Below are 106,713 nucleotides of genomic sequence, written 5' to 3'. Positions count from 1 at the left end.
AGAAGGACACCTATTACAACATTGACTTCATGACACCTTTGCCCTGGCACCCATGTCTTCCCTTGTGATAAACAGAAAATGACACTTTACTGCTACTTTTTTCCCACCCCATGAACTCTGTCATCTGACAATGCAGCTGGCTAATACCATTACATGCTTGACCACACGTAGCTTTTCTCTGCCACAGAGCTTCTTCCCTGCCTATAGGGAGTCTGCTTTCTTCCACCACATGGCAAAGCTTCCAGGCTGGATCAGCTTCCACGGACACCTCCTCACCTTTATTCTTAGCTTTTCTGGAGACTCCTCTACTTAGGACAACTTTATAGGCTAGAACTTTTGCAACACTCAGCCAGTCCCTGACACAGCTTACATCTTTCCAATCTGTACGGAGCTGTCTCATGCACAACAGCATGTGTGACTTCTGGCCCTGGTGACTGCTTCATGCCCTTCCAGACTACACACCAATTTTTCCACCTGCTGAAAGACGCTCTCATGTTACAATTTCTGTCTTTCATTCGCATGGTCACATAGACTGTCCCACCAACCCTGACTACATCTTGACCTAGCAAGACCTTTACAGGTGCATTTTCTCACCAGTCTTAAACTTTAGAAAAAATAAATTTAACAAAGTTTAATTGAGCAATGAATAACTTACAGGACAGACAGCCTTTGAGAGCAGAAGAGGTCAAAGATTTGCTCCACAATGTGGGCAGAGAGCATTTAGAGACAGCAAACACAAATGAGATACAGAGATGGCTTCACTGGTTACAGCTCGGCCTTGGCCTTTTCGCGGCAGGTCTGAACAATTGGCAGCCTGTGGGTGGCTGAAGGTTGGTTGCTGTTAGTGCCCAAGACTCAGCTATTTTCTACACAAAACATACTCCTCAATTGGGTTTCCGGTTTCTTTATATATTAAGTTAGGTTGCAGTTTCATTCTTAAAGACTTAACACAGGAAGGCAGCCTCAGGCCACAATAAGTTAACTGTCTCTTAGGCCACCTCCATCACTGTTTCTACAACCTGTGCCACTTGGAAACACTTGACACCTCAGTTGTGCTTGCCAGCCATTTGGGACAGATAGGACTCAAAACTTAGGTTTGAGAGGACCATCTCCAATATCAAGATTTGCACCTATGACATCACCTCCTGCACACCCAGTGTCTTCAGACCCTACTACTTGTTTCTGAGTAATTTAGATCCTGTCCCATTCCGGCCTGCCATTGCTCATAATCAAGCAACTCCAAGCCTACTATTGATAAGTCCAAGTCTGTTCAAATCCTTTTACATCCTCATGTGACTATTTATTTCTCAGCCTCAGTACATCTGGTGGCTCTTGCTGCCCTAGGTGGCTTCATGTTCCATGTTCAATTGTGGCTTCTCCACACCTACTCACCAACTACTCTGCACCAAAGTCAATGAAAATGTTCATCACAGGGTCATTTCAGCCACCCACCGAGCAGCCAACCTTTGAGCTTGCCGGTAATGCCTTTGCCAACATTCCGCCACTAGTCCACGTTTACAGTCAAGCTCCGGTTACTTCCTGTTAATGTCTCTTTCCTCAGGTTGGTGAGTTTCCTCCAGAGCCACAGCTGATCCTCACTCTCTTTATTTCCCCTCATTTTCAGCCAACACTGGGACAGCTGTGCCCTCTCTGCTGATGACAGAGTTCGGTTCTCACTGGACTGTGCCAGGGATGCTGCCAATTCCTGACTTGGCATCACACGTGCCCTCTTACTGGGTAACTTCATACTGATTGGGGCACCTGCACTGGCTGGTTGGGCACCTGTCACCTGACTGCCCTCCAGGGGGGATGGTGATCCTTTTCTGGCGATCCTCCTTTCCCCACCTATGGCTGTACCCACCGCTTCTTGTATTCCTTCACCTGCACCAAAGGGGCTATATGAGCCCTGGGGAAGTTAATCAACTAGAACAATCCAAAACCATCAAATATGATACAGTATAAGAAAAATGAAGCCTTAATACACAAATAAATGCATATATATAGGGTGTACATTTTTTTCTCTGGCCTCAGGAACTGCAGATGCTGGCCCATCCCAACTTTTCCTGGGACTGTCTTAATGTTTTGAGTCTGCGTTTCTCCTTTCTCTCTATTGGAATTTCCCCCCAGGAACAAAACTGCCATTTGCTTGTCAGATAATGGGAAATAAATCTGACTCAAATTTAGTGGCCTTCTACCTGAGGAAATTGTTAGTGGCCCAGTGGCCAGGGCATGTTGAGATATCTCTTCTAAGGTAAATGGTAAGTTTTTGCATCTGGCTCCTTCCACAACCAGGAAAAAGACACAGTGAGTAGAGGCTTCTTTAGATTGTGGAGGCAGCATATTCCCTACGTGGGTGCATCACTGCATCCCACTTGCCAAATGACCTGAAAGGCTGCTAATTTCCAGGGGGGTCCAGGAGACAACTCTGCAGCAGGCTCAGGATGCTGTGCAAGCTGCTCTGTCACTCAGACCAGGTCATCAAGTTCCAGTGGTTCCTGAGGTATCAATGGCAGTTATGAATTTTTGGGAGCCTTTATGAGACCCCAATAAGTGGATCATATGCCAGCCTTTAGAATTCTGGAACAAGGCCATACAATTACCTATGGATAACTAATCTGCTTTTGATAGACAGCCCTTAGACTACTACTTCGTACAAACTGCATGATGGACATTGGCCACAAGTTACTGTGTGACCCGAGCTGCCTATGATAAGCTGAGTATTATCTGACCGACCAAGCCATAAGGTTGAGTGTGTGTAGCAATACTCTGTTGTCAAATCGAAATGCCATATAGGTGATTGGGCCCAAGCAGATCCTGAAACACAACTAAGTTATAGGAAGAAGTCACCCAAATGCCAATGGTTTCTTCTCCTCCTCCACTGCCTTCTGTCTCGAAGCCAGCACCTGATGGGGAGTACCCTACTATCAGTTGGCAGGGGAAGAAAAGACTGGGGCCTGGTTGATAGATGGTTCTGCCCAACATGTAGGCACCACCAAAACCTGGACAGCTACAGCACTACAGCCCCTCTCTAAGACATTCCTGAGAGACAGAGGTGAAGGAAAGTCTTCCCAGTGGGTGGAATTTTGGGTGGTACATGTCACTGTGAACTTCTGTTGGAAGGAAAAATGGCCAGACATGCTACTGTATAACATTTCATTGGCTGTGGCCCACAGTTTGGCTGAAGTCTCAACAACTTGAAAAGAAATGATTGGGAAATTCATCAAAGGGAATTTGGGGAAGAGGCATGTACAGAGACATACTTCCAGAAAAGCCAAAAACATGAAGATATCTGTCCTATGTCAAGGCCAACCCAAGTGTGATCTCAGCAGAGAAGAGTTTAAGTAACCAGGTAGACAGGATTACCCGTTTTTTGGATACCAGTCAGCCTCTTTCCTCAGTCACACTTGTCATCACCTATTTGGCCCATGATCAAAGTGGCCATCCTGGCAGGGAATTTAGGTTATGCATGGACTCAGTAATGTGGACTTTCATTCACCAGGGCTGACCTAGCTATGGCCTCCACTGGGTGTTCAATTTGCCAACAGCACATACTAACACTCAGCCCGAGTATGGTACCATTCCACAGGATGATCAGGCAGCTGGTTGGTGCCAGGTTGATTATAGTGGACAACTTCCATAATGGAAGGTGAAAGCTTTTGTCCTTACTGGAAAGACACTTACTGTGGATATGGATTTGCTTTCCCTGCAAGCAATGTTTTTGCCAAAACTATTGTTTATTGACTTGCATAATACTGATCCACTATCTTGTTATTCCACACAGCACTGCATTTGACTAAGGAACTCACTTTAAAAAGAAGTGTAGCAATGGACCCATATTTACAAAATTCATGCTCTTATCATGTTTTTCATTGTTGTGAAAGAGCAGGCTTCACAGAACTTTGAAATGGCCCCTTTGAAGAGGCATTTATGCACCAATTAGGTGCTGTGTCTTGAAGGTATGAGATAAGTTTGCACAGAAGGCTGTATATACTCTGAATTGGCATCCAACATATGGTGCTGTTTCACCTATACTCAGGATTTACAAATTAAAAAACCAAGTGGTGGAAATGAGAATGGCACAGCTCACCATTATCCCTGGTGACCAAATAACAAAAGTTTGGCTTCTTGTTCCCATGACTTCATGCTCTGCTGGCCTAGACTTCTTAGTCCCAGAAGGAGGAATCTTCCACCAGGAGGCACAGCAATGATTCCATTAAACTGGAAGTTAAGACTGCCACTGGCCACTGTGGGATCCTCATGTTTCTGAGTCACTAGGCCAAGAAGGGAGGAGTTACAGTATTGACTGAGGTAATTGATCCAGACTACCAAGAGCAAGTTGGTCTACTGTTTCACAATGGAGATAAGAAACAGTATTCTTGGATTACAGGATCCCTTAGGGCTGTGGTCCCCGACCCCCAGGCTGCTGACTGGTACCAGTCTGTGGCCTGTTACAAGTCAGCCACACTGCAGGAGATGAGCAATAGGCAGGTGAGTGTGTTCATCTGTATTTATTGCTGCTCCCCATCCTTTGCACCATGGCCTGAGGTCCATGTCCTGTGAGATCAGTGGTGGCATTAGATTCTCACAGGAGTGTGAACCCTACTGTCAACTGCACATGCGAGGCATCTAGCTTGCGCCCTCCTTATGAGAATCTAACACCTAATGCTCTGAGGTGGAGCTGAGCTAGCATCGGGGAATGGCTGCAAATACAGATGATCATTAGCAGAGACGTTGCATTTTGGTGAGCAGTATGATTATTTTATTATCTATTACAATGCAGTAATAATAGAAATAAAGTGCACAATAAATTAATATGCTTGAATCATCCTGAAACCATCCCCCCTGCTCCCAGCCTGTGGAAAAATTGTCTTCCATGAAACTGAATCCTGGTGCCAAAAAGGTTGTGGACTGTGGCCTCAGGGCGTCTGTTAGTATCACTATGCCCTGTGATGAAGGTCAGTGAAAACTATAACAGCACAATGCAAGCAGTACTGTAACTGACCCAGTCCATTCAAGAACGAAGATTTGGGTCAACTTTCCAGGTAAAACCGAGGACAAGCTCAGGACTTTCTGGAGTTACAGCAAACACAGAATGGGTAGGGAAGGAAGATAGTTTATGAATATGAGCTAGGACCATGACACCAGCTGTGGCAAGGAGGACTGTAATTTTCATGAGTATTTCCATATTTTGTTATAAGTACTTTTTTTGATTATATATATGTATTAAGCAAATATCTCTGTGTTTTCCTGTTATTCTCTTATGTTTCATAAGTTGTATTTAGACTTTATATCAGTATTTTAGTGTGATTAATTTTACATCATATTATTTCATTTACTGGATGTCTAGAGATGAGAAAACATCACTCAAGGACTTTACCTGTTGTTCTGGGCAAAGGGTATGTGTGTTTTAAGTTGTCTGCAACTTTGAGTTGTACACAAGTTGTATCATGTTAAGTGGAATTATGACTCTGTCATTTTTATTTCCAAATTAAGTGTGGCTTAATAAGATGCTTATGGATTCCAAGTTTAAAAAGGGGAAAACTTCTGGTGGTTGACTGTCTGTCAATTTTATTGATATTGGGCTAAGGGATACCTTGGTAGCTGGCAAAATATCATTTCCAGGTGTGTCTTACAGGGAGTTTCATAAAGAGATTGTATTTGAATCAGGAGACTGAGGAAAGGGACTCTGCTCTCACCAATGAAATCAGTCTCCATTAAATCTGTTGAGAGCCCAGATAAAACAGAAAGGTATGGGTTATCAGAAGTTATTACCATTAATGTCACTAAAGTTGGTATACAACAACCCCCCGCCCCACTGCTAAATTTGACTGGCAAAAAAAAAAAAGAAAAGAAAAAAGTAGAGGAAAGGCAAACTATCACCCACACTTCTGGAGTTGGCATATCAATCTTCTGTCTTTGAACATCAGAGCTCCTGGTTCTCTGGCCATTGAACCTTCCCCGGTGCCCCACCCTCCTGGTTTTAGGTTCTTAGGCCTTCAGACAGAGACCACTGGCTTACTTGTTCTTAAGTTTTCATTTGTCATATGGAACTTTTTGGCCTACATAACTGCATAGGCTTATCCTCATAATAAATCTCTTCCTGTATATCTCTATAAATTCTATTGGTTTTCTTTCCCCTCTGGAAAATGCAGACTAGCACATTGTGTCAGGGAGAAAGTATCCCTGGTACGGAAACTTGTGGGCAGAAATGAGTTTGGCCAGAGGAGGCTAGACAGGTGGCGACTATGGCTGCAGCAAGCCTTAGAGGAGATAATGGGAGGGTGAGGGGAAGACAGGGTCAGATGCCGGGTCCTGGCACCCTGTGTCATTACTGCTTTCTGAAAACATCACCTCCAAATTTAGTTTCTTAAAACTCCAAACATGTATTATGTCACAGTTTCTGTGGCCTGAGAATCCTGGCATGGGTTAGCTGGGTGCCTCTGCCTCAGGGTCTCTCAGAAGGCTGGGGCTGTTTCCCCCACTGAAGTTTGGGCAGCGGAGGATCAGCTTCTAAACTCAATCTGGTTAGTTACTGGCATCATGCAGTTTGGAATGAGGGCCTGAGTTCCTTTCTGTCTATTGGCCTGGGCCCTCCCTCCATTCTTTGTCACACAGGCCCATAAATAGAGAATCTCAAAACATTCAAGCTTGCTTCCCCAAAGGAAGGACAGGAGAGGGGGGGCAGGGGGGGAAAGAGAAGACACCTGAGAGAGAAAGTAAGTGGCAAGTCACAGTCTTTTAGTAATTCAATCTGTGAGGTGACAGTCCATATAATTCTACCAATATTATCTTCATTTTACAAGACAACAGAAATTCTGACCATATATAAGTACTATTCTCTGTAGTCTAGTATTGTCATTTCAGGTATTTGGGCAAAATACAAAATTAAATGTCTACTACATTTTTAAATAATCACATTTTACGACCTATAATTCCCATATGGCATATTGAAGGGGAGTGTTCCCGGTGAAGAAACTTGGGATTTATTATGAGATGCTGTTGATGCTACAAAAAACATTGTGTGAAATATTTTCTTCATGTGGACACTGTCCATATTTATGTTTTGGGGAAAATATTATACATTCTAAACACTTTTAATGCACATGGCTAAAATCCTCAGAAAAATACAAGAATCCATAAAATGCTGAGAAGAGGCAAAAGGAAATTGTGAGAATCCCAGGAGTAGAAGTAAATCAAGGGCATTATCTAGGGGAGCAATCAACTAAGAGGCACATGCTCTATTCAGACACAGCTGATCACAAAGACACCAAATCCATACGGATTGTCCAACGGGCTACAGGATAATGGAATACATTTTTTAAAAAGTGGCAGTAGATGTCCCGAGTATGCTGTCTCTTATATGTGACAGCCAAATTATAAGTTATGTTGTACACAAGGAATAAGATACTACGATGAGAGTTAGAAGAAATTCACATCGCCTAACTTTCAGATATAAGAATTATGTTTAAAATGTTTAAGTCAATACAATGGGGAAAATGGGAAACCAAAATGATGTGGCTAGCACAAGAAACTATAAGCTTGAGAAGCCGTGTTTGGAAAGAGCAAATCAAATGAAAACTATTGAAAATGTAATAAATCCACTTAATACATAACATCTGGGTAAAACATTAAATTAGACTGATGTGAGGAGAGGGCTAGGAAACTGTAATTTTGGGCACCATGTCCAAGGGAGACAAAGTAATAGAAAATACAAATTTAGTAATACCTATATGAAGACTACAGTGAGAAGAAAACAAGCACATGTACTTTGTTCACTAAAATATATAAAAAGAACAAAGGGTTCTGAATCATTAAATTCAGAAATGCAATACATAAAAAAGAGAAAAGCAAAGAAAAAATATTAAAATCGATAGTCAAGCTGCACCTAACACCAAACAGAAGGTAAACACATAAAAAAAGTAAGAAAGTAAAAAAAACCTAATGTCCAAAGATGAGAAGGAAGTTTCCACAGCTTGTATAGAGCCAGAAAACAGAGAAATGTTTAGAAATGGTGCTGAGAAAAATTCAAACTAGAATTAGATTCTTTTTTTTTTTTTTTTGAGACAGAGTCTCACTCTGTTGCCCAGGCTAGAGTGAGTGCCGTGGCATCAGCCTAGCTCACAGCAACCTCGAACTCCTGGGCTCAAGTGATCCTACTGCCTCAGCCTTCCGAGTAGCTGGGATAACAGGCATGCATGACCATGCCCAGCTAATTTTTTTTCTATATATATTTTTTTAGTTGTCCAGAAAATTTCTTTCTATTTTTAGTAGAGACGGGGTCTTGCTCTTGCTCAGGCTGGTCTCGAACTCCTGAGCTCAAGTAATCGTCTGGCCTCAGCCTCCCAGAGTGCTAGGATTACAGGCATGAGCCACCATGCCCAGCCCTAGGATTAGATTCTTAGCTAAGAAGAAACAGAAGAAAAACCCTGAAAGATCTGATTAAGAACAGGGGCTTCCTAAGGTATACTTTAAGGAGAAAGAAATATTTTCCCTTATGAAGGTCAGATAAAGATGAAAGAGTTAAGAGGTTTAATATGAGAATATTAAATCATAATGGATGTTAAACTAGTGGAGCTATATTGTTCTTGGGAGCATCAAATTCAAAAGTATTTTGATAATAAAAGTGTGACTCAATATATTTTATTTAAATTAGATAACAATTTATATGCTGCTTGGATAATTAACTAATGACAGAAAAATCTATGTTTCAGACAACTTTTTATCCCTAGCATGTTAAACGTTGTTGAAACTTCTGTTGCATATTTTGCAGGTTATTAATTATTCTTTTATCAGAACTCATTTGTATCAAAGAGCAAACAGTGGCACACACATTGACCACAAGCTTCTGAACACCCACAACAGGGTTGAAAGGATGTCATGATAAGGTTTGTCCAGTACGTGACCACAAAGAAACTCACCACAAGCAGGATGATCTGGGTGGCTTTTTCTCAGGACAGGCTCTCGGGGAGAATCCGGTGCTGTGAAGGTGCTGGGATCCCGCCTGATGCCTAAACAAGTGAATGACCGTGTACGCACTTGGGAACAGCATCAGTCCTACAAAGGAATATCCCTGGATGTTGTCAGAGTGAAAAACAGATCTCTGATGTTGGAGTTTATGGGTGAAAGTATTTATCAAGATTCAGTAGATTGGTCTGGGCCATGTTTAAAGAAGCCACAGTGTAAAATATCAGGTTACTACTAAAAGGCAAAATCAGGGGCTATAAAGAGAAGAAAATATGGATAACATAATTCGTGAACTTGTGTTTGAACTTTGCCATCCGGGCGGTGCTGGGGCTGGTGGTGATGGCCTGGAGCATGATCGGGAGGCAGGTGGTGCAGAAGGAGAGGCCGTCACCACCCTGCTCATGTAGAAAAGCACCTTACACTTGAAGTCGTTCCAAAAATCCAGAGACTCCAAGAGGTCTGTAGACAAAAATCCCCTGCAGTGAGGAGCATCACTGCGTGTATGACGACCAAGTGAGAGATAATCAGGTTAGTGGGCTAGGCCTTTGCTCCAGAAGAAATGTGAAGATATAGAAGAGAAGGAGGAAGGTGTTGGCTGAGACTCCAATGCCAGCTTGGGAAAAAAAGGCATTTTTAATAACATGAGTAGAAAGAATATTCATCTTAATGGCACAGAGGAAACATCTTTTGTATAGCTGGAAAAAACAATAAACGTTACATCATCAATGTTCTTTCTTAAATAGTCAAATTGTCACCATAATTATTGTTTCTTATTTTATCCACTTAGTCTTGATTAACATGGACTATCTCATATAAATTCTGAAAATCTAGCCTCTGCATCATTTCCCACACCAAACATGTATATGGAAAACACCAACATATGCATAATTATGCCCTTGTGGAATGCACACTATCTATACTTTTATTGTACCTGGGCCCCCCCCTTTTGGAGATCATATCTTTGTTGTTCTTTATTCCCTCATTTTACATTTAACTTCCAAAACATTGATAGGCATATAAAATTGATTAAACCAATGAAAATATAATATCCACTGGGGTCTTTCTCACATCTCACCAATCTGACACTTTCTATTTATCACTTTTCCACATTTTTGCACCCTTGTGATTACACTGGACCCATTCTGATAATTCAGAATAATCTTTCCAGTTTTAGTCAGCTGTTTAGCAACCTTGATCTGACCTTCAATCTTATATTCCTTTTGCCATGAAGTCTAGTACATTCCCAATATGTGGGAATTAGGACATGGCAATTTGGGGGGGTCATTATGTGCTTATCTAAATCCTGTATCACCTAAAACTGGTCATGGTTCTCTGTGAGTTTAGTCCCAGTTTAGTTTATGTCCCAGAAATCCCTACGTGAACTCTTCATCTCAAACAGACTAGCTAATATACAACTTCTCAATTATCAAAAGGGTAAACACTACTTTTAATGACCTTATGACAACCATGAAGTTGCATCAACATAGTCACATGATTCTTTTCCTGAGATTTCACTTGCAACAAGGATATTCTCCTGTGCCTTGAAAATCACTGACATCTCCAATAACAAAGATAATCCCACTGATGTTTTCAGGATATCTCCTACACCAGAACACCTTGTAAAATTTCACTTAATTATTGTGGAGTTACTATCTCATGTCATTTGTCTCGGATTCAGGCATCACTAGTTTAATTCAGTGCTCAGAAAAATTCAGCTTTATGACAGAAAAAATTAAAAACAGCACATTCACTTAGATTTTTTCCTGAGATGAATGTCCAATTATATTCTAAAGTCTCTCCTGTCTATGTCATCACATGCATGTAAATATATAAGGCAATGCAGATATGTTGATAATTAGTATTTCTGGCTCATCCTCAGAAATTAATGGCTGATGTAGAGAATTGCTCTAAAACCAGCTGATTTGTAAGAGTTTGTAAAGGACTCATCTAATATTTGATCATCTTTCTCTAAAAACTTAATAAAGGGACATCATTATCTTAACTACCAGAAGCAAACAACTGATAGTTGCCACCAATGTACATCTGCATCCTTGATCCATTTCTTTGTTCTGCTGTCAAGTTGGACCCATGAGAAGCATCCAAGTAATACTCTCTTAAAGGTATAGCGGTCTCCATATTTTACGAATCATACTCTGGTATGTTAAGGAATTATCAGTTAAAAAATATTTGGGCATAATCTACTAATACATGTACTAATATAAAAACTGTATAATGAATATACAGTTATTCATTAACTATATATATTATTTCAATGGAATAATGGTGACAACTAAAGTATTTTTATATCTTTTGGAAATATGTCTCAACTCACAGAATCAAACAATTGATAGGTGTCAAAAACATCTGTTTCTGTATGAAAAATCATTTGTTGTGTATCTGCATTTTAAACTTTGTGTCCTATGTATGAATTTAACGAACCTGGGAAACCCAACGAGAAAAGTCATGCAATTTGCAGTAATATAGTACACTCTAGGGAGAAACAAAATTTTAAAAAAGTTTACGGAGGGGGCCTACAGGTTGGCCAGGATGCTAATAATTGAGTACTATCTGATACATTGAAAAGTGAAAATACTAATGCACATCTCGGCACTCATAAGAAGTGACAACCATGGCCTCCTGCAGCTGAAGATGAATCCTCTGAGCACCCTCAGTGAACATATGACACAGAACAAGTTCATTCTCATACCGGCATTCACCCTAGGCCCCTTTCAATGCTGTAAGTCCCAAAGCATATGCACAATCATGAGCAATGAAAAATAACACCATCACATGAACCAGGAAAAAAAGACTGATCATAATGTACCTGGGCATAGATCAGGGGTAGGGGAAAAATAGGAGTGAATTCAAAATGCCATTTACAGAAACCCAGGAGCTGTTTTGCATTAGAGAATATGTTCTTTAGAAGAAAAAAGAAGTTTGGAATAATCTACTTACTCTTCTGTATCACAATATCTAATTTTTAGAATAGCACTATTTTATAAATGATATCATTTGAATGGTGATCTTTACACTCTGCCCTGTGCTGACTAAATATTATCTATATGGTTCTTAATTTTTTTTTACTATACTAATGAATATAGAGTCATTTTCATCACTAATTTTGTCACAGGTACCGAGCAGCATTGTAAGACCTATGAGGGCTCATTGAGAGCATAAAGTGATTAGGATCATTGCAGGTGACAAGATGAGAGAGGGTTACTTGGGTCAGTCAGTGGCAATAGCTGGCAAACTGGAAAACAGCTGGCAACTTCAGAGAAGGAAAACTTATTTCTCACCAAGAGTAGTTCCATGGAAAGATCGTTATGAAACGCAGAAATGACATAAGGATAAATATGCTACATCCTAGATACCACTGAATGACTGCAATACATCGACTATTCTCTACAAAGTTAATGGAGTGTAAGCTGCAAGTGGAGGCACAATGTTTCTGACAGGAAGATTTATCATTCTTAGCTTCCCTGGGGGAAAGCACAGGCAGGACAATTGTCACTGTAAAAATGTGGGACAGAGAAACCATGGAGAGACTTGATGACTTGATCTCAATTCCTGTGCTACCAATTTTGGGAACTGCTATAATAAAAATGCTTTTGGCCATCTGCATGTGTGTGTCCAGAACAAAGAAGCAAAGTATATACTCTTTTTCCTAAAGACTTGCAAGTTCTTTTACCATCAGGCCCCTGTGCATCACTGTGAAGACAAAATGAAAGTCATATATAATAAAATGTAAAAATATTGAATTTGGTTGGACATTTCCAAGCTGTAAATTGGAATATCTTCTGTTCTCCATGGGCACGTGACTACAATCAGTTGATGTCCCTCCTTTCTGACATTATTCACCCTAAGTGCATACAGTTCACACTTTTAACATGAATGCTTTAATTTTGTTTCTAAGTTCAGAGAAAGAGGTTTTATACTGTTCAGTATTCTTAAGGGTCCGATGCCCTCCCAAGCCACAAATGAACAATTGTCATCACCATTATTCTTCCTTTTTATTTTCAGCACAACCTGAATTCATTCTTTTTGTCTTCATTTAAGGAAAGATAGGCACAATGAGGCACTATCCCTACTGAATTTGGACACCATTTACTTGTAAATTTCAACAATAGAAAAGTGAACTTGTCATATTTGGGAACACATGTTTTAAGAAGAAAATTAAAGTTTGAAACTTTCAATAAAACAACATGAAAACAACATCTAGAAGATATACAAGTATATTTATAGTAAGGAAATGCTATGTTCTAAATATTTGGAAAAGTATTAGTTTCTCATCATTAATAATGTCATCCAAAGAAATATACAGATACTTCATACTTTTTAGTTTTTTAAACATGTGAGACACTAAAACAGAATTTATTTTAGGAAAGTATTTAAAAGCATGCAGAATATTTCAAGCTCCCATTCCTGTGATGTAATCATAAATGCAACAGAAAATTCATGAGCGGCAGAAAGATAGATGTCCAGACAGGATTTTTTTAACAACAACAAAAATTCTGCATCAGTAATAAGTATAAGGCCGAGCATGGTGGCTCAAGCCTGTATTCCTAGCACTCTGGGAGGCCGAGGTGGGTGGATCATTTGAGATCAGGAGTTCGAGACCAGCCTAAGCAAGATCGAGAGCCCCTCTCTACTAAAACATAGAAATAAATTATCTGGACAACAAAAACAACTATATATATATATATATATATATATATATATATAAATAATGAGCCGGGCATGGTAGCGCATGCCTGTAGTCCCAGCTACGTGGGAGGCTGAGGCAGAAGGATCACTCCAGCCCAGGAGTTTGAGGTTGCTGTGAGCTAGGCTGACGCCACTGCACTCTAGCCCGGGCAATAGAGTGAGACTCTGTCTCAAAAAAATAAATAAATAAATAAAAGTAAGTCTAGGAACAAGATAAGATCTCCACTTTCCCTACTCTATTCAGCATTGTACTGGAGATAATAGCCAGGGAAATTACATTAGAAAGTGAAATAACATCCTCCAGATTGAAAAAAAGAGCTACCATTTATTGCAAACAACATAATCTTCCACATAAAAGTTTGGAAGGAATTTACTAAAATCCCATGAGAACTAACAAAATAAATCCACCCATGTCACAAGACACAAGATCGATATATATTATACGAGCAATTAACAATCTGAAAATTTAATTAAGAAAATACTCTATTCACAATGGCATCACAAATAAATATTCAGGAATAAATTTAACAAAAGAAGTGTAAGAATTTTACACTGGTTTTTTAAATGCTAAAAGAAATTTTAAAATAAATGAATAAACGGAAAGACATCTAATGTTAAATAACAATACTTAATATTGTTAAGAACAGAAAACCCCATAACTTGATCTACAGAGTCAATGCAGTCCCTTCAAGTTTATTTTAATTGAACTGCCACTTTATCTTTACCATTAAGGTGATGGTATTATTTATTTTGAAGTCACATGGCCTATTTCTGAGTCCATTCTTGAGCTTTTCCATCGTAATTTCTCCTATCCTTTCTGCAGATCTTCAAAATCTCAGGAACCAAAGGATCATCGGGGTTGGGGGCGCACAACACGGAAGCACTTGGGAAATGGTCAGTGCGGGCGACCACTCAGATCTAAGGAAGGCCCGACAGACGCTTCCATTTCTGTTAATGTCGGAGGGTCAACTCGGGTGGTGAATGCGATCTTGGGTGGTTTGAAGGCCTAATAGGATGGCAACTGGACCCTCAGGAAGAAGACCCCCTCCTTGGTAGGGGCTGTCGTTGGGCCCCATTAGGGTCACCTGCTAGTGGAGCATATAGTCCCCTGCCCGTCCTGCTGAGCCCTGGGCCCTGTGGAGGAGCTCCTTGTGGCTGTGCTTTACTGTGCTGTCTTGAGCTGGGGACTCCCCTGCCCCCAGGCCACGCTGTCGCCGCCACGCTGGTTCCCTGGTTCTGGGCAGCCTGGCCCGGCTGCTTGCCCTGGCTGCCCCCATTCGGGCACCAGCTGCTGGTGGGGACCCGCTCTGTGACATCACTGAGGTGATATTGACCAGGCAGCGGGGCAGTGCCTAGGACGCGTCCCCTGGGGAGGGGGCCGCCCTTCAAATTTTCAACTGCATTTTTTATAGAAATCAACAAGCTTACCCTAAATCTATATTTGTGTGTAAAGTAAACCAGAAACCACAAAATAATCTTTAAAAGGAGTAACAGTAATCAAAGCACGTAGTAGTAGAATGAGGATAGATGCAGGTAGAACAATGAGGAGATTTGAAGGTTCGTTAACAAACACAGGCATTTTCACAAAGGGGCCAACAAATTTGAGAGGAAAGAAAAGTGTTTTGAACAAATGATGCTGGTAAAATTGGATATGGAGATGCAAAAGGGGAAATGTGGACCCCAAATTTAAAACACGTGACAAAAATGTTCAAAACGATTGTACATCTAAATGCCAGAATTAAAATATTCCTAGGAGGAATAGTAGAGTATTTTATTGTGATCTTGAATTAGGCAAACATTGCGTAGATTTTACACGAAAAGAATAATGAAGAGAATATTTGATGAATTATCCATCAAATTTAAATTTTTTTGTCTTCAAACATCGTGAAAATATAAGTAAATAAATGGGAAACTACTCCAGCTGCCACCTTGGTATCAGATTTCTTGCCTCAAGAATTGAGTAAATGTTGCTAAAAACATCCAGCCCTGTAGTAATTTGTTATGGCAGCCCTATCAAACTGACGTGATCTATTAGGACACACGCAGAGTGTCCCCTGCAGCATAGCTGAGATGGCAAGAGAATTGAATCATGTCAGGGTCCACCAGCATTGAAAGGCTAAAATGCTGTGAGAAATGGCCTCCCTGGTGGACTATTATGAACACAAGTGAGACCACAGCTTTCACCATGGCAGCACTAAGAGGATGTGTTCTGTGAGACAGCAAGTTGCAGACAGATGTTAGAATAGCTTAAACCCCTCAAATATTTTAAAATATAAACCATCCTAGTAAGAGTGGTATTTGTTTGTTTTATACAACTAGAGGCCTGGAAGGGCAGTGGAGCTGACAGCCACATAGGATACCTGTGGCAAGTAGCTAAAACTATAAAACAGTAGTCAAATGCAAAGACACTCATGGTCTAGAATAAAGTGAAAAAAATGCAAACATTTTCTCTGATCTTCCTACAAGCATATGCACATGAATTTTGTACCTAACCAAGTTGCCACTGGGGACTAATGGAGGCCAGGATTTTTTGGGAGGGGACTGTGAATCACTCAAGTAAAAAAGTCCTAGGACAGAACCCACGGAGTTCCCATATTTGGCTCCGAGTCCTAGGCCCACCCTGGTCATGTTGAGCTCCAGGTGGTAGAAACACTTCTGTGCCCACTCTCACCCCAGTGCAGTACTGGCCATGGTTGGTGGCATGGTACCCTTACCCGTTACCCAAGGGGATGGAGTAGTTGGACCCACACACCTCCTCGTTGATCTCCTGCATTGAGCCCTGAGAAAAAGCTGCCTGGCAGCAAGGTCAAGAGGTGTCAGTGGTCTTCTTAGAAATTCTGTACCCTAGATCAGACACAGAGAATAATCTCCAGAGACCCCCAGCCAGGGAGGAAACCATATGGTGAATCAAGGTCTCAGAATTAACATCTGAGCAGACAAGCTTGATCCCCAACACTCACCTTTCCATTCTGCCATCGTGACCTGGGGTATGAACATGACACACCCCCCAGTGTTCCAACACCCCTCAGCCTGATTCTGCACAGGAATCCCTCTCATCCCCCGTTCCTCCCACACGCATATATCAATAGGGAGGGGTGTGAGGCTGCCGAGGTGGAATCACAAGTGAGGCCTGACCTGGATGGACCTGCCCTGGGGTACCGTGTGTTACCTTGGGGCGTCTCTTGTCAACTGGTCTGAAGTGTGGGAGTGAGAAGCTTGGGCACTGAGCCAATGTCTGCATCATTCAGAAAGGCTCTCACTCCAGGCCTCGGAGACAAGAGCCTCAGACAGTTGGGATACAGGAGGAGGACATCTTACTCTCTTAAGAGTCTCCTGTCAAGTGAGTTGTATAGAGGGCTGTTTCTAGAATGTGGGTGCCTGGTTATCAGAGCTCTAAGTTCTCTTGGGGTTAATCACCAAGCAGGTGAGGTCACTTCTTCAAGGTTCCATCATGAGGGCCCTTTTCAAAGGGCCCTCTGGACTGCTGACTGCTCACCCTCCTCCCGCATGTCAGCTGCTGTCTTATACCCGGTTATACAAACACAGCCTCCCTCAGCACCCCAGGAAGACCTGGCTACAGTTAGGGCCACAGGTTTGAGGAGACAGAGCTGGGTCAGAGCTTTCTTGTTGTTACCAGTTCTCTGAGCCCAAATATGTCACTGTGCCTCCAATGGCCTCCTCAGTCTTTCAACCTGCACAGTGGGAAGGAATAATGCTTACCATCTAGCTCCAAGGGAACTCATCTGGTGCATATGAGATAATACTTATAATTCTTGTAGGTGTGTATTATATGTTTCTAAGGCATAAGCTTAGAGATGGAAGAATTGTGATCAGTGGGATATAACCTAGAATGCAACTCAAACTGACATGGGTTCTGTCAGTTGAATCTTGGGGAAATCACTCCCTCTCTTGGTCTCATTTACCAAGGCCCACCATGGGGGAGTTGGAATTAAATAAAATTCAGATTTTGTTATCTTCTGATAATAAACCTTCCAATGTCTTCCGCTTATATTTAGAAACAAGCTCATGTGCCTTACCTTTGTGTCTGTGGTGGGAGCCCCATGATGGTGCACAATGATCCCCACCTCCAAGTATCCCCATCCTTGTGTAACCAATAAGGGTTAGTGACTCACTTTTAGTCAATAGCATGCAAACTAAAGATATGGACTGTCACCTCACAGATTGAATTACTAAAAGACTGTGACTTGCCACTTACTTTCTCTCTCAGGTGTCTACTCTCTGCCCCCCCCTCCTGTACCTTCCTTTGGGGAAGCAAGCTTGAATGTTTTGAGATTCTCTATTTATAGGCCTGTGTGACAAAGAATGGAGGGAGGGCCCAGGCCAATAGACAGAAAGGAACTCAGGCCCTCATTCCAAACTGCATGATGCCAGCAACTAACCAGATTGAGTTTAGAAGCTGATCCTCCGCTGCCCAAACTTCAGTTGGGGAAACAGCCCCAGCCTTCTGAGAGACCCTGAGGCAGAGGCACCCAGCTAACCCATGCCAGGATTCTCAGGCCACAGAAATTGTGACATAATACATGTTTGGTGTTTTAAGAAACTAAATTTGGAGGTGATGTTTTCAGAGAGCAGTAATGACACAGGGTGCCAGGACCCGGCATCTGACCCTGTCTTCCCCCCACCCTCCCATTATCTCCTCTAAGGCTTGCTGCAGCCATAGTCGCCACCTGTCTAGCCTCCTCTGGCCAAACTCATTTCTGCCCACAAGTTTCCATACCAGGGATACTTTCTCCCTGACACAATGTGCTAGTCAGCATTTTCCAGAGGGGAAAGAAAACCAATAGAATTTATAGAGATATACAGGAAGAGATTTATTATGAGGATAAGCCTATGCAGTTATATAGGCCAAAAGGTTCCATATGCCAAATGAAAACTTAAGAACAAGTAAGCCAGTGGTCTCTGTCTGAAGGCCTAAGAACCTAAAACCAGGAGGGTGGGGCACCGGGGAAGGTTCAGTGGCCAGAGAACCAGGAGCTGTGATGTTCAAAGACAGAAGATTGATATGCCAACTCCAGAAGTGTGGGTGATAGTTTGCCTTTCCTCTACTTTTTTTTTTTGCCAGACAAATTTAGCAGTGGGGGGGGGGGGTGTTGTATACAAACTTTAGTGACATTAATGTCAATAACTTCTGATAACCCATACTTTTCTGTTTTATCTGGGCTCTCAACAGATTTAATGGAGACTGCTTTCATTGGTGAGAGCAGAGTCCCTTTCCTCAGTCTCTTGATTCAAATACAATCTCTTTATGAAACTCCCTATAAGACACACCCGGAAATGATGTTTTGCCAGCTACCAAGGCATCACTTACCCAAATATCAATAAAATTGACAGACAGTCAACCACCAGAAGTTTTCCCCTTTTTATACTTGGAACCCATAAGCATCTTCTTAAGCCACACTTAATTTCGAAATAAAAATGACAGGTTCATAATTCTACTTAACATGATACAACTTGTGTACAACTGAAACTTGCAGACAACTTAACACACACTTAGCCTTTGCCCAGAACAAGAGGTAAAGTCCTTGAGTGATGGTTTCTCATCTCTAGACATCCAGAAACTGAATAATATGATGTAAAATTACTCACAATAAAATACTGATATAAAGTCTAAATACATCTTATGAAACATAAGGAATAAGAGGAAAACACAGAGATATTTGCTTAATACATGTATATAAGCAAAAAAAGTACTTATAACAAAATCTGGAAATACTCATGAAAATTACAGTCCTCCTTGCCACAGCTGGTCCCATGGTCCTAGCTCATATTCATAAACTGCCTTCTTTCCTTGCCCATTCTGTATTTGCTGTAACTCCAGAAAAGTCCTGAGCTTGTCCTGGGTTTTACCTGCAAAGTTGACCCAAACCTTGGTTCTTGAATGGACTGGGTCAGTTACAGTACTGCTTGCATTGTGCTGTTATAGTTTTCACTGACCTTCATCACAGGGCATAGTGATACTAACAGACACCCTGAGGCCACAGTCCACAATCATTTTGGCACCAGGGATCAGTTTCATGGAAGACAAATTTTCCACAGGCTGGGAGCAGGGGGGATGGTTTCAGGATGATTCAAGCATATTAATTTATTGTGCACTTTATTTCTATTATTACTGCATTGTAATAGATAATGAAAAAATGATACAACTCACCAAAATGCAACCTCTCTGCTAATGATCATCTGTATTTGCAGCCATTCACCGACACTAGCTCAGCTCTACCTCAGATCATCAGCCGTTAGATTCTCATAAGGAGTGCGCAAGCTGGATGCCTCGAGTGTGCAGGTGAGTGTAGGGTTCACACTCCTGTGAGAATCTAATGCCACGACTGACCTCACAGGACATGGACCTCAGGCCATGGTGCAAAGGATGGGGAGTAGCAATAAGTACAGATGAACACACTCACCTGCCTATTGCTCATCTCCTGCAGTGTGGCTGACTTGTAACAGGCCACAGACTGATACCAGTCAGCAGCCTGGGGGTCGGGGACCACAGCCCTAAGGGATCCTGTAATCCAAGAATACTGTTTCTTATCTCCATTGTGAAACAGTAGATCAACTTCCTCTTGGTAGTCTGGATCAATTACCTCAGCCAACACTGTAACTCCTCCCTTGTTGACCTAGTGACTCAGAAACATGAGGATCCCACAGTGGCCAGTGGCAGTCTTAACTTCCAGGGCAATGGAATCATTGCTGTGCCTCCTGGTGGAAGATTCCTCCTTCTGGGACAAAGAAGACTAGGCCAGTAGAGGATGAAGTCATGGGAACAAGAAGCCAAACTTTTGTTATTTGGGCACCAGGGATAATGGTGAGCTGTGTCATTCTCATTTCCACCACTTGATCTTTTAATTTGTAAATCCTGAGTATAGCTGAAACAGCACCGTATGTTGGATGCTAATTCAGAGTATATACAGCCTTCTGTGCAAACTTATCTCATACCTTCATGACACTGCACCTAATTGGTGCTGTAAATGCATCTTCAAAGGGGCCATTTCATAGATCTCTGAAGCCTGCTCTTTCAGAACAATGAAAAAAATGATAAGAGCATGAATTTTGTAAGTATGGGCCCATTGCTACACTTCTTTGTAAAGTGAGTTCCTTAGTCAAATGCAGTGCTCTGTGGAATAACAAGATAGTGGATGAGGTATTCTGCAAGTCAATAAACAATAGTTTTGGCAAAAACATTGCTTGCAGGGAAAGCAAATCCATATCCACAGTAAGTGTCTTTCCAGTAAGGACAAAAGCTTGCCCCTTTCATTATGGAAGTTGTCCAGTATAATCAACCCGGCACCAACCAGCTGGCGGATCATCCTGTGGAATGGTGCCATACTGGGACTGAGTGTTGGTATCTGCTGTTGGCATATTGGGCACTCAGTGGAGGCCATAGCTAGGTCAGCCCTGGTGAATGAAAGTCCACATTACTGAGTCCATGCATAACCTCCATTTCCTGCCAGGATGGCCACTTTGATCATGGGCCAAATGGGTGATGACAAGTGTGACTGCAGAAAGAGGCTGACTGGTATCAAAAAACTGGGTCATCCTGTCGACCTGGTTATTTAAACTCTTCTCTGCTGAGATCACACTTGGGTTGGCCTTGACATAGGACACAGATATCTTCATGTTTTTGGCTTTTCCGGGAGTATGTCTATGTACGTGCCTCTTCCCCAAATTCCCTTTGATGAATTTCCCAATCATTTTCTTTTCAAGTTGTTGAGACTCCAGCCAAACTGTGAGCCACAGTCAAGGAACTGATATACAGTAGCATGTCTGGCCATTTCTCCTTCCAACAGAAGTTCACAATGATGTGTACCACCCAAAATTCCACCCACTGGGAAGATTTTCCTTCACCTCTGTCCCTCATTTTCCTTCACCTCTGTCCCTCAGGAATGTCTTAGAGAGGGGCTGTAGTGCTGTAGCTGTCCAGTTTTAAGTGGTACCTGCCTGTTGTGCAGAACCATCTGTCAAACAGGCCCCAGTCTATTCTTCCCCTGCCAACTGATAGTAGGGTACTCCCCATCAGGTGCTGGCTTCGAGACAGAAGGCAGTGCAGGAGAAGAAACCATTGGCATTTAGGTGACTTCTTCCTATAACTTAGTTGTGTTTCAGGATCTGCTTGGGCCCAATCACCTATATGGCACTTTCATTTGACAACAGAGTATTGCTACGCACACTCACCTTATGGTTTGGTTGGTCCGATAATACTCAGCTTATCATAGGCAGCTCGGGTTACACAGTAACTTGTGGCCCATGTCGATCATGCAGTTTCTAGGAAGGCCAAGTAGTAGGCTAAGGGCTGTCTCTCAAAAGGAGAGTAGTTATCTGCAGGTGATGCCATGGCCTTGTTCCAGAATTCTAAAGGCTGAAATATGATGCACTTATTTGGGACTTATAAAGGTCCAAAATATTCCTAACTACCATTGATACCTCAGGAACCACTGGAACTTGATGACCTGGTCTGAGTGACAGAGCAGCTTGCACAGCATCCCGGGCCTGCTGCAGAGTTGTCTCCTGGACCCCCTGGAAACTAGCAGCCTTTCAGGTCATTTGGCAAGAGGGAGGCAGTGATACACCCAGGTAGGGAATATGCTGCCTCCACAATCTAAAGAAGCCTCTACACACTGTGTCTTTTTCCTGGTTGTGGAAGGAGCCAGATGCAAAAACGTACCATTTACCTTAGAAGAGATATCTCAACATGCCCTAGCCACTGGGCCACTAACAATTTCCTCAGGTAGAAGGCCACTAAATTTGAGTCAGATTTATTTCCCATTATCTGACAAGCAAATGGCAGTTTTGTTCCTGGGGGGAAATTCCAATAGAGAGAAAGGAGAAACGCAGACTCATAACATTAAGACAGTCCCAGGAAAAGTTGGGATGGGCCAGCATCTGCAGTTCCTGAGGCCAGAGAAAAAATACACACCCTATATATATGCATTTATTTGTGTATTAAGGCTTCATTTTTCTTATAGTGTATCATATTTGATGGCTTTGGATTGTCCCGGTTGATAACTCCCCCAGGGGTCATATAGCCCTTTTGGTGCAGGTGAAGGAATGCAAGAAGGGGGTGGGTGCGGCCATAGGTGGGGAAAGGAGGATCGCCAGAAAAGGATCACCATCCCCCCTCGAGGGAAGTCAGGTGACAGGTGCCCAAGCAGCCAGTGCAGGTGCCCCAATCAGTATGAAGTTACCCAGTAAGAGGGCACGTGTGATGCCAAGTCAGGAATTGGCAGCATCCCTGGAACAGTCCAGTGAGAACCGAACTCTGTCATCAGCAAAGAGGGCACAGCTGTCCCAGTGTTGGCTGAAAATGAGGGGAGATAAAGAGAGTGAGGATCAGCTGTGGCTCTGGAGGAAACTGACCAACGTGAGGAAAGAGACATTAACAGGAAGTAACCGGAGCTTGACTGTAAACATGGACTAGTGGCGGAATGTTGGCAAAGGCATTACCGGCAAGCTGAAATGTTGGCTGCTCGGTGGGTGGCTGAAATGACCCTGTGATGAACATTTTCATTGACTTTGGTGCAGAGTAGTTGGTGAGTAGGTGTGGAGAAGCCACAATTGAACATGGAACATGAAGCCACCTAGGGCAGCAAGAGCCACCAGATGTACTGAGGCTGAGAAATAAATAGTCACATGGGGATGTAAAAGGATTTGAACAGACTTGGACTTATCAATAGTAGGCTTGGAGTTGCTTGATTATGAGCAATGGCAGGCCGGAATGGGACAGGATCTAAATTACTCAGAAACAAGTAGTAAGGTCTGAAGACACTGGGTGTGCAGGAGGTTATGACGTAGGTGTAAATCTGGATATTGGAGATGGCCCAGTCAAACCTAAGTTTTGAGTCCTATCTGTCCCAAATGGCTGGCAAGCACAACTGAGGTGTCAAGTGTTTCCAAGTGGTAGAGGTTGTAGAAACAGCGATGGAGGTGGCCTAAGAGAAAGTTAAACTAATTGTGGCCTGAGGCTGCCTTCCTGCTTTAATCTTTAAGAACAAAACTGCAACCTAACTTAATATATAAAGAAACCATAAACCCAATTGAGGAGTATGTTTCGTGTAGATAATAGCTGAGTCTTGGGCACTAACAGCAACCAACCTTCAGCCACCCACAGGCTGCCAATTGTTCAGACCTGCCGCGAAAAGGCCAAGGCCGAGCTGTAACCAGCGAAGCTGTCTCTGTATCTCATTTGTGTTTGCTGTCTCTAAATACTCTCTGCCCACATTGTGGAGCAAATCTTTGACCTCTTCTGTCCCAAAGGCTGCCTGACGTGTAAATTATTCATTGTTCAATTAAACTTTGTTAAATTTAATATTTCTAAAGTTTAAGACTGGTGAGAAAATGCACCTGTAAAGGTCTTGCTAGGTCAAGATGTAGTCAGGGTTGGTGGGACAGTCTATGTGACCATGCGAATGAAAGACAGAAATTGTAACATGAGAGCGTCTTTCAGCAGGTGGAAAAATTGGTGTGTAGTCTGGAAGGGCATGAAGCAGTCACCAGGGCCAGAAGTCACACATGCTGTTGTGCATGAGACAGCTCCGTGCAGATCGGAAAGATGTAAGCTGCGTCAGGGACTGGCTGAGTGTTGCAAAAGTTCTAGCCTATAAAGTTGTCCTAGCAGTAGAGGAGTCTCCAGAAAAGCTAAGAATAAAGGTGAGGAGGTGTCCGTGGAAGCTGATCCAGCCTGGAAGCTTTGCCATGTGGTGGAAGAAAGCAGACTCCCTATAGGCAGGGAAGAAGCTCTGTGGCAGAGAAAAGCTACCTGTGGTCAAGCAGGTAATGGTGTTAGCCAGCTGCATTGTCAGATGACAGAGTTCATGGGGGTGGGAAAAAAGTAGCAGTAAAGTCTCAGTTTCTGTTTATCACAAGGAAAGACATGGGTGCCAGGGGAAAGGTGTCATGAAGTCAATGTTGCAATAGGTGTCCTTCTCTGCTATTAATTCTTGGAATTCTGTCAGTTAAGCCGTTTAGGCAATGCAGTGTCAAAAATCAGAGTAAAAATGGTCAAATGTAGGAGTCCCCCTTGTAGATACCACAATAAGAAAAGTCAGTTCAATAAAAAAGGGACCCTGCGTCAGCCCAGTCCTGACAGGGCAGGAGTAGTTGCGTCCACAGGGTCTGTCGGGGTCCAGTGGCAGCCTCTGCATGAGGAATGTGGGGGCACCATTCCAGAGTTTCTGATTGGGACCATAAGTGGGAGCACAGCCCACAAGCTTGCTGACAGAGCAGTAGGAGCAAACATCAGGGCCTTTCTTCCAAGACTGGGGATGCATCACTTCTCGGCCTTTTGGCTAAGATCAAGTTTTGTATCTGTTCTTATCAGTTTAATATCTGATATGTCCTCTATGCAAGACTGGAGATGCTAATCATGTTGCCATTTAAGCAGGATGAGCAGAGTCCTGTCCTCATTAATCAGTCGTTGCTGTATTATTGGGAGGAATTACCACTGGGGTACTTGGCACAGCAGGGATAGTTTGAGTCTAGGGTTTGTAGCAGAGAAGATGGAATCAGTAACCAGGCCTCACAGTGGAGGCTAATCTAATTTTTATGCCTCCTCAAAATTTAAATATTTATGATGATGAATTCAAGTATAAGTATAATAGGCATGTTTTCCAAAGTTGAAGGCTAAATGTCAAAAAGAATGTTCCAGAATCCTTTGATATGAAATATGAAAGTGGAAGTCACTGGATCTCAGATGCATTCATGTAAACTAACTCTTCTGGCCAAATTAGAAATAATGTCTGGTTGTTATCCTACATATTACCTACCATATTACTGGTGGAATCACCCTCAGTATTAGATATTTTCATGCAGTTTTGCTGTGTCTAATAACAGCTGTGATGATATCGGAGAAAAGACTCTTTATAGCTCAAAAGCATCTTTTTAAAGGAACATAGAAAACAAGCAAAGTGGATACATAGAATTATGCACCTGCTGGTGGGAAGGTAATTTCAAATATAGACATGGAAAATAAAAGTCAACCACTTCTTATCCTGCATGGAAACAACGCACAGTATTTTATTTGTAATTTAGGTAACAGAACTAAGATTTTATGTAGCATTTACAAAATTTTATATCATAATGCAGGATTTCATTGCTCTTTATCAGTCTTCCCTGAATTTGTATATATAGGCTTCTATGATAAAAGTGGGGTAAATATACTGACACTGCTCTAGGGCTCTCCATTCTTTTTTTTTTTTTTTTTGAGACAGAGTCTCACTTTGTTGCCCAGGCTAGAGTGAGTGCCGTGGCATCAGCCTAGCTCACAGCAACCTCAAACTCCTGGGCTCAAGCGATCCTCCTGCCTCAGCCTCCCGAGTAGCTGGGACTACAGGCATGCGCCACTATGCCCAGCTAATTTTTCTATATATATTTTTAGTTGTCCATATAATTTCTTTCTATTTTTAGTAGAGACGGGGTCTCACTCTTGCTCAGGCTGGTCTTGAACTCCTGACCTTGAGCGATCCACCCGCCTCGGCCTCCCAGAGTGCTAGAATTACAGGCGTGAGCCACCGCGCCCGGCCTAGGGCTCTCCATTCTTAACCAAACCCTCATATACCCTGATAGGGCCCATGGCCTTTATTCTCAAAATGAATTAAAATCAAAATGAAAATTAAAAACTACCTAACTCTATTTAAATAATGAGAAATGTTTTCTTCTTATGACATACATTTCCTTTCAATGTACAATAAGAGACTTTTAACAGTTTCTTCGCTATCCAACCAAGCCAAAGTAAAATTCAAAATAATCAATAAATTGCAAAATTTAGAAATTAACTTTGATTTTTTCTCTAAGTTTTTAAAACTTTCCAGTGTTTAAAAATGCTACAGTGTTCATGGCATAGTTTACTCTGGTTTAAATATCTGCTCCAAAATTGTATTGGAAAATTAATGCCCAATGCAGTAGTGTTGAAATGTGGGAACTTTAAGAGGTGACCAGGTCATGAGGTCTCTGCCCTCCTGAATTCACTAATACTGTTGCCAGAGGAGCAGTTTAGTTATCACAGGATGGGGTTTCTGATAAAAGAAGGAGTCCTTCTGTCTCCCACTTCCTCCCCTCCTTGCCATCCCCTTCCACCATGAGATTATGCAGCATGTAGGCCCTCATCAGATGTGGTCCCTCAGTCTTGGACTTCTTGCCCTCCAGAAGCACGAGACAAATAAATTTCTTGTCTTTATAAATTACCCAGTCTCCAGTTTCCTGTTATAGCAGCACAAAATGGCCTAAGACACAGTCCTCATTTATAGTACATGCTAAGTAGGAAAACATCTGAAAGGATAATGGAAAATTACTACAAAATAGTCCTAATGCATTGCGCTGGAAGGGTAGGGATCAGCAAAGTTTTCTAAATTATTTTGTAAATGAAGTCGAAGTTTATGTTTTAAATTATCGTGATGTTCAATAACAGAATGCAATTAAGATTGCCTATCAGCTGACATTAAGATAGGGACATTACCCTGGAGTACCCAGATGGGCTCAATGTAATGAGAAGAATCTGTAAATGTGTAATCAGGAGGCAAGAGACTCAGTGTCACAGGGATATAACATAAGCACAACCACTGCTGGCTTTGCAGGTAGTAGGCAGACAGGAGCCAAGAATTGCAGGTAACTTTGAGAAGCTTGGGACAAAATCCAAAACCAAGAAACCCAAGAAAATGGATTCTCATCTAGAGCTTCCAGAAAGGAATTCAATCTTGCTGACGTCTTCCTTCTCCTCCTCCTTCTAAGACAAATTTTGGTCTTTGGCACTTAGGAATGCAATATGATAAATATATGTTGTTTTAAGGCTCTAGGTTTGTAATAATTGTCTAACTCAGATTATCATCACATTTTATGAGAACGTTTTTGTAAACATCACCTTGATATTAATAGAATGTTTTCTCCTTTGTGTCAGAATAAATTAAATTTCATCAAACTGTGGTAAAAACTCCATTATATCTACAAAGAAAAAGTTTTAGGAAATATCAGAATGTTAAAAACCCAGAAAAGATGTAATGGACCTAAGATTTTTTTGTTAATTGTTAGACTTGGTGATTCTTTTTCCTTTAACATAAATTTAATTCAGTTCATTTGTGCAAGCACCATTGAGTAATTTTTGTATGCTGAATCTAATTTTAATCAGAAAAGTAGAATATTAATAAATGCTTCCAAGTAGTGAGGCTGAGGTGTTGTAGGAGCATAGCTAATGGACAGCTGCACAGGCTTGGTTGTGCTTGAGATGGTGTTAGGTGTATAAAAACTACATAACATAAAAAATAATATAGAGAGGCTGATTATTGACAAATTTGTATGAGCTAGTTAGGGTTACTCAAGGATCATTGGGTTGAATAAAAATGATGGTAGTGGTAATAATTTTGCCTATAAAAATAACAGATTATCTGAGTTCTATTGTGTTTTTCATAAAACAAGGTATGTTTCTTTTTTGCTGTTAAAATGAGAAAACTTTCCACTTATGTTACCATTATCAAATGTCTTTTTTTTCCCGAGTAGGCTTCTTAGCAAACACTGTCCTCCTTCTCTGTGCATCTCCACACTCCATCTTGAATGTAGGCCTACGCCCACTGATGTGACCAGCAGTGACTTGGCCCGTTACTACATACAGCGATGTTCCTCATTGAAGTTTTTACAGTATTTTCAGAACTGTCTGACTCACTGGATTTTCAAAATGTCTTCAAAGGTGAGGCATTTTTCTACCTGATCAGGGTGATGAGAAATTTCTCCATCTGCACCACCTGCGTCCTGAGCTTGCTCCAGGTCATCACCATCTACCCTAGCACCTCCTGGTTTGCCAGGTTCAAAAAGAAATTCAAGTGTTACATCTCCTATTTCTGTTTCTTCCTCGGGTTTCTCTGTGTGTCTTTCAGTAATAACCTGATCTTCTACACTGTGAGATCTTCCAACTGGGCCCAGACCAATCTAAGGATTCTCACTAAATACTGCTCCCTTTTTCCCAGAAGTTATATGAACAGGAGTCTGTGTTCAATGCTGGCACTCAAAAGAGATATCTCCTTTTTTGTAGGAAATATGGTTCTGTAGTGCATTCATGGTGATTCTCTTGTCCAGGCATCAGAGGCGATCCCACACCTTCACAGCACCAGCCTCCCCCCAGGAGCCTCACCAAGGATAGGGCCACCCAGACCATCCTGCTACTGGTGAGTTTCTTTGTCGTTATGTATTGGTGGACGTCATTATTGCACCCACCTTACTGTGTTATGTGGGTATGACACAGTCATCCTAGGTGTCCAGAATGCTGTGGTCAGTCTCTATGCCACTGTCTGTCCCTTGATAGAAATGTGTTCTGATAAAAGAATAAAATATATTCTGCAAAATATACAATCAAAGCGCCATTAATTTTTAACAAAATAGTGATGAAAAAATCTATAGATTCTTCTACAATTATTCAAGTAGTATAGGATTTGTTATCGGATTTAAATAAAATGTGTAGAATTAAAATATACAGACACACACATACACACTCACATAATCATTTTTTATTTTGATGCTGCCAAAGGCTATTTGGCCTCTCTACTTCAATGTTCATCAGTGTTTGATATTCCCATACCCAGTCTCATATTCTTTAATTTTCACTTTTAACATTACATACAAAACATTACTTTTCTCTTAAAATACAGTCCTAGGAAGCTCCTATTTGTAACTAAATCACTTGGTGTTTTTACCTTTGAAATTATTTTAATTTATCCATTTTTGTTAACGTTATTTTAGTTAAGCATTCAATTCTAAGTTTAATGATAGTTTCTCTCAGCATTGTTTATATTTCTATTTTTAGCTTCACATACGCTATGGAAATTTTGTTCTCATTTTCATAGGTTATCTTTGTTCTCAGTCATTTTCAGTGTTTCCCTCTTGTTTGGTGTTATACGGCTTGAATACTATTTTGTTTATGCCTTTTTAAAAAATTATTCTCATTTTGACACACTGCATTTTTTTAACTCAGTGGATTTAAGGATTCATGGATTCATGTCTGGTTTTGAATTTTAGAAACTTATACGTAATCAATGCCTTGACTATTACCTTGCATTTTTTTATATATCTAGATAAATAAAGAGATGTGGGCCATTTGTTTTTATTATTTGCTTCATCTATGTATATTTGTATTTCCCATAATGTTTCCTTTTTTTACTATATTTGACTATGTTGCATTCAATATTTCAGTTTACAAACCTCATTAGTCAGTATAATTTAGTATTTCATCCATATCTTGTATATTAAGTTACTTAATTATATTTCCAATTGTTTACTTTCTATTTGGCTCTTTTAAAAACTTGGCTTGTCTAGCTTATAATTTCTTATTTTTTCCACATTATATGTTTTTTCCACATTTTATATTTTTTCCTATTGGATTGACTTACACATTTTAACCATTATTGCTATATCTGAAATTTATGTGATATTGAATTGCTTCTGACACTCATCCTAATAATTTATTTCTTTGTTTGCAACATAAAATTATAATTTGTTTCTTATATAGGAGAGATTTTTCATTTGGGATGTCTGCAGTCAGTGTTAAAAGAGTAGATTTTTAAATGTTTATACCACAGAAAACTACAAATATGTGAAGTGATGGCTTTGTTATTTAGCTTAATATTTTCCCAATGTAGACTTACACCAAAAGATCCCATTGCACCCAACATATACCACTATTTTTTAATTAAAAATAAAATTTTTTCAAAGTTGATTATTTTTTCCAATGAAGCTTTGAGCTATTCATTTTATATTCTTGTATTTTAAGCCTAAATATATTTAATGGCTTAGAATAGTGCCTAACATATTGCGTGTCCTGAATGCTAACCACACTTATTGTCAAATTATCTCTTGTACATATCATTCTTCAAATACAGTATTATTTTGTATTTTTCCTTATTAAAAGTTTTTTTCTCATCCAGATATTGCTAACAAAAAATAAGAGGCAGCCTTGCTTTCCCTGATTTATAGATTTCAAAGTCCAATGGCAGTTTCACTAGTTTTTCATATATCTCACTTAATAAATGTGAATGTTTCTGTATGTTGGTTTTTTTATTTCAGAATATTACTAGGGTATAAATGATTAGGTTATATATATTGCCTTTGCACTTCCTGAGCCAGAGCTAGAAGCATGCCCCTCCCCCATACAGTGTGCACCTCACCCATCAGGAATGAATATACCCATTCCCTCCTCCCTGCCCCAACACCAAATGAATGTTTCTTATGTGCACATTAGTCTTGATCACTAAGTACAGAATTTATGGTGAGTGAGTACCTGTGGTGATTGTTTTTCTATTCTTGTGATACTTCACTTAGGAGAGTGGGCTCCAGCCCCATCCAGGAAAATACAAGAGGTGCTAGTTCACCACCATCTTTTTGTGGCTGACTAATACACCATGGTACACATATCCCATATTTTATTAATGCACTCCTGTATTGATGGGCACTTGGATTGTTTCCACATCTTTGCCATCGTGAATTGTGCTATTATCAACATTCAGGTCCAGATGTCTTTGTTACACAATGTCTTTGTTCCTTTTGGTATATGCCCAGTAGTGGGATTTCTGGATCAAATGGTAGTTCTACTTTTAGTTCTTTGAAGTATGTCCATATTACTTTGCATAGAGTTTGTACGCTTTTGCAGTCCCACCAGAAGTGTATGAGTGTTCCTATCTCTCTGCATCCATGCCAACATTTATCCTTTTGGGACTTTTTGATAAATCCATTCTCACTGAAGTTAAGTGATAGCTCACTGTGGTTTTGATTTGCATTTCCTTGATGATTGGACATGTTGAGCATTTTGTCATATGGTTCTTGGCCATTCGTCTATGTTCTTTTTTTTTTTTTTTTTTTTTTGAGACAGAGTGTCACTTTGTTGCCCTGGCTAGAGTGAGTGCCGTGGCGTTAGCCTAGCTCACAGCAACCTCAAACTCCTGGGCTTAAGCGATCCTACTGCCTCAGCCTCCCGAGTAGCTGGGACTACAGGCATGCACCACCATGCCCGGCTAATTTTTATATTTTTTTTTAGTTGGCCAGATAATTTCTTTCTATTTTTTAGTAGAGACGGGGTCTCACTCTTGCTCAGGCTGGTCTCGAACTCCTGACCTCGAGCGATCCACCCGCCTCGGCCTCCCAGAGTGCTAGGATTACAGGCGTGAGCCACCGCGCCCAGCCCGTCTATGTTCTTTTTAAAAGTTTCTGTTCATGTTTTTTGACCACTATTTAATGGGGTTGTTTGATTTTTTTCTAGCTGATTTTCCTGAGTTCTATATACATGCCATGTATCAGCCTTTTATTAGATGTATAGCATGCAAATATTTTCTCCCATTCTGTAGGTTGTCTATTTGCTCTAGCGAGAGTTTCTTTGGCTTTGCAGAAGCTTTTAAATTTGATCGATCCCATTTATTTATTTTTGTTGATGCTATCGTTGCTTTTGTGGTCTTCCTCATAAATTCTTTGCCTAGACCAATGTCTATAAGAGTTTTTTCAATGTGTTCTTCTAGAATTCCTGTGGTTTAATTCCTAAGGACTAAGTGTGTTATCCATCATGAATTGATTTTTCTGAGAGGTGAGAGGTGTGGATCCTGTTTCAGTCTTCTACATATGGCCAGCACCATGTAGTGAATAAGCATTCTTTTCCCCAGTGTTTGTTTTTCTCTGCTTTGTCAAAGATCAGAAGGCTATATGAGGATGGTTTTATATCTGGGTTCTCAGTCCTGTTCCATTGGTCTCTGTCTGTGTTCTTGAGCCAGTACCATGCTGTTTTGTTTGATATAGCCTTGTAGTATAGCTTGAAACCTGGTTAATTGATGTCTCCCAATTTTTTCTTTTTGCTTATGGTTGCTTTAGCTATATGGGCTCTTCTCTGGAGTCATACAAACTGTAGAATTAATTTTTCTAGATCTGTAAAAAATGATATTGGTATTTTATTAGGGATCACATTGAATCTGTAAATCACTTTGGGTATTACAGACATTTAAACAATGTTGATTCTGCCAACCCATGAGCATGGTATGGTTTTCCTTCCTTTTATGTCCTTTGGTATTTCTTGCTGTAGTATTTTAATGTTCTTCCTGTAGAGGTCTTTCACCTACTTAGTTACATATATTCCTAGGCATTTTATCTTCTTTGTTGCTATTGTGAAAGGTACTGAGTCTTTGATTTGGTTCTCAGTTTGTGTTTGGTGTATAGGAATGCTACTGATGTGCGTATGTAGATTTTGTAACCTGAGATTTTGCTAAACTTCTTTATCAATTCCAGTAGTCTGTTGGCAGAATATTTGGGGTTTTCTAGACATAAGATCACATCATCTGCAAAGAGCAATAATTTGACCTCTTCTACCCCCTTTTGGATGTCCTTGATTTCCTTCTATTGTCTGAATGCTCTTGTGAGAAATTCCAGCACTATGTTGAAGAGAAATGATGATAAAGGGCAACCTTGTCTGGTTCCAGTTCTGAGCAGGAATGCTTTCAATTTTTCCTTGTTTATTATTATGTTGGCTGTGGGTTTGTCGTATGTGGCTTTTACCATTTTGACGTAAGTCCTGTGTATGCCTATTTTCTTAAGCGTTCTTATCTTAAAAGGGTGCTGAATTTTATCAAATGCTTTTTTTGTATCTATTGAGAGGATCGTTTGGTGTTTTTTACTTCTGTTTATATGTGAATTACATTTATAGATTTACATATATTAAACCATCCCTGCATCTCTGGAGCGAAGCCAACGTGGGCATTTTGGACTTTTTTTGATAAGGACCTGAATTTTATTTGATAGGGTTTTATCAAGAATACTTGTATCTATATTTCTAAGGAATATTGGCCTGTAGTTTTCTTTTTTTGTTCAGTCCTTTCATGGCTTTGCTATCAGGGTGACATTGGCTTCATGAAATGTGTTGGGGAAGATTCCTTCCTTCTCAATATTGTGGAATAATTTCTGTAGTATAGGCACCAGTTCTTCTTAGTAGGTCTGGTAGAATTCAGCTGTGAAACTATCTACTCCAGGACATGTTTTTTTGGGGAAGGATTTTTATTGCTGCTTTAATTTCTGTACTTGATATTGGTGTGTTCAGGAATTCTATTTCTTCCTGATTGAGCCTAGAGAGGTTGTGTGTTTCTAAGAATTTGTCCATTTCCTCCACATTTTCAAGCTTATGTGCATAGAGATTTTTATATTATTCAGAAATGATATTTTGTATTGCCTGATATCAGTTGTAATTTCTTCTTTTTTTGTTCTTGATTCAGTTTATTAGAGTCCTTTCTTTTCTGCTTCTGGTTAATCTAGTGAGAGGTGTGTCAATTTTGTTTATCTTTTCAAAGAACCAACTTTTTGTTTCATTAATCTTTCATATAGTTCTTTGGTTTGGACTTCATTTAGTTCTGTTCTGGTCTTGGTTATCGCTTTTCTTCTGCTGTGTTTGGGACTGGTTCGCACTTCTTTATCCAGTTCTTTGAGTTGATTCATCAGATTGTTGGTTTGTGATCTTTCAATCTTTTGGATGTAGGTATTTAAGACTATGGATAGTCCTCTCAGGACTGTCTTAGCTGTGTCCCAGAAATTTTGATAATTTGTGTCCTCCTCATCATTTAATTGAAAATATCTTGATTTCCATGTTAATCTCCTCCTTGACCCAATAATCATTCAGCAGTAGGTTGTTTAGTTTCAATAACTTTGTGTAGAGATGAGTGTTTCTGCTGGAAGTGATTTCTAATTTTATTCCACTGTTGTCTTAGAAGATGAATAGTATAATTTCTATTTTTTAAAATTTCTTGAAACATGTTTTGTGGCCTAGGATGTGGTCAGTCTTAGAGAGTGCCCCATGAGATGATGAGAAGAATGTATACTCAGTGGTTTTGGGGTAGAAAGTTCTGTAAATATTTGTTAGTCCCATTTGTTTTATAGTTCTGCTGAAGTACAATGTTTCTTTGTTTATTTTCTGTTTGGAAGATCTCTCCTATTCCATCAGTGAGGTATTGAAGTTTCCTGATATTACAGTGCTATTGTTTATTATTTTGTTTAGCTCAAGTAGGTTTTGCTTTATGAATCTGGGCACACCTTTGTTGGGTACATAAATATTTATAATTTTTATGTCTTCATGTTGAATTATTCCCTTTACCATTATATAATGACCATCTTTATCTTTCATTTCTTTTGTTGATTTGAAGACTACATTATCTGATATGGAAACTGCTATATCAGCTTTCTTTTGGTTTCCATTTGGATGGAATATTCTTTTGCATTCCATCACCTTCAGTCTGAATGAGTCCTTGTGGGTAGATGTGTTTCCTGAAGACAGCAGATATTTGGCTTCTATATATTTATCCATTCAGCCAGTCTATATCTCTTCAGTGGATAGTTCAAGCCATTCACATTTATTGAAACAATTGATAAGTGGGGTGGATTTCTGTTCATCCTGTTGAATAGAACTTTGTTGCTTTCTTTTATGCCTTGAGGCATTGTGGTGTCTGACCTTTGACCTTTAGCTTTTAGATGATTTTACACTGGAGTCTATTGTTCTGATCCATGTGTAACAGAGTTCTGAATAGTTCTTGCAGGTCTAGTGTTGTTTTGACAAATTCCCTCATCTGTTTGCTTGTATGAGAATGTATTTATTTCCCCCTCATATATGAAAGTTAGTTTTGCAGCATACAAAATTCGAGGGTGGGCATTATTCTGTTTGAGAAGACTGAGAATGGGGCCCCAGTATCTTCTAGCTTTTACGGTCTCAGTTGAGAAATCTGCAGTTACATTGATGGGTTTTGCTTTGTAAGTCACTTGCTGCTCTCACCTTCTGGCTCATAGGAGGGCTTCTTTCGTGTTTATTTTGTCCAGTCTGATGACTATGTCTTGTGATGTTTTCCTCTTTGTGATGAATCTCCCAGGACTCCCTTGAGGTTTTTGTACCTGGATATCTAGATTTCTGGAAAGGACAAGGCAATTTCCTTCAATTATTCCCTCAAATAGATTATCCAACCCATGTGTGTTTTCTTCTTCACCCTCATGGATAGATATGATTTTTATGTTAGGCCTCTTTACATACTCATGTATTTCTTGTAGGCTTTGCTCTTTTCTCTTATTTCTCTCTTCTATCTCTGTGACTGACTTGTTGAATTGAAAGATATTGTCTTCAAGCTTTCAGATTCTTTCTTATGCTTGATGTAACTTATTCTTAAGGTTTTCCACTGTGTTTGGTAATTCCTTAAATGAGTTTTTCATTTCCAGAAGTTCTGTTTGATTTTTAATATTTCAATTTCATTAGTCAATTTTTAATTCATTTCTTACATTTTTTTGTGGTTTCTTTGTGTTGGGTTCCCACTTTATCTTGCATTTCATTGAGCTTACTTACAATCCATGTCTAAAGTTCTTCATCTGTCATTTCAATGTTATGATTTTGGTTGGTATTCATTGCTAGAGAATGGATGTTCCCATTTGATTCTTCATACTTCCAGAGTTCTTTTGCTGATTCCTTCTCATCTGGAGCAGCTATTCCTTCTTACCTTTGTATTTTCTTTTGTATAGATAATGACATGCCCAGTTTAATATCTGAGCCAGTAGGTGGTGCTTATGGGAAAGAATTGACCATATTCTGTATCATGGGTCAGTAAATGCAGTAAAAGGGCATGCAAATGGACCTCCCTGTCAGTAGGTGGTCCTTGCTGGGAGGAAAAAGCTTCTGTTTTATTTTTGGGTCCTGTAACCAGCTCTAGTTTCTCAGGAAAAGCACTCTTTTGCCCTAGGTGGTGGATGTGATCCTGGAATTTCCAGGAGTGTTCTTATTCTCCACCTCATAAATATGAGTTTTAAGTAATTAAATCATATTCATATTCATTATCCTAACAATGGAGAGAATTTTGAGCCACTTACGGGTTGGGCTAAAGACTCATTCTTTGATTCCAGCTGATTCCATGTAAAGTGCCTAGAATATTAATTTTTATGAAATACAACAAAATAGAAATAAATGTATTGATGCCACAAATTATGAAAGTAAACTAAAGAAATTCATATGAATAGACATATATAATGAAATAAAATATATAAACAGTCATATAATAATAAAAAGAAAAGAATTAAAAATATTTCCATATAGAAAAGTTCAGTATCAAATTTGTTAAACTGTAAAATCCATCAATATTTAATGAAGAATTAATATTAATTCTTCATAAAAACATTCAGCAGAAGATATAACAGTTCTCAACTCCTTCATTAGCCAGCAAACCATGATGCTAACACCAGACAGAAGTATCACAAGTAAAGAAGAATATGGGCCAATATTCCATATAAAGATAGACACTGAAATCCTCCTAAATACTAGCAAATTGAACTCAGCAACATATAATAATGATTATATAGTATGACTAAGGATTTTTTCACAAATGCAATGTTAGATTATTATTCAAAGATCAACCAATGTATTGCAAAATATTATTTTTTATTCAGGTACGCACAGGAAAGTTTATTTATTGTGTACGGTGTATGCCTTCATTGTCACATTACAGCCTAATTCTCTTAGAGAACTCTAGTTAAAAAAGACAGAGTCACAAATTTCAAATTGAAAGTCCTTTAAAATAATACCAAAAATTATTTTTCCCTCATTCATAGAATCAAGGTAAAATTTTGCAAGTTCATTCTTTCAAAGTGAAATTTCTGACATTTTGAATAATATTGTAAATTCATTTAAGAAGTTCAACATTGAGACAAAATTATATATTATGTAATAATGATGCAAATTCAAAGTTTGGTGGCACAAACCATTGTGGTATGATCAATGTTCTTACTAAGTAAAGAAACCTATGGAATAGAAATATATGTGGAATTAGCCACAAGCACATTATTTACATTGTGTCTATCCAAACAAGCCACAATATTCTATAGTCAAAATAAAAACTATTGTTGGCAATATTTCTGACAATATTTTTCAAATTTAGTTAAAATAATTCAACTTAAAATTTTTTGTTATGTAATTGACTTTCACTATAAAAAAACTATAAAGAAAAAGAAGTATATGCTGTTCTACCCATCATCAATCAAATGCTTAAGCCTTATGTAAGTCAACATAAATGTTCCATAAAGTTATTGAACATTTTTGGTAAATAAATTCTCTGAATTTTCATTGTTTTGGTCCAAATCATTTGGCACTCTCTTATTAAAATTATTTTTTTCTCAGCTTATTATGGGGGTTCGGGTTATGTATATTGTGCCCCCGATCCCCCCCGAGACAGAACTTCAAGCGTGTCCATTCCCCAGACAGTGTACGTCGCACTCATCATATATGTGTATGCCCATCCCCTCCCCCCACATCTGCCCGACACGAGATTAATGTTATTCCCAAGTGTGCTCTTAGGTGATGATCAGTGAAACCAATTTGATGGTGAGTACATGTGTGCTTATTTTTCCATTCTTGGGATACTTCACTTAATAGAATGGGTTCCAGCTCTCTCCAGGAGAACCAAAGAGATGCCATATCGCCATTATATCTAATAGCTGAGTAATATTCCATGGTATACATATACCACATTTTATTAATCTATTCATGTATTCACAGACACTTGGGTTGTTTCCACATCTTTGCAATTGTGAATTGTGCTGCTATAAACATTCGGGTACAGATGTCTTTTTTATAGAATGAGTTTTGTTCTTTTTGGTAGATGCCCAATAATAGGATTGCTGGATTAAATGGTAGGTCTACTTGAATCTGTTTAAGGTATCTCCATATTACTTTGCATAGAGGTTATACTAGTTTGCAGTCCCACCAGCAGTGTATGAGTGTTCCTGTCTCTATGCATCCACGCCAACATTTATTGTTATGGGGTTTTTTGATAAAGGCCATTCTCACTGGAGTTAAGTGATATCTCATTGTGGTTTTGATTTGCATTTCCCTGATGATTAGAGATTTTGAGCATTTTTTCATATGTTTTTGGCCATTCTTCTGTCTTCTTTTGAGAAATTTCTGTTCATGTCCTTTGCCCACCTTTTGATATGGTTGTTTGATTTTTTTCTTGCTGATTTTCCTGAGTTCTAAATAGATTCTAGTTATCAGTCCATTATTGGATGTGTAGCATGTGAGAATTTTTTTCCCATTCTGTATGTTGTCTGTTTACTCTCGTGACTATTTCTTTGGCTGTGCAGAAGGTTTTTAATTTAATCAGGTCCCATTCATTTATTTTTGTTGTTGCTGTGATTGCCTTAGGGATCTTCTTCATAAATTCTTTGCCTAGACAAAGGTCTATAAGAATCTTTAATACATTTTCTTCTAAAATTCTAATAGTTTCACACTTAAGGTTTAAGTCTGTTATCCACCGTGATTTGATTTTTGTGAGAGGTGAAAGCTGCGAGTCCTGTTTCAGTCTTTTACATGTGGCTATCCAGTTTCCCCAGCACCATTTATTGAATAAAGATTCTTGTCCCCAGAGTATGTTTTTGTCTGCTTTGTCAAAGATTAGATGGCTATATGAGGATGGTATTATATCTTTATCTTCTGTTCTGTTCCACTGGTCTGTGTCCCTGCACTTGTGCCAATACCAAGCTGTTTTAATAACCACAGCCTTGTAGTATAGTTTGAAGTCTGGCAAATTAATACCTCCCATTTTGTTTTTATTGCTTAAAATTGCTTTTCCTAAACGGGGTCTTCTCTGGTTCTATACAAAGCGTAAAATTATTTTTTCTATATCTGTGAAAAATGATGTTGGTAATTTAATAGGGATTGCATTGAATATGTAGATCACTTTGGGTAGTATAGACATTTTAACAATGTTGATTCTTCTGATCCACGAGCATGGTATGGTTTTCCACATGTTTACGTGTCCTGCCATTTCCTTCCTCAGTGTTTCATAGTTCTCCCTATAGAGGTCCTTTACCTCCTTACTTATATATATTCCTAGGTATTTTATTTTCATTGTTGCTATTGTGAAGGGTATTGAGTCCTTAATTTCGTTCTCTGTTTGACTGTTATTGGCATATATGAATGCTTCTGATTTGTGTGTATTGATTTTGTATCCTGAGACTTTAGTGAATTCATTGATCAATTCCAGAAGTCTCTTGGTTGAATCCTTGGGGTTTTCTAGATATAATACTGTATCATGAGCAAAGAGTGAGAGTTTGATCTCTTCTGTCCCTCCTTGGACACCCTTGATTCTGCTCTCTTGCCTGATAGCTATCGCAAGGACTTCCAGCACTATGTTGAAAAGTAATGGGGACAGTGGGCAGCATTGTCTGGTTCCAGTTCTAAGTGGGAATGCTTTCAATTTTTCCCCATTCACTATGATGTTGGCTGTGGGTTTGTCATATATGGCTTGTATCATTTTTAGATAGGCCCTGTCTATGCTTACATTGTTAAGTGCTCTTATCATAAAAGGGTGTTGAATTTTTTCAAATGCTTTTTCTGTATCTATTGAAAGGATCATAGGGTCTTGATTTTTGCTTCTATTTATGTCGTGACTTACATTTATAGATTTGCATATGTTAAACCATCCCTGGAGCTCTGGGATGAAGCCCAATTAGTCGTGATGGATTATTTTTTTGATAAGCACTTGGATTCGATTTGCTAGGATCTTATTGAGAATTTTTGCATCTATATTCATAAGGGATATTGGTCTGTAGTTTTCTTTTTTTGTTGCATCCTTTCCTGGTTTTGGTATCAAAATTATGTTGGCTTGGTAAAATGTGTTGGGGAGAATCCCATCCTTCTCGATGTTGGAGAATAGTTTATGTAGGATGGGCACCAGTTCTTCTTTGTAGGTATGCTAAAATTCCAGTGTGAACCCTTCTGGTCCAGGGCTTTTCTTTTTGGGAAGGTTTTTTATTGCTGTTTCAATTTCAGTTCTTGATATTGGTCCATTCAGGAATTCTATTTCTTCCTGGTTGAGCCTGGGAAGGCTGTGTGTTTCTAAAAATTTGTGCATTTCCTCCACATTTTCCAGTTTGTGTGCATAAAGATTCTTGTAGAATTCATAGATGATATCCTGTATCTCTGTGGCATTGGTCGTGATTTCTCCTTTCATGTTCCTGATGGAGGTTATTAGAGATTTTTCTTTTCTGCTCTTGGTTAGTCTAGGCAGAAATGTGTCTATTTTGTTTATCTTTTCAAAGAAACAACTTTTTGTTTTATTAATCTTCCATATGCTTTTATTCTTGTCCTTTTCATTTAGTTCTGATTTGATCTTAATAATTTCTCTCCTTCTGCTGGGTTTGGGGTCGGTCTGTTCTTCTTTCTCCAGCTCTTTGAGTCTATTCATTAGATTGTCTATTTTTAAGTTTTCTGTCTTTTTGATATAGGCATTTATGGAAATAAATTTTCCTCTCAGGACTGCTGTAGCCGTGTCCTAGAGATTTTGATGACATGTGTCTCCTTTGTCGTTTAATTCAAAGAATCTTTTGATTTCTGTCTTGATTTCTTCATTTATAAAATAATCATTAAGGAGAAGGTTGTTTAGCTTCCATACTTTGAGTAGGAATTAGAATTTCTGTTAGGGTTAATTTCTACTTTTATTCCACTGTGATCTGAGAAGATGCATGGTATAATTTCTATTTTTTAAAAATTTTCTTAAGACATGCCTTATGTCCTAGGATATGGTCAATCTTAGAGAATGTCTGATGAGCTGATGAGAAGAACATATATTCAGTGGATTTTGGGTAGAATGTCCTGTAGATGTCAGTCAGGCCATTTTGTTCTAGCATTCTATTTAAGTCCATTATTTCTTTTTATATTTTCTGATTGGAGGATCTGTCCTGTACTGTCAGCGGGGTGTTAAAGTCTCCAGCTATTATAGTATTATTATATATCATTTGGTTCAGATAAAGGAGGGTTTGTTTTATGAATCTGGGTGCACCTAAGTTGGGTGCATATATATTAAGTATAGGTATGTCTTCTTGTTGACTTGTACCCTTCACCAGTATATAGTAACCATCTTTGTCTTTCATTACTTTTGTTGATTTAAAAACTAAGTTATCAGAGATTAAAACCACCACGCCAGCTTGCTTTTGGCTTCCGTTTGCTTGAAATATCGATTTCCACCCTTTTATTTTCAGTCTAAATGCATCTTTGCAGGTTAGATGAGTTTTCTGAAGACAGCACATACTTGCTTTGTATTTTTTAATCCATTGGGCCAGTCTATGTCTCTTGAGTGGGGAATTCAAGCCATTCACATTTATTGAGAGAAATGGTAAGTGGGGCAGATTTCTGTTCATCCTGTTGGGTAGAACTTCATTGCTATGTTTTCTCTCTGAAGCCATTGTGGTAACTGGGTTTTGATCTTTAGCTCTTGAGTAGTTTTACATTTGTGGGTCTTTCTTGTCCTGGTCCATGTGTAACTCTGTTTTTGAGAACTTCTTGGACGGCTGGTCTTGTCTTGGTCAATTCCGTGAGTCTTTGTTTATCTGAGAATGTCTTAATTTCTCCTTCGTATACAAAACTTAGCTTAGCTGGGTAGAAGATTCTAGGCAGGGCATTATTCTGTTTCAGAAGAGTGAGAATGGAGCCCCAGTCTATTCTTGCTTGTAAGGTTTCAGTTGAGAAATCTGGCGTTATTCAGATGGGGTTTCCTTCGCATGTTACTTGTTTCTTTCTCCTTACAGTGTGAAGAAGGGCCTCCTTAGTGGATATTTTGGTCAGTCTGATGACTCGTGACGTGGTGTCTTCCTATTTGTTATGACTCTCCCAGGGATCTTTTGAGATTCTTGAACCTGTATATCTAGAGTTTTAGCAAGGCCCGGGAAATTTTCCTCAATTATATCTTCAAATAGCTTATCCAACTCTTTTTTTTTTTTTTGAGACAGAGTCTCACTCTGTTGCCCAGGCTAGAGTGAGTGCTGTGGCGTTAGCCTAGCTCACAGCAACCTCAAACTCCTGAGCTCAAGCGATCCTCCTGTCTCAGCCTCCCGAGTAGCTGGGACTACAGGCATGCACCACCATGCCCGGCTAATTTTTTCTATATATATATTTTTAGCTGTCCATATAATTTCTTTCTATTTTTAGTAGAGATGGGGTCTCGCTCTTGCTCAGGCTGGTCCCAACCCTTGCTTATAATCTTCTTCACCCTCAGGAATGCCGATAACTCTCACTTTAGGCTTCTTCACATAATCCCACATTTCTTGTAGACTCTGGTCTTTTCTCTTATTTCTTTGCTCTATTTCTCTTATTTCTTTGCTCTTCTATTTTAATCCCCAACATAATGTATCCAGCCTCCCTTGGGGGTTAATATCTTTTTGATTTTTTGCTAATCTGGTGTCTCTGTGGCAAATGAAATCATTGTTCCTTTCATTTCCAGGTTTCCAAATGATACTTGTGAGCCACCTCTGGGTTGTTTAATACCTACTTGAGTTTTCTCTTCCTTGAGTCATCTGTGCAGGTCCTTGGCCCTGTGATGGGCTTTTTCTCATGCTGGAGTCTCCTGCCATTTTTCGCATTGCCAGCTTAGGATTATTTAGCTGTTTATTAAGGCTCCCTTTACTGCAAAACAAAGGGAGGCAATTATATGTTTTAAGTCAAAATGTTTCTTCTACAGTGTCTTTTGCTGTGCATTGTTCCTAAAATGTAAAGAACATGAGGCTTCCCCAGCCCTTCCCCTCCATGTTAAAAGCACATAGAGCCTCAGGTAGCATAGAAGGAATTTCATGCAGCCCTCCCTACACAAGATTCTCTCTTCTAGTCTGGGTGCTGGTGAGCAGCTGGCTTCAGACAGGGAGTCAGACACTCAGGTTAGACACCATAAGGAGGTCATGTCCACAGAATGTGAGATGTGATGCCCTCTTAAAGCCTATTTTCCATCTCTGTAGTAACGATTTTTTGAGGACTCAGTGGAATAATGGTTTTCATACATATAGGCTATTAATACAGGTGGGTGCTATGGCTCTGCAGCTGAAAGGATATCATGGAAAACCCATGAAGGTATTTTACTGGTGCAGGTCCTTGGGCTCACTATGCAATAGAAACTAGCCAGAGGCTGGAAGAGAGTCACAAGGAAGGCTTTATTGGGGCTTATGTTCAACATAAGTGAGCCAGCACAGAGGAAAAATTCTCTTACTGAGTCCCAAGGGAAGTTAAGGGAGAGTTTTAAAGAGGCTTAGGTGGGGAAAAGATGGTGTGTAAAGGAGTAAAAGTGAAGATTTTTCTTGTGCCTCTGTAGCTCTATTACATGCTTCTTCTTCCATTGTATGTCCCATTAACATGTTAAATCTCCAAGCCTGGGTCTGATTTTTAGCATTCAAATGGGAATAAAATTAATAACAATCAAGGCAAGTTCAATGTGGGGGTCCTTTTTTGCTTGAGGTGCTTAGATCTGGATATATCTGATTTCTTTGCAGAGAGGTTCTTCATCTAATGTCAGCATCTCGTTTCACTGGTCTTGAAAAAAACATTACCCAAGAGACAGATTATTCGGCCTCCCTTCTAATATGGGTATGGGCTGAGATCTAGTGGCTAAAAGGTAATTTGTCTTTTTTTTTTTTTTTTTTTTGTCTTCTGTAGCTAATTAGGCTGGGCCATGCAGCCCCTTTTTGCCTCCCTTGGTCAGAAGTGAGGCCAAGGCCTTCCCAATACTGTCTCAGTATTAATAAGTTAATTATTTTCCATTCTCAGATGAAATTTTACTTTGAAACCCTAGAATATTTTTCAGCATGAAAACGCATGTTCTTAATATGCACAAGTCCCTAAAGTGTTCCTGGTTTGCACTCTAGACTCCAAACCTCTGGTAGTTTGTGGTGCTGTCACTGACTATATATATCTTGTTATCCTCCCTAGTATGAAAATGAGTCTTCCCTGAACCTAGAGGAGGCCAGAATGTGGAATTTCCAGCGAGACACAAAGCAGACACTGGTGGACTCCCTAGCCTCCCAGGGTTGAACTATCTCCTTTTTCACCACCTTCTGGGGCTCCCACTGGGACTTTGCCACCATCCCACATTTCCTGGAGCAGCTGTTTAGCAGGTGAGCATCTATCCCCTCCAAGGTACAATGGTGACTCTGCCACCTACTAGCTGTGTCATTAGGATACCACTGCAGCTCTCTGAACCTCAGTTTGTCCTTTCAAAAGTGGGGTGATCAAAACATGAACTTCACAGGGATTTTGTAGTGACTAAATGGACTCAGACATCACAAGCAGGTCCCTAGTGCCTGGCTCTGTGGAAAGGCTTCAGGGCATGATGTGGTTGTTCATTTGCATTATTTTTTCTCCCCCTCACTGAAGCTCTCTACCTCGTGTCTCAATGGTCTATGTTTCTCTATGTTTACAAAAGCACAAACAGAGCAAATCTGTGTTTTTGTTTTTCCATTTGTAAAGTACTTTATTTGTGCAGTCACTTTTCTAGATCCTTGGGATAATTTAGTAAACAAAGGAAATGAAAATCCCTTAGCCTCAATATTATCTGGGGAGTAAGACACTCACAATAGACAGCACAAGGAAGCCATATCAACAGAATGTGAGACATGATGCCCTCAATGACTGCTCTAGGTATGCATGCATCCCCCCAGATTCTGACAAGGATGACCGTTCCCAGGACCAACCATAACATTTCAATAGATGCAAAAAAGGATTTGACTAAATTGAACATCCCTTCATGATATTGTCTCTCAACAAATTAGGAATAGAACAAATGTACCCCAATGCAATGAAGGGCATGTATCACAAACACACAGCTAGCATACTAACAAAAGGGCAATAGTTCTAAGGTTTTCCTCTAAGAGCTTGAACAAGTGAAAGCTTTTCTCTCTTGCCATTTCTAGTCAACACAATAATGGATGTCCAAGACAGAGCAATTAAAGAAAAAATAAAAAGCATCCAGATTGGAAAGGAAGGAGGTAAATTGTTCCTGTTTGCAGATCACATCATCTTTTATGTAGAAAATCTTAAAGATTTCACCAAAAAATTGTTAGAGCTAATAAACAAATACAGTAAATTTTCAGGACACAAAATCCACATGTAAAACTCACTAGCACTCATATGCGCTAAAAGTAAACTATCAGTAAAGGAAATCAAGGAAACAATCCCATCTACAATAACTATGAAAAAATAACTTAGAAATAATTTTCACAACAAAGATGAAATATCTCTACCCTGAGAACTAAAGAACATTAAGGAAGAAATAGAAGAAAACACAAACAAATGGAAACATATCTCTGATCATGGATTAGCAAATATAATATTGCCAAAATGTTTATATTACACAAAATGATCTACAGATTCAATGCAATCCCAATCAAAATACCAATGACATACTTCAAAGAAATAAAAATTCTAAAAATATATATGATTCCAACAAAGATCCTGAATAGTATAAGCAATGGAGTGTGGTGGGGGGGAAGCTAGAGACATCACAGTACTTGGTTTTGAAATATACTACAAACTGATAGTAACCCAAAGAGTATGATACTGGCATAAAATCAGACACATAGGATAATGGAGCAGAATAGGGAACTCAGAGATAAATTTGTGCATTTACAGTTAACTGATTTTAGACAAACATGACAAGAAAACACAATGGGGAAGGAACAGTCTCTTCAATAAATTTTGTTGGGAAGACTTGATATCCAGACACAGAGCAATGAAATGAGTCTCTCACATCATACCATATACAAAAACTAACTCAAAATTCTTTAAAGACTTAAATGTAAGACCTGAAGCTCTGAAACTACTACAAGAAAATTTACCAGGACAGCTTTATGACATTGATCTAGATAATGATTTTTTGGATTTAACCTCAAAATTACAGGTACCAAGTAAAAACAGGCAAATGGGATTACTAACTAAAACATTTCTATACAACACCAAGTAGAAACAACAGAATGATTACACAACTTATCAATGGGAAAAATGTGTAAATTATATACCTGACAAGGGGTTAATATCAAAAATATATGAGAAACTCAACTATACAACAAAAATTGAGTAATTATTTCAACATAGACAATAGACCTAAATAGACATAACTCAAAATAAGACATACAAATGGCCAACAGATGTAAGAAAATTGTCCACCATCAGTAATCATCAGGGAAAGGCAAATCTACACCACCATATCAATCCATTCTTGTTAGAATGACTATCATTAAAATAGAAAACATAAGTGTTGGTAAAAATCTGGAGAAAAGGGAACACTTGCAAGCTGTTGGTGTGATTGTAAATCAATGCAACCTTATGGAAAAAAGTTAGGAGAATTCTCAAAAGTTAAAAAAAAACTAAACTACCATGTGATATAGCAATAGCATAATTAAGTATACATCAAAAAATAGAAGAATGGTACAGCTGAAGGAACAGCTGTAGTCTCACATTTATTGTTGTCTGATTTATAATAGCCAAGATATGGAATCGCATTGAGTGTCCATAATCAAATAAATGGATAAAGAAAGTGTGTATGTGTGTAATATGTATACATATATAATGGAATATTAGACATAAAAATCCTGTCATTTTCCATCAAATGGATGAACCTGGAGAACATGTTACTTGAAGTGAGACAGGCAGAGAAATAGAAGTATCTCATGATCTCATTCACATGTGTAATCTAAACAAGTTGATCTCATTAAAGTAGAGAGTAGAATGACATTACCAGAGGCTGGAGTTTTTAGGAAGGATGGGAGCTTGGGGAGATAACTGTCAAAAGATACATAATTACAGTTAGGTGGATTAAGTTCAAGAGAGCTACTGTAAAGTACGGTGACAATAGTTAAGACATAATGTGTATGTATATTTAAAAAATGATAAAACACTAGATGTTAAGTGTTCTCACCACAAAAATAACCTGTGAGGCACAATACTAGTTACTTGACTAGAATTAAGTATTTAATAATGTATATATACTTGAAAACATCATGTCTTACATAAGAAATACATAAATAGTATCTGCAAACTTAAAAATAAATGTTGAAAAATTGTGGAATACTGGCAATATTCTAAATATTGCATCTGTGCCTTTGTCATAAGCTTAGCTAAACTCCATCAAAAAATGTAGTTTTTGTGATCTTTTTGTTATTCCATTTCTTGGTCATAAGTATAGGGACTCTGATATTTACCAGTATGTTCAGAAACTAGTATCAAAAAATGGCAGTGGCCGATGCACTTTAAACGAGTGGTTCATGGTGTTCCTAGTGCTGATGGTGATGGTATGGAAGCCACATAAGACTCAGGTGGTGCCAATGGTTCCGTCTCTAGTCACACTGTGAACATGAAAAACAAGTTTGCATCCAAAATAACTGAGAAGATGTTTTAATCCAAAACCCTGCCGTGATCTCTGAGATTTTTCTAGAGACAATGACGAAATAGTTGACTATGGTTCAGTGATTAAGAATCAAAACAGCACACTGTGAACTGTACCCAATAAAATAAAGGAAGATATAACAATATAAGAGTGAAAGATTTCTCAAGATTGCAATATCAATCTGAAATAAAGATTATTCCAAATTTTAAATCCATACAGGTCATTTTATTACTGTCCAACACTTAGCATACACACTCAAAAATAAAAGATTCTCCCTATAAACATTAGTTTTGCTAAAGTATTTCATTAAAAAATTAATTTCAAAATTCAACACTTACCATTGTCTTTCATTCAAATTTTATTTCTAAGAAATGCTTTCTCTTAGGATATTTAGAAACTGTTATTTTTCCTTACATAGCATTCACAATATATGGCTCGCTCCTATTAATGCTTTACCTAATACAAGTAATTTTATATTTACCACATTTTGTGTTAGGATCTAATAACATCTCCCTTTTACAAACAAAGACAAACAATGCCAACTGATTGACTTAACCCCCTTGTCCATGGCCTCTGAATCCTCCTTAGCTCACTTAAGTGATCACAATGTTGCATTTATAACCTATAAATTATCTCAAACTCTCCACATAAAAAAAATTGACCACATGAAAAAAAATCTTAAGGTCTCATACGAATTTATACAGTACTGTGTGAAATGACCTGGGGTGGGGAGAACGGTGAGAAAGCTGTAGCCATAGAACTGGCAAAGGAGAAGGACTGAGGTGCATGTGTAGCTGGGGGTGAACATAGACACACAGAAAGAAACTGGACACAATTAGGAAATGAAAAGAAGCAGAATTCCCCTTTTGAAATTCAGACAGTAAATTTTGCAGCCTCTAAACAAGTGATCTCTCTGCACATGCAGAATCAATGTCATTTCTTCACCTGGCTGTTTTGAATATCTTACCTGGAGCCACAAAATCCCTTGAACAGAAATATTCACTGCTAAATATGTAACATCTATTATACACCTAGTGCTGTCTTGTTTTTTCATTCCAATAAATGTCAAAACAATCCGATGACTTACAAAGCCTCTTCAGTGTTTATCTAGATTGGCCCAATAGTCTATCAACTCAAGTATGTCAATTACAAAAAGTGAAAAAGACAGTAACTAAAGAGAAGTTGGCTTAAACAAATTTCTCCATTTGAAAAGAAAAAAATAAAATTTACTAAATAATACAATTTAACTTAGTATACTCACTGTGGCATTACATCTTCAAATTATTTTCAGAACACAATTAAATTTCATAGAAATTATTTGTATAATCCCTGAGTCATACGAATAATATTTCTTAACTTTTAGAACAATTATTTCTTTGATGTAGCATGAACAACAGGGATTTGAAAACAGAGGATTTACATGAGAAGATTCACAACAAGGAGCCCTAAGATTTTAGAGAAATTAAATTCAAAGCAGAGAAAATATATTTACTTTCAGAATCTATGAGGCTTCTACTTTGGTAGTAAATTATCAACATTTTTTTAATTACCTGTTTTATTCCAATATTTTTCTTTCCTTCTCAAAACAGGTACACACACAAACACAATTCCTTCCTCCATCATTCTGCACTTAAAGTTTATCTAAGGAGTCTATATGGAGTTTTCAGGCCAGGGAGGTTGCACATTCAAAGAAAAATGTACAGTTAAAATTTGTAAATGGTCATTGATTATTCAGCAATGTATGGCCTTTGATTACACTCCTATATAATCTCATTATAACCATTTTAATGGCCCTTTATAGTTGCAAAAACAAGAAAAAGAATAAAAATATAAGTTATGGAAGCAATATTTTTCAAAGTAACTGAAGCTTAAAGCTCTGCGAAAAAGCTCATTAGTAATGTTATGTTCCACTATGTTACCCAATATTATACTGTTTACATTTTTTATCTGGACTTTGAATAAAGTGGACTAGATAACTCTCGGTGGAAGGTTAAGACTTCATTCAATACACAACATCTAACACGTTAAAAACAATTTTCTTTTATTAAAACAAATTAAGATCACACATAGTCTTAGAAACAGCATTTCAAAATCTACTTTGTTCTATTACTTAATATACAATTGGTAAAACAATTTACTGCTAAAGTTGAAAATGTCCTCAGAAGAATATTACATGAAAAACCAACCATACAGATTACTTAAAACAGTGTTATGGCTGGATCACAAAGAGTCTCTCCACTTAGATTTTCTTACTGAATATTACATCTTGGTGTCCTTTATATTCCTTGCAAGAGTACAAAAAATGATGTCTACATAATTTAGAAAGTTCTTACATAGCTGTAATGCGGCAAAAGTTGGCCACATCCTTTCACAGAAAGAATAGGAATGAAAGCATAGTAGCAAGTGATTTGATGTTGAACTACATCAATATTTAATTTTTAAAACATCTAAAATCATTTCAATGCAAAATAGCATAATTTGAGTGTAATTATAACCCTCCAAAAATCAACCTTCTGCTCTATGTAAGCCTACATAAAAATAAATTATCTATTTTAACTTTGGATTATTCTTCATAATCAACTCTCTGCTTTAATGTCTGAAAGTGTTAGTGCCTTGGTGCTTTCTACTCTTAATCCTCTGATGCTTATTTAGACTTAATTTATGATTAAATTTTTTCATATTTCTTGTATCTGTAATATATGTTTTCATATTAATGCTGATGTTTCCAAAGGCATATTTTTTGAATGAAGAGTTTTCCACATTTATTTTATTTGTAGGGCTTCTCTCTAGTCCAAATACTGTGAAGTTCAATACAGTTTAAGCAATTGTTAGGGGTTTACCCTCTAGTATGAATTCTGTGTACAATAAATAAGATCTGCGATATAAGTAAATGTATTGCACCAGTCTTTATACTTCTAATTTTTTCCCTGTATCAATACCATGGTGCACTCTAAGACTTTTATTTTGTGGAAGGTGTTTCAACAGTCTTTACATTTATACCGCTTTTATCCAGTATGACCCCTGTCCTGTCAAGTAACATGTGAACAGTTATTAAAGGATGTGCCACATTGTTTACATTTGTGGGATTTTTCTGAGGTATGAATTCTGTCATGTAGAGTAAGGGAAGAGCACTGGGTAAAGGCTTTGCCACATCATTCACATTTGTAGGGTTTCTCTCCAGTATGAATTGTCTTATGTGTGGTCAGGTGTGAAAGCTGGATAAAAGCTTTGCCACATTCTTCACATTTGTAGGGTTTCTCTCCAGTATGAATTCTCTTATGAACAGTAATTTCTGAACACGATTTAAAAGCTTTGCCACATTCTTCACATTTGTAGGGTTTCTCTCCAGTATGAATTCTCTTATGTGTGGTTAGGGTTGAACGCTGGATAAAAGCTTGGCCACATTCTTCACACTTGTAGGGTTTCTCTCCAGTATGAATTTTCCTATGTGTGTTCAGGTGTGCACGCTGGATAAAAGCTTTGCCACATTCTTCACATTTGTAGGGTTTCTCTCCAGTATGAATTCTCTTATGAACAGTAATTTCTGAACTCAATTTAAAAGCTTTGCCACATTCTTCACATTTGTAGGGTTTCTCTCCAGTATGAATTCTCTTATGAACAGTAATTTCTGAACACGATTTAAAAGCTTTGCCACATTCTTCACATTTGTAGGGTTTCTCTCCAGTATGAATTCTCTTATGTGTGGTTAGGGTTGAACGCTGGATAAAAGCTTGGCCACATTCTTCACATTTGTAGGGTTTCTCTCCAGTATGAATTGCCTTATGTGTGGTCAGGTTTGAATGCTGGATAAAAGCTTTGCCACATTCTTCACATTTGTAGGGTTTCTCTCCAGTATGAATTGCCTCATGTGTGGTCAGGGTTGAACGCTGGATAAAAGCTTTGCCACATTCTTCACATTTGTAGGGTTTCTCTCCAGTATGAATTGCCTTATGTGTGGTCAGGTTTGAATGCTGGATAAAAGCTTTGCCACATTCTTCACATTTGTAGGGTTTCTCTCCAGTATGAATTCTCTTATGTATATTAAGGTATGAAAACTGCTTAAAATCTTTGCCACATTCTTCACATTTGTAGAGGTTCTCTCCACCATGACTTGACTTATGATTAGAATGGCTTGAGCAAGATTTGAAGACTTTGCCACATTCTATATATTTGTAATGTTTCTCTCTACTATGAATTCTTTTATATTCAGTAAAGTATGAACATTTGTTAATGGCTCTTTCACATTCTTTACACTTGAAAGTTTTCTCGACAGTATGTCTTATGTTATGTCTATTTCGTTTTGATAATTTCCTGAAGACTTTCAAACATTTATTACATTTGACGACTTTGCAATGGCTAGCTGTTGAAAATTGGTTAACTCCATTATGACATTCTTTCTGCTCCTTACACTCACCCACACTTTCCCAGTCTTTCCTTAAGCTTAAATTATGAAGTCCAGAGCCTTCATAATTTCTCAGTGGCAGTTTTTGGAATGAATCTTTCAGGCTTTTCCCTGGCAAATGGTCTTGGTTGTAATAAGAAGACACAGCTGAAAGAAACAAAAATAACAAATAATCCACTTGGTTTTTTTCAGGCTTAGATGAACATCTATTACAAATCTAACATATAAAATTATAGCAAGCACATGATCACGACAGCATAGTAAAGTACCACAGGCCCTAATACAGTTACAGCTACATAACATTAATAAAAAATATACTGACCAAATTGCTTCTGTGTGAATTTTAAAACCAATTAAATGTTTGCAGCATCCCGGGAGAGCACAATGCCAAAAGCCACATAGAAGAGGAAGAAAAGTTTGTTACATTTACCTACCATTGCCCTTCCTAATATTAACATAGCATGGTCTATATGGGTTTAAAAAATTAACTCCTGGACTCTCCCCAAAATGAGAAAGAGAATTGTGGCATATTATATATATATTTGGACTTCTAGGGGCCTTTCCAAAGACTGGTTCGTGTCTCCCATAACACAGAATGCTGAACGTAATAGTTTTGTGCTTTGGAAGGTAGACTGGGTTTGCTGAAAACAAAAGTAAATGAGTGTTACAGTAGCAGAGAGACTTCAGTACAAGTGGCATACAATAGGTGTAGCAAATGATTACAGGGCCTTAAGAAAAAACATGGAAAAATCACTTTACCTGGAATATAAACATACAATTCCACAGAATAAACAGCCTGAGAATAGATTTGGGAGGCTCCAAGAATCTGTAGCCCAAGCAATTCATATCAGAATCTCCCAGGACAAAGCCAATTTGTAAAGATTGTGACAGATGAATTTTTATTTAATCCACAAATATCAACCAAAGATTATAACATACACAAAGTATCAGGATATCCTAGTGCAATAAAAGAAACAAAATAAATAATCAGCAATGAACTATAAATAAATAATGATATATAAATTACCTGAGGAATTAAAAAGGTCAATCTGAATAGTGCACAATGAGCAAAATGAAAACACAGACAATTAAACAAATAGAGTAAAATTATAACAGCAACAAAAAGTATAAAAGAAAACAAACTGTGGAGCTGAAGAAAACAACTAGAAATGACTGAGCAATTGTAAAATGTAAGAAAAAGAACTAAGAAATCAAGAAGCCCACTTGTTCATATGTTTCTTAGCCATTTTTATATCTTCTTTTGAAATATTTCTATTCATGTCCTTTGCCTACTTTTTGATAGGGTTGTTTGATTTTTTCTTACTTATTTTCCTGAGTTCTAAAAAGATTCTTGTTATCAGTCCTTTATCTGATGTGCAGTATGTGAAAATTTTTTCCCATGCTGTAGGTTGTCTGTTTACTCTCGTGACTGTTTCTTTGGCTGTGTAGAAGCTTTTTAACTTGATCAGGTCCCATTTATTTATTTTTGTTGTTGCTGTGATTGTCTTAGGGGCCTTCTTCATAAATTCTTTGCCTAGGCCAATGTCTGTAAGAGTCTTTCCTACGTTTTCTTTTAGAATTGTAATAGTTTCCCGCCTAAGTTTTAACTCTGTTATCCACCGTGATTTGATTTTTGTGAGACGTGAAAGCTGTGTGTCCTGTTTTAGTCTTCTACATGTGGCTATCTAGTTTTCCCAGCACAATTTATTAAATAAGGGATATTTTCCCCAGAGGATGTTTTTGTCTGCTTTGTCAAAGATTAGATGGCTATATGGGGATGGTTTTATATTTGGATTTTCTGTTCTGTTCCACTGGTCAGTGTCCCTGCACTTGTGCCTATACCAAGCAGTTTTTCTAATCACAGCCTTGTAGTATAGTTTGAAATCTGGCAAAATGTTCAACATCTCTAATCATCAGGGAAATGTAATTCAAAACCACAATGAGATATCACTTAACTCCAGTGAGAATGGCCTTTATCAAAAAGTCCCAAAACAATACATGTGTCATGGATGCAGAGAGACAGGAACACTCATACACTGCTGGTGGGACTGTAAACTAGTGCCACCCCTGTGGAAACCAATGTGGAGATACCTTAAACAGATTCAAGTAGACCTACCATTCGATCCAGCAATCCCATTACTGGGCATCTACCCAGAAGAACAAAAGTCATTCTATAAAAAAGACTCCTGCACCTGAATGTTTATAGCAGCATAATTCACAATTGCAAAGATGTGGAAACAACCCAAATGCCCATCAATTCATGAATGGGTTAGCAAAATTTGGTATATGTATACCATGGAATATTATTCAGCTATTAGACATAATGGCGATATGGCATCTCTTTGGTTCTCCTGGAGAGAGTTGGAACCCATTCTATTAAGTGAAGTTTCCCAAAAATGGAAAAATAAGCACCACATGTACTCACCAGCAAACTGGTTTCCCTGAGTGCACCTTTGGGAATAACACCAATTGGGTAGCGGACAGAGGTGGGGCTGGGGGGAAGGGATGGGTGTATACCTACTTGATCAGTGTGATGCGCACTGCCTGGGGAATGGTCAAGCTTGAAGTTCTCACTGGGGGGGTGGAGGTGGGGGGAGGGGATGGGTGCATACCTATGTGATTAGTGCGATGTGCACTGTCTAGGGAGTGGACACGCTTGAAGCTCAGACTCGGGGGGATGTGAGGGCATGGGCAATATATATAGCCTGACTGTACTGCCATAATGAGCTGAAATAAAAGTAAAATAAAATAAAATAAATAAAACTGGCAGTACAGGAGGGCTATTTAATGTGATTAACGTCAAGGAACTAAGACCAGCAGAACTGAGTCCAGCTCTCAGGCCTTCTGACCCTTGATGCCCCCTGCATTAAGACACCTTTGCTGCCTCACCCCAGATGTAATCTATCACATAAACTTTGAAATACGGTATGTCTTTCTACAAATTATATATCTTTATAGTAAATCTATAATACATTTATACAAGTCTTTATTATACCTAAACTTTGTTCTGCATTATATAGATATCCTCCTTGATTTTCTCTGAGTCACCAAGGACATAAAAAACAAAAAAAAAAAGAAATCAAGAAGCTCAACACACTTTAACAAGGATAAACAAAAAGACCCATACCAAGACATTATAAGTAGAGCTTTGAAAGTCACAGAAAAGAGAATCTGAAAAGCTGGAACAGAAGAGTGATGTGTGATCTGTAAGCTTGCTTCTATGAGAGAACCAGTGGATTTGTCATCAGAAACATTGCCCTGCAGAAAGAAATTGGGTTATATAGTCACGGTGCCTAAAGAACAAAAACCGCACAGCAGAAAATGCTGTATCTAGCAAAAACTATCCTCCTAAAAGAAGAAAAAAAAAGATTTATCAACATAACCAGATGCTGACAGAGTCTGTCAGCACTAGATCTGCCCTACAAGAAGTGCCAAAGGAAGCCCCTTTCATTGAAAATAAAATGATGCTAGAAAACAACACAAAACTATATAAAAATAATTCATGAAGAGGGGAGAGGGCCAGAGGGCCTACTAGAGCCATCACTTGCTGGAGCACCCCAGAAGGAAGAAAGTGTTTTAGGTAAGGAAAAGGGAAGAATGGGCACAGCTAATGTGTAGTTTGGAGGAGGTGCCGGAGCCTGCTGCGTACTTCACAGGGGGAAACTGTGAAGCACAACACAAAAACGGAAAAAGAAAAAGACGAGAAGAAACTGGTGAGAATCAAACCCAAAGAGGCTCAGAGCGCAGTGAAGGAATAAGGGAGCACTGCGTTTCTCCTTCCTACACACCTTTGGTAATCAGCGGGCTACTGAGTTGTATGTGAGCTTCCCCACGTTTATGCGCATGGTCACTGCTGCACCCACTGAATCATGTGGAGAACAGCAGTGGCTCTGGAGCTTGGACGTTTCCTGCAGGCTGCCTTCCAAGGAGGGCGACTGGAGGAGCCAGGGTCCTGGCTCTCTTCCTGGCTCTCTTCCTCCCTGCCCCACCCACTGCAGCTGGGAGGGCAGCCACCTTTCCTCACCTACAGTGTTCTCCACACCTTTACCTCTAGGGACCTGTGGTGGCCCCAGGGGTGCCCAGTCTGGGAGTCCCCTGCCTGTGGTACTCTGTGCAGACACAAGCAAGTGAAGAAGACACACAGGCTGGATCCTGTGCCCCCACGACTTGAGTGAATTCCCAGGGGGCACAATGGAGAGATTTGAGAGATTAACGTGGTAGGCAAGGGAGCCCACATGTGAGGAAATGATGCGAGAGAACAGTGGAGGTTTGAGCCACAGAAATCTGGTGAAATGCCAGTACCCCCACAGGAAAGCCACGCTGTCAGACTCGAAGTTCCCAGCCTGTGGTTCCACTGTGGCTGAGGGCAGCATGTTTCCGTGGCCATTTGCAAACAGACACTGGAGGGAGCCCCTCAGGGCAGGGGTAATGAGAGAGGGGTGGAGCTCACTCCAAGATCCAGTTGGTGAACTACAGACAGCTCCTCCCCCATAAGCAGTCTTTTTAGTTTTGATAGATCTTTTTGACCCCTCTCCCAGTGGCTTTTCCCAGGGCCCTGGGATAGGACTTTGAGCCCTGCCAAGACTTTGCAAAGCCTCCCAGGCGTGCTCAACCTAACCCCACCCAGCCTCACTGTCCCACTCTCCTCTGTTGTGCTGGAGAGGAAGCAATCCCCTGGGGACTGCAGGCCCCTCCCACTATCTGGGACAGTCAAATGTTTCTCCTAAGGGGCTGAAGCCTATTCCAGGCACAAAAGAACCCCTGTGCTCTTGGCTCTTTCCTGCAAGCATCAACCACTGACGGGGAGAATGACCATATAGCCCATTAGAGCACCTAATGACTCAATCCAACAAGGTGTAGCTGACTCTTATAAGCACCACCAACTCAGAGCCTAACCCAGGGGTCCCAATACAATGCACACTACTGGGAAGAGGAGAAGACAGCAGAATTGAACTAGCACTGCTTTTTAGAAGAGGAATAAACGTTGCAGGCAGCTTGAACTGTGAGGAGTCTCCCCCATCCACTGCAGACCTCTGGGCTCACTGGGGAGCTGCTCAGAATCCATGCAGAGACATTGCACACGAGAGCAGGGGATGATGGCACGGAGGCAGAGATTAAGGAATCCTTACACACTGTTGGTGGGACTGCAAATTAGGACAACCTCTATGGAAAACAGTATGGAGATTTCTCAAAGAACTGAAAGCAGACCTCCCATTTGATCCAGCAATCCTACTACTAGGTATCGACCTAGAGGAAAACAAGACTTTCTATCAAAAAGATACCTGCTCTCAAATATTTATTTCAGCACAATTCACAACAGCAAAGATGTGGAATTAACCCAACTGCCCATCAATTTTTGATTGCATTAATAAAATGTGGTATATTTACACCATGGGGTACTACTAAACCACAAAAAGATCAATTAATGCCTTTTGCAATAATTTACATGTAACTTGGAACAATTATCCTAAGGGAAGTATCACAAGATTGGAAAAACACCACATGTACTCATTCGTAAATTCGAACTAACTGATGAACGCACACGTGCACAGAGGAAAGTAAAACTTGGTGGAAATCAAGCAGGGGGCAGGGTGAAGAAGGACAGAAACAGAAAACTGCCTGATGGGTACAATGAACAATACTTGGGTGATGGGCACACCTGTAGTCATGACTCAGGTGCTACAAAAGTGATTCATGTAACCAAAAATATTTGTATCCCCATAATATTCTGAAATAAAAGAAACTCTGTCTGGGAAACAGATGCAAGTACATCTAAATAAAGTTCTGCAGTATTAGAATCATGGTGCAGAAAATGCTTTTAATCATGCTTTAAAGTTTATAAGATAAAACACAAAAATGATCAGAAACATCTGTTAGGCTGGGTGCAGTGGCTCACTCCTGTAATCCTAGCACTCTATGAGGCTGAGGCGGGAGGATCGCTCAAGGTCAGAAGTTCGAGACCAGCCTGAGCAAGAGCCAGACCTAGTCTCTCTTAAAAATAGAAAGAAATGATCTGGACAGCTAAAAATATATATAGAAAAAAATTAGCTGGACATGGTGGCTCATGCCTGTAGTCCTAGCTGCTTGGGAGGCTGAGGCAGAAGGATTGCTTGAGCCCAGGAGTTTGAGGTTGCTGTGAGGTAGGCTGACACCATGGCACTCTAGCCCGGGCAACAGAGTGAGACTCTGTCTCAAAAAAAAAAAAAAAGAAAAAGAAAGAAAGAAAGAAAGAAACATCTGTTAATGAATATACAGTATAAGAAGATATAATTACAGACATCCATAACATAAATTTTAAGGCAGATGTAAAGAAGAAGAATTTTTGTATTCAGGTAAAGAAGAGTTATTACTTACAAGTTTACATTGTTGTAACTATAAGAGCTTTTATGTAATCCGAATGGTAACCACAATAAAATACCTATAGCGATACATTTTTAAATAAGAAAGGATCAAAGCAAGTCACTACAAAAATCAATGAGACAGAAAGGACAGAAAATGAGGAAAAGAAGGACAAAATACCTGCAAGAATCAAAGAAGACAATTAACAAAATGGCAATAGTAAGCCCTTCCCATTCAAACAATTATGTAAATATTTATAGACTAAAATTATCAATCAAAAGAAAAAAATTGAGTAAAAGGGTTTAAGGAAATTCAAATATCAAGATCCAACTGCATTCTCTTTATAACAGACTCACATTAGATCTAATGGCAAAAAATGGACTGAAAGTGGCAGGATGGAAAAACACACTCCATGCAATGGTCAAGCAAATGAGAGCAGGAGAGTCACAATCATATTAGGCAAAATACATTTTGAGTCAAAAGCTGTCCTACTTCATAAAACATAGAACTTTAAGCCAAAACTGTCAAGAGACAAAGAAAGACAACTAAATAGTAATACAAGTGTTCATTCACTGGAAAACTATGATTTATATATATAAAAAATAATTTTATATTTGGGATCCTAGATCCCAAAGCTCTTATAAAGGCAGTTAGATTTTGAGATTTATTTTATATATAAAGCTATCATACACACACACACACACACACACACAGTATAAAATCAGGGTTCCCAGATATATAAATGTATAGGTAAAAAATGTAATTTTTATAGAGATATGGCTGATTTGTATTTTAATTAAACCAGACATTGATAAAGTGTACATAAGAAGCTGCAATTTCAACCAAAATTATAATGTGTAGGCAAAACAAAACACACAATAAACTTATGTCAAAGGACATAACTTAAAAAAGTAATGCCATAATATATCATTGCAAAACAAGAAATGTTTAGACGTAAAATTTGATTTGGAACAAAATAGAAAGTCAGACTGTATAGAGAGAGTGACATTAACAACATGGTGGAATAGGAAGTCTCCTACTTTTCTGTCTGCCCACAGCAACTAAAATTTGGCAGCCATCCATGGACAACAGTGTCTTTGTGAAAGCCAGGCAGAGTAGCTCAAACATGTAATTCCAACTACTCAGAGGTTGAGGAAATAGGATCACTTTAGTTGAAGAATTTGGGTATATAGAGTTTAAATTATTTATCATAGTTGATACAAAAACAGAATTGTGAAGTAAAATAACGTTCGATTTCCTTTATTTAGAGAGCTCTGATAAATTACTGAGTATGAGTTTCCTGTAAAATTACATTTAAAACCTACATAGGGTAGGAAACCATAAAGCAGAAAACATACCACATCTGTTTGTGGTGTGCCTGGGATACCTGAACAAAGTACTAATATCACAACTTCACTCACACGTTTCAGAAGTGATGCAAAAGGAAAATGAAAAAATTATTTCACAAAGACTTCTTCAAAAATACACAGATATTACCGTGTCCTGAAAGGCAATAGAACAGGACTCCAATCCTGCTGTCCCTTGTAAGCCACGAACAGAACTTTGGTTCTCACTGTAACCTTCAAGGAAGATCACTGATGGGGAATTAGTGCTTAGAGAATTAAAAAACAAAGACAGGACATGCCCTTATGTGAGACCAAGGGAAAGAAACCCAGGCTTCTTAGATATCATTTTCATTGAAGCACAACTTCCCAAACCCCATTTTGAGGTCTGGCTTCCTCCTTAAATTCTGGACCTCTCTCCCCTGTGCCATCTGCTTCATTCACTCCCACCTACCTGGGTATTTGCGTACTGCAATGTATTTCTTCGCCTTCCAAGGTTCATGTCTTTGCTCCAGACAGGTGATCAGGTCTGGTTTAGAGACAGCAAGACCTATTTTATTAGAAAAAATTCACATGACTCTTCCTGGGATTCTCCAATTACCAATCTAGTACTGTGCTCAGTAGAGAAAAGAGAACACATAGAAAACTCTAGAAAAATAATCCCCACATACTCTTTCCTGATGGAAACTTTAGAATACTTAGAAAGCATTTAATATTTTGGGGTTCTTACCTCCTCTACCCAGTACTACTGAATCAAAAATTGGTGGTGGAAATTGCATTTCAAGGTATGGGCAAAAATATTTTATGCCAATACATTTCTGCAATTACTACTAATGTAGAGTGAAAGATACAGATTTGCAGCTCAAAAAGATTTAAGATTAATGTCAAGATAAAACACTTTGAATATTTTCTTTTCTATATCAAAAATCCCCAAGTTTTTCTTGGAAACAAGGATCAGAAACTCATTGATGCAAAGCAGAAACTCCCATAAAATAATTTGTAAAAAATATGAAATTATTAGTGTGGAATGGGAATGGTGTGTTGAAGTTCTCCTCACCTAGGGAGACCAGGTTTGTGTAGTTCTCTAACATGACATCCCTGTACAAATTCTGCTGAGCAGGGTCCAGGCATTCCCACTCCTCCAGAGAGAATTCTATGGCCACGTCCATGAAAGTCAACAGTTCCTGGAAAAAAAAAAAAAGAAAGAAACCAACACATACTTACCAAGGAGCCATGGGCAGAGATAATTTGACTCCTGGTGAAATGAGAGAGTAAAGAGAACTGGTTCGGACTTATACGAGTGACTGGATTATCCATAAGATAATTTAAAAAAAACTATTTCCTAATGTATTCTGTAAGTCTGTGCAAAGAGGATAGTATAACAGCCACAAAAAACAGTGCAGATACTATTTTTTTAGATAATGCAGCATAAAAGTAAGGCCACCCAAACAGCCATGGACATTTTTGAGTGCTTTATGTACATCATACATGATTAAGTTGTGTATATTTCTCTGATGGAAAAGTCATGGTGGGTTAGAAGGTACCTCCCAAATTTTAATGTGTACAGCAATGAATGGAAGATCTGGTTAAAATGCAGATTTTAATTCAGAAGATATGGGATGAAGCCTGAATCTTGAGCAAGCTTCATGAGTGATGCCAATGCTTCTGGCCCGGGAAGATGTTTTGGCAAACATCCACCAAGTGGTAGAGCCTGGGCTTACCCCAGTGTGTCCGACCAGTAAATAAAGATGAGAGCCTTCCTTTTCCAAAGCAAGCTGTATGAAAGAGAATCTAAGAAGAAAGTGGAACTTCCAGATTCAATGTGATGGTTTACACACATCTTCCCAAGGTATGTATTCATGGAGAAAAATAATTTATAGTGGAACAATCTGTTAAAGAGCACCTTAACTAAATGTATAAAATTAACAACTATAACAGAGCGAATTGGTATCAGGTGCTGATTCACATAGGTGGACACAACATCATTGCTGTGAGGATAGTGGCCAAAACAAGTAAATCATAATTTGAATCTAATCATGAGGAAACATCAATTTTATGCAAACCTCAAGCTACATGTATCTCCCATGTTTTATAATTTCTAACAGTGCATGTAAAGTCTTTTCTTGGCATCCTAGAAAGCATGTCTCCTCTAATTATTCTTTTTTAAAACACTGACTTATCCTAGGCAATTATGTCAGCACTTTGAGAGTGCATTTACTTCATCCTGTTATGCACGGAGCTGATGGAGCATCCACATGGAACCTAAACAGTTTCGTGTTCCCCTTCTTCACTGATACCCAAGGACCTGACCCTTCCCAAATAAGAATCTTAGGCAGCCACATGATCCCAAGTTTGACAGCCACAAAGGGAACATTTTCTATACTGCAGCTCATAAACTTTTTGAGAAGTGTTCGTGGCACATAAGAGGCCTGGATGGAGAGAATGAATAGAAAGCTGTGCTATACAGGGAAGAGTTTTCAGAGCACCTTGACCATTATAAGAAAAAATGACAACAGAATCATAGAAAGAAACTCATTAGGCAAGAACATTCCAAGAGAAAGAAAGGTTTTCATTCTAAACACAGGACATTTCGGGATGACAAGTGAACGTGGTTCTGGACCTGGGACCTGTACATAAGAAACAGCTGTTTCTTCCTCTTCCTTCTCTGGAACTTTTTCTGGACAAATGACATCTGCATTTTGAGAAAGTGCCATCAAAGGCATCAGCACACCCCCTTCATCTGCTACGACTACACCCACAGGCAGAGGGACCTTGAAGTGCAAAAAATCCACCCTTCCCTGTCCTTCATCACAGAGTCATCAACATGGAGCTTCTACATGGAGACCAATGAGTGATTTCTCTCCCTTCCTGCCCACAGGTGCCCTCCTCTACCACAGACACCAGCAATATGTGCTACAGCAGTGAGCACGTGGGCTGGGCTGTGCTGCCCTGCACCGCACAAACCCATGCAAGGAAGACTCTCTGAGGTCCCCGTGGAACAAAGGCTGGACTCAACTTTCATAAATATATCTGGGAGCCCTTGTGCTTGACCCTGGACTCACTTTAGCATCACGTGGGGCACTTCATTAAAACCACATACATGCTCCAACCCCAACAAATAGAATCTGCAGGGAGGGCACTGGTGATGGTGTTTCTTTAAACTGGACACGTGATCCTAATTGGAAACTGGGGCTGAAAACACTTAGCTAAGCACTGCCTCTCAGGCTCTACTGTGCACATAAACCATTTGTTATTCCAGGCCACACTAAGTCACAGGGTTCTGGGATTACAGGTCTGAGTCACCACCCTAGCTTTCTTGATACATTTTATAACATACAATAATAAGCAGTTTAATCAAAATGCTTAAGATTTTCTGGAATTATATTAGAAGCTAAATATTTGTTCTTAACAAGGTAGAAGCCATAAAGACAAATAAAAACAACTCTTCTGTTCATACATGGCCTTCATGTGCTGACATCAGAACTCACAACATAAGGAAAATGGCCCAAATGAAGCAAAAGTCTGAACAACTTCCTTGACTTGACTACATGATGCTGAATTCAACCATTTAACCATTTGCTCTAGACTGGACAGGAGGAACCATACCTGCTGTACTTGTTCCTCTGATGCTCATATGAAAGGGAAAGAACTCACTGATCTATTGGTTTGTGTCTCAGGACCTCCTCCTTGTTTATCACTGAAGTACCAGGAAACTGCAGCAACTCCAATCTGGACACCAACAAGGGAGATTCTTTCTGTGTGAGGAGGAACAAAGCCTGGATGACTTATTCCTCTTCCTCTGAAATGGAGGGGAATTAGCCTGTCATCCTGAACCCAGCATGGAAGGACACCCCCAAATGTCCACAAGCCTCCCACATGCTGGTGAGAGGGTCCCCAGTGAGCTTGGGCTGATGTCCCCATGCTGATCCAGGCAGGAGAGAATCAGGCTGACACTGTGACGTCAGCAGAGAAAATGGAAATGCCTTGGTAGGGCAGCTGATCCTGGATCTAGGTGTGACATAAACTGTCCTTTAGGTATGGGTAACTTTTATGTATGAGGAAGGAGAAGAACACTCTGCTCCAGTAACTGTACAGGAAGCTGTAGTTGTGATCGTGGCTGTGAATATTTTGTGACTCTGGCCTCCCACAGCTGAGGTGCTTGTTTACACTTACAGATTTTGCCACTAGATTCTATTTACAACAGGAACCCTTCATACAACTGTAAGAGCTCCCTGGGCAATATCTGGAAAACTTGAAAGGCCTCATTTAGTAAAGCCTGGCTTCACAAAGTCTATATTGACTTCTCACAATGCAGAAAATGTTTCTCTCAGGTTTTCTGTACAAACTCAGTCCCAAGACTGACCCTGCCTTGTGAATCCCAGGTAGAGGCCACCCGTATGTGCGGATTACAGGTGGAATCAACCTGGCTCTGTACTCTTGGGTGATACAGAATGAGGGGGAAACTAGAAGCTGCTCATGGAAGCTGCTCTATCACATCCTTATGATCATGAGGACCTGGATTCAGAATTTGCAGCTGCAGATTGAGTCTTGGAGGAATAGGGAAGCAGCTGGTGCCCTCTACACATTCATGAGTATTTGGGAAAGAGGAGGAGAGGGAGTTAAGATTCTCAGGCCTACTCAATGCACATGTGTCTACCTGGCTGGGTTTGCAAGCCCAACAGGCTCTGGATAAATTTCAGGTCTGAAAATTCCAGGGTCATTGACAAACAGCTGGAAGGGATGATTGCTGTCTTGTAACATTATTTTTGTAGAAATCTGGTCAAACTCTCTACACAGCAGATTGCAAATAGGCAGAGAGACCATTCCACATGTAGATATTGGAGGCACCATGCACTGTGTTACACAATTGTGTATTATTACTGGAAGGCCAAGAAGGAAAGAGCTCCTTGGAGTGAAGCCTGGGGAGCACTTTATAATTTGTTCCCATGCCTGGTCATTCTCAAGTGTTTGGAAAATATAATTAAAAACAAAATTGTTTCCAAGCCCAGAATAACTCTCCACAATGGTAAAACAGAAGGAAAACTTTTGTTATACAATTAAACCAGAATGTCATGTACATCTCAGGCAATCTGATTAGAGATTGCAAAGACATAAATAAAAGTCAACATAATTAGTCCTCAAATAGATTTGTCAGCACCATTTTTCAAATGTAGTTCACCCAAAATTTACCCAGTAATTGGAAAGGCCATCTGTGCTTACTAATTGGCTATATTCAAAGGAAAAAAAAAAACCCTTTCATATCTTCATGACAGAAGACAACTTTGCCACTTGGAGCTAGGTGCCTACTAATGGGAGGTTCCTACTCTAAAAGAAACAGGGATTCATGCAGATTTTTTTGACTATTTACATTTGAAAGCAATGGTTCCTAGATTTTAAAGAAAGACAATCCCGAGTTAAAAAACATTTACAAAAGACCTGTTAACTCATAAAATAATTTACATATATTTGAAAGTGGCAGAGAAAAAAGTACATACAAAATTAAAAACTTTAAGAAAGAGAAGAGAGTATAATCTCATGTTTTTAAGTTGAAGGATCCAGTTGGTATTTTTCATTTGCATCTGCTCTTACAACAGCCATGTCAAGGGCCACAGCCTTCAACTCATGACTCTAATTCCAGACGGTGCTGAATTCAGGCACCAGAGAAGTAGCCTCAGTCACACTATGTGCACAAGAAAGGTTTATGGGGAAGAATAAAATCAGAAGAAAGACAAGTGCTCTCAAGGACCCATGGGTGAGAGACAGTGCAGAGCTGGTGTAAGGACTGGTTCCTGCTGTAGAAGAAACCAAAAATCTCAGGACAATCCCTCAAGCTCCTTATGCAGAAGCAAAGGTCAGGCTTGGAGGCTGAGTCATGCAACACCTTACAAATGAATGGTTAGTACTACCATTATGCATCAGCCAGATCATGGAGAGGTAAAAGGTTTCAGGCATATGCACGGACTGCCCACACAGATCATTCAAAAGGAAATTCCTCGTTGGCCTTCCATAAGTAAGGACTCATAAGTTGTAACTTTTCCTCTGCACTTTCAGTCTAGCTCCTAAAACTAGAGTCTGTTCAACTCCACACTAATGATGGTGATTACAAATTTATCTTCCCTAGTGCATAACAGAAACAAGATCAACCTTTCTTCTACCTATCCAGGGACATCTACATAATTGATTCTTCCTTCACTTTTTCTTTCTCTTCAAACATTAATTTTAGCTTATGTAATATGTAAATTTTCTGGGCTCACAAGAATGCAGCAATTTTGCCTGGCTGCCCACACCCCCTCCTTTTACTTTCTCTATCCATGTCACCTTTAAAGACTGAAGTTCCCAAATCCCACCTTGGAAAAAGTCACAGATTTGACTCTGGTTTGGTTTTTCCAAGCACATCCTTATATGTTGGCCCAATAAACCTCTGTCAATTAGTATGCTTGCCTCAGTCACTTATGTTGGGCTGTCAGTGCTAAAGATACTAGCCCAGGCTGGGATATGCCCTGGCATTCCTGTGTCCATGCAGGCATGGGATTATAATCAGGCGATCCAGCTGTAAGCCTGGATTGGTGGAGGGCCAGATTTCTGCTGTAGATTTGGAGTCTGGGGGTGGAGGTAAACCAGGACTCCAGTGTGGACATTTGGTGGGAAACTCTAAGAGCAATGGAGCTGTGGTCTCCATTCTAGAGGGAGGAAACTTGCCTGGGAGGGGCGTGGCTCCATCAGTGCCTGCTGCACCACTGCATGAATGGGTGCGAATCACATGGGGCAGCAAGTTGCAGAGGGATCTGACCCCAGGGCTCCTCCTGTGTCCTCAGTCTCCTCTGACCCCAGGAGGAGATGCAGAGTCACGGCACAATACGGATATGTGGTGTGACAGCCTATGTGCAGGAGAACAGACTCTCCCTTCCCTGAGAAACCTGACACTTCTCACACCAAATGTGTGGAGTCTGATGAACACCGACCACCTTTTCGGCACCAAATGTTTCTCCAAAATTCAATTCTGACAGCACAGATTTCGTACAGACCTCATGAGTTCAGGGCTCAGTCCTACCACACTGCACTCACTGCAGATGCCAGTGGCATTCCCAGGGGCCCATGCATAATTTTTAGCAACTGCCTGTCAATAAGATGTTCCTGTAACCCCCTCTGAAGTTTAATAATTTGATAAAACTAGTCAATGAACTCAGCAAACCGCATTACTTACATTCATCAATTTGGTGTACTATAAAGTACACCACTCAGAGAAAGCCCAGTGGAAGAGATGCATAGGGCAAGAGAAAGTGGCAGGGGAAGATTTGGGCAGCTAATGCTGGAAAATCGTTGTGATGAAAGACATCACCCACCCTTTGTGTTCTGTAATAGGGGGTTACTGCAAGGAAACATCCTTCCCATTACAAAAGAGGTTATTCCTCCTTTTTTACCTATCACAAGCCTGACACAGATTCTTTAAATTTCCATTTACTGCCTCATAAAAAATTGGAACAGTTTTCTTTTCAGTGGTCAGAACAAAATATTTCTTGACCAAATTTTGCTTAAGTTTTTCTCCTTCCCCCCAGGCCCACAAACATTGACTGATGCTCAGCCTGAGCCAACATGCAAACCCCTTTTGTGCTCCTCCTAAGAAGGGGCTGACTTCAGGGTAATAAAGCCTCTAAGCTAGGATGTTACTTTTCCACCATCCATCCTGTCCTTCCCCTCCCACCTTCTTTCTAAAGTCATTTGCTCCTCTCGAGGAAAAAAAAGCCCTTCTCTGTGTAACTTTCATGATGCTTGCAGATTTATACTTGGTGCTTTCCCCTATCACAATACTTCTTTAAATAATTAAGACTTTACTTTATTGAACAACAAACTGTAATTTCAAATATGTTGTAGTGGACAATGTCTAGAAAGAGCCCTAGGACAATAGCAATTACACTTTCAGAAAGCGCATCTCATCCCTCACCCCTACTTCCATCCCAACCTCCACTTCATCTGCCTGTGGATCAACCCTAGCTTCCCAGGGCTCTGAAGCTTCTCAGTATAAAGGGCTCCTTTCCTGGCTGATGGGAGCAAGCTGGGATATCTGCAGGGGAGGCTCCCTGGGCCCTCAATGACCACCTTTTGGAAGATCAAGATTGACATCAGCTTAGTCATCGGGCTCAAAACTTTGGTTCCCAGACAATGTTATTCACTTAGTTTTGGATGAGAAAATATCCAGTATTTCAATAATTCAAGCCAAGCACGATGGCTCATGCTTGTAATCGTAGCACTCTGAGAGGCCGAGGCAGGAGGATCACTTGAGGCTAGGAGTTTGGGTCCAGCCTTAGTAAGAGTGAGACCGCATCTCTACTAAAAGTAGAAAAGAATTAGTCAAGCATGGTAGTGTACACCTGTAATCTGACCTATTCAGGAGGCTGAGGTAGGAGGATCACTGGATCTCAGGAGTTTGAAGTTGCAATGAGCTATGATGACACTACTACACTCTAGCCAGGGTGACAGAACAAGACTCTGTCTCAAAAATAAATAAATAAATAAATAATTCAGCAAAATCCCATAAACTCCGTGTTGATGTTTATAGGAGGTAAGCAAATTGTAAGGGATTTACATTTCATACTTCAACATGAAAAGCAAAATTATCTATCCTTGTCACAAAGTAAACACTTCATTTAACAGTTACTTCCATGGAAACAATTCATTTAGTAAACAATCATACATGAAAATTTCTCAAGAGTTTTCAAGTCCCATTTCACAGGATTTACTGTTAAAGTACAACTCCCATAAGTCAGAACAGAGCTAACCACTCTCTGTATTCTCCACCCTCAGTAAAAGGACAGCATTTTGGTTAATCCGTGTAATTAATCAATTTACCTAGCACATTGCATTGTCAAAATGCATTCATTTTTAGGCAGACATAAAGTAAAAGAGACTTTGTCTCTGTCTTTTCCATGGTAGCATTCCAAAGCTAAGACCTGAGACTCCATTTGAAATCACCCCTGAAAAACAGCACACCTAAGAAACTTACTATACTCATTCTGGGGGGAAAATGGTAAATGAGATTTTTTTTTTTTTTTTTATGAAATGGAATATATGTCTACATATTTAATTCACTTATCTGAATTTTACTTTTCTCTTGCCTTTTCAGAAATAATTTCTCATTTTCAAGCTCTGGAGATACATTGCATTTTACAATTAATGAAAAACTGAAGCTGAAATAAAGTGACAAAGCTTTTCAAGGCAACAAATTCAAAAAGCGGCACTGGTGACTGCAACACAGGAATGTCTGACTTGAGTGTCAAGTAAGGTCATCACATCCCTTGGGACATCCTCCGACCGCCATCCTGCTCACTGAAGTGCTCGATGACCACCCTCCCAAAAGAAAATGCACTCTGCCTTCTAGAACACATCAAAGCTGTACTGCTTTGCAGGGTTTTGCACCACCTTGTTGGGGTGGGTTAACCTTGTCCTTTGAAATACTTTTTCTCCATTCAGTAACTTGAGAGAATTCAGAGGGCAGGAATGATTTGTGAAATTTCCTCTGAATACCAGCATGTGATGCTGACCAGTAATGTATCTCAAAGGAATGAAAGCAGAGGCTGGTACAAAAAGTTCTTAAAGTCCCTGTGGGTTACCTCTTTAAGTGAAGCAGAGACTCCTCTCAACCTCAAGGAAATTCACCTGCTCCCCTGAGAGGCTCCACCACATACCTCAGGCTGTCCTCTGGGCGGAGATGTCCCAGAGACTGATATTCATGGGACACTCCAGAAAACATGGCTGCTTTGGGCATCTTGGGTCATGCCCAGAGAAGTAAGGACCGTGGTCCTTGGGTCATTACCCAGGACCAGGAACAGACATAAGCGTGGCTGAGGACACATCATCCCATACAGTTTCTAGAGAGGAACCTCACCTGAAGACATTCTGGGAAAGTGTGTGTGTCTGAGGAAGATTAAATGAGGGGAGACAAAAAGACTTTTTACAGCAGAGTGCCATGAAAGTATTGTGTTTTCTTCCCATGTGAAATGTTCAGAAATAGAAAACCAATATTTTAAAAAACAACCATCCAGTGTTATGTAAAGAAATGACAAGAAAAATAAAAAACTCCATCTGTTTGCATTGGGCAATAAAGGAAAAACAGCTCATATTGTAAATTGGATGCGAAGTTGGCATTTGGAAATGTAGGAAGGAAACCGAACATTTAGGATTTTACTGTAAGGCCTAAAACAGTTAGGCTGAGGAAACAGGGTGGTGAATTTATGCCCCACTTGCCATACATCTAGAAAATACAGGTGGGCCAGGCAGTGAGGCTCACACCTGTAATCTTAGCACTCTGGGAGGCTAAGGTGGGATGATAGTTGGAGGTCAGAAGTTCAAGACCAGCTCGAGCAACAGAAAGATCCCATCTCTACTAAAGGTAGCAAAAAATTTGCCTGGGCATGGTGGGTTTTGCCCGTAGTCCCAGCTACTTGGCAGGCTGAGGCAGGAGGATCACTTTGGCCTGAGAGTTTGAGATTCCTGTGAGCTATGATAATGACACTGCACTGCAGCCCCAGCAACAGAGCAAGACCCTATCTCAAAAAAAAAAAAAAAAAAAAAAAAAGAGAGAGAGAGAGACAGAGAGAGAGAAAGGAAAAGGAAATGGAAGGAATACAAATCCCCCTATGGAGTGTTAAAATAAATAGGAGGCAATTAGACTGCAATGGCTCTAGTGCCCTGCATTCCTACCTCAGCAAACCAAAATGTAACTCAAATTTATTTCCTGTAAATTACTAATATAGGGGCCAAAGGAAAACTTTTCTCTTTATTCTCAAAAGGTTCACTGAATATCAAACGACAAGAGGCAAATAGGAGAAAAGGCATATGCATGTATTAATGTGCATTTAGGGACATCACAGAGGGATTACCCCAACCTCCCACTGGGGTTCAGATGGTCAAGTACAATTTTGCATAGCATATGCAGATGGAGAATGCATACCATTCTTTTGAGAAGCAAAAAATCATTATTACCAAGAATGAATGGACCAGGGAGAAAGAAATTAACTGGTAAATTGTTCTTTTTGGCATCTGAATGAACCTGAGAGGCCCACATTATGTTGAGGGAAACACCATTCAGGAGTGGTAGTATATATATCTGCATTAGCTAATGAGGCAACAGGATGGCAATAGAAGGCAATTGTATTGACTTTCATAAGAAGCTTTCTTTGTTAGATAAGGGAACTTCAGAGAGTCCCCCACTGCTCTTGGGGTGAAGGCACCAAGCATCAAGGCAAGGTTAGAAGGACAGTGATTTTCTGGCAAATCTATGAGACTTTCCAATTTTCAAAAGCACTCAGCATGACTAAACTACATTTTTTTTTTTTTTTTGAAGAATCATTGTTTGTACTCCAGTATTAACTTAGAGGAAAACTGTTAGGTTTGTTCCAGGTGGGAACCTGAAATGTATGTATAGGACACAATGTGGTTAATGCAACCCAGGCTTACAAAACAATAGCCGCAGGGGTCTGGGGAGTCCGCAGACTTTGTAGATCTAACAGACAGCTGCAGCCAGTATTCCTCCCCCTCCCTCCCTGATAGAGAGGAAGTTCATCCCTCCCTAGCTCCCCTGATAAGAGCAACCCCAGAGCTGAAGGATGGATGTGCCTGGGGCAGGGGTCCCTGAAAATGTTTGTTAAAAAAAATTAATGCAGCAGCTGTTTTGGCCCAAGTACTCACTCTCCCCTGAGAAACCCTCTATAAACCCCAAGGTTTTCCTCAATCTCGCTGTGGACACTTTTTTGCCTCCACACGTCTGCACCCAGATGCTCAAAATAAACAGCCTTTTGCTATGCCTGAGGCTTCATGTGTCTCTCTCTCTCTGCTCTGGACCTAACATTTGGCACCGAAACCCTGGAGGGCACACTGGGTGGACAGGACTCTGCATCTCTAGCAGGCAAGCCTTGCAACTCGGGAAGCAGTAGGCAGCGGCAGCTCATCCTGGCCTAACTCCCGAATCCTGCCTTCCTCTGAGTCCCTGGGTCATTGGCAAGGTTTCCATGGATCTTTTCTGAGCCATGCAGGGGTCCCTCTCCAACTTGTCTCTGATCCTGGCGTGTAGGCAGAGCACGCTAGCTCAGCCAAGGTAAGGTAACTGTGCACCCGGACCCTCCCGAACCAAGCTGAGAGGCAGACACCGGACCAGGACTCGGATCTTCCCTTTGCTGATCTTCACACCTCACATTTCATCCTCAGGGAGTAAAAGCTCACAAACTTGCTCTGGGGTTCCTCCTATCTCTCGTGCTCTCGTCCCCGAGAAGTCCCACAGGTCTTCTTCCTTCACTGACCTTCAAATCCACATCCTGGAGACATCCTGCTCCTAGTGAGTAGGGCCTCACAAGCTCGTTCTTGTCTACTTGTGTCGACTCAAAAGTCCTGTCCATGAGCCGGAGGACTCTCAGCACCTGGGGCCCTCGTTGGACACAGGGATGCCTGTTGCGACTCTGCTCGAGTTAACGCACTTTGGTTGCTCCCGTGCTATTCCCTCGTTCTAGGAGGCCTAGAATTGAGTAGAATCGGCCCTGTGTGACCCCTACTCTTTCCAGGAACATGGGCAACTCTCAGTCTACTCCTCTTCTCAAAACACCAGGTCTCACTACAATATTTGTCACTGCAGTAACAAATGGTCCGAGTTTCCCTATGTCTACACCTTTTTACCCTCTACTCTCACTCTGCATGAACTGTAATCTGGCTCAAATCTTCCTGCTACACTCTTGGCCTTCCCCTTCTCCCTCCCCCTCTTCTCTGGACAAACTTGAAACCTCAGAACATGACTCTTGCAATCTCACCCCTCGCCCATAAAGATATCCCCAACCAGAACTCCCTTAGCCTAACCCTCAACCTGCTCCCTGCCCTCATCTCTGTCCCCCTGCTATTGTCATTCTGTTCAAGTCCTGGGGCCTGTGGTGGAAGGCATCAGGGAGATACGTGTCCCTTTTATTTAACACAATCTTATGATCTGACCTGGCATGACTTCTACACTATTCTTTCCTATACTCTATCCGCTGAAGAGAAGGAGAGAGTTTGACTTAATGCCCAGACACATGGTGATGAAATCCATAGATGTACCCCTGTCCAGCCAGTGGGGACTGTCACCATCCCTAATACAGGCCCATTACTGAATTATCAAGTAGGAACTTCTGAAGGAAATTTACTCCTCAATACACACTTTATCTCCCAGTCGGAGTCTGACAGCAGGTACAACCTCCAAAAAATTAGACAAAGGCCCTCAAATCCCACACAAAAAATCTCCTAAACCTGGCCTTCAAGGACTTTAATGACCAAGATGGGGAGAGGTGATGGGAAAAGAGAGTCAGACTGACAACAGCCCCCCCAAAACAAAAAAGCTTTTCAAACCATGGCTGCCCTGTAAAGGAGCTTTTCCGGAGAGTCACTCAAAAGGCCCCAGGCAAGTAGACGAAAGGGCCACACCCTTACATGGGAACTGAGCCCTACCTCTACCAAGACTCTGAGTCCCTAAAGAACAATGTCCCAGGAAACGGGCTCCGCCAGGACTGTGCTCCCTTTGACAAATGAAGGGCACTGGAAAAGCAAGTGCCCGCTTCTTAAAATGGGAAGATCACACCTGCACTGCGGACCTGGCTGCCCCTCCCTGAAGGGACATCCTGCATAGCCACGGACCCTCTGAAACTGCTTCAATCTGATGGACACGTCAGGCTTCTGAACACACTCGACTGCGACGCACCTTGGGTAACTCTCTGGCACAGGTAAAGACACTGGAGCCACGTTCTCTGGTCTTCCTGAATTGTCAGGGCCTCTATTTCCCTCTCCTACCCCCACCATGAGAGTAAAACATAAAATACAGCCCCCCTGTGTATTCCACAGCTTCTCCGTCCACTGGGAGATAAAGTATCTGCCCACCCCTTCTGTGCTTCCCAGTTACCGCCACTGGGGAAAGATCTATGGCCTCCTCCCTCTGATTATGGAAAAGCTTAACTGAAACTTTACATGCAACTTTTGCCTGGGGTGCTCTGAGCTTTGAAACTATAAAACTTTCTGCCTTACTTCACCTAAAATTGTCTACTATTGTGAAATCATTACCATCCATGGATGGGTTGTAGTTTTGCTCTGATTCTTCTTAAACAACACTTTATAATCAACTGCAGTCCAAGATTTGCTTCTTTGGAAAATGTCATAGAAAGGATTAAAATTTTCATGACTTTTTATTTAAAACATTATTAATTCTCATGCTTTGCTTTCCAAAGCCACTGAGGTAGTATTAAGTGAGTAACAAAGTTATCTCCAGGATTTAAACTTTTGGATTCCACCCGGCCCAAACTTATTTATCTTCTCTAGGCCTAAAGACTATTGGAAAAGAGATAGACATATAAAATTGTGAAAACCGATTTCAGGAGATAAAAAAATAGTGAGTTCGTTCAGTTCCCTTATCTTCCTCCACCACCTCCACCTGGTGCCTACCTGCCAGCAAGGAAACACACTAGTGACTTCTTAAAGGGACTGGAACACTTACAGCCTAAAGACTACGTTTTACTCAAGGATTTCCCAGAACAAATTGGGTCTCCTGCAACTTTTAAATAATTCTCTCACTGCTTCCACCACTATAGCTAAGCTTCTGGAAATCCTGGCTGAGAGTCATCTCTCAGGACTCAAACCTACAGGCCCTCCAGAACCTGCTTCCACCCAGGGTGGGCTCCCCAAAAGTCCAGCCCATCGTGGATACCAGGCTCTGATAACATGCTGTGGTATACATAACTCCTTACCATGCTTTGCCTCCTCTTTATACCTCTCATGTCACTCTGTGAATGCCACCACAGGCCAACTTACATAACAGGCCGGTCAGTCCTTTGCCTACACTGGAAACCCTAATAATACCCATACTTTCCATCCCCCACTGTGGGGCTCTATGACATCTCTATCTGCCTACAGTGCAAAAAACCTCTCTACCTTCTCAAAACTATCAGCTCTTCTCACCATGCATGATCTTACACTCTTAACTAAGGCCCCTAGTGGCTCTACTTTCAACTCTCCAGTAAAACCCCATCCTGCCTCTATTCTAAGTTCAAGACCATCCATTTTCAACGCCCTCTCTTTTAATAAATGAATTCCATAAAAAGATCTCTATGTCCCTCCTAAGCTAGAAGAAGCTACAGAAGATCTCCACCCATTTTCCCAACTTCGGAGTTCATTTTACATAAAAAATTAGTCTTAACAACAAAAAGGGAGAAGGTTAGGATGGCCTTGAATCTCCCAATTTTCTAATGACAGCTAAAAATCAATTCTGAGCTCTCCCTACTCTTTGCTATCTCTCTCCCAAACTAGCAGGCAACCTGCTCAGACTGTTTTCACAAACACCTAAAAGAGCCCAGAAAAGAAATGTAACTCTTTCTCTTTAGATTTCCCCAGCTCAGAGCTTTTACAATTTGTTTTACAGCCTCAAGGTGTTCCTGAGAAAAGCTCTGGGACAGACTGCAGGGGGTCAACTCCAGGCCTTTGTTTCCTGCCCAAAACCAAATCTCAGGGGCAAAGATCACATCCCCTGCTCGGGGCCTGACTGCATTTCAAAGATGGCCAAATCTCCAGGGACACAAAAACAAAAAGTTAGAAAGAAAACAATGCCCACTTTCCAATCTCTCTAATTTTTAGTTTTTACCCTTTTCCCATACCTTACCCTTCCTTTTCTTATATGTATGTAACAAAAAGTGTGGAATATTGGGTTTGTTCCAGGTGGGAACCCCCGAACTACATATAGGACAGAATATGGTTAATGTAAAACTTAGGCTAGTAAAACAATAGCCTGAGGAGTCTGGAGACTTCCGGGTCTTTGTAAATATAACAGACAGTTGAAGCCAGCATTCCTTCCCCTGCCCTCCCTGATAAGAGAGGAAGTACATCCCTCCCTAGCTCTCCTGATAGGAGCGATGCCAGAGCTGAAGGATGGATGTGCCTGGCCCAAGGGTCCCCGAAACTGATTGTTAAAAAGAAAAAAAAAATTTAATGCAGCAGCTGTTCTGGCCCAAGTACTCACTACCCCCTGAGAAACCCTCTATAAAACCCAAGGCTTTCCTCTCCCTCAATGTGGACGCTTTTTTGCCTCCACACATATGTACCCAGATGCTCCAAATAAACAGCGTTTTGCTACACATGAGGCTTCATATGTCTCCCTCTCTCTCCCCCCATCCCCCCCCACAACCCCCGGACCTAACAGAAACAGAATTTAGTCCTAACCAACAACAAACTGCCAATTATCCTCTGATTACAAAACCACGTGATTTTGCCTGGATGGTCCAAATAAGTTAGGCACATGAATGTAATCCGTTATTGAACTTGGTGTGCTTCCTCACCACACCTGATAAAAGGCTTTCCTTCAAGCCCCACCCCCGTGGGCCCCCAAACCACAACCCATCCCTGGAGGCCTCATGATTCCTGAACTGCACTTAGTTCCAATGAAATAAACTCTTTACCATTTTCTTGCTGCCTCAGTTTACTTTTAACAAGAGTTAGAAGGGGCTGGGAACCACGCAGACGCCAGCTCCTCCCACGCACGACCCCGCACACCAAGGCAGCGGGACCCTCCCCTGATGATTCTCCCGTGGTCACCACACAGTCTGGGGGAGAGGAGCAGGTGCAATAGAAGAGCTGCCCAGACAGGGTTCAGGGCCAGTGTGAAGTCACCACACAGGATGGGACAAGACACTCTGGGCCCTGGCTGCCAGCCCAGCAACACCCTGAACAGGAGGGAAACGGGGGTTGAACTGCGTCAGGGGGCCTAGACCGGCTGACTCCGGAACTGCGGCGGGGAGGCCCGGGTCCCACCACAACCGCTCCCACCCCGCCAGGACACGCAGACCTGCGTACTCACCACTTCCCAGCTTCCGGGATGTCCCCACATCCTCCCTATGGATCTTCAGGTACCTGGAGGTCCCAGGGCAACACAGGCTACAGCAGAGTCACCTGGGCCTCCGGAAGCTGAGAACAAGGAGCCCCAGAGTCCAGGACTGGGAAGCGCTCGCAAAAGCCCCGTAGTAAAGGGCCCGTCACCAGGGCACTGAGACCTTGGAGTCCGCCCCCTTCACAATCCTGCACACTCGATTGGACAGTTGTCACTCGCTTCAATGGCCTTATTGGATAGACCTCCAGGCCCTGCCTCCTCCGGTTGAGTGACAGGAGATGCAATTACTGGTGGGACTAAAGAAAGTCACAATTATTGGGTTTTTTGTTTTTTTCAGACCTAGCCTTACTCTGTAGCCCGGGCTAGAGTGCCACGGCGTCAGCCTAGCTCACAGGAACCTCAAACTCCTGGGCTCAAGCAATCCTTCTGCCTCAGCCTCCTGGGTAGCTGGGACTGCAGGCATGTGCCACCATGCCTGGCTAATTTTTCTATATATTTTCAGTTTTCCTGCTAATTTCTTTCTGTTTTTAGTAGAGATGGGTCTCCCTATTGCTCGTGCTGGTCTGAAAATCCTGAGCTCAAAAGATCCACCCGCCTCAGCCTCCCAAAGTGCTAGGATTATAGGCGTGAGCCACCCCTCCCAGCCACACAATTACCGGTTCTTCATGGCGGCCATTTTCAGGCAGGTATTTCTTCCAGAACTGGGACTTGACCTCGCCCAGGAGTCATTTGCATTTAATCTTATACATAAGATTATGCTCATTTATTTCAAATATTTGTGATTCAAAAATGGAAAAAATATAATAAAAATTATTTTTAAATTTCACATTTCCTAACCTTCCTGGCCTCTGGATTTCTGTTTTTTTTTTGTTTTTTTTTTTTTTTGAGGAGACAGTCTGAGCTTTGAAAAGAGTGACAATCCTCTATAGCAGCAAATCGATAGAAATAAAATAAGAGCCACACCTGTCCTTTTAGAGTTTCCATTAGATGCATAAAATAAAAGGAAAAAAAGGTGACATTGATTGTAACAATTTACTTAAATCAATATATCTAAAATATTGCCATTTTAGTATGTGATCAATATAAAATTATTAAATAAGTATTTTTATAGTACGTCTTCAAAGATCGCATTGTAAGCTTCCAGCACATCTCAGTTCAGACCAGACTATTTTAGGTTCTCAGCAACCCCACATGGCCAATGTTGGCCACATTGAAGTGCAGCTCTGACTTCTATGACCTCGGGGAGGTGAAGGGCCTGAAGCTCCTTTCTGTGAGAGGTGAGGAAATAGTCCCTTTCTAGCAACATCTCTCCTTAGGCTCAAGAGTCGGAGAGAAGGTAACCCTAGATAGAGCATGGGGCAGCAGGCAGGAAATGTCCACAGCTAGACCACTGCTGACCACTGCTTGCTGGGGACCCATTCCCCGTCCAGAGATCAAACAGAGATGATAGGACCCCAGAAGGAAGGAACCCCAGGTCTTCAGATACATCTACAATCTTGACCTCCACAGTTAAATCTGGAGGAAATAGATTAAAAGCAAACCTGTTATTTTTCAATTTGGCCTTGTCCCTAATGGTCAGGCTGTGTGTGTCTATTTCTTCCTGTTGTGTGGGGAACTGTGTCAGTTTAAGCACCAATCGCAGGCACACATGTCTACATGCATTTCTATTAACATATAACTCAATACTATCTATTAATAACAAGAAATCCAACTTTAAATAGGAATAAAAGAAAATCTACTGTTTTTCAGGTAACTTGTAATCAACCTGTCATGGAATTCTGGCATCCTGTCTGCACCAGGCATATATATTAGTTAGGTATTGCTGCATAGAAAACCATCTTAAAACTCATTAGCTCTTGGTTGAGCTGGTCAGCAATTTAGGCTGGGCTCAGTTGGGTCATCCTTCTGGGCTTAGCTGGGCTCCTTTAAGCATGTGTGGTCAGCTACTGGTTGGTTGATTCATTGGCTCCTGAGGGTGAGCTGGCTGTCACAGTATCTCAGTGCCCAGCAGGCTTCCATAAGCTTGTTCTCATGCAGAGGGTAGGGTTCTAAAAGAAAATCTCAACCATTCAAGACCTTTTGAACCTAGACTCAAAACTAGCAGGCTGTCATATTGACAGCTTTCAATTGGCCAGAGCTAATGAAGTCACCCCAGATCCAAAGTTTGAGAAACAGATTCCATCTTTCAATGGGAGAAGCTGTCAAAGCTCATTGCAAACGGCATGGATTCAGGGATGGATGAATTGCTGCCGTTTCTGCAGTGAGTATCATCATGCATTTGCTTGCCAACAATATTTATATAACTCTTAAAATTCAAGGAACTACTAAGCAGCTGGGCTGGGGCTCAGGATCAACTCTGCCTGACTGCAAAGCTACTGCGCATCTACCTATATAGGCCACACTATTCATGCAGATCCCTAGGCCTTTGAGGTTCTGGAGAGTGACTCTTCTGCAAGAGAAGCAGGATTCCTTTGAGAATGTTGTCCTTCTAGTAGTCTTCACCACTGGGAATAATCCCCTCCAGAGAATGCTACTGAAGTGTGCTGGAAGGACCTGGAATAATTTGGGGAAATGGCTGAGCAATGAGTTTAGAAAATCAAGGCCCAACAACACAGTCCTCATTTCTCATCTTAGGAGAAATGTGAAAACACATATAATTCACTTGATATGTGTGCAATTTTTTTTCATCTGTTTCTGGTATTTTTAGGCTATTCATGGTTTTCATCAAAGACTAGACCAAACTGCTGTGCCTGAAATTACCTCTTGCTCTGAAACCAAGTGCTATAAAGATAGATCTGTTGAGAAGTTATTTCCTCCTGCTGTAATAGAGCCAAACAGCTGAGCACATTTTGAAGGTGTCCTTAGATTTTTAAGAGGGCAAATCTGTCAGTACCCCAAACTCAGGACTGGCTGTGGGGAAAATCCGCACAGTCCACAAGGCAATCAAGCACAGATAATGCCTCCTTTGCTCTGAACCAGCACTTGTCACTCCTGGCTGCACGTTAGAATCCCCTGGGTGGGGAGACCTTTTAACTTCTCTCAAGCGCAAGTTGAAAGAGACCAAATGAATCAGAATTCCTTGACTGGGACCCAGGCAATAGTGTCCTTTCAACCTCTCCAGGTGATCACTGTGTGTGGTCAAGCCAAAACATATACTGATTTGAACCAACATCTTTCGATGAGAAAATTGCAAACGTTTTCTCAAATGAATGTAAAAATGGTTGCCGATGAGTTGTGGCCCTTCATGCTTACCTGCATTACATACTCACTACATTTTGCAGAACAGACTTCTGCTCCTGCTTTTATTTCTCACTCAACTTAATTCCATGTGTACTGACTGCACACCAGGTTCAGGGCACTATGCTATGTGCCTCCGCTTCAGTGAGCATCATTGTGGGTGGAGGGCTGTGCTGAAAATATATAGCCAAAACATTAATACTATGCTACTTGCCAAATTGAGGCCAAAATGGAAAGACCTAGAGAGTCATCAAGCATTAGGGCATTAATAGATACTTTGGAATAGTAAAATCTATCTGATGATGCCCTGAGTGAACATATTCCACTTTGAAACATAGACCAAAATTCTGCCATTATTCTCAGATACTGAGTTAGAAGTTTTGTACAAATATATAGTATTTAAATCTTTTATTTATGTAAAACAGAAATAAATGCACAAAGCATCCATTTAAGGCTTGATAAATTAATATAAAACGAACAGACTCCTGTAACCAAGAAATAGAACCAGTCTCATTCAGGTATCCCAACAATCACTTTCTCCCTCCCACCTACCCAAAGTTAACCAAGATCTTAAGAGCTAATATTTTAGGTCAATTTTTTGTTTTTATACAAGTGTTTTATTACAGAACATTTACACATATACAATATAAAGAAAATAGAATAATTGACCAGTCACCCAGCTTCAATAACTACTAATCCTGTGCCATTTGTTCTTTCTTCTATACTTCCATGCTTTTTCCACCCTCTTCACTTTTTTTTTTCTTACTAGTGAGGTAAGATATACATACATTGAAAGGCACAAATTTTAACTATACGTTTTTGGCAAACACAGCCATATAATCTTTCACCCATTTTAAGAATATTGTATTTTTATCATCCTAGAAAAATCCCTTGTGTTCCTTCCTAGGAAATTTTCTCTTATCCCAGAGGCTGATTCTGTGCTGAGTTTTTCACTTTAGGTTCATTTTAACTGAAGTCATACTATCTGTTTCTTATGTCCAGCTCCTCTCATATGGCAGGTTTATGAGATTCATCTGGGTCTGTGCTGACATAGCTTATTCCTTCCTATTGCTGAGTACTGCTCTGTTGTACGAATGCTCTACAATTTCTTCCTCCGTTTTCCTATTGATGGGCATTTGGATTGTTTCCTGATTTGTGCTATTATGACTAAAATGTCTACAAACAGTCTTTTACAAATACTTTTTTATATTCAATGTGATTTCTTTATTAACATGTAAGTGATGCCTCTGAATTTTTTTAGTGATTGATATAGGGATTAAAATATTCATCTTTAACATATCACAATATACTTAGATTTAATACTGTAAAACTTTAGTAAATAAAAATATACAAAATCCTTGCTACAGAACAATTTCTTTTACCTCCTGTGACAGGTCTGTGACTTTTATCTTTTTAAGCACCTTTTGGCTTTCTGGCTTTACAAGCTACTCTAGGTTCAAGTTATATGTTTCATCTCCAGCTCTAGAATTATCTATTTTTATAAGAAGCCCTGGTTATTTTTGTTGAAGAATTGTATTTATTTTACTTATTTATTAATTATTTAAATACAGTCTCACGCTGTTACTCAGGCTAGAGTGCATCATTAGAGCTCACTGCAACCTCAGACACCTGGGCTCGAGAAATCTTGCCTCAGTCTCCCAAGTAGTTGGCATTATAGGCATATTTCATCACACATGTCTAATTTATTTTTTCTTTATTTATGTAGAGATAGGGTCTTGCTAGTTGCTAAGCCTGGTCTCAAACTCCTGGCCTCATGTGATCTTCCCACCTTGGCCTACAAAGTTGCTGGGATTACACATGTGAGCCACTGTGTCAGACCTGAAAAATGGTATTTCAAAACCAAGACCTGAGAATGAGATGTTTTCATTCGTTCTGGGGTGTCAAAACTTCTGAGCCTTCTCAGCAGAGTTTGAAAATATACATATAAATATAAACTGATGTATGCCTACATTCTACCTATCTCTCTATCTACCTAGCCATGTACCTATCATCTATCTACCTACCTGCCTCTCTCTCCCTGTCTCTCTCTCTCTCTTTCACTGTAACTATCTATCTCAGTGAATATATTACAATAGATACAGGTTCATTCTGATATTCTTTACTCCAGTCTAGTACCACAGAGTTTATTCTACCATTATTCCTTCATTGATTTATAACTTTTTCCCACTAGACTGAGAAATGAGAAGTAATTATCTGCAGTATATATGCTAACATGTAAAGTAGTTATAGAATTGCTAATACATACACTTGTAGAAAACAAATTTACCAACTGAAAAAAAGTGTTATCTGGGTATAGTGGCTCATGCCTCTAATTCCAGAAAATTAGGAGGCTGAAGAAGGATCCCTTGAGGCCAGGAGTTCAAGACCAGACCGGGCAATATAGTGATATCCTGTCTCTAAAAACAATTTTAAAAGTAGCTGGGTATAGCTACACACACCTCTAGTCCAAGCCACTTGGGAGGCTGAGACAGGAAGATTGCTTGAGTCCAGGAGTTTAAGGCTGCAGTGAGGTATAATCACACCTCTGCATTCTAGCCTGGGCAATAAAGTGAGACCCTCTCTCTAATAAATAAATAAATGCATACACACATACATAAACAGTGTTTATGTACAGCTCTTGAATCTTAAATTATTCAATCAAAACACTATTTTCCAAAGTTACTTGGGTCAGGACCTTTCATTCCCACCCTTTTCAATGGGGTTAGGTCATACATTTGTAGAACAGTAAGACTCATTTCTCTTATGCTTTCCATCAGAATTCCCCAATATTCTGGGTTTTTTAAATTTACAAAGATATGATGTACTCTTTGCAGTGTACAGTTTAATGGGTTTTGAAAACTGTATAGACTGACATATTCTTCTCTGCAATACCATAAGGAACTGTTTCCTCACCCCAAGAATTCTTTTTTCTGTTTTTTGTAAAAAGCTGCTTCCCTCAGCCCATTATTTGGCAGCTCTGATTATTTTTCATCCTTATAGTTTTGCTGGGTTTTTTTTACAATGCCATATCAATAGAATTATATAGTATTTGGCCTTTGTATCTGACTTCCTTCACTTAGACAGATGCACTTAAGATTCATTCATGCTGTGGTGTGGACTGGTAGTTTGTTCATTTTTGTTGGCAACTAGGACTCTATTGTATGGATGCACCACAGTTTCTTCATTTATTTCCCTGTTGAAAAGCATTTGGTTTAATTCCAGTTTTTTTTGCAATTATAAATAAAGTGAATATAAACATCCACAAAAAAGGTTTTTGTATAAACTTTAGTTTTCAGTTTGCTTCAGTCAATACTTAGGACTCAGATATTTTGGTCAGCTGGTAAGTTTAACTTTATAAGAAACTGCAAAACTCTTTTCCTAAGTTACTATATCATTTTGTAGTAGTAGTTCTAGGTATTTGCATTCTCCTTCTCCTTCTCCTTCTTTCTTCTTTCTTCTCCTTTTTTTTCATTTCTGCTGGGAGGCCAAAATCATATAATCAATGTAGAGAAAATGTATAAAATGCCTGGGAATTAACCTGGGATTCTGGAATCCCACTTCTAGGAATCTACTATGAAATTAGAGCATAACAAATATAAAACAACTATTTTCAAGTTTATCCCAAGTGGATTTGTTATGGCAAAATATGAAAAGTTGTGCTTATGTCCATTAATAGGACACAGATTTAATAATCCTGAGGCACACTTTAATTGGAACACTGAGGTAGCTGTGAAAATGAAGAAGAGAGATCTCTGTGTGTCCGTGGGATGGTCACGGCACATGGTGTAGTACAACATATGTGGAGAAAAATGAATATTGATAATGCCTTATGTGGAAGATATAAACAGTTGAATGTTGTGCATATTAAAAATGTAAACTAAAAGGCAAACCCTAAAATTGAAAGCAAATTAAAATGAATGTAAATAACTATATATCTTTGGTAATATGACCACACAGAGGAAAGTTTTGTTTTCCTGACTTTGAAGTGTGGCATACTAATGGGATGTCCTTAGTGGAGTGTATTCTATTTCCACTAACATTCAAAATGAAATTATTTATAAGGTTTTAGAAGCTGATGCAAAAGATAAAAATATAGAAATCTTCAAATGTGTTTTTATCATGTATTGTTACCTAAGATAGAAACTGGTCAAAGTCAACAAAAGACAACTTGAAGTTAATCTCATGTGTCAAAATAGATACACAAGTTGTAACCAAATAATATTAAATTAAATCCATAATTTTATGTGTATATGTATTGCACTATTGAAATGCAAATATAATTAAAGATGTAAAATTTGTTTTTATATTTATTTACTTTGAGACATAAAAAAGTGATTATTTATTATTGTGAAAACAGCATTGTTTAAACAGGTATATATTTATATAAATAGATACCTTTATGCGTTTGTATAATATCTCTATGTATTTCTTATATATACATCCACAGGATGTGTGAGACAGGATGAATTTGAAATAAATGTGAGTGCCTGCAAAAAGGTGCCTTCGAAATGTTTAATAAAAGATGGAGTATTACATAAATAATGTCCAGAGACTAGGGTATCCATTCAGAAAATATCCAATAGGATTAGTATTATTGACTCAAATATTTCAAATGATCAAAAAGAACATGTAAAAAAAATTCTACTTAGGATTATTAGCCGACAATAAGAGGGTACATCCAGTTGCATGGAGAATGAAAGCTCTTTTTAGAATGGACACAAAAATTTAAAAATATCATTGAAAAAGACTGATAAAGCAGATTATCTCAAAAATAAACATCTCTGTGCTAAAAAAGTTATGAAACAAGACAGTGGGATTGGAAACTTTTGAATAAAGCATCATTGTAACCCAGGTAGGTGAGGGTGGTGGTGGACCCTCTGTAATTGACATTTTTGTGCATAACAACTTTGTTTTTCCTAAGTTGCCTACCGTCACTCCAAACAGGCACTTCTGTTGCAGCCCGATTGCAGAACGGGGGATGAACACAGAAAGAAACACACAGACACACAAAGACGGTACAAGACTGCAGTGCCGACAGCACCAGTCATTTTATTTTTATACTCTTTCTGTCCAGCAGCTACTTCCTGGTATGTGACTATCTTTAGAGCCCTGAGGAAACATGTTCCATTCCTTCTGGAAAATTACTCAAGGGAGGCAGATGTTTGCATCTTAACCTCTTGACCTCATCACCTCGTGCAGGACAATGAGACGCCTTGGCTTGCATGCAAGACCTCAGGCCCTTGGCTATTTGCCATAGGGAACAGTTTGTTTGTTCAACAGGCTGCACCCGGACCTATTGACCTCTGGCCTCAAGAAGCACATCCAGCTTCGCTGACTCTGGGCAAAAGCCAATTCCTGCCCAGGGAGGGTCCCTACACACTTCTAACTACTACACTAAAACACAAATCTCAATCTAGTTAGGACTATTCTTCAAGAAATAATGTAAATATATATTTAGAAAGGAATAATTTTTATTTTGACAGAATTTACAACTACTAGTTGTATGCTATTCAATTTCTCAATGGAGAATTCATGCTACTCAATATTAATGCAAGTTATGAAATATAAGTTAAAGTAACTGCTGGGTTTAAAGAAAACATTACTCTATAGCTATCAAGAAATTAGTACTTTTTGATAAATGGAAATGACTTCAGACAGTTTTTACTGCCTACAAAATAAACCCCAACTGTAGGTATATACTGTTTTGAAAAAAATGGTTAGAAGAAAAAAAAATCACTGAAATATAAATGAGATGAAGTTGTGCAAACTGTAACTTGATATGCTTCACAAAATTTCTATATATATTAGGACAAAATTGAGCAATGGTGGCAAAAATATTGATAACCTATAAAAGTTAGATTTTAAGTTCCCATGCACTGTGACTGAGTTAAAATGCAGCCTAGAACTCCTGAGAATATTGATGAAAATTATATACTACATACATCTGCTATATTCTTCCACAAACATTTTAATGCCTAAGACTACGTAATTTAGCATTTTTTCAAAACTTCAACAAAGATTTTTATCTTTAAGGCCGTAATAGTGAGATAACATTTGTTATTTCTAGCATTCTCTCCCCTTTAAAAATCTCTACAAAACAAACGTTTTGTTAAAATATTCAAATTCACATAATAAAAGGGAATTAGCACTGTATTTTAAAAATGCACAGCTACTTCAAAAATTCAAAAGTCCTAAATATCCTGTTAGTCATTTTCAACAGTGTGTGAAGTATGGCCATTTCTTTCTCTGTGTAGCAACAAGAGGAGGTATTGTATAAGTCTTAACACCCTACCTAGACAATGTTCCTTACATCTGTAGTTTACCATAGCATTTCAGAAATCTTATTTTTACAGAGTTGTTTTCCTGTGAATTACTTCAGGCATCTCTTTATTCATATTCAGACAAAAAAACTATTTTAGAAGTCAATATTTTATTTGTAAAAGTTTACTTTAAAAGAGAAAACTGAAATATCATATCTTTGAAAATTTTAATATTAGTATATGACACACAACTTATGTACTGTAATTATCTCAATAGAATTACAGTTATGCCAAATTTTAAAAAAATATATAATACAATTTATTCCTTTGAAACAATGATGTAAAGTGATTTATATAAAAAGCTTGATTAAACAATTACATTAGAATCATAGCAAAACAATTATTTTACAATTGGAAGAAATCTTAGAGTCCAAATCCCTTCTTTGCAAAACTAAAATACGCACTGTGTTATTTCTGGGTCATAAACTAAGGGCCTTACTGAGATATTACAGACTACTCTAGCAGTACCTAAGAACAGGGAACATTTCTTGTTTTGGAACACCATATCCTCAGTGCCTTGTGCAGTGGTTGGTAGCTGGTAGGCACTAAAAAAATTTTGTTGAATAAATAAATTCTACAAAAAAGTAAGTTTTATGAATTAAATGTTTAAGTATTTTGCATTGTAAGAAGATTTTTAGTCATTAAAATGATGGAATGTGTCACTATTACCATACTAGTTCTAGTTGTAGATTACTTAAGGAATTCTTTCAGCGTTACCTTTATTGAATTCTTCTGCTGCATAAGGTTCTGTCTATTCACACCAGGTTTGAAATTTCCTACTTAGTCATGAATGAACCAGACAGTAAAGAGATGATGTTCAAAGTATCAAGATCAAATTGCTACAGCCACCACCTGAAAATTAGCTATGAGGTCAAATCCCATTATGATATACGTCAGATTATTTTGAGTCCTGAGGAAATAAGATGTAGGGCATTTTGATGTGACTTAATGGGAAAACTTTATGAAGCTATCCTACAGCAATAAATCCTCAGGTTAGGGGAATTAGAAGTATTAAAAGAAAATTGCATGAAGTCATGGGGCACGTGGAAGGGCAGCCAGGCAAGATGACACTAATATGGTAGAGGAGTCCTAAAACTGGAGGATGGATATTCAAATATAAACTTCACCTCTTGCACAACTTTGCCCAAGTGGTACTAAAGATGGTAACACAGGTAAAAAGTTATCATATAATGTACTCTTTTCACTTTTAAAAAGCCAAGATGGCCCCTCTTTCCTTCCTGGAAGTGGGGGATACGACTGAAAATTCCAAACCTCTAATCACAGGGTTAGTTTCCCAGGCAGCCAAGGTTGACAAACAGATGTATCCTTATTTAAACTGAAAATAAATCAAATCACATAGTTATAAAGTTAGATGAAGCCTTTGACATGACTTCTTTTTTTTTTTTTTTTTTTGAGACAGTCTCGCTCTGTTGCCCAGGCTAGAGTGAGTGCCGTGGCATCAGTCTAGCTCACAGCAACCTCAAACTCCTGGGCTTAAGCGATCCTACTGCCTCAGCCTCCCGAGTAGCTGGAACTACAGGCATGCGCCACCATGCCCGGCTAATTTTTTGTATATATATATATTTTAGTTGTCCATATAATTTCTTTCTATCTTTAGTAGAGACGGGGTCTCGCTCTTGCTCAGGCTAGTCTCGAACTCCTGACCTCGAGCGATCCACCCGCCTCGGCCTCCCAGAGTGCTAGGATTACAGGCGTGAGCCACCGCGCCCGGCCGACTTCTTTATTTTATTTATTTATTTATCTTTTTTGAGACAGGGTCTCACTCTGTTGCCCAGGCTAGAGTGCCGTGGTGTCAGCCTCGCTCACAGCAACCTCAAATTCCCTGAGCTCAAGTGATCCTCCTGCCTCAGCCTCCCGAGTAGCTGGGACTACAGGCAACCCCCACCAAGCCTGGCTAATTTTGTATTTTTAGTAGAGATGGGGTCTTGCTGTTGCTCAGGCTGGTCTCAAATTCCTGACCTCAAGGGATCCTCCCACTGCCTTGGCCTCCCAGAGTGCTAGGATTATAGGCATGAGCAACCATGCCCAGCCTAAGATGACTTCTTTTAACATGAAGAAAGGGATAGTAAGTGATTTGACCAAAATCAGAGTTCTAAGACACATATCTAGAATCTAACTCATCTTCCTTCTAGTCCAGTGATATTTTCACCTTACCACACCATCTCATCTCACTTCAAATATTTCAAATTAAGTAACATCTTATATGCATTGAAATGACTTTCTATTAATGTTAATTTTTTAAGCATTAGATATTCTTAAATATGGATCATTTTTGTATATTGTGCCCTTTTTTGGGACATATGCAGTGTAATACATTTGTTTCCCAGCATTTCTTTGTGCTGACCTAGGAATGTTCATCATATCCCACATTAAAAATGATGACTTTTTGGCCGGGCGTGGTGGCTCACGCCTGTAATCCTAGCACTCTTGGAGGCCGAGGTGGGCGGATCGTTTGAGCTCAGGAGTTCAAGACCAGCTTGAGCAAGAGCGAGACACCATCTCTACTAAAAATAGAAAGAAATTATATGGAAAACTAAAAATATATATAGAAAAAATTAGCCAGGCATGGTGGTGCTTGCCTGTAGTCCCAGCTACTCAGGAGGCTGAGGCAGGAGGATCCCTTGAGCTCAGGAGTTTGAGGTTGCTGTGAGCTGGGCTGACGCGATGGCACTCACTCTAGACTGGGCAACAGAGTGAGATTCTGTCTCAAAAAAATAAAATAAAATAAAATAAAATAAAAAATAAAAATGATGACTTTTTAAATTAAAATTAACTTTGAAATGTTTATAGGAACATGTGCTGTGATGTAATCTAAAACTTGTAATATTTTTGTCATCAACTGTATTGATCTTACTTATTATAATATAATAAAAATAGTTACGGTGACTATGAAGAAAAATCATGAAACAGAAACACTACATAAATATCAACTATTATGATTTTAACTAACTTTAGTACAAAATATTAAACATAATTCAAAAATGTGTTTTGTTTATATGCAATGAGATGAAAGAAGTTTCAAGATCCAATGTTCAGTGAAAAAAGTTCCCACATCAGTGAAATGATATTGTTAACAGCTCACGTGTATGGAGCACTTTCACTGTGTCAGACAGTGTTTCAAGGCAAACGTGTCAGGTAGGTATAGTTATTTCTCATGTCACAGACAAGGTGACTGAAAGGAAAAAAAATTAGTGACTTGCCTAAGGTCACCCAGACAGTGCATGGCTGAGCTAAACTTTGCTATGACTTATTCTTCCCTGCTTCCCTTTGCCAGTGTCATTATTCATTTATTAAACAATTACTAAGAATCTTCCATGGGCCAGGCACATGCCTGGTGTTGGGCTATAGTGAACTAGACACGGTTCATATGAGCAAATACGCAAAGAAGTAAACCATAAACACCAAGACCGCTTGAGGGAATGCTAAGTACCAGCACAGGCTGCTGCTGTGCTGGATGTGTGCACGGAGTCAGGAGCGCTCTGCTGGGTGAGGGGCTGGTTCTATTGGGAAGGCAGAGGGTGGAGCGAAGCTCCCCAGGGAGAGCCACAGCTGAGCCAGGCCTGGAGACTTGTATCAGTGTGAGAATGTGATTATGGTAAGAAAAGTATATTGGTATCTGTCCCAGTTTCCTGGCATGCAGCCCCTAACACCCTTGGAATGTCTGAAGTGATAAGTATCCTTTGTATGCTAATCAGATGACTGAGGCTGGGGGCTCCTGGACAGCCTCAGATGGAGGGTGGTTGCCAGGGAAACTAACCCTGTGATTAGAAGTTTGGAACTTTCAGCCCTCTCCCCCACTTGCAGGGAGGAAAGAGGGGCCATCTTGGCTTTTTAAAAGTGAAAAGAGTACATTATATGATAAAAATAAATCAATAGTAAAAAGGGGCATAGAAATGAATATTTTTCCCACTTCAGCCTCATTACCCCAAGTCACCACTAGGGGCAAAGGCTTGTCTCCTCCTTCCAAAAGTGCTCTATGACTTTCCATGAATACCATTTTTGAGGAAGGGCACATTCAAACCAATCTGCAATCTCAGTTCCTGAGGTTCTTAGCAAACGCATTTCCCTCTCCGGTTGAAGACAACCCTGAAGATGAATTTTCCTCCCAGAGCATGGACCACCCAGAGGCCAAGGCAGGCTTGGGAACGCTGGTGGGCAGGGAACACTGCACGTGCATGTAGGGCACCCGAGTGACTGCACTTGGGAGCAGGAGCCAGCCCCAGGAGACCTACCCCATGTGCGTGTGTCCAACCTGTGCTGGGCCCTCCTGTCCATGTCCCTCCTTCACACAGTAGCACTGAACAAACTGCACAAAGTCAACAAAGGCTATGATTTGCAAGTGTCTCCTAGATAGGAACTTTCTAGTCTAGAGCCCTCCTCCTTCTTACCTCTGTAAGCCCAGTGGACGTGTGAGCATCTGGAACACTGAGAGAGAATTTTAACAATTTTATTTCCATCAGTAAGTTTCAGAACAGTCTTTTCTATGAATTTTAACAAATGTGTACACAATATATTAGTTTGCTAACTCTAATTTTATCCTACACTCACAACCTCTTGAACCTCTAGAAAGACTAGATGTACACTAGGAGTTATTTGTTCATCCTGTGCACTGTACACATAGCAGAGTAAAACAAATGCACAGACACAAAAGACAATGGTTAATCTGGCCTCACTATAAACACACTGGCATAAAGCCCTTTGCACTTTCTTCTCCGCATTCTTCCTCAAACTTGCCCAACTACAACAATGTGTACTGCTCAGAGTAATGGTGTAGATGTTGTGAATTGTAATGTTAAGGTTCCCCCACACTGGCTGACTAAATGGATCCCTCCTGGCCAAAGGGATACCCTAAAACTAAGTTGCCATGCAAGAGAGGGAGGTCAGACATGGCTCATCAGGCCTGCTCCCCCTTCTTGGGGACATCCTTTGTAATCCATTAACAGGTCTAAGGGTATGTAAGACAAACCGACAGGTCCTCAATTTACACAGCAAATCTATGTCTGGGGCTCATCTCTGATGAACAGCTCCTTATTTAAAATCTTCCAAGTCTTTAGACAAAGCTTCATAGCTTTAACCAATTAAAGTCAAAGAATCTTTAAACTCACCTATAACCCATAAGACCCTGCCAATGGACAGGGTCTGTGACACAAATCTTTGGCAAAGCTGCTGAAGGACATGCTGGCCTTTTAAACTCATATTGTTTCATGACTTTTTGCCTAGATGTTAGAATCAATACAGAATATTGTCCCTGTTATACTAATTAATTTCAGAGTTTTAAAATTAATAATGGCCATGATATGCAGAGAAGATACATCCACATAGAGTCTTCCTTCCTTTTTATTCTAGTATAATTGATATAAAATCAACGGTACACATAAAAATGTACAAGTTGAGAAGTTTGACACAATTTGATGTCTAGACACTTGTGAATCCAACCGTCGCTATGATCAAGATAGTGAAATATGCATCACCTCCCAGAGTTTTCTAATGTCCCTCATGATGCCCACCTCCCAGCCTTCTCCTTGCTGCCCTGCCCAGGCAGTCACTGCCCTGCTTTCTGTCATTATGGGTTACTCTGCTTTTTAGCAGAATTTTATAAGAGGGAAGTAGTATATAGTATGTACTCTTTTGGGTCTCATTTCTTTTACTCATCAATTATATTTTGAGACTAATCTGTGTTTTTCCATGCATTAATAGTTGATTTCTTTTTATTGCAGAGTTGTATTACATTGTACCAAAATAATACATTTTATCCATTTATGTGTTAATGGACTTTTGAGTTGTGTCTAGTTTGAGGTTATTAAAAATAACTACCTTCTAGATGTTTTATATTTTTAAGTACCACATTTATATCTGATTCATTTCGAGTTGATTTCTCTGTGTGGTGTGAGGTATGGATCCGAGTTCATTTCTTTTGGACATGGTCGTCCAGTTGTTCCAGTACCATATGTTGAAAAGCCTATCCTTCCTCAATTTATTTGCCTTTGCACCTTTGTCAAAAATCAGGTGCCCATATACTTGAGAGTTTATTTCTGGGTTTTCTATTAGCTTCTATTGGCAAATCTGCTTAATTTAATGCCAATATCACACTGTCTTGCTTACTTTAGTTTCATATTAAGTGTTGAACACATGTAGGCTTAGCTTTTTGTATTAGTCTTCAAAGGCTTTCGTTAAAAAATACCTCCTTTTGAATCACAGTTCTATCAAAAAAAAAAAAAATAGACTGGGTGGCATAAACAACAGAAATTTATTTTCTCAAGGTTCTGGAAGCTGAAAGTTCACCATGAAGTGTCTACAGTTTTGGTTTCTCCTCAGGCCTTGGCTGCAGATGGCCCCTTTGCTACTTCTTCACATGACCTTTATCTGTGCACACACATGTCTGTGTCTCTTCCCCTACTTATAAGGACTGGCCCTATTGGATTAGGGCCCCATCATTATCACCCCATTTAACTTTAATTACATCTTGAAAATATTGAAACTTCCAACTCAACATTTCTTTCTTATACAACCTGACAATCAGAGCTTTTTCATATGAGTGATGCCTAAATGTTTACCTAGCCCAGACCCAGTTCACACTTTTACTGGCACAGACCAAATGACTTTATTAATCCTAAGCTATTATCCTTATTGCACATTCTACAACCAACCTGACAGCAAGTGCTTCAGAATATACACAACATGTGGCAACTTCTCACTACTTCCAGTGGGTCCACCCTGGTCTGGCCACCATATCTCCCACAGCGATGCCTGCATCAGCCTCCTGACGGGGCTCCTGCTGGTTTCTCTTCTCTAAATTTACTTCACTTCCCACTTACTAATGCCATTACTCCAGTTTGCAGAATGTATTCATCATTGTAACTGAATAAAAACAGTATCCCAACAGTATGAGACAGGAAGAGATCACAACTCTGCATGCCATGAGAGGGTGAAACATAGTTACATACTCTTGCGTAGGCCAGCCTGTCCAAAGTGACCACTGTGCGCAGTGTCAGTCCCACAGTTCCAGGAATTTGGTGTGACATGATTGGCTACCTCCAGTTGAAGGCTTGACCCCATGACAAGATCTAGCTATTAAATAGTATTTGCACATTCTGTTATGAGATTTGATTCAAATGAAAAGTCACCTTTTTTCTAACAGTTTGTATTCTTCATTCTCTCCATTAGGTAATGTCTTCTCTTTCTGACCAACCAAAGTGTTCTTTGTTACGTGGTAAGAAGACATTGGCCATCAATTCCTAGAATACCATGTTCTGCTGCTTCTAACATTTTAAAATTTGAGGCTGTTCTCTCTGAAGGGATCTCACTGTACAAGGGGCTTTCTCTCTCTCTCTCTCACTGAAATATCATGTCCAATGGAGCCAAAGTTTTGGTTAAACATTACATTTTCTTTCTCTTCCTCCGACAAATGAGCAAAATTTTGATCCTCCCTTTATATGCATTATTTTCAAGAGTCTATATATCTTTTTACCTATCTTGTGGCTGTTTTCAGAATAAAGTACTTTGGACTATCTATCCATTTCTTTGACATTTTTATCAGTAATCATGGTCCATGGCCTTTTGTCTCCAATAAATATATTCAGAATTTGTCATTTTTGAGTCTCTAGGTTAAATAGTTTGTATGTAAAGCATTAAGGTGGATCATGAAAAAGTCTATGGTAATTGTAGGTCCCTAGAATTTCAATCACAAAATTTACTGAACTGAGTTTTTATTTGGTATTAATTAATTAAATTTTAGTTGGTATGAAAGCAGTATTTGCATTAGATTTTTGATTCATTAGATATAGTTACTGAGCCACCTACGAATTAAATAATATCGTATGTTATATTTACTTTAAAATGCCATTAAGAAGACTTTATCCTTGAAAATGATGGCAAAATAATAAAAACTTTGGAAGCTTTTTTATCGGCAGTACTTGTGATAGATTTTAGTATATAACCATCTCTACTATTGTGCAAGATGTTTGCATTTCTATTATAATACTTAAATAAAGTACATAGAAATTTTAATAAAATATCTAACACACTGCTCATCAGCCCCATTCCACAAGGAAAAAAGGCAAACATCTTCTCGCACATTGTAGTGATGAATTTTGAGGTTGATAATCAGATCTGGGTGTGACCATTGCAGGTGAATGAGTAGAGGACAGTGCAGCCTTAGAAATGGGAAGAGAGCACTCTAAATGTGCCTTTAAGTGTGGACAGTGGTGCTACCAAAACTCTTTGTGCAAGATTATCTGTGGGTGTTACTGAGAAATGTCATTCTTACCTTTTTGACACCATTACATTTTCCTAACAATCTGTGAGTTAGAGCAGAGTGTCATCTGTAAGTTAAAGTGGAAGGGCTCCTGGCCTGACAGCATGTGCTCTGTGGCCACAGGAACATCAAACTGCCCCCTTTGTGTCGTGTCAGGCCCCGTGTCCAGGTGAAGTCCTGCTCAGGCACAGGCAGAGACTGGCCAGGCCCTTACCAACCAGTGCTCATGAGCTCCATGGCCCTGGTTCCCCAGCCCAGCCCCGAGCTCTCTGATGTTTCGTGCAGGCCACAGGAGGAAGAGGAACTAGTGCTGTGCCCATCAGTGCCCTATTGGGAGCTCAAGACCTGGTAGTTCATTCCGTATGTGGGAGTCTCTAATCCTTGGAGGCCCCAGATGCACTTATTGGACTTCAGATGCCTCTCAGAAGCCTAGATCTCACACCCAACCAGCCCAGTCACAGTAATCATGTTTTAAGTGTAAATTCCATGCTTTGTAGTGTATTTGCAATAATGTAATCACAATCTTGGGGTTCTATCCTCCAGGGCCACGTCATTCTTTGCTCAGTGTGCGATTTCTCGAAGGGGGATGGACCCCCACCAAGCATCAGGTGCAAGAAATGATCTACCAGTGGACACTTCTTGCTTGAAGCTTCTTGCTCTCTTGGGGCACTGCCTCTCCCACCCTTGGGCCTAACGGGAGATGGTGGTAGGGAGGTGGTATTCCATTGCCTCTGACAAAAAGTGTGTTTCAGGCCCACCACCTCTATGGGGTGAAGGGAGTTAGAACCCTTAGAGCTGCACTTCAATGCAGCAGCCACCGGGCATGTAGGTCTACTGAGTCCTTGGAATGTGGCTGGTCTGAACTGAGATGTGCTACATGCTTAAAACATAGAATGAGTTTCAAAGATACATTACCAAAAAAAAAAAGACTTCATTAATATTTTTTTATGAATCAAATGTAGGAACAATAATATTTCGAATATATTGGATTAAATAAGTTGTTATAATCAATTTTAACTCTTTCTTTTTGTTTTCATTTATTTGGCTACTACAAGATTGTAAATAGCATTCATGGCTTACATTTTATTTCTATTGGACATTATTGCCTTCAAAGAGTTTCCCCATTGTGAAAGCTCAGGCTGTCTCCTCAAAAGATGAGAGGCTATGATGGTTACAAATCTCAAACTTTAAAATGGACACTCTTGAAGTTCTGACTCGGGGGGATGGGCAGGACATGGGTAGTGTATGTGACCTCAACTTTTGTACCCCCATGATGATAAGCTGAAATAAAAAAATAATAATAACTGTCATCATGTTGTTTACATTTGTGAAGAACAAATAAATATATATATTACTGTATGTGTATATATACACACACACATAAAATGCATAAAAGGATATAATTTATATTCAAGCTTAAATACAATGTTCCCCAGGCAGGGTCAGGTCCCAGAGCAGAGTCAAAGCAAAGTCTAAAAAGAGCTACCTCCAACCTGTTATTCATTCGTTTCCCCTTGGCTGATCACTTCTCCTGTCACTCATGGCCAGAGGGGTGGGGCCTGGAGCCTTATCCAATCAGAGACGCTGCGTTGAGAACTGACCAATCAGGTGCACAGCCAGAAGGAAGGAGCCGGTTTCCGGGATCTGACGTGGCTTTTTGTCTCTTGTGCCAGGCACCGAGTTGTTATCCTCTCTCCACTGTTCCTTCTCTAGGAGGGCTCAGGTGTTTCTGCCACATCCTCTGTCACCCTGTGACCTGCAGGAACTGAGAGATTTATAGGGAGGACACCGGAAGACCCCGGAAGCTGGGACATGGTGAGTGTGTGTGCCGGGTGTCCTGGTGGGGGCCGGAAGCAGCGGTGGTGGGACCAGGCCTGCGTGAGTAAGCTCCGGAGTCTTCAGACTGAAGTTTGGCCTGGGCACACCTGGGCCCTCAGGCCCTTCCTGCCATAGGTTGGGGCTGAAGGGACAGCTGGGAGCCTGGGCGTCCTCTCTGGTCCTGAGCGGTTACTCAGCCCTGGCCAGAGACCTGTCTGGGCACCTCTGCTCCTGCAGCCCCACATCTTCTCCACGGTGTGCGGTGAGGATGGAAGAGTCATCAGGGGAAAAACCTGACTTGGTGTGCAGGACTCCTGTGTGGGAGGAGCTGTGGTCTGTGGGGTGCACATGCCTTCTTTCTCCTGTTAAAAATAAACTGAGGCACCATTAAAAAGGTAAAGAATTGATTTTATTTGAGCACAGAGCAATTCATGCATCATGAGACCCCCAGCCATGGTGCATAATTTCTGGGTCCCCCTGCGGAAGGAGGCCTGAAGGCTCTTTATAAGGTGCATGAGGAAGCAGACCAAATATGATAGCTGGTTACAGTTTTGTATTCACCTTGTTGGGATTATCCAGGTGACAATTTCCTGGTTTTGTAAACAGTGGGTAATTGTACTTAAAATATTTGTTTTCTGTTTCTGAGTAGTTCACATGAAGAAAGCAGACAATAGCCCCATGACACTCTGCTGTAAACAATCTTTGTGCTTTTTTTCTTTTTATCATCTCTAGGCAAGCACACCCTAACAGAATTTCTTTGGGTTGAGTTTCCAATTAAAAAACTTTAAAGGATGATGTGTCCTCAGCCACCCTCCTGTCTTTTCCTGGTCCTGGGCTTCCTATGTGTCCACGGATGAATGAAGATGCCCATAGCAGCCATGTTTTTTGGAGTGTTGAGTGAATATGAGTTCCTGGGCCACCCAGAGGACAGCCTGAGGTATGGTGGTGGAGCTTCTCAGGGGAGCAGATGAATATCCTTCAGGTTGATAGGAGTCTCCTGGTATACCCTTTACCCCAAAAGCTAACCCACTGGGACTTTAAGATCTTTCTCCCAGCATCAGTTTTCATTTCTTGGAGACACATTGCTGGTCCTCCCATCAGATGCTGGTATTCAGGGGAAAGTGCACAAGTAATTCCTGCCTTCTGGATTCTGTCAGACCTGTGAAGGGAGACGAGGATAGGATAGGACAAGGATAACCCACCCCAGCAAGGTGGTGCAAGAACCTTCAAAGCAGGAGACACTTCATGCACATTGCAAGGCGCTGTGCAGTTTCTCTTGCGAGGGTGTTCGCTGAGCACCTCAGTGAGTAGGATCCTGAGCACCTCAGTGAGTAGGATCGTGTGGGAGGATGTCCCAATGTATAGGATGACCTTAACTGAAACTTGAGTCAGACATGTGCATATTCCACTCACTAGTGGCATTCCCTGAATTCGTTGCTTTGAAAAGCTTTGATCCTTTATTCAGCTTCAGTTTTTCATTAACTGTAAAATCTAATTCATCCGTAGGGTTTGAATAATAAGAAAACGTTTCTGAAAAGGCAAAACAAATCGTGGAGTTCACAAAAGGGAATTAAATATGTAGTGACATATGCCATTTCATAAAAAAATCTTATTTACTCCACCACCACCCTGAGTGAGTGTGGTAAGTTCCTAAGATCTGTTCTTTTTTGGAGTGATTTCAAATAGAATCCCAGAGCTTAACTTTGGAATGCGACCCTGGAAAAGAAAGAGACAAAGTCTATTTTCCGTTATGGGTACATAAAAATGAATACATTTCCACAAGAAAGTGTGGCAGATTGGTGAATTGCACAGATTCAGCAAAACAGTTATTTTTTGCTTAGTAGAGAATTTGTGACAGTGGTTAACTCTGTTCTGTTTTCTGTGATCTGGAAGTTGGAGTTTAATGCTAACTCCTATGGGATGAGACTTGAAAACTCCTAGAAATGTTCACACATGATTGTGAACTAAATGATGTATTTTCATTAAAGTAATGATTAAATGACAAGTTTATTCTCACAAGCACAGATAATTTTGCTTCTCATGTTGAAATATGAATTATAAGTGCCTTATAATTTCCTTATTACATTGTATATACAATTCTGGGTTTGTAGGATTTTGCTGGATTTTCAAATACTGGACATTTTCTCATCTAAAACTAAGTGAATAATCTCAACTGGGAACCAAAGGTCTGAGCCCAGTGATTAAGCTAAGGTCAGTCTTTTTAAAATTTTTAAATTCATTTTTAAATTTTAATTTTTAATTATTATAGGTACATAATTAATTGTTGTACATGCTAAGGTCAATCTTGATACTCCAAAATGTGGCCATTGAGGGACCAGGTAGCCTCCACTGCAAGTATCCCAGCATATTCCCCCCAGCCATGGCAGGGGCCCTTTATACTTAGATAAGCTACAGAGCACTGGAAAGCTGGGGGTCCACAGGCAGATGAGGTCATGGTTAGGATGGATGCAGGGCTGGGATGTCATGGAGAAGTGATGAGATGTTACACTGTTCTTTCTGACAGTGTAATTGTTACTGTCCTGGGGCTGTTTCTAGTTGTGGTCTGATACAATAAATATGAAAATGACAACTTATTGTCCAATAAAATAAATTTTTAATTCAAAAAAGTTTTAATAAGGGAAACACTAAGTATAACATCTGCAAACATCACAAATATTAGGCAGACAAGGGCTTTCTTTCATAGGGAAGAGCAAAGAAGATTAGAAAAAGGTGGGACAGGGTGGGCAGAAAAGACGGTGGAAAATAATATCCTAGGCCAGAGAATGTTTTATCCTGAAGTCAGCCTGTTCTTAGGAGGGGCATAAAGAGGGGTTGTATGTTGGCTGAAACTGAGATTGGGTCAAACTTCAGGGGCCTTGGGGAAGGAGAGAAACTTAAGCAGAGTTTAGTCAAGAACTATTTCATTCTGATCACTGAAAACACAACTGTTCAGCTAAATGATTATGATCAACAAATGAGAATTTTCAGAGTCTACGTCGGGCTTTGAAACAGGTAAAAAGGTAGTATCACCTAAGTCATGATGGGAAGGGTCTTTCTTTGCTGTGAGCTGCTCTTGAGAACACAGAGCATGGAGATTTCCTTAATCGCAGCTACTTACCAGGATTACTACCCACCCCATCACCTCCTACCACTTTCCCTGACCCTATACATATTTTCCTTCTGGCTGTTCCTGACTGGTATCCTTGATAATCAATGGTAAGCATTAAGTAATGTGGTTTGCTGACTTCTATGAGTAGTTCTATCAAATTGTCACACTTTGAAGAGGGGGTTATGGAAGCCTCTGATTTATAGGCAGTTGCTCAGATGTACAGATGGGCCCCTGGGGCTGCCACTGGTGTCTGCAATGAGGGCAGTGTGGTGGCACTGAGCCCTGAACTTGTGAGGTTTGTGCCAGCTCTGGGTGGTGTCAGAATTGAATTTTGCAGATATCGTTGGTGTTGGAATATTGTCCTGTTCAGCAAACTCCACACATTTGGTGTCAGACGTGCTGTCAGAAAAAAAGACATCACAAGGGCCTGGAATAGAGGAAGATTGCAGTTGTCTCAGGGGAAAGAGGGTCTGTTCTCCTGTGCACAGGCTGTCATAGCACCGATTGTGCTGTGATTCCCCATCTCCTCCTGGGGCAAAAGGGGGCTGATGACGTAGAGGGAAGGAGTTCTGTGGTCAGATTCCCTGTCCTTACACTGCTTCTGCATGTATTTCCCACCGATTTATGCACATGCATACTAGGCATTGATGTGGCCATACCCCTCCCAGGCAAGACGCCACCCTCAGGAATCCAGCCCATAACTCCTTTGCTCCTAGAGTTTCCCACCAAAGACCCACACAAGAGCCAAGAAGACTCATGGGTTATCCACAATCCCAGACCCTGAATTTCTAGCAGCCACCTAGCCTGCCATGAATCTAGGCTTCTGGACCACACAAGGATAATCTCTCTGCAGGGACACTAGAATGATCCAGAGCATATCCCAGCCTGGGCTAGTATCTCTAGCACAGACCAAATAAGTGACTGAGTCAAAGATACATGAGTGGAGCTGTATTAAGCCAAAGTCTGGGGACACTCCCAGAAAAAACACAAACCACAGAGACACCTTTGACTTTTTCTGAAGTGGGGTTTGGACACTTCTGCATTTAAAGGAGATAAGGCATATAGAAATAAAAAGGAGGCCTCTGGGCAGCAAGGTAAATTGTTTATATTCTTGTGAAGCCCAGGAAATGTATATTTTACATAGACTAAGGCAAATGTTTGAACAGAAAAAGAGGGTGCAGGAAGATTCAATAATCTAAATGTCCCTGGGTAAGTGGAAGAATAATTGATCTTGTCTTGTTTCTGTCCTACACTTAGAGGATAAACTTGTAATCAACATTATTAGTGTGATATTGAACAGACGTTAGTTTTAGGTGCTAAACTTAATCTGCAGACCCAAAGTTACAATTTACATGTTCTTGCCTGTGGGAGGCAAGCAAGGAATTTCCTTATAAATAATCTGTGGGGCAGTCCCTGTAGAGGCCCGAGACATTTTACCTGTCCATGGTATTCTGGCAGATGCATAATATTAGTAACAGCTGTTCATTTGGAAGGGGGTACTACATGACTCAGCGTCCAAACTTGACCTTTTTGCATAAGGAGTTGGGGGGGGTGATCCTAAGGTTTTAATTTTGATTTTAGCACAAACCAGTCCTTCCATGAACTCTACACTGTCCCCTACACATGGGTCCTTGATGGCACCTGTCTCTCTTCTGCTTTCTTCTTCCCCACAAACTGTCTTTCTTGTTCACACAATGTGCTTGGGGCTACCCCTCAGGTGCCTGAATCCAGTGCCTCCTGGAATCATTTCCATGAGTTCAAGACCTGGCTAATGTAAGAGCAAATACAAATTAGAAATACCAGACTGAATCCTCCAACTTGAAAATAAGGGAAAAGGTTTTGTTCTCTTCCTTTTTCTTGAAGTTTTAATTTAGAAAATTTTCATATGTAAATTTTTTATCTGCCTCTCTGAAATACATGTACTTCATTTTATGACCTGCATAGGATTTTTTTTTTTTTTTTTTTTATCATTTTCTTAACTGGGGATTGCCTTTCTCTAGGACCTAGGGACTATCACTTTGAAATGTAAATAGTGAAGAAGATAGCATCCTATTCCACAGTTTCTGTTGGAGACTAGAAGCTTCCCTTTAGCAGGCACCTGGCTCCAAGTGGGAAAACTATCTTCCGTCATAAAGACAGGGGAAGTTTTATTTTGTCTTTGAATGTAGCCAATTAGCAAACACAAATGGCCTTTCCAATTACTAGGTGACTTCAGGGTGAACTATATATCATGAATGGTGCTTTCAAGTTTTCTACTTGAGGACTAATTATGTGACTTTTGTTTGTGTCTTTACGATCTCTTAGCAAATTATCTTAGATACAGATTATATTTTGGTTCAATTTGTAATAAAACTGTTGTATTTCCATTGTACCATTGTGGAAGGTTATTCTGGGGTTGGAAATGATTTTTTTTTTTTTTTTTTTTTTTTTTTTTTTTTGAGACAGAGTCTCACTCTGTTGCCCAGGCTAGAGTGAGTGCCGTGGCGTTAGCCTAGCTAACAGTAACCTCAAACTCCTGAGCTCAAGCGATGCTCCTGTCTCAGCCTCCCGAGTAGCTGGGACTACAGGCATGTGCCACCATGCCCGGCTAATTTTTTCTATATATATTTTTAGCTGTCCATATAATTTCTTTCTATTTTTAATAGAGATGGGGTCTCGCTCTTGCTCAGGCTGGTCTCAAACTCCTGAGCTCAAACGATCCGCCCACCTCGGCCTCCCAGAGTCCTAGGATTACAGGCGTGAGCCACCGCGCCCGGCCGGAAATGATTTTGTTTTAATGTGTTTCCCACACACTGTCCAGAATCCCCAGACATGATATAAACATACAAGGCGCCCACCAGGCTCCACTCTAGAGGACGATTTTCCTCTCGGCCTTTCAGTCCCAACCCACAGCTGTGCAGCAGAGCACTTGCTGCCCCCAGTATGTGCAGCTAGAATGGTCTCTCTGCCTGTTTGCAATCTCCCTTTAAGAGCGGTTACACAGATTTCTACAAAAATGCCTGCGCAGGGCAGCAGTCAGCCATTCCAGCTCTGTTGCTCAATTACCCTGGTTTCTTCAGACCTGAAGCTGATCCAGAGACCCAGCAGCCCAGAAAATCCAGCAGGCTCACACACGTGTATGGAGTAGGCCTGAGAATCTCGACTTCCTCCTCTTTGCTAAGTGCCCATGAATGTGTAGAGGGCCCAGTCTGCATCCCCACCCCTGTAAGACCTGTGTATGCTGCTCCAAATTCTCAATCCAGGTTCTCAGGTGCTTTAGGATGTGACAGAGCCTAAAGCCTGATTTTGGCCTCCCATCAGAAATGGAAAAAAGGAGAAGGTGAAGGAGAATGCAAATACCTGGAACTACTGCAAAATGATATAGTAACTTAGAAAAACACTTTTGCAGTTTCTTATAAAGTTAAACTTACCAGCTGACCAAAATACCTCAGTCCTAGGTATTGACTGAAGTAAATTGAAAACTAAACTTTATACAAAAACCCTTTTCGTGGATGTCTCTATTCATTTTATTTATAATTACAAGAAAAACTGGAATTAAACCAGATGCTTTTCAACAGGGAAATAAATGAACAAACTGTGGTGAATCCATACAATAGAGTCCTAGTTATCAACAAAAATGAACAAACTACCAGTCCACACCACAGCATGAATGAATCTTCAGTGCATCTGTCTAAGTGAAGGAAGTCAGATCCAAAAGGCCAAATACTATCTAATTCTATTGATATGACATTGTAAAAAAAAACAGCAAAAATATAAGGATGAAAAATAATCAGAGTTGCCAAACAGTGGGCCGAGAGAAGCAACTTTTTGCAAAGAACAGCATAAAAGAATTTTTGGGGTGAGGCAACAGTTCCTTATGCTACTGCAGAGAAGAATATGTGAGTCTATACAGTTTTCAAAACCCATTAAACTGTACACTGCACAGAGTACATCCTTTCTATGTAAATTTAAAAAACCCAGAATATTGGGGAATTCTGATGGAAAGCATAAGAGAAATGAGTCTTACTGTTCTACAAATGTATGACCTAACCCCATTGAAAAGGGTGGGAATGAAAGGTCCTGACACAAGTAACTTTGGAAAACAGTGTTTTGATTGAATAATTTAAGATTCAAGAACTGTACATAAACACTGTTTATGTATGTGTGTATGCATTTATTTATTTATTAGAGAGAGGGTCTCACTTTATTGCCCAGGCTAGAATGCAGTGGTGTGATTATACCTCACTGCAGCCTTAAACTCCTGGACTCAAGCAATCTTCCTGTCTCAGCCTCCCAAGTGGCTTGGACTACCGGTATGTGCCGCCATACCCAGCAACTTTTAAAACTGTTTTTAGAGACAAGATATCACTATTTTGCCCAGGCTGGTCTTGAACTCCTGGCCTCAAGGGATCCTTCTTCAGCCTCCTAATTTTCTGGAATTAAAGGCATGAGCCACTATACCCAGATAACAATGTTTTTCAGTTGGTAAATTTGTCTCTACAAGTGTATGTATTAGTAATTCTATAACTACTTTACATGTTAGCATATATACTGCAGATAATTACTTCTCATTTCTCAGTCTAGTGGGAAAAAGTTATAAATCAATGAAGGAGTAATGCTAGAATAAATTCTGTGGTACTAGACTGGAGTAAGGAACATCAGAATGAACCTGTATCTATTGTAACATATTCACTGAGATAGATAGTTACAGTGAGAGAGAGAGAGAGAGAGATAGATGATAGGTACATGGATAGGTAGATTGTAGGCATACATCAGTTTATATTTATATGTATATTTTCAAACTCTGCTTAGAAGGCTCAGAAGTTTTGACACCCCAGAACCAATGAGAACATCTCATTCTCAGGTCTAGGTTTCTAAATACCATTTTCCAGGTTTGACACAGTGGCTCACATGTGTAATCCCTGCAATTTTGTAGGCCAAGGTGGGAGGATCACCTGAGGCCAGGAGTTTGAGACCAGGCTTAGCAACTAGCAAGACCCTATCTCTACGTAAGTAAAGAAAACACAAATTAGACATGTGTGATGAAATGTGTCTATAATGCCAACTACTTGGGAGACTGAGGCAAGATTTCTTGAGCCTAGGTGTCTGAGGTTGCAGTGAGTTCTAATGATGCCACTGCACTCTAGCCTGGGTAACAGCGTGAGACTGTATCTAAATAATTAATAAATAAGTAAAATAAATACGATTCTTCAACAAAATGAACCAGGGCTTCTTATAAAAATAGATAATTCTAGAGCTGGAGATGAAACATATAACTTGAACCTAGAGTAGCTTGTAAAGCCAGAAAGCCAAAAGGTGCTTAAAAAGACAAAAGTCACAGACCTGTCACAGGAGGTAAAAGAAATTGTTCTGTAGCAAGGATTTTGTATATTTTTATTTACTAATGTTTTATAGTATTAAATCTAAGTATATTGTGATATGTTAAAGATGAATATTTTAATCCCTACATCAATCACTAAAAAAATTCAGAGGCATCACTTACGTGTTAATAAAGAAATCACATTGAATATAAAAAAGTATTTGTAAAAGAATGTTTGTAAACATTTTAGTCATAATAGCACAAATCAGGATACAATCCAAATGCCCATCAATAGGAAAACGGAGGAAGAAATTGTAGAGCATTCATACAACAGAGTAGTACTCAGCAATAGGAAGGAATAAGCTATGTCAGCACAGACCCAGATGAATCTCATAAACCTGCCATATGAGAGGAGCTGGACATAAGAAACAGATAGTATGACTTCAGTTAAAATGAACCTAAAGTGAAAAACTCAGCACAGAATCAGCCTCTGGGATAAGAGAAAATTTCCTAGGAAGGAACACAAGGGATTTTTCTAGGATGATAAAAATATTATATTCTTAAAATCAGTGAAAGATTATATGGCTGTGTTTGCCAAAACCGTACAGTTAAGATTTGTGCCTTTCAATGTATGTATATCTTACTTCACTAGTAAGAAAAAAAAAAGTGAAGGGGGTGGAAAAAACGAGGAAATATAGAAGAAAGAACAAATGGCACAGGATTAGTAGCTATTGAAGTTGGGTGACTGGTCAATTATTCTGTTTTGTTTATTTTGTATATGTGTAAATGTTCTATAATAAAACACTTCTTTGAAAACACAAAATTGACCTAAAATATTAGCTCTTAAGATCTTGGTTACCTTTGGTAGGTGCGAGGGAGAAAGTGATTGTTGGGATACCTGAATGAGACTGGTTCTATTTCTTGGTTACAGGAGTCTGTTCGTTTTATATTAATTTATCAAGCCTTAAATGGATGCTTTGTGCATTTATTTCTGTTTTACATAAATAAAAGATTTAAATACTATATATTTGTACAAAACTTCTAACTCAGTATCTGAGAATAATGGCAGAATTTTGATCTATGTTTCAAAGTGGAATATGTTCACTCAGGGCATCATCAGATAGATTTTACTATTCCAAAGTATCTATTAATGCCCTAATGCTTGATGACTCTCTAGGTCTTTCCATTTTGGCCTCAATTTGGCAAGTAGCATAGTATTAATGTTTTGGCTATATATTTTCAGCACAGCCCTCCACCCACAATGATGCTCACTGAAGCGGAGGCACATAGCACAGTGCCCTGAACCTGGTGTGCAGTCAGTACACATGGAATTAAGTTGAGTGAGAAATAAAAGCAGGAGCAGAAGTCTGTTCTGCAAAATGTAGTGAGTATGTAATGCAGGTAAGCATGAAGGGCCACAACTCATCGGCAACCATTTTTACATTCATTTGAGAAAACGTTTGCAATTTTCTCATCGAAAGATGTTGGTTCAAATCAGTATATGTTTTGGCTTGACCACACACAGTGATCACCTGGAGAGGTTGAAAGGACACTATTGCCTGGGTCCCAGTCAAGGAATTCTGATTCATTTGGTCTCTTTCAACTTGCGCTTGAGAGAAGTTAAAAGGTCTCCCCACCCAGGGGATTCTAACGTGCAGCCAGGAGTGACAAGTGCTGGTTCAGAGCAAAGGAGGCATTATCTGTGCTTGATTGCCTTGTGGACTGTGCGGATTTTCCCCACAGCCAGTCCTGAGTTTGGGGTACTGACAGATTTGCCCTCTTAAAAATCTAAGGACACCTTCAAAATGTGCTCAGCTGTTTGGCTCTATTACAGCAGGAGGAAATAACTTCTCAACAG

The 106,713-nt window shown here is 39.9% G+C and overlaps 2 pseudogenes; one reads left to right on the top strand and one right to left on the bottom strand.

Moving 5' to 3' along the window:
• Positions 1-1,504: 1,504 nt before the first annotated feature.
• On the bottom strand, positions 1,505-61,099 carry LOC138382887 (zinc finger protein 737-like; annotated as a pseudogene).
• On the top strand, positions 24,949-25,127 carry LOC138383140 (U2 spliceosomal RNA; annotated as a pseudogene).
• Positions 61,100-106,713: the final 45,614 nt, after the last annotated feature.

This window comes from Eulemur rufifrons, chromosome 4 (genome assembly GCF_041146395.1).
Source record: "Eulemur rufifrons isolate Redbay chromosome 4, OSU_ERuf_1, whole genome shotgun sequence".
NCBI lineage: Eukaryota > Metazoa > Chordata > Mammalia > Primates > Lemuridae > Eulemur > Eulemur rufifrons.
The sequence above is the reverse complement of the archived record's forward strand: the minus strand, read 5'-3'. Positions and strand labels throughout refer to the sequence as shown.